The following is a 114826-nucleotide window of genomic DNA, read 5'->3' as shown; positions in this document are numbered from 1 at the left end:
TTGGGTTTTTTTTTGTTGAGGAAGATTATCCCTTAGCTAACATCTGCTGCCAATTCTCTTTTTGCTGAGGAAGACTGGCCCTGAACTAACATCTGTGCCCATCTTCCTCTACTTTATATGTGGGATGCTTACCACAGCATGGCTTGCCAAGTGGTGCCATGTCCGCACCCAGGATCTGGGCCGGCCAACCCCAGGCCACCAAAGCGGAACATGTGCAATTAACCGCTGTGCCACCAGGCCAGCCCCTGCTAAGTGTTTTTTTTTTTTTTTTTTAAAGATTTTATTTTTTTCCTCTTTCTCTCCAAAGCCCCCTGGTACATAGTTGTATATTCTTCGTTGTGGGTCCTTCTAGTTGTGGCATGTGGGACGCTGCCTCAGCGTGGTTTGATGAGCAGTACCATGTCCGCGCCCAGGATTCGAACCAACGAAACACTGGGCCACCTGCAGCGGAGCGCGCGAACTTAACCACTCGGCCACGGGGCCAGCCCCCCCTGCTAAGTGTTTTTAATGGACAACATATCATGCTCAACGGAAGTCTTAATTTCTTCTTTCTAAAAACTGTTGTTTCTTCCCTATCTCAACTAATGAACAGTCTCCCAGGCATCCATGGTTATAATTTTTTTCTTAATCTTGATTCCTTCATGTCTGCAACTGACCTTCACACAACAAAGTGTATAATCTTAATTAGTTCTCCCCCTTCACTGTCTTTTGCATTCCTATTACTTAACAAACATAGAAAGATAGATGATAAATATGTAAGATAAATAACTAGATAAAAAACATAGAGAGATAGGTAACATAATATATTACATGGACAGACAGATAGACAATAGGTAGCATAGATAGATAACAGATTAGATATATAAACAATATGATTGATAGGTAGGTAGATAGATAGATAGACAGAAAGATAATCACTTATTATTAGTTATGAGCCAGCTATTCTTCTAAGAACTTTACAAATAGGAACTCATTCAACCTGGCCCTTGTTAGACACAAGCATCTCGTTATCTTGCCCTCTTTTAGACTCTGCTCACCTTTTACCTGGATCTCTCTACTGCCCAGCTGTGCTGGTTGCCTGCTCGCTTCTACACTCTCCTCAATCAGGGACCACGTGATGAAAATACGAACCTTTGTGTAGTTCTTCATAGTTTACAAAGTACTTTCACAAGGATCATCTTGTCTAACACTCACACACAAAAAAACTATGTGCGTGGTGTTATTTATACTCCCATTTTATAAATAAGTAAAGTGGGACTCAAAGTATTTATATGATTTGTTCAAGACCAACAGCTGACTTCTTAGACTTATCCTGTGCAGCTTTATCTTCCTAAAGAACACTTAGAACCTCGTCTTAACAAAACAAAACTACTAATGTCTTCTAATCACCTACAGAATGATGCAACCTACCTTTCCAGTTTTAGCATGTCTGTACCCTATTTTGCAATTACTCACTATTCTCAGAATGTACCAGTGCTTTCCCGATTCTGCTTCTGTTCACTCTGTTCCCACCACCTGCAATGCCCTTCTTCCCATCACCGTCCAACAAAGCTGTATGCATCACTCAAGGCCCTGCTCAGATGGCCTTATCTCCATGAAGCCCTTTCCCTATCAGCTATGACAGGCAGAATTAACACACGCTTTCTCTCTTTCACTACATCATTTAGAACATGGTGAATCAGAGCATCGCTTCTGGAGTCCAAGTGCCTGGGTTCCAGGGCTGGCTGTGTCATTTACTACCTATGGGCCTTGGGCTCCAGTTCCTTTCAGTAAAATGGGAATAATAATACCTAGCTTATTGGATTATGAGGATATGCCAAGCATAGTACCAGACATAGGTATACAAACAGGGACCAAATTGATGGGGTTTCTGCAGCTGTGAAGCTTCATTTCAGTGAGAGAAATAAACAATAAATAAATAAAAATAAATGTTGATATATAATGTCTTAGCTGGTCACTTATTTCAAGGCCCTCAGAGGTGAACAATGAGCAGGGGCTGGTCGGTTCAACGCGCTGGAGGAAGAGAGGCCTAGGTGGAGCAAACAGCATTTCCAAAGGACTAGAAGAATAAAAGAAGGTGAAATGTTTGCAGAATTGGCATGCCCTGTAGCAGAAGCACAGTGAGCAAAGGGGAGAAGAAAATAAGATGAAATTGGAGAAATCAGGCTTATAAACCATGATAAAAAAGATTGTATTGTATTTGAGTTATAATGGGAAGAAGTGAAACATTTTAAGTGGACAAAAAACATGGTCCAGTCATTGTTTTTAAAAGAATGCTCTGGGGGAAAAAAAGGAAAGGAAGGAAGGAAGGAAAAAGAATGCTTTGGCTGATGTTTGCAGAAATGAAGTAGTAATCATTCAGACTTCAGCACAGGGTCAGGTAAGCACTTACTGGCCGATTATATCTTCCAAAGGCACCAGCACCAATATATCCCATCCCACATGCTCTTCTTACAATGTGAAGATACTAATCCTTTTCCTTTAAATTGAGGTGAGCCTATGACGACAGCAGTAGTGATACTATGTGACTTCCTAAGCTAAGTCATAAAAGGCCATACAGCTTTGTCATTAGAACTCAGCCATCATGCTGTGAGGAAGCCAAGCAACTACATGGAAGAGCTACATGAAGGTGTTCTAGCCACTGCCCAGCGGAGGTACCAGGTAAGAGTCAGAATAAATCTCTAGACACATGAGTAAATGAGCGAGCCTTCAGATGATTCTAGCCTTCAGCCTTGAGACACTCCAACTGATACAGAGTAGAGCAGAGAGAACCTGTCCTTACCTAACTCTGCCAAAATGCAGATTTATAAGCAAATTAAATGTTGTTGTTGTTTTAAGTCACTGGGTTTTGGAGTCATTGGTTGCATAGCATTGGATAAATGGAGCAGTAAGTGTTAGTATTAATATCATGTCTGCTAATTGCCTATCCAATAGCCTCTCTCCCTTTCCTTCTTAAAAGCGGAACCCCAATTGTCTTTGGAGCAGCAAAATAACCAGTTATAAAAACTTATTTCCCTAGACACCTTGCAGCTAGGGGTTGACATATGATTCATTTTTGGCTAATAAAATGGAAGTGGACATTTACTATTAGAGCTTCCAGGAAAGCAATTGTAGTCCTAACAAAAAGGGACAGACTCGGTCAGTAGGTATCTTATCCGCCTTTCCCATCTTATTGCCCGGAACTCGAATACAATATCTGGAGCCATCTTGCAACAATGAAAAAAAAGGTCCAGCTTCATGGGTGTGCAACCCATGTAGTCACACAGGGCCCCATGCTGTGATTTAATGCTCCGCCATCGCCATCTTGAAATTCTTAAGGTTTGAACAAGGGGCCCCCAGTGTCATTTTGCACCAGGCCCAACAAATTACATAACCATTCACTAAGAAGAGCTGGAAGTTAGAATGAGCCAGTGTCCTTGAAGACTTACTGAAAGAGAAGCTGCAACGGCCCCAGATTACTGCCCTTGTTGCTTCCTGCTATGTGAAAAATAACCCCTTTTCTTGTTTAAGTCAATGCAGCAGAACTCAATGTTGATGACACCCTTTCTTTAGCACTCACTCCTGCTTTCTTAGAATAGACATAACTGCATATTGACATTTCCCTGGTTAGAATGCAGTAATCTACATAAGAGCTAAGACATTTCTCACTGATCTGTGTGTTTTCCCTGGACTCCAGAACCTAGCTCACATTCTGAGTCTATTAAGTCCAAGCACCATGTTAAAGACAGGACTCTGCCTCGGACACATAAAGAGATCACTCGACACAATTCATTAATTAAAACGATAGAGCTAACACAGCCTTTAGGAAGATTGGATGAAGGAAGTGAGTCAATAAATGTTTGATAAATGTAACTGTTGAACGATTGATTGCTCACTGTCCCCTCAGGTTTGCCATCAGCCCAAGAGTGGCACCTTGATATATGGTTTTGTCCAACAGTTTTATTATGTCTCTCCATAGCTTGATTAGGAAACCAGATGTACCCATGCTTATTCTTTTTCCACATTTAGGAACAGTATTTGCACTTGCCTCATTAATTTTTTGTTTTCTTTTGAATTCATAATTTTAAAAAAACAACTAGAACTATGGAGACAGTAAAAGGATCAGTGATTACCAGAGGCTAGAGGGTAAGGAAGGATGGATGGGCAGAGCACAGAGGATTTTCAGAGCAGTGAAACTATGCTATGTGATACTATAATGATAGATGCATGTCATTATACACTTGTCAAAACCCATAGAATGTAAAACACCAAGAGTGAACCCTAATGTAAATCATGGACTTTGAGTGATAATGATGTGTCACTGTAGGTTCATTGATTGTCCCAAATGTACCACTCTGGTGGGAGATGTTGATAGTAGGGGAGGCTATGTCTATGTGGGGGCAAGAGGCATATAGGAAATCTCTGTACTTTCCACTCAATTTTGCTATGAACCTAAAACTTCTCTAAAAACTAAAGTCTATTAATAAAACAACAAATATTAAAAAAAATTATTAAAAGATATTTTCTGTAATCATAATATATCACCTTTAAATATATCTTACAAATATATTTCTCTCCCTTTGGGGGTTCTCTTGCTAGATTTGACTCTTGTGTTCTTTTATTTCTTGAGTATGAACAGATAACATATTATTTGGCAGTGAGTTAATCAAGAGGGTTTAATTGCTTGGCCTTTGAAGTCAGACAACCTGGCCATATGAGTTTGGGTCTGTGTGACACCTCTGAATCCTCATTTGAAAACTGGAATAATAACAATCCCTGTGTTATAGGGCCATTTTGAGGAGGAATAAATGAGATTTAAGGCATCTTGTACATATCATGTACTGAATAAACATTAGTACGGTGGACTGTTATTGATTCTGGCTAGTCAAAATCCATTCCCTCTAAGTTTGGTAACCATATCCCTATTTCCCTCCAGGGCAATACCTCTGCCACTCTCAGACTGTGTGGTTTTGTTGGCTCTGGCCTCACTCCAATTCCAGGTGGTACACTGGACACAGGCCTCAGTCAATCAACTCATCACACTCCCCAGGTCCCATTAATTCATTTAGGGATGGGTAAGTACATTCAACCCAGGCCAAGGATGCAGCAAGACTTTTGCTGAGACTTCCAGGACAAAGGCAGACACTCTTTTCTGGTGGCCTTAAGGCTGAGAAAACATAAGGTCTGGAACTGCTGTAGCCGTTTTTACCATCACAAGAAGAGAGAATGTCTAAGAATGGTGCCAGAAAGAAGAGCAGAGATCCTGGGAGAGAGAAACAGGCCCTGACGGCGTCACAAGCCCCTGACGGGATCAAAGTATGACTCTCAGTTACATGATCAAATAATCTCCCCTTTTTACTTCAGCCAATGTGGTTTCTTCTGTCCAAAGCAAGATAAGAGTTCTAACTGACTCAGCTATTATTATTGATGAAAATTTTATTGAAAAGATAATATACATCAAGATTGAAAAACATAATTGAGATATAATAGTTTAATTACTCACAATTATGCCAAGTTGACACAACTTTTGCAGTTTGCATATTACCTTAGAAAAATAGGAATAGAAGAGTGCTTCCTCAAACTGATAAGAGGCATATATGAAAATCCTATAGCTAGTGTCATATTAATGATGAAAGACTGAACACATCCCTCCTAAAATGGAGAACAAGGCAAGGATGTCCACTTCCACTATTTCTATTCAACATCTACTGGAGGTTCTACCACTATAATAAAGCGAGAGAAAGAAAGAAAAGCAAGCAAATGGGAAAGGAAGACACAAATCTCTGTTTATTAAAAAATGACATGATCATCTATGTAAAAATCCTAAAGAATCTGCAAATAAGCTACTAGAACTAAAACTGAGTTTAGAAAGATGGCAAAGTTCAAAGTCTATATACAAAAATCAATTGTATTTCTATATACTAGCAATGAACAATCAGAAATTGAAATTAAAATTTACCATTTACAATAGCATCAAAAATATGAAATACTTAAATATAAACTTGACAAAAGACATTTATAACTCATACACTAAAAACTACAAACATTGCTGAGAAAAATTAAAGAAGATCTAAATAAATGGAGAGATATACCATGTTCATAGAAGACTCACTATAGTTAAGATGTCAATTCTCTCCAAAACGATCTATAGATTCAAGGTGTCCTAGTCAAAGTCTTAGCAGGCTACTTTGCAGAAGCAGCAAGCTGATTTTAAAATTTATAGAAAAATGCAAAAGATCCAGAATAGCCAAAACAACTTAAGGAAAAAAGAACAAAGTCAAGGATATCTTGAGCCTTTAAAAGTATTTTTTTAGAAAGTCATTTCTAGGAGTATAATTTCTGGATAAAAGGCTAGAAACATCTTTAAGAAAAAAACCAATCCTTTGGGGCCGGCCCCGTGGTGCAGCGGTTAAGTTCACACATTCCGCTTCTTGGCAGCCTGGGGTTCGCTGGTTCGGGTCCCGGGTGTGGACGTGGCACTGCTTGGCAAAAGCCATGCTGTGGTAGGCAACCCACATATAAAGTAGAAGAAGATGAGCACAGATGTTAGCTCAGGGCCAGGCTTCCTCAGAAAAAAGAGGATTGGCAGTAGTTATCTCGGGGCTAATCTTCCTCAAAAAAAAATAAAACAATCCTATTCAGGTAAATTCTACAGCTCAAAACCATTTTAGATTTGAAATATTATAAAAGTAAATTAAGAGTTGTCATGAGCTTGAGAAATGCCTGAGTGACTCCATCCTTCAGACACCAGGTGAGAATGAAATGGGATGGGGTGAGGGTGTGGCATGGGATTACCTGCTAGTGAAGTATGTGATGAATAGAAAGAAAAAATCTTAATTTACTAAATAAATTAATATAGTGGTAAATTTAGTAATAAATAAAAAGAAAAAATATCCTATTATATGGAAGATATTTTATAAATATCTATAATAGAGATATTTATATAGAGATATTTATATAGAATTATAATAGAGCAAAGAGTAATAACATCCACTTTTAGAAGCCCCAGAAAATGCACTGAACTGAGAATCTGCTAACCTAAAACTTTTAGTACTGGGTCTGTCACTAACCAGCCTTTGGGCAGGTAACTTTGCCTCTCTAGGTCTTAGCCTTGACACTTTGAAAAGGAGATTATCGAAGGAAGTAATTTCTAAGGGCCCCTTCCAGATCAACACTAAAAATTCTATTAGGCCTTCCTGTGTGGTTTTTTTCAAGTGTTAATACATTTTCAGATAATTTCTATTGTTTTTTCTCTATAGAATGCAACTCCTCACAATTTACATATCTTCATTAGAGAACATTACTAAGGAATTGCTGTGGTTGCGTTCAAGGAATCAAGGGCTATAAAATGGTTTTCTCTTTCACCATCCAGGACCAGTAAAGAAGGCATTTATCATGTCTCTACCACTGATTATGGATATTTCTAATTTTTCTTCTTTCTGCAGTCCTCCAAAATGTAGTCTTTGACACACTGCATGCATGAAATCCCACCGTTATTTCTTTCTTCTGATTTCCAGAGCAAGCTAGAGTACTGGAGGATACATAAGTAAACTAAAAAAGGTCCAGCATTCTAAATGGAAATAACTAGTTCAAGGTCACCAAGTGACCTTTCTCTAGCTACATCTGAAAACCCCCTCCAATATTTTTGTAAGTCTGATTACTGACTTACTGGAAGAGCTATTGTGCTTATAAGGATCTTAGTCTAAAAAGAGCCTTGTTTAGGCTCTCTTTTTAGGGCATAAAGCCAGAATTCAAAAAGATAAGCAATATGAATGAAATCTTGCAGTCTTCAAAAGTACTTTGTCTTTTAGCTATGATAGAATGAGGTACTCCTACCTCATTCTGCCCCCGGCAGGTCCCAGACGGCAGATCTTCCCCATATAGGGCTCCACTATCACACAGAGTTTAAGAGATATCAAATCTCTCCTCTGAAGATCATACTCCAGGGTTCATGACCTTTGAAATTTTCTTTCCTCTTCTGTTCACTTTATTCCAGAACATACCATTGGTCCAAAAGACCTACTAATCTTTACTAGTGTGTGAGAGGCCATTCTGAGATACAAGCTTCATATAGTTAAAGAAAATTCCAGGTGTTATCTCATGTTATGCAATTACCTTAGCACAGGTTTAAAGAATTACACTTAAACCTTGGGACCATCTAGACCATAGCTCTAGCCAGAATTTAAGCTCCCTCTTTCCAACCCTTCATACATAAAGACACAGGCTTTGACCCAAGTCTGTTTCCTTCAGTTTTAAGCAGAAGTTGTACCACTAATGACCACCCGAACGGCCAACTTGGCTTATGTCTCCTAAATGTCACCCTTTGGAAACCTTGACCAGTTTGTCCTAATCCCCTTTTAGCCGAGCCTCCGCATCAATACACAACTCTGTTATTCTGTGTGTGCTGTTCTTATCTGTTCTTTTTATAGTTTTCTCCATCCTTGATCTTTCCTAAGTCTATTAACTTACATTGTATTTTCTTAAGTTTCCCTCTGAACCGTTAAACTTTGTATTTCACAGACTTTTTAACTCAAGCCCCAATCTTAAACTACAGACTGTAAAATCCTTTGCTCTTGGAAAGATGTGTGAATTTTGTCAACTTCAAATGGTCCACTCTGAATCTTTCACTATGCGGTGCTGAAACTGGAAATAAATAAGTAAATAAATACATTATTTCTATCCAAATTCTCAATCATATTTGCTGCTTCCTGTTGAAATTTCCCAAATTCAGACATTTTTGAAACAGTGCAAAATAAATCTCATCTTTCCTTCATTGTCACCATAATCAAGTAGTGTCTAGTCTATCGCACTTTGGGGTGGTTAGGCAGCACAAACAAAGATCTTTAGCTTACAGTCTGTTTTAGATGGCAGTGATGAGGAGAAATGTGTAAAATGACAATCTGTAGAGAAATGCGTAAAGTGAAAAGGATATCGAGAGTGAATTTTTTTAAAAAGCTAAAATCATTAATACTGTTGTGTTGATCTAATAAGCTCTCTATGAAAAGGAATGTTTTATATATTTGAGGTGTTGAGGCGGAGTCTGCATTGATTACTGTACACTAAATTTTCAAAGTTAATTCTGGCAGTGTTTTAGTGTATTTGAAATTGATAAAAATTCTTTCATTAAAGCATAATGCAAGCTGACAACTGTGAGCACTACCTCACACTTAAGTAAAAACAAAGTCAGCTCTGCCTGGCTGGAGTAATACTTTGATTTGACACTTTCAAATACTTGGGCTTAAAATGAACTAGTGTGCTGGCCAACAAAAAGCAAAATGGCATGGAAAGTGGTGGGGAGATGAAATTGGGTAAGAGCAAGACATATTCAGGTCAGCTGTTTTTATTTTATAGTCTATACTATAAAAGCAACAAACTGTAAAACTATACTAAACCGTTTACCACTGAATTCTACATGATTCTACAAGTGTCATAATTTACCCTTTCCTCAAGAAAAACATGTCAGTTCTATATTTCACCTGAAGAACCTACAATGCCAATGTAACAGTAATCTATTTAGTGGATGTAATACATTTCACTATCCAGATTTCCATCATCTTCTTAATATAATACTGATTTTGCTGCAATTATCTTAAAGTCTACACTTGATGTCTCCATTTTCTCAAATTGGGTTTGCTTCCTTTGGTAGGTGTGAGCTAGCTGGGGAGAGGCTTTACATTTCTCTAATCATCTCTCTCTCTCTCTCCACTTCTGCTTCCTTTGCTTTTTTGATCTATGCCATGCATTTCACATTCTGCACTTGGCATTCCCTTTTCCACAACCCACCATCCTCCTGTGGAAGGCATTTCCCCAATTATTTTGCTCCCATAAGAACCTCTGACTAGGGGCCAGCACAGTGGTATAGCGCTTAAGTGTGCACGTTCTGCTTTGGTGGCCCAGGGTTCGCGGGTTCGGATCCCAGGTGTGGACATGGCACTGTGTGGCAAGCCCTGCTGTGGTAGGCGTCCCATATAGAAAGTAGAGAAAGATGGGCATGGATGTTAGCTCAGGGTCAGTCTTCTTCAGAAAAAAAGAGGAGGATTGGCAGCAGTTAGCTCAGGGCTAATCTTCCTCAAAAAGAAAAAAAGAAGAGACATACCAAGAATTTTCAAATTAGATATATTCTGATTTTGAAAGAGGGAAAAAAGTGGGTTCTAAGCTGCAGACTTGAGCTCTTGCAAGATTTCAGAACAGATTATCAAAAAACTTGTCAGCACTTAGAGATGGAAGAAATGAGAACTTTGAGCTAGTTTAGGTATGCCAAGGACAGGAATGCAAACTCCTTGTTTTCTTTTATGATACTGGGATAGGCTATAGAAGTTGCAACTAATGACTTCAGCAAAGCATTTGACAAACTAGTGACATTCTTATGAACAAGAATTTTTTAAAATTTGTTCTATTAGGTCAATTCGGAGTTAGCTGACTCATTTTTCTCAGATATGATTAATAGAGTGAGGCCTCTGGGGCTTTTTTGGTGATTTGCATTCATTCAACGAATGTTTATTGAACGTTTTACCATGTGCCAGGAACTGCTGTAGGTAGTGGGGATCCAACAATGAATAAATCAAAGCCTTTGATCTCAAGGGACTTAGTCAAGGGAGATAGATAATAGACATGCAAACAAATATGAGTTACATCAGGTAAGGGAGAAAGAAGAAAAATCAGCATATATCTAATTTGAAAATTCTTGATATGTCTCTTATTTAAATATTTACTCAAAGATTATTGACAGTGCACCCCAAATGTATAAATGACTCAAATCAGAGACATTAATCCCCTCAAAGTTACCATTCTTTCTTGTTTAAGGTTGCTTAAGCAGATTAAAGGGAAAAATAGAGTAACTGGCGGGGGGCGGGGGGGGTGCGGGGGGGGGGGGGCGGTGTGTGTCTTTTAAAGGCTGGTCTGAGAGGCTGATAGGATCTGATGATAACAGAAGAGACCTGAAGGCAATGATGGAATGGACTGTGTAATTATCCAGGCAAGAATATTCCAGGTAGCAGGACAGCAAGCCTGTGGGCCCTGAGATGGAAGCATGCTTGGCCAAGAGCATGACAGGGAGAATAAAGGTCTCCCAAAGATGTCCATGTCCTATTTCCCAGAACCTATGAATTTTCTTTATTACATGGCCAAGGAACTTTGCAGACAGAATTAAAGTTTCAGCCCTTAAGATAAAGACATAATACTGGATTATCCAGGTGGGTCCCCTCTAATCACACAAATCCTTAAAGGCGAGAATTTTCTCTGGCTGCATCAAGAGAGATTCGGCAGAAGAGGGAAGCAGAGAGATGCTAGTGTGAGAAGAATACTTCAGACACTTGCTGGCTCTGAGATGTAGGGTCTCCAAGGCAAGGACCTGAGAAAGGCTTCTGGGATCTAAGGGCAGGCCATAGCCAACAGTCAACCAGGAAACAGGGACCTCAATCCTACAAACATAAGGCACAGGATTCTGCAAACCACCAGAGAAAACAGCTGAGCCAACCCAGCTTCTGACCTACAGAACTGCAAGATAATAAATTTGTATTGTTTTAAGCTGCCAAATGTATAGCAATTTGTGGTCCTTTTTTATGGCAGCAATAGAAAACTAATACAAATCATGACACCAGATTGAAATGATGAGGTGAGTGTAATAGGAGATGAAACAAGAGAGGTAGGGAGGATGGACTGGAGGAAGAAGGTAAATGAGAGGGCAACTCCTGTGGGGCCTTGTAGACCATTATAAGGCCTTTGTCTTTTACTGTGGGTGAAATGAGGGGCCAATAGGATTTAGGGGCAGGCATAACATAATCAGACTTACATTATAAAAGGACCACTCTGAACTACCTGTATAGAATCCACTTAGACAGATGTTGCAAATAGCTCACACAACAACGTAAACTAGAGAAATCACAAGGGAGATAAGAAGGTCAGATCCTGGATACATTAGATTGAACCATATAAAATTGCAATTTAAGTGGGTCAAAAAGAGTCAAAAATCAAAGGCTGAATCAAGAGGATTTGCTTATAGATGGTCTATGGTGTATTGGGGAGAGAGGAATCATTGCTGACTCCAGTATCATTGGCCTGAGCCAAGGGTCGAATAGTTGTACTGGGATAACAAATGATGCAGGAGGAGCAAGTTTAGCAGGGTCAAAGGACAGGAGCAAACAAGGGTTCACCTTGGGACACATTATATATGAAACGCCTATCAGACATCCAAGTGCAGATGCTCATTAAGCTGTTAAATACACAAGTCTGGAGTTCAGAGGATTGTCTGGAGCTGGAACTATAAATTAGGGAGTCCTCAATGGTGTTCAAAGCCATGAGATGATGAGTTCAAACACCGAGGAAATGAGTGTAAAGAGGGAAGAGTGGTGCCTCCTGGATTGCCCCTTTTGAAAGTCTCTCCTAGATTGTATTTTTGATTTGTAAACACAAATATATGAAAAATACCACAAACCAAAATATCTCTTAAATATTTAGTTATGTATTTAATGAATTACCTGCCTTAAAAATAACAAAACTGAATAAAATCCATACTATCAGAGAAAATCCAAAATAAAGAGCCATCCCTTAATTTTGTCTTCCAAATTAAACACAGACCCTATAGTTGAAAAAGCCCAGTGAAAGCTGCATAAGCTACACTCATACCAAAAGACTAGTGAATTATATTCCTCCAACAGCTATTGCTGTGAGACATTTTAACGTCCTAGAATGGTGCACATTTTTATATAACATTTATGCTGATCATCTGGTCAGGAGTATTGTTCTTTTATTTCTTTTGGTGCCTCAACACTATGAAAATTCAGCATTTACATGTCTGCAATTAAAAATAAAAGCAAAACAAAACAGAAAATTACCAACCCGACAACTTTGTTCTGTTCTCTGTTTCCTTCCACATACACTGCACTCATTGTGTTTCAGTTGTTGCTAATGATATGTCATAGCTAGTTTATTACTCTCACCAACTTTTGAAAAAAAAATGTATTTGTGAGCACTTTAGGCTAGTATAAACACACACACACACGATCTGTCATAAATCTTTCTCTCTGTGTCATAAATCTCTCCCTCTCTCTTTCTCACTCCCTGTCCAGAAGAGAAATAAACCATATATATACATAAAACACTTTTTATACCACGAAAAGAGTAAAAGAGTTGTTGAAATCTTCCTGCAACATAGAGAAAAACCTGAGCTGCTGCAATCACCTCTCTAAAGCACTTTTATAGGCACAATTACAAAATACTTTTGCCAACCACATCACAAACAATTATTAATGTATTAACTTTAGTTCCACGTTTGGAGCTTCTCCTGGGCTGGGTGTGGGGTGGGAATGTGCACTTTATGGTAACATCTCATTGGACCATCTGCTGACAAAGCAGATTTTAAAGCTTATCCATAATCATCCTAATTAGGCCATCAAATGTCAAGACTTGCTGTGTGAATTTGATAATTCTAGCCATCTCTGTGGTGCAACTGACATTGTCCACATCAAAAGAGTGACCGCCTTGGAAGCAATTTTCTTATGCTTATGGCCTCTCCCCTGCCACCGGCCTATATTGAATAAGTAGTAAGGAAGGTTTGCAACACTACCCTCACAAGTCTGGAAGCTCAATCACATCCAAACCTTTTTATAGACTTACAATACTGTTGCCTTTATACCTTTTTGTGGCTCTTAATTGATAATACAACCTGTAATATGTAAAGTAGACTGTGCACATATCTCTGTCTTCTACTAGATTGTTAGCAATTTATTTGTTCATCTTTGGTCCTCTCTAAGGGACACACTGTCCCTCGTACTCTAGCACAAATATTTGACATGATTACGCAAAGGCGGCCCCTGAAAACCAACATTCAATCCATCCCTCACCCATCCCGCAACCATACAACTGACTGAAAAGAGCAAAGAAAAGTAAAAACAAGGGGACAGCATGCTGCATGTTGTTCACTAAGGGATTTATTTATTTATTTATTTATTTGCAGGGGAAGATTTGCCCAAAGCTAACATCTGTTGCCAATCTTCCTCCTTTTTTATCCCCCTGCCAAGCCCCAGTACATAGCTGTGTATAGTTGTAAGTTCTTCTGATTTTCTATGTGAGCTGCCGCCGCAGCATGGCTACTAACAGACGAATGGTGTGGTTCCACACTTGGGAACCAAACCCAGGCTGCCAAAGCAGAGCAGGCCAAAATTAACCGCTAGGCCATCAGGGCTGGCTCAAGGGATTTAGATTTGTAAACCTATTGATTACCGTGTATTTGAGAAAATACTATTGGATGAAGGTTGTTGTGATGGTTAATTTTATGTGTCAACTTGGCTAGGCCGTGGTGCCCAGCTGTGTGGCCAAACACCAGATGTTGCTGTGACGCACATCCTGTAGATGTGATTAATATGTATAATCAGTGCACTTTAAGTAATGAGAGTACCCTCACTAATATGGATGAGCCTCCATCAGATGAAGGCCTTAATAGCAAAAACTGAGGTTTCCCACAGTAGAATGAATACCACCTCCTCAAGACTGTAACAGAACAAGACTGCAACTTCAACTCTCGCCTGAATTTCCAGCCCGCCCTAGAGATTTCGGACATGCCAGCTCCCACAATTGGATGAGCCACTTCCTTAAAATAAATCTTTCTCTCCATAGACGCATCCTATTGGTTCTGTTTCTCTGTGGAACCCTGACTAACAGTTGTATTTCAAAGCAGCTCCTTCCTTATAATATTCCTGAAACTTTTGCTAATTGAATATACCTATACTCTTAATTTTGTTACACGAAATAGGGGTAGGAGTTTGTATCCTGCTTACTAATAGAAGTCAGTTTCTCTGCCGGTATGGAGAAAAGAATATTGTCAAAGAAACTCGACAACAATGGCACCTGTCCTGCCAAGCAGGGCAATTTAATACCAAGGGTTTCCAATATGAAGCTTTACTTGAGCCCGGAGTGGGCAGCTCACCTAAGGATTACAGCCTACACATTTTCCTAACATACTTCACACAAACTAACAAGTCCCAACCAATTACCCCAAAGAATCTGAGAAGCTAGATAAAAAAATTTCCTTTTGAAAAAGATGGAGCATGTTTGGGGCAAGGAGGAGGGTTTTACCAGCTAATGCAACTCAAAATAGGAGGTTGGTGTGTCCAGTTTCCATTGCCTCATTCATCAAGAGAGTTTGTGTTGTGACTTTGGGAAGTCAGTTTTACTGCATGATGTAATGGAGAAAATAATGAAGATTATAAATTTTCTTTATGCCCATGTTTTTTTAACGACTGCTCGTTTATGGATATTTAAGAAGTTGAAGCAAAGAAACTATATTTAGTTTATTTTAATTTGGCCAAATGGTTAAGTCCTGGAAAATTTTGAAGAAATATACTGAAGTGTTTTTAGAATTAAAAAGTCTTAAATAAAATAAAATAATAAAATAAAAATAAAAAGTCTTAGATCCCACTTGCTAGACCTCCCATGGGCCCTAAAGGCTGCACACTTTTCCCTGATGTTACATAACAGAACTCTGTACATCCACCATAAAAGTGATGGCTTTGTATTCAGATTCAAACTTGACATGTGGGCTGAGAAGATGGTACCTGAGACATTCCGTTTTCAATGCTGAACTTCCCTAAGCTTAAAGGAATAACAGATTTTAAAGAGTTACACAGTTATTTAGTGCAAAATAAGTCCCGCTTTTGAAAGCTATTCACAGATTTTGGTGATTGCCTGTGAGTCGTGTTCTCTGTGATTTCTGGATACAAGCACAAGATGTGTGTGATTATAAAGCCCCTGCCCGGTTAAGGTGACTCATTTTCAAAAGAAACCACTGTGCTAAAAGCAAACGACACCTATTAACACACAATCTTAGTGAACATTCAGAGTTCACTGTGAAAAGAAATCAGCTGTGAAAGGAAAAATACATATTAATGTGTAATTGTCTCTATCAACTCTGCTTCACTCTTCCAGCCTCCTAAAGAAGAGGGTCCTACCTTGCTAAACCAGTTCTTGTGGGCTTTTGTGATTCTGACTCAGGAGGAAAGAGAGCTGGGGGAAAAATTGGAAACACACAGCCAGGGCTGGAGAAGACTAGGGCAAGTTTTAAAATGATAGAGGCACACAAGCAGCTATCTTGTGTGAGAACAGTGGATGAGAAAGAAAAGAGAAGTGCTTAAGATATGTTGTTATTTATCTGCTTCACAGGGTTCAGGCTATGAGAATTTTTTAAAGTTATTTTGAAATTAGGTTTCAGGTACATGCCTGTGTGTGTTCAATACAGTACTACTTTAAGACTGGACCACGTGGATCACAGATTCATAAACATTACACAAAATACCAATCTTGAGCTATAGAAGTTTCTGAACACAATTCGAGTAACATTTGTGGCTACATAGCTATCTTACGAAATTGCAGAGATAAAAACCTTCACCAGTAAAACAACCTCAATCAGATTGTTGAGTTTAGAATGAAAACATCCTCACATCTCCTAGAACAGTCCAGGGTATGAATATCCATATCCTCTTTAAATTGACCAGTACATAACCCTAGATAGAAGAGTGGAATTTTTTTTACAAATAAAGTTTATTGTACTGGTTTTGGGATTGCATACTAATTACTGCTAAAAAAAATGATCCTTTTGAATTGCTAATAGGCTATAATCACTAACATCAGTAATAAAAATTCAAAATATTCATAAAACTGGGCTGAAAACCTGCACCCAGGCCTAGTGGGCCGTGAGGAATCTGGTCAATCTGTAACTTCTGGAACTTGAACAATCAGTTCTTGAGTAATTTACAACGTGTTTTAGTCAGAAAGAACGAAAACTCTCTCTTCTAATAATTTTTAAAAAGTAGAAATATCTTGCATTTTTCTGGCCTGTTTGATGTATTAAACTGCTTTCACAAAACTAATACCATGGTACCAATGCAACACAAAAGGCTGGAAAAGATGTTGCTCCTTTCCTTCAGAAAGTTAATGCACCTTTTCCACATTGGTATTTGCTCAAAGATTAAGCTTTGCATCTTCACTAGAAGCGTCTCCGAAATAGAAAGCCCGGACTCGCAAGGTTTCATTCATTCGGCCAACATCCCTGGAGCCGCCCCTTTGTGCAAGCCACTGTGCTCAGGGCCAGGCTGGGACACCTCGGTCAACAGGAGGCAATCCCCGCTCTGAGGGAGCCACCGGCCCCGCCAGGGAAGGGACCAAGGAGGAGTTCAAAACAACCTAAAATTTAACAGGGCGGCTGCACAGTTGACGCGGCTGCAGTTACTACAGCAAGAAGGACGTGGATCAGTCCATACACGCCAAGTCTCCCTTCCGTCCGGTCCGTGTCGCCCCGAAGCCCCGGGTCTAGAGAACCAGAGCTCCACACAGCTGGGTCTAGAACTCGCCCTCCGGGCCCGAGGGTGTCACGGAACAGAGCAGCCGGGAGAGATCAGAAGGAAAAGCAGAGGCCCAGGCAGCCGAGGGGACGCGGCCAGCGCGACCCCCGAATGCGCCGCAGCAGCTGGAGCGCGCACCAGGAGTCAGCTCAGCCCTCCGCGCGGGTCTTTCCGGGGGAGGGCGGCCCTCGGCGCCGCGGGCGTCACTGTCGGACTAGGGGGTCTGCGCCCGGCGCGGCGCGGGTCTCGGGGGCGGGCTCTCGGCGAAGCCCCGCCCACGGCTCCTCCCCCCAGGCGCGCGAGCCGGTCCCGCGCGGCGCCAACCCTTTCCCGGGTCATCGCCCCTCCCCTCTTCCGGGCCGCGAGCCCCCCGCGCGCCGCCTCAAGGCCGCCTTCGCTCGCGCGCGCGCCCGCCCGCCCGCCCGCCCTCTCAGCGCGCGCTCAGCCGTCCGACGACGCGGGAGCCGCACGCGCCGGACGAGACTCGCCGCGCTCCCTGCTGCCCAGTGCCGGCCCGCTGAGGCGGCGCCCTCGGTTCCCGCCTCGGAGACGGTCGGGGCCGCCCGATCTGCAGCCCCCGAGCGGCGGCGGCGGCTGTGGTGAGGAGAGCGGGCGGGGGTAGGCGGACATGGCGGGGCTGAGGGCAGCGGCGGGAGGGGGTTCGGCGGCCCTGCGGCCACGTCGAGGGCTCGCGGGCGGGCGGCGCGCGGGGCCCGGGGAGCAGTGCGGATCGAGCCGGCTGCCTGGGCTCCGGCTCGGCGCGCAGGGAGGCAGGGGGTCGGGGGCGGCCGGCGAGGGCTGCCGCGGGACCCCCGGCGGGAGCGGGACGGAGCGCCGCCGCCTCGAGGCTCCTGCCACGTTTCCGCGGCGCGTTACCTTCAGTCCCGGGGTGGGCGCCGGCCCGGCGGCGGCCGAGCGGTTTGTGGAGCCGGGAGCGGCTCGCTGCCCGAGGGGAGCCCGCAGCCTCGAACCCGGGCCCCCGGCGCCTGCGCGGGGGCGGCGGCCGCGGGGCGGCCGGGAAGGCGCCCCCAGCGCGGCGGCGGGGAGGAGGGGCTGGGCTCGGCCCTCCCCTGCCGCGGGGAAGCCCGCGGTTGCCGAAGTTGGACGCGCTTCCAGGCGGTTCCTTCCAGAGGGGGGAGATGTTTGGTGCCCATCGAGCGCCCTCCGAACCCCAGCGGGAGTGCTTAGCAGCGGGTTTGGTGGCTTCAGAAGTCCGGCTCCCGGGGCGCCCCGGTAGCGCCCCCTCCCACCGCCTCGTCCCGCTTTGTCCCGCCGCCGGGATCCCCGCGCCCTCAACCTTGGGACCGTCCAGCAGGAGAAATACTTGTTTCTAGAAACGATCGCGATCAGTTTTTCGTGACAAGGCAGGGAAAAGTACAAAGTGAGCAACTCCTGGAAGGCAGGGCTTGGTTCTCTGGGTTTATGCCCGCCGCCGCCGGGAGCGGAGGAGCCCGTGGAACAAAGTAGAACTTAAGGAGCTGCCGCCGCGGTGACGACGTCCCACGATGACGTCACCGTGCGATGTTTAAAATGGGAGCTTTTCGCTCCAAGCGTGGGTGGAGGGATCGCGGCCACTCACTCTAGGCGCCGAAGGTCCTAGTGGCCCTGCTTGTTTCTGTTTCTCCCTTCCTGACTTTAGAGCTCTCCCTCTTCCACCTTTTGGTACTCCTAGAATACTGACTGGTGGGGGCGGGTTCGTTTTTCAGCTATTCAGGCGTCATTCCTGCATACAAACAAACGAAAAGTAATTGCGTATGACTCATCTGTGTTACAACCAAAAGCAACCACTAAGTGGTTCTTTCCTTCCTTTCTTCCTTTTGTTTTTTGATAAGAAACAGAGGGGGGAAAAAGGCAAACCAAACCCAAAACTCAGATCTGTAGATCCTAGTTGGCAAATTTAATGAATGAGAATGATCTAGTTAAGGATTCAGGACGTTTCTTTAGTGTGGTTCCTTCTTTTCTTTGGTGGGGTGGAGGTTGATGTAGTTTCATCAGCAACTTTCATCCCAAACCATATATTAAATTGCAGTGGGTTTTATTTTGCGTCATAACTTAGAACGTAGTGGAATATGAATGTAGCTTCATAAAGTGGAAAGGACTCACGGTTTTTCAGGAGGAAGCTGCAGAGCGGTTGTGGAGATCTGGGGCTGCCCAGTCCGTGGTGCCTGGGAGCTGGCTGTAGAAGGTGGATTTGGCATTCTAGGGTTCCAGGATGAAGCTTTGGGTGTCTTCCCATCCAGGCTCAGGGTAGCTGTGGCTGCCAGCACACCTCTCAGATAACCAAGTGGAATTTGTTTCACAGTGAGATGCCTTGTTTGAATTTGCACCGGGAGTAAAAGAATCGTATTATGAAGAGAGACTTTCAGAGCAGGTTTGAGGAAAGAAAAATGAAGTTAACCAAATCAGCTTTATTTTTTGAATGTGTGAGAAAACAAACTATCAGATAGGTTAGTCCATTTTTATACTGAACATAGCAGAGGCTGTGTGTCTTTAATTGGCTCCAAAAAAGGTGATGTTGCTTAGTAAATGCAGCATGTGAATAACTCCAAGTTACTTACAGCAGCCAAGTGAATGAGCTCATCCAGTAAAGACGGAATATACATTGAAACAATCCCAGGACAAGATTTTGCCTTTATGGATTAATCAATGATAAATGAGATCTGCCATTTAAAAAGAGTTCTTCTTGAGGCAATTCCAGAATGCAGCTAAATCTCTGATTATTTCTTTTAGTTTGATTTTCTGTGGATGACCCTGAATTTCCACTCTTTTAAATATTGTTTGATAGAGCCACTGTTTTTTGCCATATCTTTTAGGTAAATGTATCTCTGTTCCTGAAAGAATGCTTACAGACACTTAATGCTGTATTTTTTCTTCATGTATAGCAGCTTTGTTAAAATATAATTCACATACTCTGCAATTCACACATTTAAAATGTACAGTTCACTGGTTTAAGTGTATTCATAGAGTTGTATAACCATCACCATAGTCAATTTGGGGATGTTTTCATCACACAAAAAGGAAACCCTATACTCATTGACATCACTCCTCCTTTCTCCCCGTTCCTCCTAGACCACTAATCTACTTTTTGTCTATATAGATTTGCCTCTTTGGACGTGTCATATAAATGGAATCATACGGTATTTGGTCTTTTGTGACTAATTCTTTTCCCTGGCATAATATATTGAAGGGTCACCCATGTTGTAGTGTTTATCAATACTTCATTCCTTTTTGTTGCTGAATAATATTCCACTACACGTACAAGTTTCCCCTGCTATCCAAAAGTAGTGTTCTTGTGAAACCTTTTGGAAGCCAAAATGGCATAAAGTGAAAAAGCAATTACCATTAATTTATGTGGGAATAATTTTCGAGCATCTCAGACCTAAAAATAACCTACCAAATCATACCAAATAACACATAAAATCTAAGAGAGCACTAACATAGTAAAAGGAGGAATTATATGATAAATACACAGCCTTCATAAAGTAGAAATAATGTAAGTACATTGGAGGGCTGAGGGGGGTGGTGGTGGTGTGTTAGGCTGAGTCATTTGGTTGTGGTGGTGGGAAGTAGAGGAGATGGGTGTAGGAGAGAGAAAAAGAGGGTTGTGTATTAACCTCTCTTGGTCAACTGAATCTATCAGGGCAGGCAGGCCACTAACATCTACCACCTTCTGTGTCTGCCTGTCTCGATGTCAAAGGTTGAGAAGGTCGAAGTTTGTTGTTTGCTGTGGCTGATGTGAAAGGCTTGAAATACGACTGTGTGCATGACCGCTTAGCCTCTGTAGTGACTTGCAGTAAAACAAACGCTGAACACCATTTTTGGTTTTTGCCTTTTTTTCCTAAAAGTGAAAATACACCTTAGATTTCTTTTGGTTAGCAAAGCCAGGTACTATTTTAGGTTTTCTGTAAAAGTGAAGTGGCATAAAGCCAACCTTCGGATAGTGGGGGAAACCTGTATATTACTACACTTTATGGTCCACTCATCAGTTGATAGATGTTTGGGTTCTTTCCAGTTTGGGGCTATTATGAATAATGCTGCTATGGCCCTTTGTGTACAAGTGTTTGTGTGGACATATATTTTCATTCTCTCGGGTAAATAGGAGTAGAAATGCTGGGTCGTATGATAACTATGTCTCACTTTTTTAGGAACTGCCAAACTATTTTCTATAATGGCTCTACAATACTGGGTTTTAAGGTGGACTTTTTATGTTTTAAAGTTCAAATTATTTTACAGAATTTTAAACTTAAATTATTGTAGTTAAATATTGACACATTTAGTAAAACCTTTATACTAGTGTCATTGTAGTGCTTCTCTTTGAGTAATATCTCTAATTTTATTTTAGCCAGCAGCAACAATTTGGTGTGCTCTCTTGACTGAACTTCTTCACAAAGCTGAGTGTTAAGATTCCTAAATGTACTTTATAATAAGGTCTTTATGGCATAAATTAATGCTTGTTTGTTCCCTACTCCAGATATGAGCCAGTGAAACACAAGATAAAATTGGAAGGAGGAAGGAGAACTCTAAAGGAGAGATGTTTTGCAGAGCTTTATTGTCCAGTTTTTATATTTTGTTTTTTTTGAGAAAGACTCTCTTGTTTTTGCAGGGAACGATGAAGAACGAAATTGCTGCTGTTGTCTTCTTTTTCACAAGGCTAGTTCGAAAACATGATAAGTTGAAAAAAGAGGCAGTTGAGAGGTTTGCTGAGAAATTGACTCTAATACTTCAAGAAAAATACAAAAATCACTGGTATCCAGAAAAGCCATCAAAAGGACAGGCCTACAGGTAAAGGATTAGATTGGACAGCTGGAGTGGACTAAGTGAAAAGGCTGGTCAACTCCTGAAATGAGTGCAAGGCCAGAGGACTGAAGTGTGCCCAGTCCCTGCCTATCACCGTTTATCTGCACAATACAGAACTCTCTGGAGTGTCCCAGTATTTTTTCCTTAGTCACTTTAGACTACAAGTATTTGTTGTTGGAGTCCCACTGTGTGGACTTGGGAGGCCAATACTGCAGGCTTCTAGGAGTTAGTTGTCTTGTAATGATAGTTTGGCTTCTGACTTGAGTGCATTTCTCCATGTATCACAGGTACTTGGGGGTTTTCACAATTCTTGAGGACCTCTAAAACTATTGCCCGTTAAGTGGGCATGGTAGGAGTTGACTAAAATGAGTCTCCTTGTATCTAAAAGTAAATTACATGTTACATATTTTTTGAAAAAATAAAAGTTTTATAGCAAACAGGAACTAAGATTATTAGACACCCAGTATGTTCTTGACACAGGAATAATTTCATTTGTACTGTGTATAATTCTTTATGGTAAAAGCCAGTATAATTATTCTATCAGTGAAGATAAGTTACCTGTGATCCACAATTGGTAAATATTAGCTCTGGAATTTGAAGTCAGGTCTAACTGACCTTAAATTCTTAGGGGCTTTCTGTATACCACAGTGCAACAACTGCCTTGGCTCTGAGAGGGAAAGTAATTCTCCGTTGCAGCTGTTTTCTGCACTCTGGTTTATAAGTTACATTTACAGCTTAAAGAAGAACAGGCTCCTGTAGAACATGTCCTGGCATGCTCGCTCCCTAGTATTTATATGACCACTTGGGATCCTGGGTTGAGAATGTTCTGCTAAACTCATCTGTCAAACCCTGCCCATTTGTGGATTTAGCCACAAAAAATAAAAGTGGAATAGTTGTGGCTATCAGACTACAGAAATTCTTTTATTTATGCATATTGCTGCCCGCAATGTGTCCTCCACAAAACAGCACTTATGTACTTTGATGTAAAAGGACTTCCTTTCCGGCACTGAGCTCTGGCAAGGGCAAGACTATTCAAGGAGTCTACAAGGGAGGTGAAAATATGATTTGTTTATTTCTCATTTGCTAAAAGCCAGGTGAGCATGTGTGGGTATTAAAAAGAAAAGAATCAAAGTTATTGATGTATTTTCTCCTTCATTTTTATCCAAAGAGGTTCCCTAGTTAATTGGAAAATGTGGTGAATTAAAGTAGAAATGTAGATGTTCTGTACAAAGCGGACTCAAGTTACTATTTTTTATCTTCTTACTTGACTTTTTAAATTTTTTCTTGTATGTCTTCATTTCTGATGGAGTGAACAGCTTTTGTGAGTTAGCGCTCTTGAGGCCTTTTACACTGATGTAATTGACATTGGACAAAGGCTTTTGGAAGTGCCAAGCTACTGTACTATTACTGAAAAAGGAGACACTGTCAAGTAAATACTTAAAGGTCAGACAGTGTACAATTTCATTTCCATTAATTCTAAAAACTTGAGGAACAAAAGTTAGCCAAACAGGATTAAATTGGCATGTGATCAGAAGTATCATTATTGAGTCATTTTGAAGCTGTCTTTGAAGTAGAAAACTATTAGACTTAATGGTGGGTTGTTACTATTGTAAAAATGAAGAGAATATAGGATTAATCAGAGTTAGTAGAATATTAATTCCAAAGGTTAGGTTGGAAGTGTTCTTTTTCTTCTGAAGTGTTTATAAATTAAAATTATTTCTCTGCAGTATATACAAATAAGATGCCTATGGAGGGCAATTTGGCACTATTATGGGAATCTGTAAAAATATTCATACTTTGAATAGTAAGTCTTCTAAAAATCTATTCTAGAAACATAATCAAATACAGACAAATATGTATGCATATGGATGTTTCTTACACTGTATAATTGTAAAACATTGGAAAGAACCAAATTGTCAACATTAAGTAAATGATAGATTATTTTTATGCAACTCTTAAAATGTTGTTTTTGAAGGGTTGTTAATGGATAAGTAGTCACAATATGTAGAGTGAAAAAGCGGCATAAAAATACACAAATTTTGTTGAATCAGTCTCTATTTAAGCATCTGTATCTACATATACATTTTTTAAGCTTAGAGCCTATATCCCACTCATTGTAGATAATCAAAACATACATGTAAGATCTATCTCCTTACCCTTAACTGCTTTTGATCCTGGGGCACGTGGGACTTTTCAGTCAACCTACACAACATTAGAATCTGTAATACAGGACTTTTTTTTTTTTATTTTGAGGAAGGTTAGCCCTGAGCTAACTGCTGCCAATCCTCCTCTTTTTTCTGAGGAATCCTGGCCCTGAGCTAACATCCATGCCCATGTTCCTCTGCTTATAAGTGGGACGCCTACCAGAGTATGGCGTGCCAAGCGGTGCCATGTCCACACCAGGGATCCGAAGCAGTGAACCCCGGGCCGCCGAAGTGGAAGGTACGCAGTTAACCACTGCGCCACTGGGCCGGCCCCTAGGACTGTCTTATTGAAAGGAACAAACAGCATCTTACATGCTATAAAATAACTTTTTCACTCTGAATTTGCTGAATTGTTAATGATGATGTTAAGATAGGTACAGACAGAATCGGGTATTGTTTAATAAAATGTACTTTGGGGGCCGGCCCTGTGGTGTAGCCGTTAAGTTAGTGCGCTCCACTTTGGAGGCCTGGAGTTGCCGGTTGGCATCCCGGGCATGGACCTATGCAATGCTTAGCAAGCCATGCTGTGGCAGGTGTCCCACATATAAAATAGAGGAAGGTAGGTGGGGACGTTAGCTCAGGGCTAATCTGCCTCAAAAAAATAAATGAAATTTGGAGTCTGGTCTGGATTTGAACCCTGGATTTACCACTTTCTAGCTCTATGATGTTGGGCAAGTTACTCAGATTTTCTCTGCCTCCTTTCTTTCTTAAAGTGGGGAAAGTAGTATTTAACTTACAAGATAATTGTGAAAATTAAAAGAGTTAATACATGCAAAGCATTTCGGTAACTGTCCGTTGCAGAGTAAAAATTGAAAAAGAGTTATTTAAAAACATGTATTAGGTGTCACCTAAATAGAACTTTTTCCCCTGTTTTGAATGAAAATTGAAATCAACTAATAAAATAATTTAAGTTTAAAAAACTTTAACACATTATTCTATTGATGTCATTGTATTTAATGGTATAATTACTATTTGTCAGTTAACTTGTATTTTCCATACTTCAGAGCTTTGGCTCTAAGGAAGAAGTGAAATGACTTAATTTAAATTCATCCAATAAATAAGCACTAGGACTGGTACTCAAACCTGAGTTCTCTTGATTGATTTCTTAGTTGTAGGCGGTAAATTCTTTAATTGTAGCTACCATTTCTCTGAGTGAGCAGAATGCTTATTTTAACGTGTATTTTTATATTCATACTAGGAGACATTTTTGAGCATTCTGTTACATAGATGTCTTTCTTAGGTTAAAAAAATGGAGGAGAGGATCTATTGGTTCACAGATTGTTTTCACTTATTTTCATAACTATTTAAAAAGAAAACCATTGGGTAACAGAAGTTGAATAAGGTAGTAACACTTCTGGATTATATTTTAATCTTAAGTATGTGATATGAATGGTTTTATGACCTTGACTAATTTCTGTATTTATAGAACAATTATAAGTAAGGCAAAAGACACCCTGCTTAAGGTTTATTTTATTATCTGGGATGTATAAGAAAGGTAATGACAGATCAAAACTTGTCACAAGAATTTTCTAGTATTATTTGAAACTTTAGTTGAGGCCTTTTGTTAGTTGAAGATTTTATCATATAGGAACTTGGCCTATTAGAACTTTTACCTTCAGAGCCTTTAGTAATTTCACGCAACTTTCATACTCCTTGCTCGTTTTATGTACATGTGAGGGTGAGTAGTTTCTGGGTAAAATGAGGTAGAGGCAGTTCTCATGATTTCCTTCTGCTCACACAGATGCCCTCGTCTTTCCACCAGACTGAGTAGTCTTGTTGATGCTGCCTCTTTGCCTTTAGTTTACATTAATTATCATTTCTTATCTATTTAGGATACATTTATTATCTGTTCAGGATAGATGTGCTTCTGGGTTCTCGGCCAGGTTATTTTTTTAATTAACATTGGCAAATACATGTAATGAAGTTTTTGACTGAGTCAATTAAAACTATTAACATTACTCCACTTTGTTATAGATGCATTCGTGTTAATAAATTTCAAAGAGTCGATCCTGATGTCCTGAAGGCTTGTGAGAACAGCTGCATCTTGTACAGCGACCTGGGCTTGCCAAAGGAGCTCACTCTGTGGGTGGATCCGTGTGAGGTGTGCTGTCGGTGAGTTCTTGAGTTTAGCGGCTGAACTGATTACCATGCTGGAACTGATCTTAGGAGATTCTCTCAGGTACTTCCTGCCTGTGTATCCTTATGGCCAGGAGCTGGTTGACTTTCTCAGATGTGAATTTTGTAAAATGCTCTTCTGGAGGTGATAGTGAAGGACTAGTTACATTCCTCTTTTCCTTCTAAAGAAACTCAAAAACTGATTGGGCAGGGTTTTTCCAGAGTTTTGCCAAGAAGTTTATTGTAGACCAAGAAGTAGAGTGTAGACGCATAGATTCCTGTAGGTCAATTATTGTCTTCTTTCATTGGCGGTGCACTTGTCATTCCCCTCTGCAAATGAGGAAATAAACTAATCCCAAACAATTCTGGATAATAACTTTTGTTTGGTTTCTATTGCTGTTTGTTTCTGCTCTTGCCTCCATCCCCCTTTTTGGTTTTTAAGAGACTGAGTGATATTTTCATGGTTTTGTTTTCATAGTGGAAATTATTTCTCGTCTCCTAATGAGCAGCTTTGTAAAAAGCGAGGGTTGCATATGGTGCCCATTGAACTCCATTCATTCTGAAAAACATTCATTGTGGACCAGGCCTCTTAGGTGTGAGGTTTTAAAAAATGAAAGCAACATTCTGCTTTTGGATAGTTCAAAGTGTAATAAGGGAGAAGAAGGAATAAGCAGATTACAACAGAGTGTGATTTGTGCTATAATAGAACTATGTACAAAATGCAGTGGCTGGTGGCACAAAGGAGAGAGTTACTGCCTCTGCCAGGAGTCAGGAAAGACTTACTAGGTGATACTTGAGCTGATGGGGAAGGATGAGTTGCACTTAACTAGACGACAAGGCGGGAAGGACATCTTCAGGCAGGAGGAACAGGATGAACAGATGCATGAAACCCCTTGTGGGTGATTTCCTACAGCTCTTCCTTTAAGATCTTTCTGTGTGGTATTGAGGTACAATTCCCCTGTTGACTGTAGCATGAGTGCTTTTTGATGCAACCCTAGTACGTCCAAAGGTGGTCATAGCCTTTGACCTGATCTCCAACAATGAAAATGGAGGTGAAGACATGTCATGCCCAAAATACGTTGTTATTCACCCACTGAATTTTTCTGGACCACCCTGGAGCTGCTTGGTATAAGCTGTTGGTGTAAGCTTATTGCTTTGGGAAACCGGGTGTAGGCAGTAGATTCTCCAACACTTCTTTCTCAGTTAGAAAAAGGAAGAGCAAGACATCCAGATTTTGATCAAAGAAGGTCAAACACTTTTAGATTCTGAGACTAACTGAGGACTCACCTTAGGCCGGGGTTAGACTTTGTAGATGTCAGCCAGTGAACCCCTGCAGAAGACCTCAGCATGCAAGAAATAGCTGTCACAAAGTTACCATATTGAATTGCTTATTTTTTATTAGGCCTATACTTAGATCTTATTTAACACACAGTTCTTGAAGTTGTGTAGTTTTTCTACCCATAAAAAATTCTAAGCAGCAGTTGAAAGGGAGTTGTTCATAATAGTCGTGATGCTACCAAAAAAAATATCATATAGCCTGACATAAAGGCAGGAGCAAAAAAGGGTTGGCACAAATGTATTATCACACAGTCAAATAATGAATATTCAATACAGTGATCTTAAATCATTAGGAAAAAATTTCTATGTCCAAGGATGTTTAAGAAGTCAGGTAATTGTATAAACATTTTGGACATATTTATTTGAAATGCTTAAACTAAATCTCGGCACCTGAAAATAAAGCATTAGTTATGTGGACATTCTACTTAAGTGGATGCTGCATTACTTGATAATGCCAGATAATGAAAAATTATTGTGCTTTTACCTTGTTAATATAAGAAAATGTTTGCATTCAGTAGCCTTCTAATTGTTTTATATATGATTAAAATTTTGGCAAAATTTGGCTTTGATGTGATATTTTTTCACAGCTAATAGAAATCTTCAGAATGTGGGGTGTTCATTCAGTGATAACCCCACAAAGAAAGACATGTTAAGCAATCGAATGAAGGTGATTGCTGTAAGTTAATATAGGAGATTGAGATACTGATTAGTACTTTTGGACCAAAACTGGAAAGATAAATATTCTGAAAATTAAAACAAAGCTGATCTAGTAGTTACATAATTGAATAAATGAGTCATTAAAAATAATAACTCATTGGTATACTAGAGACTAAGGTTATGGAAAAAAAACTGAAATGCACTCAAAGAACATTCTTCATAGTCTGAGTTATTTCATCAGAATAAAATATTGGAAGGATGCAGAATGTTATATAGTTAGAAAGGTTATCTCTTAGTGAAATATTTAAGAGGATACAGAACAGATAACAGATCTTTCCTATAAGGAAAAAGCCTGAGAAAGCTGGCAGCGCTTTATTTTCTACTCAACATATTCAACACCTTTTTTTTCTTCTTGTAATTTCTATCTATAATTCTTTTCCTGATTAAAGAGTAGATGTAAATACTATTGATTTGTTTTGAATTAACTAAATTGGCCTTAACGTTTTAGCTGTGTGTCATTGAAAATATGGAAAGTTTAAAAGTTGACCATTACTAATTCTGAGGAATTAATTACATTCTGATGTTACAGTAATAGAGTAAACAATTTCACTTATCATGAACAGAACCCTCATATCAAAATACTACAAAGGGAATGATGTTGAACTTTCGTGTCAAAGAAAGATATCTGAGTTAATAAAGCTGATCCTTCAATCATTAGATGTCTGCCCTTGATTAGGTTTCTGTTTCTACAAAGGCAGGGATTTTTCTCAAATTTCCTGCCTTTCTGTTTTGCTTGGCTTTTGACTCCAAGAATGGGCAAAACTGAAGGGAGGCCTAAGCCCATTATTAATATTGTTTGCATTAACATATGAGTTAACCTTTGTTTGTATCAAAATTGTTGAGTCTTTAAACCCTGGAGAGGACAGAGGGGTAAATTTCCATTGCTAAAACCCTATGCAAAGTAAACTTTAAATTATAGTACGTAAATTCTGTGCTGTGAGGAACTCACCCAACTGTTCAGACATCTTATACTAAGAAGAATCACCGGGTAAATTTCCATTGCTAAAACCCTATGCAAAGTAAACTTTAAATTATAGTACGTAAATTCTGTGCTGTGAGGAACTCACCCAACTGTTCAGACATCTTATACTAAGAAGAATCACCGGCTGAAGACCAACCAGTATCCAGCTGGCTCCATCTTCCCCACCCAGCAGATGGAAAACCGAGGCCTGAAGAAATTAAGTGACTGGCCCCTGGTCAGAGCTAGTGACGAGTGGTCTTTCTGCCATCAGGTAGCAACTCCTTTTATGAGTAAACTGAAAAAGAATAGGAAAGGGAGTTAGGCACTGTATTTAGGTAGCATTTATGGCCCCATTCAGCCTATGAGAATGGAAGACAGCACAGCTATATAAAGAAATTGAGCTCATCTGTGAGACTACTTGATCTCCATATAAACTGTCAAAGGCTTTATTGCATTTAGGCCTTTTACTTTATTGTAGATATCTTCCTGATTCAGAAGTAATCTGAGACAAGTTATCTTGAAATGAAGTTAACTGACATCATTGTCATTATAGTTAACCCTACTTTTCTATTGAAGTTGTTTTTATGTTTTTTAAGCTTAAAATCTTTGTCTTTCTAACTTTAATTACATGTTGTGTAAGAACTGCTTAACGACTCATTTCCTTTGTCCTAACGCTTACTAGAAATTGTTTCATAGTGTTGTATGTTGTGCAATCTATTTAAGTAGATTTGTGGGTTTCTCCTTTTCATTAAGCTATTTTCCCTCATTGCAAAATTTATTTGCCTTTTTTGTAGTAACCAACAGCCAAAGTTACATATTCTGACACTTAGTTCTTGGCTGTAAAAATGTCTTGAAAGGATAAAAAGGCTTGTTCATTTTGCTTTTTTAAAGAAATTAACATGAGAGGTGATCAGTTATCCTAGGAATCTCTGTGAGGTAAGCAGTATAATTCAAGCAAATCCTTATTTTCCTCAACAGTAGTTTTTTTTTCTTTAACTTCAACAGTTGCCTCAATTCTCCTTTTTGTCAGGGTAGTTATAGGAAACACAGCCCCCTTTTAAATTTAATCGTGGTAAAAGTAAATCTCATAGGAAAGATCTAGTTGATTTGTGACTTGAATACCAGAATCTGTATTACAAGGTTCAGTTAAAAATACCTTAGAAAATTTTACTGCATGGCCAGTTTCATTGGTACATAAAAAAATGTAATTAAAGCAGTGAATTTCTCTTTGATGTTTTAAACAACTATTTTTGTTAGGAGGCAGTAGAAAAGAAAATTGAGAAAAAGAATAGGGTCAGTTTTATTTGTACTTAAGTAGACCAGAAGTAGAAAACTGTGGCCTGCCTGTTAGCATGGAGCTGGCTTAGAATACTGTATATGTAGGGTCAAGTTCTGGGAGAGTTCCTTCTTTGTCTTGGCCTGATGGCATGTCTAGACCTGTTTAATTGTTTTTATGGACATTTTTTGTTTGTTGATGTGACTTCAGAGTTTCTAAGTTTTTGTTCTTGTTTTTTTAGGTATGGAGAGAAAAACAATGCATTCATTGTTGCCAGCTTTGAAAATGAGGATGAGAACAAGGATGAGATCTCTAAGAAGGTTACCAGAGCCCTTGATAAGGTTACCTCTGATTATCATTCAGGATCCTCCTCTTCAGATGAAGAAACAAGTAAGGAAGTAGAAGTGAAACCCAGCTCAGTGACTGCAACCCCAAGCCCCGTTTACCAGGTAACTGTGAAATAGCTCTGTATTGAAGGTCACGAGCAGCATTGCCCGGTCATTCCAGGTAGTCCTGCTCACATTGCCCGAGGTTTCTGATTTGAGATTCTGGATCACAGTTCTTGCCTTTCACTAACAGGAAGCTGCTCCTCTCAGATGGAAATACGCACCCTGAGTCACTTTATCAAGATCTGCTTTACTACTTAATAAGTAGGGTAAACATAATTTCAAAAAGTGTGGCAAAGAATAGAAAAAAAATTATGGTAATAAAACTTACCTGATGTTTTAAAAATTCTTGTTGTATTCAAAAATAGCCACTCATTTTTTTGTAGTCTTTAACACTTGCAATTCGTACCTTTCAGTTTAACTGTCTTGTTCTTCTCCCTTTCCATAATTAAAGGGAAAGCTCACTAAATTCTATTTCAGTTAATTTTTTATTCAAGCCAAAACAATATCTCCTTTGCTTTCATAGTTGAAGAGTCATATTGGTACCATGCATGCACTTACAGATTCATTCACATATTTATTTATATTCCACATACCAAAGAACACTTAATATACTATATATATATATATTTTAAAGTTAAAAATTTTAAAGAAATCTTTTAGAGTTGAGCCTTATTCTGCATATGTACTTTTTCTTAATTTGAGTATATTTAAAAATATACCTGTTTTTATTAATTTGGCCTTAATTAGACATAACAAAAGATACTAGATTTATGGTAGGGTTGGATTTTGACTAAAATGAGAATTTAGATCTTAATGAGTAAGAAATCAGAGTTTTGAGTATGAGAAACTAAACCTTTAAGTTCAGCATATATTTATATAATGAACATCCTTTCACTATAACCTAATTTTTCATTTCTCATTTTTTTTTTTTTAGTTTTTGAGTTATCCTTCCTAGGCTTGGGAGGAAGTCTACCATATTTTTAGGGATATATGTATATGTGCATTATTATAAGATAACATATACACTTGGTTTAAAAAACAACTTCAAACAGTGTAAAAGAGTATAAAGTGTCAAGCCTTCCCTTTCCCCCAACTGCCAGTCCTGTGTCCTTCCATGGAAGTTTTCATTACAAGTTATTTTTGTGTTCTTCCCGAGAGATTCCCTGTATAGGTAAGTAAACATAATATTTGTGTTTCAGGGATCATTTTTAAGATCTTTGCCATAAATATTTTGGGCATTTTTTCCTCTGCATGATGTATTATATTACTGCAAATTCCTGTTGTTAAATTGCCTGGAATTTATTCAGATGTGACAATTTTATTTCAGAATTGTATTTGTTGTTACTCAACAAAGCAAGACTATAAGTCCCCAAATGAACTGAATGCTGCTGATTTTTTACAATTAAATTGACCTTTAATTTTTAGTTTTTCTTTTTAAATTAAATTGTATTTATTTTCTCCCATGTTGAAAGACTGTTAGGATAAAATTATAACAGAAAGGCATGGACATTGAAGTGTCTTTTATGTGCTTTTTAAATAAAACATTTTTCCTTGACATTATATTCACTAACAAAACATTTCATGACAGAGAAGCATGGCCATTACAAGCCATTCTGCAGAAAGCTGGTGCAGGTGGCCCACTTGAATCTTTTCTTCCGATTCACTTTTTCATTTGAACCTGGCATTGCCAACAGCTTTAATAAAGGGATTATCTAAGTAAGGACAAAAAATTCCTAGTTTAGGGTCTTTGTTCTCTGAGAGGTCTGAGTGTTTTCTGTAAATGTACACCCAGAGATAACTCTCCACTAATTAAGAAGAGAAGATTATGTCGTTTCTTCCCAAATTGACCTATAGTTTCAATTCAATATCAATCACAATTCCAAAAGCCTTTTTCTAAAAGTTGATTCTAAAAGTTTAAAAAAGGAGAATCAAGTTGGAGGCTTCATACTAATATAAAGCCATTATGTTGTATCAAGACAATGTGGTAACGGTTTAAACATACACAAATATATTAATGGAATGGAAAACTGTCTACAAATAGACCTGCACACATAACAGTCTTTTTTTTTTTTTTAATAGAAGTGCCAAAGCAACTCACTAGGGAAAGTCTTCAAGAACTGGTGCTGAAACAATTAGATAATCTATATAGAAAAAAGAAAAGAACCTAACTGCTACCTGGCACCACACACAAAAAATTAATTTGGGATGGGTCCTGCTGCCAGCTCTGCCTGACGCCCTCACATGGATCCCAAGGAAAGTCAGGTCCAAAAGGAATAAGACCACAGGAGGCCCAGAGAGAAGGAAGAGGGTTTCAGGTTTTGGCTTCAGTCCTTTTCCCAGTTGGCACCTGGGTACATGGGAAAGAGTGTGGGGTTTGAAGTTGAACAGACTCAAGATTGGACACTTTTGTAAGAAAACGTAAATATCTTTATTTTCAGGGATAGGCAAAGATTTTTTCCAAGGACCAAAAAAAAAACTTTGATAAATTTGACTTCATCAAAACCGAAAATCTTTTCTCATCAAAAGAAACCATTAAGAAAATGAATGGGCAAAGCATAGATTGGGGCAAAACATTCTGAATACATATATCTATCAAAGAATTTGTTTCCAGAATATACTTTCAAAATCTCTCCTATAAATAATAATAAAGGACAAATGACCCAGTTAAAAATAATGGGCAAAAGGGACCAGCCCGGTGGCATAGTGGTTAAGTTCGTGTACTCCTTCAGCAGCCCAGAGTTCACAGGTTCAGATCCTGGGTGCTGGCCTACGCATTGCTTATCAAGCCGTGCTGTGGCAGGCATCCCACATATAAAATAGAAAAAGGTGGGCACAAATGTTAGCTCAGGGCCAATCTTCCTCAGCAAAAAGAGGAGGATTGGTAGTTAATGCTAGCTCAGGGCTAACCTTCCTCAAAAAAAATAATGGGCAAAAGATGTAAATACACACTGTACAAAAGAAGTTGTATAAATGGCCAGTAAGCACATGAAAAAAGGTGTTCTACCTCATTTGTTATCAGGGAAGTGCAAATTAAAACCACAATGAAACACTGCTTCTTCCAGAATGGCTAAAATTAAAAAGTCTGAGAACACTAAATGTTGGATGTGAAGCAGCTGGATTCATAAACAGTGGGTGGGAGTGTAAAAGGGTACACAACTACTTTGGAAAACTATTTGGCACTTAGAAAGTTAAATATGCATCTATTCTGTTACTCAATGGTTCCACTCCTAAGTATTTAACAAGAGAAAACAAATATCTACAAAGCCTTGTATTAGAATGTTTATAGCAGCTTTTTTCATGATAGTTAAAAAAAAAAAACTGAAAACAACCCAGATGTCCATTAACCAGTGAATGGGGGTGGGGATTATGTACTCATACAGTAGAATAATAGTCAGCAATAAAAACAGAACTAATGATAGACACAATATGGAGGGACCTCAGAAACATTTGATTGAGTAAAAGAATTTTGCCAGGCACGAAAGAATACATGCTGGATGATTCTATTTATATGAAGTTCACAAACAAAACTGTCTGGTGGTAGAAATCAGAAGAATGGTTGCTGGGGGGTGTGAGAATTAACTGGAAAAGGATAATGTAAGCTCCAGAATTTTGTCTGTTTTCTGGACAATTTTAAAAGCATATCATTGTGCACCTCAATGTAGAAAGAAATGAAAACTTTATGCCATTTTGCTGCTCATTTGTAGTATAGGTTGATTATTTGAACTCTAAATTTTTCCTTATTTTCCCCTTATTGTAGATAATCAAGAATTAACCATGCTGAGGTCATTCACTGCAGCATTGTTTTGTTTTGTTTGTCATGCGCTGTTTTCTAATAGTAAAAGACTGAAAGCAGTCCAAATGTCTCGCCAGTACGACACCAGTTAATTGAGTTATGGCATAGTTATTGCATTACTGTCTAGCTGTAAAATAACAAAAAAGTTCTTTATGTATTGATATGAATGTCTCTGAAATGTATTTATTAAGTGCAAAAATACAGGGGCCAGCCCGGTGGCATAGTGGTTAAGTTTGCACGCACCACTTTGGTGGCCCGGGGTTCGTGGGTTTGGATCCTGGGTGCTGTGGTGACTACACACCACTTGGTAAGCCATGCTGTGGCAGCATCCCACATACAAAATGTGGGAAGATTGGCACAGATGTTAGCTCAAAAAGCACTATACAAAATTGTACGTGAGTGTTTTTTTAGGTACATATATAGATGTACACATAAGTATGTGCATAGAATATCTCTAAAGGTATACACAAAAAAATGATTAGTGTCATTTGCTTCTGAGAAGGTAATTGAGTTGGTGGTAATCAAAGAAAGAAGAGGGATTTCTCACTGTATACAGTTTTGTACCTTTTGAATTTACTATCATATGAATGTAATGCTAGACAGAATGTAAATTTTAAAATACCTGTACTAAGAAGAGCAGATCAGAAATCAGAGAATTCTGAAACTCATAGTCACAGGGTATGGCATTCTGAATAGAGAGGTCCAAAACTGCTGAGAATATTTTGGATAATGGAAATTTGATGTCCCGCTTGACTAATTGGGCGGTCTAAGACTGTTGTTCCAGAACACTCCACCGGCTCTGTGGGAATCACCTGCAGAATGTGGTCAACATACCTTGAACTCTATTCCTAAGGTTTTGTTACTGTTCAGTAGACCAAGGCTGGGGCATGAACATTTTGTTTAAGAGCTTCTTAGGTGACTCCTTATTTAATCAGACAGCTGTGGAAACCACTGGTCTAAAACATGTGTCCTTATAAGCTTCCATTCATTCTATGTTTTGATCTTTTCTGGTTGAAATAACCAGAAAATTCTGCTCGTTTTCGAGTGCTCTGGTTAAGTTTATTCATTTTCATTCATTCAGAAAACACGGACTGATCACCTGTTAGATGTATTTAGACTTGAGCATAGGAATGTCCCTTTAGAACTGCTCTTAGGGTTTTGGGTGAGTGGTTTTGTTTTTATTCAGTGAGGAATCTGGAAGGTCACCTAGTTTTTACATAACAAGTGACTAATTTTTCCTTTTGAATTAATTTACTATTTTCTCTTCCATGCAGATTTCAGAACTGATATTCCCGCCTCTTCCGATGTGGCATCCTTTGCCCAGAAAAAAACCAGGAATGTACCGAGGGAATGGCCATCAGAGTCACTACCCTCCTCCTGTTCCATTTGGTTATCCAAATCAGGGAAGGAAGAATAAACCGTATCGCCCAATTCCAGTAACATGGGTGCCTCCTCCTGGAATGCATTGTGACCGGAATCACTGGATTAATCCTCACATGTTAGCACCTCACTAGCTGCTTTTGATTCTATTGGTGTCATGTTGAGAGAAGGTAGACTAAGCCTGACTGCATATTAAAAGTTACAAGTTCATACTCATTGTAGTAAAGTTAGATGGGGCAAACCATCAAACTTATTTTTATAGAGAAGTTATTGAGAATAATGTTTCTTAAAAAAATATATATGCACTTTAGATATATTGATATAGTTTGAGAAACTTTATTAAAGTTAGTCAAGTGCCTGAGTTTTTAATACTGGACTTGAGTATTTATATATTGTGCATCAACTCTGTTGGATACAAGAACACTGTAGGAGTGGACGATCTGTTCTAGCACCTTTAAGCATTTACTTTATGGAGAGTATGTAAGTTATTTATACACATGGAAATCTATTTTATGTCATTGTTGTTTAGAAGAATTGCGTGAAATCATGTAGTTGCAAATAAAAAGTAGTTTGAGGCATGACAATGTGTGCTTCTGTTCTCTGCATAAAAAAGAAGGGAGAAAGAGCAAAGGTATCTCACGTCAATGTGAAATACTTAGCAAAGAAGAAAACAATGTAAGAATTTAAATTTTTCTGTTAAAAAATCAACTTTTTATTAACTATGCTTTCCCCAATGGCTAAGTACCAAAATATGCGTATAAAAAGTCTAAAATTTATTAGTAGTACCTAATTGGAAATATAAATATAATAAAACATCTTTCAACCATCAAAGTCACTATACATAGGATTTTCTTAACTAAGAATCTGGCCTGTACTAATTTTGATATGACGTCTGACTTATATGCCTAATGCTATTGCATAAAGCAGAAATGTTCTTATAGCCGCTCTAATGTCTTGCCTTGTGCTGTTTTTCAGCACGTCTTTCCTAAAGGTGTAAAATAAATCCAAATAGTACAGTACTTCAGATTCTTCAGAAGTCCTTCGTATTTATACCACTGTAGCGCTGTCAGTCTTGTAAGCGTACTTCAACTACAAAAAGAGAAAAAGAGATGTAAGAATTTGGATTGTTTTCAAAGTAAATTTTTTAAAAAGTAAGATCAGTACTTCTCATCACCCACATCTTTAGTTTTCTAGTCTTAAATTATTTGGCTTATCAGAAAAATCACAATTTGCTAATAAATTATTGGATGGCCTTGGCTATCCTAAATAATCCTGCTGTCGTTTTTTCTGATAAATTCTACTGAAGTGTAGAATACCAGAAAAGTGTACATTCATAAGGATACATAGCTCAAAGGTTTGAAAGTATGTGCAATTTAAAGTATTTGCAACCTCAACATAAAACTTATTTCTAAACTAGACAGTTTCCTAATTTTAATGTTACCGTATTCTTTGATAAGCCATATACAACTTTTAGCATATTTCTAAAGCATAATACCTACTTTTCCTGGAATATATAGTGAGTGCCTATTCAAACTTGAGCATATTTTCCTAGGGGTAACTGGCATCACAAGGGAGATTACTTTTATTTATTTAAGTTTGAACATTTTTTTAGCTGTTACCCTCATGGGTCCTAGAGAGTTTTGTGTGATAATGGCAGATTTGTGGGCAATTGTAAAGGTGGCAGGTTTCAAGGATTTGTATCATGAAGTTAGCAGATAGCATTTGTTCTATTAATCTGCTCATGTTGTAGTTATAAGCTTGCTGGGAAAATCAGAAGCATGAGAGCCACACTGTCAAGAAGGGAAGTGTTTTTGGCGCAGACCTAGTAACCAGACCTTTCTTTCCACATTAGATTACTATAAAATCTCCTAAATCTCTTATTCATTAGTGCTGACAACTAAATGGCAGAGTGCCTTGGAGAAGACGCTAATTTTGAAGTTGACTGCATATTTGATGTACTACCTGTAGAAGATTTTGCCCTTTATTGACTGTCCACCCCCCAACCTTGTTCCAAAATTTATTTAAAGCAAAAGAAAGCTCTTGTCAAAATAGCTTTTCCAATCCATTCCTAATAAAATAAAACCATCTATCTCTCAGCAGCTGGTCTTAAATTCAGTCTGGTAAGCATAGGGTAGAAGAGTTAGTCAAACTTTTTTAATGGTAATTAGGACTCTAGAAGTTGTAACATCTCTAAGTCTGTCTCCCTTAGATGACTCCAGGCCTGCTCTAATGAAGACGAACGTAGCCGTGTAATTTCAGCTTGAAAGCCTTATCAGTCTCTTCCTAGCAGGTGTGGTTTGAGACCGAATGATGATAATTTGTCTTAATTCTCCATTTTATTTTATATTTGTAGGCATAACTGCAAAGCTCTAAATTTAGAGGTTAAACTTGGACATGGAACTTTTTTTAAAAAAGAATTATTTTGGTAAGTTCTATTACATCAATAGTAAAGTGCTTATTTCTGTTTTTTTATTGTAATATTTATCTCAGAGTATTTAACTTCAGCAAACTTCTATGATTTCAAGCTAAGATAATAAAACATTTATGTTGACTTCTACTTGTCTATCACTGTTAAAGTGATTTCTTATTTGATGATTGGGAAGAGGAAAAAAAGTCTACAAACACTATCATGTGCACTGAGCTTGCCAGGGTAGCCATTCTGTCCATTTTACAGATAATAGTTAACAAGTTTTTTAAATTTTTGTTACTATGTGCCAACAACTTTAATCCTCATAATAACCCCCTGCAGTAGGTACTGTTGTTATCCCAGTTTAGACAAGGACTCTCAGAGAAGTTAACAGTGTTCAACATTCTAGAAACCCTGACTTAAAACCAAGCTGGGCTTTGTAAAGCTCATGCTCCATGTGTGTTGGTTCAGTTCATTACCTATAAAATCTACCAAATCTTGAAACTTGGGAGAAGATTCAGTATCAAGCCCAGATTTGAACAAAAGGAACAGATGCAAAGATTAGATTAAGTTAAGAAGAATACAAGACGTTAAAGTATCTATTGACTAACAACTAATAAAGCCTTGACAGTTCTTTTTTACAAACTATTCAGATCTTTCTGAAAAGGGGCTGGCTAATAACTAGATAGCCATTTGCTTGAACTGTAAGTCAAATTGCAATAGAAAATACAGCCCCGTCAACTGAGGATTGAGATGACAAGGCAAACTGTACCAATGATAGGTCAAGGGGAGAGAGCATACAGAAAATTAGTGGTATAAGTAAAGTCCAAGTTTATCACAGCCTTTAACTTTTTTTTTCTTAGTCACCAAATATTTGGTCATTTAACATGGCATACATTGTTTTTATCTATTGTCTGGAGTTTGTATTCCAGTTGGGAGGCAGTAATGCTCAGGGTCTAAGGGAAACACGATAGTATCCCTGCATTACAGATGGTGCTTTATGGCATCAGCTCATCCTGAGAAGTTGTCACACACACACTAGTTATAGAGAAGGCTCATGCAATTCCCATTTTAAATGTGCACACTTGATTCACTGCAGAACGCATCCCCTGCCTCCCAATTGAATAGCATTAGGTACCATCCAGGTTCCTTTGTTCTTTCACATATAATATAAAGGATAACATAAGGAACAGAATAGAAACACATCTAACCTTATGAAAAGCAAATTCACCCTTAGGACTTGTAGCAGATACACCACTGCAATTAGGGTGGTTTGATGTTTATTTCTTAAAACACATGATCAGCACAAATAAAAGTATTGAATGTTATTGTTTGTACCCTCAAAAAAGGAATAGCTTGCTACAGAAATGACTTCCATAAGTTAACAATTGTGGGAGCCTTGCCTAAATTTTATATGACTTGAAAATACCAAGTACTATGATATAGACATCCATAGCTTGGCTTAAAAACAGTACCATTTTTAAAATATATTTTAGTATGTATAATATATATATATATTAAATCTATAGGGAATATAGGTGGTAAGCATTTCTATCCAGGCTAGAGGTTTAATGGATAACTTCTGTACACAGATTTTAGTGTCATAACTGATAAATGTATGAACTTCACTTGTAATTAAAGCCGATTTATTTTGGCAATCATAAGGTTTAAAATGCCCAGTGTTGGTGAGTGTGTGTGGAAGCAGTCACTCTTCATACAGTGTTAGTACAGGTTTAAAGGAGTATAGCCTTTTTGAAAGGCAATTAAAAATGTAAATATGCATATCCTTTGATCAAGCAACTGTACTTCTAGAAATTTATCTACATAAATAAAAGGACCATTATTTATGTAAAATGATCATTGCAAAATTCTTGTGAATGGCAAAAATAACAAAAACCCAAGTAGCCACCAATAGATAAACAGTTAAAATTTGAACATCTATTCAAGAAAATACTGTGGAAAATACCATGTAGCCACACACAAAAAAGTACATCAATTTGTAAGTATGACATGGAATAAAATGTTGCAAGTTGGGGAAATATTGCAAGTGCAGAAAGAAAAATGTTGTATTTAGGATGGTGCCAATATTGTGTGGAAAAATAAATACCAAACTGTTAACAGTAGTTAGTGTTCTCGGAGGCAGGGGAAGTGGTGCAGATACAGAGAAATTTATTTTTCTAAATTGTACGTTTCAGTCTTCAGATTTTTATACTGAGCGTTATTACTTTGTAACTGGATGGGTAAAAAGACAAACTTTTCTAGAAGCACTTAATTTAGGACAAGTTCAGTAGATTTATTTTTATCAAATACAGATACTATACATCACTGATAACCAAATTGCATGTATGTTTTGTGGGCAATCTGTTACATTTCTAAATTAAATGATTGCAATGTGGTTACAGAATTTTTTTGGTGATCATATGGTGCTAGAAGGAAATACTCCAAAATAATAAATGCTCGTAATACAGTGGTAGTATTACATACTTTTTCTCCAGTGTTCCCAGTTATATAAAATAGAATGTTAACTTCATGAGAAAAATTTAAAATAGTATTTTGTGGGAGAGAAATCCCTATTATTAAGAAAGTATTAAATACCTGGAAATATTCAAGTTTAACAACAGAAAGAAATGAGTCATGTAAAGGATAAAAATTTATAAAAATTTGCCGAAAGACACAAAGAACTGAGTAGAAGAAAATACCGTATTTCTAAATTGACTCAGTATTATAAACACTTCAGATTAATATTAAAGTCAATATAAATCATAATTAAAATCCCAGTGAAATTTTAATAGAACTTGAAAACCTGATTTTAAGTTTACATGGAAGAATAATTTTCAGTAACCAAGAATTTTTTTAAAAGAACTATGGACGGGGATGTTCTTCCTTTTACGTGATTTATCAGTATGTACTCTAAAGTATAATATATGAGTGAACTAATACACCAATGAAACAATTACAAGTGCAGAACCAGAAACGTTATTATATACAGACATTTAATGTACAGTGAATGTCGTTTTTCAAATTGAAAATAATTCGCTAATAAGGAATTAATAGTGAACTATTTGCCTATGCATTTTTTAAAAGTTTAATTCCTAATTAAACCATAAAAAATTCCGGATAGATTAAAGATAAAATGTAAATTATGAAAATATACAGTACTGAGTGGATAAAAGCGAAAGAGGCAATTAGAAACTTTAGCTTAGGAAAATTTTCCCCACGATGACAGAAAGATTGGCAGTTTGAAATGGAAAAAAAGTTTGAACTGTATATCAAAAGGCATCAAGTTAAACTCCAAGGAGGGAGAAAATTTCCACAAAATGTTTAAAGGAAAATGAATATTCTCAACATACAAAAAGCTTCTACGTATAACTAAATTATTTAGCAGAGCCAAATAAACATAAAGAAATACAAATGGCTAAAAACAAATTAAAAGATTTGCTAATGGCATGCTAATGATAAGGGAAATATATAAATTAAAACGATGAAATACCGTTTTTCACCTAACAAATTGACAGACATTGAAAAGATTGTGGCTTGCATTCTTTGTTAGAAGGCAATTTGACAATGTCAAAAAACTTTTTAGTGTGTATTCTCTTACCTAGCAACTCAAATTCTGTATATCTATATATATCTAGGAGATATGTATGTAGAAGATAACTTTATTATAAAAATACTTTTGCAGATCCATAAAAACTAATGTACAGTTGGTGCATTATTTGCCATAATAAAAGATTATAATTCATTCATACTATGTAAGAGCATGAGGCCAATAAAAGCATGATCTGTGTCTCCTGACGTGGAAAGATGCCCACCATATCGTGGGGGGTGAAGATGGGTGCAAAAAGTGAGGACAATAATACAACTTAATAGGTTTATCATAGAATGAAGTAGATGATTCATGAAAAACACTCTAGTACCTGGCAAATATCAAATGCTCACTAAATTTTATGTTTACGTAAGGTGTGTGAAGGGTGAAAATAGGAACAAAAAATGAGAATAAGAGAACCTACCCAGATTTATCACAGGATAATGTTAACCATTATAGTTCATATATATGCGTACATGTATAAAGCATTTTATTTAGCAAAATGGAATTCCATTTGACAGGTACTAGAAGTTCTTTTCTTTCGATGATAAACTTGTGTGTGTTTTGTTTATCCTCACCTTACAAATGAGGAAGCTGATTCTCAGAGTCTTCCCATAAGTCGCCCCAGGTGACCTAAAACTTCAAACCCAGGCAGTGTGACTCCAAGACACAAGATTTTAGGGGCTAGATAGAGGGTTGGAAAGATAGACTAAACTGTTAATAATAGTGTGTGAGTAGTATCTTTTGTCAGTTAGAAAGCAATTGAATAGGTATTTTGGTACAATTTTCTTGGCTTAGACTGGATTTCAGTGAAAAGGAATAAATCACCTTGCAAAAATTACTGGCCACAAGAGGGCATCAGATACTCTTTTTCCAGCTTGCAAGCTAAAGGTTGTATTTGCAAATACTCATCTCCCTTCTCCATGAAAAGCGTTAGTGGTTATAGTTTAAACCGCTGCTTCTTCTGTGGAGCTACATGTAGAAACTGCCATTGGGGATGGGGAATGTTAATTACACATGCCATAGTGGTTAGATACAACAAAATGGTTCCTTATTAGAATTATTTTTCTGTTAATAAAAGTAATATCCATTTAGGAGAAAAAATACCTAAAAGCATAGAGAGAGAAGATTAAAATCACCTGTAATCCCTCCAGCAGAGATAACCATTGTTAATATTTTAGTGGATGGACAATATTTAAAAGAGGGAGCTTTTACTTTACTCCTATACTGTTGTGTTATGATATGAAATATATTCACTTTATAGTCATACAATTGGAAAACAAACATTTTCTTATGTCATTGATTTGTGTTCTAAAACAAACTTTTTAATAGTTTCATGGTATTCATATGTATGTGCCTTAATTGAATTAACCGATCTTTATCATTAGATATTAAGCTACAGATCTCTTTTGGAAATGTCTTTTAAATCGTGTATCTAAATATATACCACCTTTGTTGGGGTCGGGGGATGAGAGTATTCCTTTCAAGTCCAGAAACGGACAAGTTGATCTTGTAACAGAACTGCCAACTTTTTGAATTCGCACATGGGAAGTATATATATAGACAGTAAACTTTTTAGAATTAAATTAATAGGTAAAGCTGTAAAACTCAACAGAAAAACAGCCAGTGTCGTTGACTATTTGTTTTACTAAATGGAAAAAACATTGTTTTTGCATCTTATAGATAGATATCCATCAAACATTTCTAAAGAAGTGAAATAAAATTTACGTAAAATAAAATGAAAATGTATTTAAAATTTTTGAACTTTGTGTACAGTGGCTGGAACATGAAAAATGTAAAATTCACTTTTGTCATCTGAGTTATTGCTAAGTGAAATCTGACAATTTCATGTTTCCTAATGTTGGCCCGTGATAAGAGGCCATATTTAAAACCTGATGTTGATAGCTAACACGATCCTTTGGTGAATAACTTTGAAAATACCATTTGTGATGCTTGATACTGTGAAATCTGGAAAGAAATACACAAAAGTTAAAGGATCTGACGTAGGGCTTTGGCATGCAGGGTACAGTAAAATCCCTCTTCCCTGAACAATTAGGAGTGCCAATCAAAAGTTTAAGCAAGAAACCATTAAAAATAATAGATCCTTTAAACATTTTAAATGTTTAACATATCAGTATACTTGTCACCAAATTCTTGGTGTAGAGTTAAGAATTTTTCTTAAAATATAGGTCTATTGCTAGAAGTTACCTGTTTCTTTTCTCCATAAGCTACATGCATTATATATCAATCGTAATTTAAATTATGTAATTGTGAGATAACAAGCATACACAGGCTTAGGACCAAAGTGGACTCTTGTCAACCATACACCTGCCAGGCCACCATGGGCATCGGGAGAGTGCAGCTGTGGATGTTAAGCGTGCCCTGGGCATCGGAGACCACATTTAGGAGACGAAGAGAGGGCACTGGTCTGGCCAGAGTCGTCCCTCCTTTCACTGGCCTCCCTGGCTGGTGTCGCTGGGAGGGGAGAGAGAGGGGAGGGAACCACACACTGACTCTTCCCTTCTTTCCTTTTGTCTACGTAGTTCTCTCAGGGCTGGGACTGCCAGGGACACAATGTTCCTAGAAAATACTAGAGTGGGAATCAGACGACCTGGATTTTGTTCCTAAGTATGTGGCCGTTAAATCAAAATCTTTCTGGATCTTGATTTTTTCCTAAAATGATATTGAACTAGATAACATAGCCTGTACATATTTTGTGGGGTTTTTTTGTTTCGTTTTTACAAAATTTGAACTGCTACATAAATTTTCTTCACTTAACTATATCACAAATCTTTTGCCTATAGTATCACAAAAAGTTCAAACCTACATAAACATGTTCATAAAGCCCTGTTGGCTGCTATATAGTGCATCTGTAGCTTGTCCTAGGCATAGCAGATAGCATCTTTTAGTTGGCAGGGCAGAGAGTACATTTCCTTCCATGTAATTATTTAATTTTACTTTGTGTTCTGTTTGTATAAATATATAAAATGTCCCCTCCTTGTCAGTAGGTCAAAAGACTGGTGGAGGCTGAATGTTGGAGGACTGTGGTTTGCCAACAGGTTGCAAGTCACAGTCATTAGTATCTTCTCTATCAGTCTCCTCTCAGAACTGCAAGGTCATTTTACTGTTCCCCAGAAGTGTTCTCACTGTTGACAGTTCTGGGACTACGTGAGAGGAAAAACGTCCTACTTAGCAACATTAAAAGAGCCCAGCGCCAGCAGCCAACATTCAACTTGGAATAGTGTGTGACAGCTGTCCTAACATGTGACCTAGACACATCTTTGCAAGTGAGAGATAACTCATTTTCTTCATTAGATTGTGCTGATTCCATAAAACTGCTCTGGGCAAAAACTCCAGAAACTTGAAGAAACCAAAATAAATTAAGACAAAACACACTGATGGGGATACATGTGGCAATGCCCTGATATGAACATAGGCCAGAGCTGCTGCAATTATCACCAACAAAGAGGACTGAGAATCTGTGTGTGTTGTGCATTTAGATGGAAAGATGCTCCGCCTTTGAGAAGTCCAACATCTGCTTAGGGAGAGGAGACAAACATGTGAAGACAGGTGACCCTCAACTTCCCCTAAGGGTACAATTTCAAGGAGGGAGAAGTCAGGCTGAACCAGGATGGTTTCAGAAGGATTGGGATTACAGGGTCAGAGAAAAGATCATAAACAGTCAAAGAAAAAGCATAACCTGGCAAAAAACAGTTGCATTTCATATCACAAAGGGCTAATTTTATCAATACTTAAAAGCTCCTCCAAATTAGAATGGTATTAACAAAGGGAAAATGGGCAAAGCATATGAACACAGTTCTCAAAAAAAAAATGGCTTTTAAACATAGGCAAAGATGCTCAATTGAACAAATAGAATTTTAAACCATGAGATAATTTTCTCAGAGATCGGGAAAGATCAAAAAGTTGGATCCAAGTATTGGTGGGATTTGGGGGGGAAATAAGCACTCTCATCCACTGCAAGCAGAAGCTGCTACACCTTCTTAAGAAGGGATTTTAATAATAGCTTTAAAAATATCCTTTACTCAGCACCTCTCCTACCTTCAAGAGATAGACACATTTATGCAAAATGATGTATAGACAAACTGCTTGTAATTTTACTCATATCAAAAAGATGAGGTCAAGTTAAATGGCCATCAGTTGGAAACTGGTTAAATAAATTAGTGTATCCCTTTCATATAATAATATACAGTTTTGAAAACAAGGTTGTTTTAGATAGGTAGACCGATACATAGATGATAGATACAGAATGATCTGAGAGGATTTGTTTAATTTTTTTAAAAAGTGTGCATAAAACTTTTTTTTGGAAAATCATACATGTATATGCAAGTGTAAGTAAGCATAGAGTAAGTATGGTAGTGGAGGGCCAGTTGTGAAAGTGTAAAGCCAGGCTAGAGTTTGAACTTTAAGTTAGAGGTTGTCCAGGAAAACTCTTGAGCAAGAGAGTGGACGTAAATGTTTTAAGAAAATTAATCTGGAAGTGGGAGTTTTAATGAACTCTTGTCTAGAACATAGGTAATTGTAGAGAAACGGCCATCTATTTGCTTCCGTAATCAGGTAGATTCTTATTTCCTTCTGAAGTGGTCTGTCACCTCTTCATGTCATCCTGAGGTTAGATGCTTCCAAGACCTCTATAAGCAGCAGTAAATGAATGGGAAAGATGGTTTCTTTTTATAAAAGCAACAGAAATGAGACAAATCATAAATTCATACAAACATGCTTTTATTGAGCACTTTTAGCTACAGTACCAGACCCTAAATGGGGCTACGCATAACGCATTCATGGTCCAAAGCTCATCTGTGCACTCAGGACCATTAGGGGTTCCTTTTCTGTGTGCTTAACCTCTTCTCTCTCCCATTCTTCACCCAAAATTTCCTAAATGTCACCTCTTCCCTTAGTCCCCTTACCTCCTAGCTACCCATCTCCAACCCTCCCAAGATGTGACCTCACCTCTACTTCATGGAGAAAAGTGAGATCAGCTAATTACATCCCATCTGTACAGCCACAAACTTATTAAATCTGCTCCCAGCCTCAACACTTTCCCACCTCAATCTCTGGAGAAAATGTTCTCCTTGCCCTCAAGTTTATCCCATCACATTCCTTTCTGGCTCCTTCCTCTTTCCAGGCCCCTTCTGCACAGCCTACATTTATTATTCTCAAGTCTCTCCCATCCTCACAAGCTAAACTTTGCCCGACTGTAGTAACTGTGTTCTCTGGCTTTCTCCTTCCTTCATGGCCAAGAACATTGAAAGGAGAGTCTATTATGGTTTTCACATTGGGTCTTACAAATCAGACGTCTCAGCAGCCAGTGGGATCTAGTGGAGGCCGGAGGTGGAGAGACAACGGAGAGACAAGCAATAACCATTTCATCTTTTATATTATTTGGACTCTGTATAAGACTGTCTGAGCCAGTTGCTGTTTTAAATGCTAACTGTATTTCTACTTCCTTAGACCTCATTCATGCTTCAAACACTGAACTAAGGGTTGGCCCCGCCATTCCACCAGCACTGGTCTGTCATCGTGAATGACTTCATTCCCAAAAGTGTTTTCTTTTTTGGTCTTTTGTGCCCCAGGGCGCTGACTCGGGTCCTTTTCTCATTCTACACACTTCCTAAGTGATCTCACCCTCTTTTGTACAATTAACCTACATATGCCTTTGGCTTAAAAAGACCAGAAGTTCACTTTTTGCCCTTACCAGGTTCCTCAAATTGTTGTCTAGAAATCACTGCATCCTCAAAAAGTAGCTTGTGAAATGATCTGAGGTGTAAGAAACAACTCAACAGTGGTTTCACTTAAATCCCACAACTTAGCGTCCTAACAACCCATCGTTGTAATATCTGTGCTGTGAAGTTCTTCAAAAGATTGGGGAAAAAACCTCTAGGAATGCAGTATTACTTATGACAGAATATTGGAAATAATCTCTAGGTCCAAAACTAAGAAAATAATGAATCGTGGAACATCAACTTAATGAAACCATGTAACTATTAAAATGGATATATATAAATACTTCTAACAACAGGTAAGATGTGTACCTTGATACAATATCAAGTAGGAAAAAATAACGTATATACGTAAATATACTAGAAGAGAAATAGAACAGAAAGGTTTTGGTAGCAGTGTCATTTGGGTGAAATATTTTTAAATTCACTTATTGTTACAATGCTGTCTTAACAAGGAAACAGTTTTTTTCAAAATATTCCACCATCAAGTCAGATGAAAATCAAATTTGGATTATGCAATGAGTTAAACACATTCTGGCTTGTAGAGACGGAAATTTCTTCACTGTTTCCCATTACTGGTAAGTTATTTCTATATAACTCATGGAACGATCCCACACATTACCGTGGTACTGGTGGTGCATGTCCTAGACTTTTGGGGATAATCTAAACATAATGGAAATTTAATTATATGTAACTGTATTGGTACTGCTTTTGATTGAACCGTGACAGAGGTGAGTACAGCCATTTCCTTTCTTCATTCATACATATCACCAAGACTCTACTTCCAGACTTCTCTATAAACCCCAAAGGTAGGGTAACTAGATCTTATTGGCTAATCTGAGACACTTGAAAGCTAAAGGTTTATTGCTGTTCGTAATTACAGTAAGATAGCAGGCATAAGAAAGCTCTGTCTTGGGAAAACTGCATATAGTTACCTTACCTATATTAATAAGAGATGAGCTAAGTATCACTATTAGAATACAGTAACGATGATGATGGCAAGATGCTTACTTACAGAGCACTGACCAGGTGCCAACCTAACTGCTTGACATGTATTAATTTATCAATCCCAGAACAGTTCTGTGAGGTTCGTACTATTATCCCCATTTTATTGGCAAGAAAAAGGAGCATAGAGGTTGAGAGGTGTGTCTAAGTTCATCCAGATAGAACCCAGCAGACAATCTCCCAAACTCATTTCATGGTGTTACCCTGTCGGAAGTACTGATGAAGGGGTGACCCACACTACACTTATTGCACTTAATACCCAAATAGAATTTGCTCAATCAACGATTCCCAATGGGCATTTTTCTCCCCTCTCAAAGCAGCAGTGCCCTACACAATAAAAATCCAAATTTGAGAAATATAACTCTTCAGAATACTAGACAAGCCTTCCCAAGAGGTGCCCCAGCAGATGGAGTTGCTGGGAATACTCTCTCCACTGGCTGGCAGCCTTGGGCCCCCACAAGATCAACCATTTATATAAACGTATTTTCTCCCCTTCATTTTCCTACTTCCTATTTAAGTGAGGTGCCCAGAGTTTAGTGACTTGTCTTTATCTACATCACTTCCTTAATAATCTTGAACATTCACATGCTGCTGACCCCCAACCTCCCATCTCCAGTCCAGCCCCTCTCACACTCTAGACACACATATCCATCAACACCTCCATTTACATATCTAATCAACTTTCCAAACTCAACATGTTCAAAACGGAACTCCTTAGCTTAACTTCCAAGCATTCAAAGAATCAGGGCTCCAGCTCCACCTTTCTCTCTGCATTCTCTGCCATGATGATTTCATCTGTTCTTACCTTGAAAATCTGTCTCTGTGCTTATGATGGCACATTTTTGTCTCCAGCCCAGAGTTTTCTACTTAGGTCTGGGTTTGTGATCCACCTGCCTAATATCCTCTTGCCTAGATTCTAATAGAGACAGGACTCTATTTCCACTTTCAAGTTTGCTTCTCCATCTTTCCCAGCCCAACATCATAATTTTTCAGTTGCTCCAATCAAACACTTAATATCCCCTCACCCCCCATGACCAATCTATTCACTATTTACTTCTCAAGATAAATATTCAGGATAAACTCACAAACACACACAAAGTGCTTGTATATGTATGGAGCGTTTCTGGAAGGATAAATAAGAAACTGATCAGGGCTGGCCAGGTGGCGCAGCGGTTAAGTGCGCACGTTCCACTTTGGCAGCCCAAGGTTTGCCGGTTCGGATCCCGGGTGCGGACACGGCACCGCTTGGCAAGCCATGCAGTGGCAGGCATCCCACATATAGAATGCAGGAAGATGGGCACGGATGTTCGCTCAGGGCCAGTCTTCCTCAGCAAAAAGAGGAGGACTGGCAGCAGGTAGCTCAGGGCTAACATTCCTCAAAAAAAAAAAAAAAGAAAATGACCAAACGTCTCACTATTTACTCTTACACCTTATGAATTTTGTGCCCTGTATATTTAGATTACCTATTCAAAGACTAGCAAAATTTAAAAAAACAGTTATGCCTCTTGAAGAGAACTGGGGACAAACTGAGAAACATGCATGAGAGGGTGATTTACATTTCATTCTATGTCACATGCGTTATATCTGAAACATTAAAAAATTTCAGATCCATAAAAATTTAGGATTTAAAATACAGAACTACTTTTAAAACTCTGTGGAAAAATAGTTTCATCTTGTCCGCAAGATTCATAAGAAAATACAAATGCATAACCATTCCGTCAACTACTTTTTTCACTTGACAAGCAGATGTGAGGTTAACAGTGTGTTATGGTGACTCCGTATTTGACATAAAGATGGTACACTCCTGGGGAGGAGGGTGGGAAAGACTAGGAACTATGAAATAACGATGTTGGCACAGTTATTTAGATGCTCATATCTTTATTAAACCACTAAAAATTAAACTTTCTGGGCATCACGTGTTCCACATCAACTTTCACTATTAGTCTTTTTTCATAATTTCCGATCATCATTACTCTCATGGGTTGAATTCTGTGCCCCAAAATTGCTATGTCGCAGTCCTCATCCCCAGTACCTCAGAATGTGATGTTAGAGGGAAACAGGGTCCTTGAACACAGAGTTAGTTAAAATGAGATCATTAGGGTGGGCCCTAATCTGACTGGTGTCCTTATAAGAAAGGAAAATTAGCACACAGGGCCAGACACACAGAGGGAAGGTGATGTGAAGAGACGGAGAAGATGGTCATCCACAAACCAAGGAATAAGACCTGGAGCAGATCCTTCCCTCACAGCCCTCAGAAGGAACCCACCCACGGTGCCAACATCTCAATCTCAGACTTCCAGCCTCCAGAACTGAGAGACAGTAAATTCCTATTCCTTAAGCCGCCCAGTCTGCGGCACTTTGTGACGGCAGTGCTAGCAAACGAATACAACTGCACACACAATTAACTGTAAACGACTCATCATTTCAGACGACTAACCATTTAAAAAGATGAAAATAACTGACATAATACTGTTCCTTTTTTTCATTACAATCTTCTAAGAAATGTTTTAGTTATCTAAGTCAGTCTCCCTAAACTCTGATACCAAGAAATATTATTAGCATACCAACATTAGGCAACGATATTTAAGCATGTAAGTTTTTTGGCCTCACTAAAGGTGTACTCAAATACTTCTGCAAGTTTGTGAAGCCCAAGAAAAAATATTGTACCATTAGTGACTTAGCATGGAAACCAGTCATCTGCAAGGGGTTTCCTAAACAATTCAGAGGTCCCCACCATTGGTTGATCATTGAAATAACCTGGGAGAGAAGACAGTCACTGACTTCACCCCCACCTGCTCAGTTAGCATCTCTGAGCAGGGTTTTAGAAACTTATTCTACAAGTCTTCTCCACTTCTCCAGGTTTTTATAATAATTAGGTTTGCTTTGTGGTGGCTCCTACTGAGTCAGGTCTCCTCATTCTGTATTTGTGCAAGGTAACTTTTTAAGCCATGTGCAGACTTTGCCCTCACCACACACACGCACTCACCCTTTTTCTCTTGACACTGCCTTTTTGGAAAAGACCAGGCCAGTTGTCTTGCAGAACATCTGACACATACTTAACAAATGCATACTTGCCCTCAGTGCCCATGGTTTCTATTCTAAAAATTTGTTTAGCACTTACTCAGCAATATAAAAGTCAGAGTTAGGCACTGAGGCTAAGGGTGAATAAGCCAGCTTCAAACTTGTAATGGGGGCATACTAAGCATGTTAAATAGAATGGAAAGGTTTGGGGCCATAAAAGACCTGTACAGGCAATGTTGAGGGCCCAGACACACCTTCACTTTAGCTTGTGAATAAAAGGCAGGGGTGTGAATCACGAAAAATGACTCGAGGGAGACAGCGTTTGAGGTTACAACTGGCAGTGCAAATATGCACTGGGCAGGTAAACAAGGAGGGGCTCTCTGCCTGAGGAAACTGCATGTTTACAAAGCATGAAGCCACGGCCCCTGCTATCGCATAAAGGCGCACCTGGAGGTGTGGCGAAAGTAAACCCTAGAGAAATGGAATGGACTGTGAGAGTCCTTTTACAGGTTAAGATCATCTGGTTTTTAATAAGATCATATTTACATTTTAAGACAACCAATCCCCTAGAACTGGGGACAGTGACTTAGGAAAAGACAAGTCAAGATGACCACAGCTTCCAGCATTTCCTTGGGGACTAATATCAGGCTTTACCTCGGTGATTTCCCGTATCTTCTCCCACCTCCCTCATTCTCCATTAGAGTTAGAATTTTCACAGCTCAGCAGTGAAACGAGAAGCAAACTGACCATGGACCGAGCCCTTGGTTAACTAGACAGAAATGGATTTCTTGGTCCTTCATTAACTCCAGAAATTCTTCTTTTTCTGCAGTTACCTTATGACTTTTTTTTTCTACAGTTATCAAATTTTAAAAAATCAGTTAAGTGACAACCAATCATATTTGATTTATACTTTAGAAATATAGGCAAGAAAAACTGAGTTCCTAGGACTGGCATCCTGATCTTTGCCCTGTTGCCTTTTTCGCATTTAGAAATTACATTTGATTATGCCTTAGACTTAAAACGAGACCATTTTATTTAATAACCAGTTCTTTTCAATTTATCTCAATTTCATCGGTGTTCATCATCATTTGGTATTTAATTAACCAGAAATATGATCTAGCCTTTAAAACTGCAAGATTAAAATATGGTCTAAATTAAAGGCATTAGATTATACTCAGCAGTTTCATTCAGCATATTTTATTGTAATCTAGATTCTTTGAAAATCCATGTATCACTCTCAGCATCCCAGCTTCCAGGGAGAAATGCAAGGAATTTTCATTATTATATCAATTGTTTCTTTAAAACCTTCAGCATCCCCTGTGATGTAGGCATTTTCATCCCCATTTTAAGCACGAGGACACTAAAGCTAAGGAAAGCATCTAGTAATAAGTGGTATTCAAATATGTCTGACTCCAAGGCCTATGCTCTTCTCCTTTTAACCCCTGAGTAGGAAATTTCACATAAGTATAAACGAATGATTGTCAACTGGCGGCGATTTTGCTCCCCACCCCAATGTTTGGAGACATTTTGGGTTGTCATATCTGGGGGAGGGAGGGAGAGTGCTACTGGCATCTAGTCAGTCGAGGCCAGGGAAGCTACTAAACATCTATAATGCACAGAACAGTCCCCCACAACAAAGGATTCGTAGCCCAAAAGTGCCAAGGTTGAGAAATTATAGTATAAACAAATATTCCTCAAAATGTCTACTTACAGAAGCATTATTACCCCATCCTGTTTTTATCTGAAATCAGTTTACAGTCGATGAAAACAGCTTTAAACCATAACTAGATGTGTATGTATTTAATACATATACACAGGCACATTTTTTTTTTTAAGGTATGCTTTTTGGTGAGGAAGATTGGCCCTGAGCAACATCTGTTGCCAATCTTGCTGTTTTTACTTTTTTTCTCCTCAAAGCCCCAGTAGTACATAATTGCATATCCCAGTTGTAAGTCATTCTAGTTCTATGTGGGATGCCACCACAGCATGGCTTAATGAGCAGTGCTAGGTCCATGCCCAGGATCCAAACTGGTGAACCCCAGGCTGCACAAGCAGAACGCATGAACTTAACAGCGTGGCCACAGCGCTGGCCCCCACATGCACATTTTTAATGCATCTGAAAAACTCTTTGAGTTTATACTGTAAATTGTGAAATGATCAGAGAACTTTGAGGGTTTCAACCTCAAATACTATATTATGTTATATACTATCTGCCACATAAATACACAGGAGTGGGGAACATATATATGTAAGATGTTTGGCATATTTTCATTGGTGTGTGATTGATCTTTATTCTGTTTAACAAAGGATGAAAAAGAGGGGTAAAGGAAACCCTGACTCCGGAAAGGAGGGAGGAACAGCATACTGAAGCCTTATAAAGTAGACATTTTTTTAAAGGCACAATGAAGCCACACCACGAGGCAGGAAACTGCTTTCTTGATTTTATTTTAAAAGTACACAAGGTCACAAAACTAGAGCAAGTTTTTGTTTTTTTAAACAAATTTTGTTCTTACAAACTTCAAAATCTGCACCATTGGATACCTAAGCAGAAACTTCAAATACAAAATCATTTTTGAAACTGACACTATCAGTTCTCTACTTGTATATGTGAGGTGTCAAAATATTTTTTCTCAGTAGTACAAGTGTATTTATCACAAAAATTCACAGTTAGGGACGAGAATAAGTGAATCAATGAATTGTGGTTCTCTTAACACTTGTGTCATTAAATAAGTTAGCAGAAAACAGAGCGAGCTTCCTGGATCGGAGCCTTTAGTCATCACGACCAAAACCAAACCCAGCTGATATTCACGACACTCCTAACTTACAAAATGGAGTATTTTATAAAACTTTACTTTAATTAATAGTAAGAGGCCAGATGAGGCAAATTATTTGCTGGTGTTACCATCCATAAGATAAACTGAACCACAATTCATAAATTTATTTATTATTCTTCCCTGCTTCTGTAACATTTATGAGTAAAATTTGTGCTCAGTTATGAACCATTTTAGTGTCAAAATAGGCAAACAAGTAAAAAATCCAACTGCAGAACATGTTGCCTTTATTGCAAGAAGATCCAAAGGCATCTGAAATATGAAAACTTGCCCAGAACATTTATACTACTAAACACAGGAATATTATAAAGATATATGTACATATATATAATATATAATGTCACAAGCCACTAAAAAGTTAAAATTGTGCCAACATTTTCTACAAACTACTCCTTACATGACACATCAAAGCATTAACCACATAAAATACGGACTTTTTCTGTTCACACTGGAGTAAGGCATCTGAAAAGCTCTAAACACTGTGGAGATGAACAGAGATTAGAAAAAAATTTTACACATTCACATAATTTCAAATTCACATGCTGCACACACATGAAAAGACAGAGAACAGTTATTTCAAGAAGCCATATATTACAGAATTTGATGTCCAACTTCATGCAATGAGTTATCTTTATATTTAATCAAAATGTTTACTGCCCCTTCACTTGCTCTGAATTTCCAGAACTCAATCTTAAAAAATTATCTTTGTAATAAAAATCAGATATTTCTTCATATCCATAATCTAATTGTGTCTCTTGAATTAACCTCCCCCTAAGACACACTCAGGCTTTGTTTCCATTGTACCAACTCCACAGCAGATAGCCCAAATGTAAAGGAAGTTGTTTGCCTGGAATAACTGGTCAGTATAATCAATAAGAGATTGGTTTTTCTGGCCTTCTAACAGGGGAATATTAGTGAGATTGCTAATAAGAAAAAGAACACCTGTAAACTACATATTCAAAGCACAGAACTACATCCTCTACAAGTATCATTTCTTTTCAAGTTATTCTGAGTAACTCATAACTCAAAAAGATGGTGTCAAGTCTCGCAGGTGTAAAGTGGAATCAAATGGTTTTGCTTCGAGGATGCAGCGCCATCCTTGACTGATGTTGTCTGGCTTGCTAAGGGAAATGCCTGAATAACAATTTTTTGTTGAATAGCTTCATCATTACCAATAGCAATTCTGGTACAAATATTTGATCTCTGGCTCAATTGAAACTATGAGTGAGGATTACTGGACAAGTATCAGCCCTGTGTGACCTTTGGTTTAACTGAAGTTTACAGTGGAGTAGCTAGAGACAGAGGCCTAAAACTGAATTCTGTCCTCTCACCTCAGTCACGTCCCACAGGTCTCTGCAGGTCACACAACTGAGTTTTTGCAAACGCATATCTCAGGCTGTGGTTGGTACTGACCTGAACTCAAAGCGCTTCTGGAAGAGACTCTGATTCACTTCCAGCCAAACCTAGACTCGAAAGTCTTACATATGCCCACCTTTGACAGTAATTTCTACTTAGATTGACTGCATCATTATATGAAAATCGGGAAGAGGGAAGACCAAAAATTTTTTATTATTACAGTTTGTGATCTGTTATTTATTCTTATTATAATATCTTATAAATGTCACTCATATAAAACAGGCCAGACATCTGGCATTCAAAGATTGCTACTGTTATAAAGTCAGAGTGTTGGGGATGTTGAAATTTTACAAACTTTATGGATAACACAATCAGTTAAGTTGCACCCAAAAAGAACAAAGAGGAGGCAAGACTGAAAGCGTGAGGATAGAAAGGAGTCACAGTGATGCGTTTTTAGGAACAGTACCTTCACCTCTAAGCACCTTTCAGGTGATAGCTAGCTCATAGGCACCAGAAATTCATAATAAAATACCCAAAAGGCACAGATGAAAATGTTAACACCAGTATAAAAGCAATATTACATAAGGTTAAAACTTAAAAATGCTTCCAAATATGTAAAACTATACACTAACTCTTTACACAGACATTCAGCTTAAATTTACCATTAAAAGTGTACACAATACTCTGCCTAGTCATAAATTCATGCCAACATTACTTTATAATGTAGCATTTACCACCACAGCACCCGAAGAGATCAACAGAAACCAACTCCCTACTAAAATCTAGGGAAAAGGTTTTAGAGCTACTGAAATATTTATTGCAGACCTTATTTACTATAAAGAAACTGTTGGCTCATTCTACTATATCCACACTCCCTCACAGTCTTAAGGGAAATACAATAAATTCACTTTCTTCTACTAAAACAGTATGTAATACATTTGGCAGTTAGGAGTATTGCTTGAACTCCGGTTTGCTTTCATTTCTTTCTTTCTTAAGAATAAACCACTTTCACAAAACTAAGACTCAAACTTCTCAAAGCTCAACTTGATTTTCTGCAACTACACAAAGACATGTTGGCCATACAATAGCAAATGCACATCCTCCCAAGTCTGAAATACAGACGTGATGGAGGACACTTACTAGCTTAAAATGTATTTTATCATTCTGAGTCTATGAAGAAAACATCCTCCAGGAACCGCATTCAAGAGGGTAAATTCAGGAATTACGTTTCGAGAACATATAATATGTAACACTAATGCAAAAGAAAACCAAAACATTGAACCAGGAAAAAAAAAAAAAACATTTAAAACTTGGAACCAATAATTAGCGAATTTCAATCTGTAACTGTCAAACAATAAATGAGTTATAATTTTTTCTTATTAGAAAAATATCATCTAAGGTGGAGAGCCAGTATTTAGTTGGGAACTGTGAAATACTCCACACTTGACCAGGCTGGTCACGGTTCTGAAGACCACCGCAGGCCTCCAGGCAGCAGACCACTTATCCACAAAATCCACCCTCACGACTCACCACTAGTGTCATCACTGTGTGTAGCTGAGAGCAAATTTTCTAAATTTGATAGATGCTCCTTTATTTTAGCAAACAAAACAGCTGACTACGTCCCTGCTGCCTGGAGCAGTCTGTCAATTAAATACTTAAGAAATCATTTCACGGCCAAGGTTTATCAATGACTTGGAAGCAAAACTAGTAATTTCTAGAACACTGCAGCGTTTTCTACGTTATTCGAGATATTCTAAACACATTTAGAGTTTTCAAAGAAGCTACAAAAACAAGAACAAACAAAAACGTAGATAAGTATTTTTGCCATGAATGTTCCTTTACCAGTTTCGGGGGGACTACTGGGTCATAAATTAATTGAGAAAGGCATCCTAAAAATAACGGCAGAAATTATAAAGTACCACTTGCAGATGATTCAAGTATCAACTTGGTGCATGTGAGTTCACCAATCTCTTCGCCTATGATTTCATATTCAAAGTGCTACATCTTACTTCAGTATTGATATTTAGAAACCTATAAAATCAACCTCTTAAAGGAAATCTTTTTCAGGTGGTCGATTTCTCTTTAGTGACTTTAATGCCTTTACTGTTTCAATATAGCCAAACAAAACTTCGGAAGTATAGCTCTTACAGTCAACTTCTTTTTGATATATTATGAGGCTGGTAGCAAAATTTAGAACAGGATAGGTTTTCATATTTCAAGAGAAGAGAAGAAACGTGGAGAGCAGAGACGAAAGGCGCGGAGGTTCTATACTATAGACCCGTCCTTGCTCTGTGCCGGAATCATCACGGGCACCGCTCCCATCCTACTGAGATTAGGGGCAGCTACCTTAGCAGGCGGGAGAGTCGGACTCTGAGGAGCACGTTCAAAGTCTTCGCTTGGTACTTGGTTGTACTGAGCCTTGGAATACCCTTCCATGTTGGAAGGGGACATGGATCCCAGAGATGAGTGATTGCTGCCGATGTAGCTCCTGGCAGTGGACGTACGGCTCTTAGGAGGCGGCACATCTTCCCTAGAAAGCAAAGATCCCAACACAAGTTCAAAGAACAAGTTTCTAAAAACCTACAAGTATGTAAGCTGTGAATCACCAGTAGGGGTGAGGGAAGATCCTCTACGTAAGGATAAGGTATATAAAAGTGTGTGTTGCACAAAAAAAGCAAGCACAATAAAGTGCTATGTCATGAACCGTGCATGTGGCCCAAATGCATCACCTACACAGTGTATCTTCACACAGAATGAATGTGGTTTTCACAAAAATTTGTGATTCGATAATGTCTTACAATGAATAAACCTCAAATATCTTCATATTCTAGTATCAGTGATCAAGATAATCTAGTTATAGTCATGTAACACCTTATAGACGATAACGCGTTAACACCTACAGATATAGTTCTACCAAAAAAAAAGGAAGAAAGAAAAAGAAAAAAAGCCCTTTTTGTTATGAAAGTTAATTATCTATAAGACCTTAGCTGAAAACTTAGCAGATTTAAGTTTGCAAAAACTGGGAATTTAGCCATAAGAATTTTCACACCAAGCAGTGACAAAGAATATCTGAGTTACCTCTGGTATGTTTTAAAAATACAAGTGCCAGACCCCATCCGACACCTACCAAACGTCAATTTCCTCTGTGTTGTTTAAGTCATGTTGTTATGTTTACAAGCTCCATAATCCAATATGCGCTTCTAGTTAAGATCTACTGGCTTAGAATATTTGAAAAACGAAAATCACATTACCAATAGCTCTATAAACTACCTATGTCACTTGATACAAGCAGGTCTTTTTTTTTTTTCCTAAAACCTTAACATCTGCTCCATTTTTTGAAAATTGCATGCCTGCACTTTACTGGGAGAAGGCAGACAATCCTGAGATAAGCATTTTGCACTGGTTCTTAAAAGAGGGTCCCAAAGGGGTGGGGGGCCACAGAGCAAAATGGAGGTTGGTTGGATCTGCACAGTTGAAATTGAAAGTAAAAGTTTTCAAATGTGTTGAGGGGAAGAGCTATAGCTTTTATGCAGTCCTCACAGGGACAAATGCTTCAGATGATTAAGAGACTAATGCTTGAGAGGCGTAATAAATTTAGTATACATCAGTCAACTCTTGCGTCACTTACTTACCTGATATCATGATGAACTTCCTTTTCATATTTTTCTTCTCTGCGCTTTTTGAGACAGCAAAAGATGATAAAACCAATGACCAACAGAGCACACAAAGTTCCTATAATAGCCCCAGCAATTGTTCCAGCTCTATTTGAAGCTAGAATAAGATGTTAATAAGAAAATAATTAATAGTAAAAATAATTCTGTATTTAGTCATATTAAAGGTAAAGATACACACTGACAAGACTGATTTCATTGCATATATTAACTTTCAAAGAAAAATTAATTAGCTTTTTTTGGTCCGGGGGAAATCTACTACAAGAACTTTCTTCTGACCTTTGTGATCTATTTCAAGCATAAAAATGATAAAACCAGACTAAAAGATTTTAACATTCACAGCCATCTTGGTTGGCATGTAAGAATGTTCTACATGGCTTGTACTCATAACGGCTAAATAAGGTGCAAGAGTTGATTTGAGGGGCCGGCCTGGTGGCGCAGCAGTTAAGTTCAAACGCTCCGCTTCAGCAGCCCACGGTTCCCCGGTTTGGATTCCGGGTGCGGATCTATGTACCACCTGTCAAGCCATGCTGTGGCAGGCATCCTACATATAAAGTAGGGGAAGATGGGCACAGATGTTAGCTTAGGGCCAGTCTTCCTCAGCAAAAAGAAGAGGATTGGCAGTAGATGTTAGTTCAGGGCTAATCTTCCTCAAAAAAAACAAAAGAGTTGATTTGATAACTTTTCCCTTCTTAATGTTACTACAATAATGAAGAAGGTTTTATTAATAAAATGTAGTATTTTTTTTCCTTTCCATGACTTAGGAAAGCTAATAATCAAACCACAGGGTGCTCTGCTCAAAGTTAGCACCCCCTTTCCTCAATACCCTGTTGCTGCCTGAACCAAAGGAGGCCATATAAAAGCAACGAAAACGACATAATCACAACAGACAGAAAGAAGACACTTACGAGGGACGACATCCAGGGACAGCAGGCACTGATCAGAGCCCACTCTGTTTCTGACTGTACAGCTGTATGTCCCAGAATACTCAGTACTGGCATTTTTTACATTTATAACAGATGAAGTCATTTCTATGGGAAGAAAACGGAGGAAAAGAGCAAAGCTCATTTTTAAAGTATTGTTTTGCTGGCTTTTAGTAAAGGCAAATCCTACTAAGTTTGGCAATCCAGGTAAAAGCGAGACAGACTGAAGTTGGGTGCAGAACGAACTGCCGGTGAGACATATGCATGTCTCCAGAAGGCAAACAATTGTGCCTCCAGGTCATCTGTAGCAAGGCGAAAGTAATCATGAGGGCTTAGCCAGGCACAGTCTCAGCCGAAGCAGAGCCACATGGATCACAGAAAATACCCCATGCCACAAAGGCCCTTGGGTGCAGCAGGAGGATTTGTAAAACCTATTTCATCCCCGTAGATGGAAGAAGCATACAAAAGAAAGTCAGAGGGGATCATATAGTTTCGCCTCTTCATTTAAAAAAACAAAGAGAAGTGGAGAGAAATCCTACTTAAGACCAGGGTGGGGAGGGTAGAGCTTGGTAATCACTTTGACTAACGGGTCAATCATAACAAAAGGTGAGTGGTCAGATTTAACCAATTTGTAACTTCCTAGTTAGTGTCACACAAGAGTTTTTTTCCGTTTTACAGATACACCATGGGTAAAGCACCAAATCTTCAACATGAATCTCGGCAAAGCACTCAAGTTCCAGCTCTTTTTATAACTTAGCCACTACTAATTTATGATCGTGAACATTTTCCATCAGTATTATCATCAAGTAAAAAGTATATACCAAAGAAACCAATTATAAATGGTGAAATCATTATACAAATATCTCTTCATCTATACTACATGACACTAAGTTGTCATTATATAAAAGGCTGAATAATTCCCATGGAATCCCAATTGTTCTGTATAAAAAAGGGAAGGCATTTGGGAATTAATACATACACATACACAACACTACTAGATTTGAGTCCAAATCAAGGACACATGTTGCAAAGTGTATCATCAGCAGTACCTGCTAACCACGAGGTGGGCAGCTTCTGCGGGTCAGACATTTTTTGCCATTCATATTGCAATGGAAGCGAACCTTCTTTTGGTTCACATTTTAGTTTAAAGTCACTTCCAATTTCTTCTGATCCATCAATGTAACATCTTGTACCTGAAGGCTTAACTGAGAAAAGAAAATAAATTATAACTTTATACAAGAGGAAGGAATTTGTTTATGATGATTACTGAAACATAAGCATGTTGCAAACCACTGGCTCATCATCAGGTGGTCCTGGGTTCAGGGTCAACAAGACTGCAAGACTACAAAAGGTTGTCAACACCAGTTGACTCAGCTTTATCCAACACAAAACAGGCAAGAATAAGTTCAGGCAAGCAGCCATTCATAAGCAGGTCTGGCAGCATCTCAGGCGCAGCTCTGTGCCCCCGATTCCAAGAGGCATACCTGAAAAAAGGAAGGACGATGCAGGCTGGGCCACGTCAGACTCAAAGAAGCTTCTCTCCTTCCATTCCTTCCTATTTTTCTTCTCAGTGTTTGACATGAAGCCCTCTGGGAGTAAGTGCCATGTCACACCCCTCAGGGTGCTGTGACCCCACCAATCAGGGGTTTATAATAAATAATACTGACAGCCGGGACAATGTGCTTCCTGCAGCAGAGACCAATGAACATTCTGCATGTACAGTAACCCAAGACCATACAGGGCAGCATTATAAAAAGGTAAACCTGAGGTTATATTCTAGGTCTGTCTAGGAACCTGTTTAGAGCAGCTGCTACTCCCGTTATCTGCAACTCACCCCAAGATTGGATTAACACTGTGGCGTTTTATACTCTTCTGCTGAACTGCAGTGAGGCATAATATACACACAATAAAATTAATACATTTTAATCGTGTGGGTTGACCACTTTAACAAATGTCTATTTGCATATACCCAGCAAGCACCCCTCTAATCCTCTCCCAAGCAAGTTCCCTCATGGGGATGCAGTCATCTCATGCCACAACCTGGCCCCAGGCAGCCACTGATCAGATTTCTATTGCTACAGAATAGTCTGCTTCTTCTAGAGTCATACAAATCAATTAATATAGTATGTACTTTTTTGTCTTGCTTCTTTTATTCACTGTAAGGCTTTTCAGATCAGTCCATGTGATTGATCGGTAGTTCATTCTTTTTTATTGCTGGGTTGTATTCCATTGACTGACTGTAACATAAATTTGCTTATTCATTCATCTATTGATGAACACTATCTCCAGTTTTTGAGTTCCTGTTAAAGCCTAATTAGCTAAACTGGACAGAATAGGTGTGTAGTCGGTCACAACCAGATTAAGCAGTGAGGAAGGCTCTATGAGGAGCTGTGGAATGGCACTGGACAAGAGAGGAGGGATTTTGAAGGATTTTTTAAAAATTATTTTATTGAGGCCATATGGATTTATAATGTGTAATTCAGGTGTACATTATTATATATCAGTTTCTGCATAGACTGTATCATGCTCATCACCAAGTCTGGTTTTTATCCGTCACCAGACAAATGTGTCCCTTTCACCCTCCCCCACCCCCTTCCTCCCTGGTAACCACTAATCTGTTCTCCTCATCCATGTGTTTGATTATCTTCCACATATGAGTGAAATTATATTTTGTTTGTCTTTCTCTGTCTGGCTTATTTCACTTAACACAATACCCTCAAGCCCCATCCATGTCACAAATGGCACGATTTTGTCTTTTTTTATGGCTGACCAGTATTCCATTATATATGTATACCACATCATCTTTATCCATTCATCCACTGATGGGCACTTGGGTTGCTTCCTTGTCTTGGCTATTGTGAATAATGCGATGAAGATAGGGGTGCATAAATCTCTGAATCGTTGATTTCATGTTGAAGGATTCTGAGGAGAGTCTAAGAGAAACGGAGATCAGTCCTGAATTGGCTGCTGCTTCTGAGGTGGGATTAGGAGAAGCAGGGGTTAAACTGGAGACGTGGGCCGTTTAGCAGCCGAGTCTCCCCAGGAAAGGATAAGCAGTGCAGAGTTGGGGCAACACTGGGGAGACAGCAGTAGTCTCTAGTCACTGCTGCTCCAAGAGCTGGGGAGAAACGACGTTCACTCCAAACCCTGCAGCTGGCCTCATGGACATCTGTCCTCCCAGCCTGATAAACAGCAGGACTGCTTTTTCCTTTTTTAGTCTAAGCTGATCTTCATTCTTCCAGTCCTGGATGGGCTTTCATTATTTCACTACTATAAATAAATGTGAACGGGTTTTACAGTTTTGCGTTATTAACAACTCTGCTTGAACACATGTAAATACTCGTATATGTTTTTCTTTTTTCTTGGTAATTGCTGGGTCACATACGGTAAGGGTACATTTACCTCAACAAGAAACTGTCACACTGTTTTCCAAAGTTGGCCAACAGGATCTGTGATGTCCAGGAGGCCATCTTTAACTAAGGTTGTCAATTATCATATCACACTTCTTCACATATTTCTTGATAATACTTAAATTTGATTGTATATCTCCCCTTCATCTGTTACTACTTGTACTTTTTAATAAGAACCACAGACGCATTAAAGCGCATTATTGATTTTCCTAAGTGAACCTGTTTCTTTTTCAGATTGATTAATTGCCCTGGAGACTACACCAATTGGACTTTTAAATCAGTTTTGCAAATTATTTCATCCTGTGAGTCTTTAACAAAATGAGCCTGTTCTTCATTTCTTCAAACAACCAATAAGTCCTTTATTAAACAAATCAGCAGTGAGATATTAAAGCAATGATTTGTACATCAAACATCTATTAGTAACACAGTATTCTAATGTTCATCTTTTCTACTGAAAATGTCCCTTTACCATATTGCAAACGTATCTAATAATGGGCAGTTACTTAAGTGACTGTTCAGAAAATTCAGGGCCCCACTGAGTTTGAGATCTCAACATACTCCATCCATCCACAATTGAACAAGATTTTACCAACACTGGTTTCCGAATGTCACTTTGGAGAGGCCTTCCACTGGGAGAAGAAAAAGCGTATTTTACATGCCAACCCCCAACCATTATACCACTAAAAGATTAACTCTTAATCCATGGCACTCTTGCTGGATCAAAAGAAAGATAAACCACAAAGGGAACACAGATAGCCTTGTCCTCTAATGTTTCTTTGGTCTGGGCTTCAGGATACTTGGCCACTGTCCTCAGAACATTTGCCTCCATGATTATTAACAAGTCAATACTCCTTCCTAGATAAGGTACATGACCATCAACTTGTACTTGGCCAACGTCTCAACATTTAGTAAGACTGTGCTCCACACATGTATTGCACCATAATCCCTCCATGCTAGTGGCCTGCCTCAGTCTACAGGAAACACACTCTAAATCCGTATTTGTGACAGGATATACTTTTATCATCATGTCATCCATCAAGGAAGGCTATTTCTGCTTGGTTCAAAATACCCCAAGTCTAGGCAAAATCCATCCATGAATGCTAAAAATCAATGGGGAAAAGTTCGAGGAGAAATGAGATATTTGCAAAGTCTCAAAAGTGGCTCCCCCAAGATATTTTTTAATTACAGAAAGAAAAATTATAATTTTATAGGGGACAAACCCATCAAATAAACCAAATGATCATGATTCACAATGAGACATGACATCACTGGCACAATTGGAGGAAACTAAGAAGATGTAAATGCAATCACAGCACAAAAAGGACATTAGTGGAAAACCGACATTCAAAATAGGTCTATAGTTTAATTAATAGTATTGTCCCAACATTAATTTCTCGCTTTTGATAAGTGTACTACATTTTTGTAAAATGTTAATATTATTAGAAATTAGATGATGGATATACTCTCAGGAACTCTAGTAGTTTTGCAACTTTTCTATAAAACTAGATTTCAAAATAAAAAGTGGGGGGGGGGGGAAGCCCTGCCCTGTACCAATGACTTGCAAATCCCTCAGGCCCCTTAGGGCCAGTGTTGACTGAGCCACCACACATACTGTTGCCACCAAGTTCTGGCGGTATGGGCACGTTGTGAGTGCATCACATCGTCCAGGAAACCATTAATTGTGCTTGCACAACTCTTCAAGACCACCCAGTCTGTTTATACCAAAAGGTTTCAACAGTAGGCCCTTTCGGAGTTCTGGAGGAAGGCGCTGGTGATAGGTGGCCCATATTAACCCTCTATTAATTCCCTTTGTTATCATCATCTGCTTTCAGCTTCTTCATTGAGCTGCATCCATACGCACTTTGGGCGTATCTGAAGGAGCAGGGCAGACTCTGGCAATAGGGCAAGCTAAGTCAACCCTCACACACAGGCACCTAAGAGTCATCCCAGTTCATGTCCACACAGCACGCGGGGCTCAAGTGAACTCTCATTACTCTGTGAACACCATGGTGGCATCTCCTCCAGATTTCCCACTAACAAATCAAGGTATTAGGGATAGCAGAGCCTCCAAGAGTAAAGCAAGGGAGAGCTCCATTGGACCACCACTCAGTGCCCCTAGAGGGCAGGTCATTGTATCTTTCCTTCTGATTATCTAAGCAGAATTTTCAGCTAAAGCTAACAGATAAGTTTCCATCCAACTGTCACTTTCAAGAGAAAATTCTAGTGCTTTCTCCCAGGAGCGGGCCATGACTCATCTGAAAACATGGAAAAGAAAACTACAAGAAATTCTCCCCTGGCTTTGAGAAAGCCTCGTCAGACTAGAGTATTAGTCATCCCCGCTGCCCTTCAGCAATCACTTCCCCTTTCTCCTCCTGCTCCCTCTTTGCCCCTTGCTCCCTCCCTGGTTTGAATTCACAGCTTCCTTGGCCATGGTGATCCCCCGAAGAGCTAACAAAAGGAGCTACTGTTCAATGCTTCTCACTTCGCCATCCTGAGGAATTAGAAGTTGAGGTTGTGAGGTTTAACATCAAAGGAACATTCCTCCTGCCTAGCAATCAAGGCTGCTGTCACCAGAGTGCTTAGCCACATTATGTGCCAACACTATTGTCCAACCTGGATTCCTTCAGGGACATGTGCTGCCTTGTGCTGTAATGATCCCTTCAGTCGGGACCTGCAAATTCAATCCAGAATCTGTTCCAAGGGGATTACTCACTCTCACACACACACATACAAACTGTGCTTGTCCATGCCTCTTTCAGGAATACACACCAAGTGCATTCTTCCCGGTGTACCTGCCCCCATCAGGGATTTCACAACAAATAATTCCGATAACCAGGTATAGTCTGGTTGGTACATCATGAACCAGTTTAAATTCCATATATATCTTAATTCAATGCTTTCTGTAAAGCAGAGTTAAAAGAAGATACAGAGTCAGTTATAATCCCAGGTACGCCTGAGTCTGGGATAGGAGTTTAGACAAGTTATTAAACTTTGCCTTTCACATTTATAAAAAAGAAAGGTAACTCCATGCTTACTGAATGTAGACACAGAAAGCTAGAATTCCCAACATGACCGTATTCCTTTTCCTGGTTCCTTGCTCAGGTTCACTTGCGTTCATACCACTGGAAACATTTAGAACTAGTGCCATTAAGAATGGACTGGCTTTTACCAGGACTCTCCCGTGTGCCCACTCAACAATGATGCCAATGCAAGACTGCCTTACCAACCAAGACAACCCCTGAAGTTGCCATTGGGGTGCACAAAAATCCACATTCTTGTTCCTAGTCTATACTTACTCTGCTATTTTTTAGAAAAGAGTGATGTTCAAAATGAGTCTGGAAACCAATGTACTTAATTACTTCCCCATTCTCCCCTTCTAAAACGAAAGGAATGAGGTAGAAGTTGACGTGGGGGAGATCTGCCTTCATTAGTTACTTCCAGGGGTACGCTAGGCAATTCTAGCAATCTGCATTTCCTACACAAAGTGGGCCCCCAGGCATCCCCCAAAACAGGCGAGTCACAAACCAGGGCAATTTCTTATCACAGAAGAGAGCCAGACAGTTATGTTTTTCTACATGGTAGCCATTGTACTTTTGTGTAAAGTCTACCACAATAAGATTTAAAAGTATATTTACGAACAATGACCTTTCAGAGTTTCTCAATCTGAAGCGGTTAAGAGTGCTTGCGTGCGACCACAGAATCTAGAGGATAATGAACTTTGAGGTCTTACAAAGCTTACAAAGCACTTTACACTTATCTGCTTCTTAACTACCATACAGAGAGCAAGATGACACCCCAGTGACCATCTGTCTAATCCTCTCACTTTAAGGATGAAAAACAGTGAAGCTCAGGGAGGTTAAATGATTACCTGACATTTAATGGCCTTATCCCAATTCAATATTCCTTCTACCATATTCCATCTTCTCTGCTCTAAATATTCCAATTGTTCATCATAGAAATCTCATTTATTCTTTGAGTAAGGAAGTTTGAAAAAGCTTAAAGCGCCCACAACAAACAGTTTTGAAGTGAATGAGATCAGACAGAGATTTAACAATAATTAAATCTTTTTACGTTTCAAAAAGGTAGGCTGAGGCCCAGGAAGTGAAGGGGTTCTATTTAATTCTCAGGGCAAATGTGAGGACAACGCAAAAAACCTCGATCTAACTCCTGACTTAGGGTTCTTGTCCCACACCACAAAACTCCTTTTATCTTCAAACTCTTTTATGAATTTCACAAAGCAGCTGGTCACTTATTTTTTCTATCTAAAAAAGTGTGCCAACTTTGTTATTTGAGGATGTTAGAATTACTTCAGATGTTTAAAATTATTACTCTACACACAAAGCTCCATCTCATAAATGCTGTGCTGTAGTACTGTGCATGATCACCCCGCTAATAAGTGACATTAGTACAAATAACTTACCAAGAACCGTCAGCTGGATCTTCTTGTTTGCAACACCAGGAGCTTTTTTCACTTTGCACTGATACGTGCCAATATCTGACAACTGTAAATTCGTGACATTTATTGATGCATCACCAGCTTTGAGATCACTACTTGTAAAATGTACTCGTCCTTTCAGATCCTGATAGTAGTCATCATAAATTTTGTCTCCAGAATATAAAATAATCTAAAAGAAAATCAAAATAAGACAGGGAAAAAACAGACAAACAAGCAAACCCTCGGTCTCATTCGAGGAGCTGTGGATATACCATGGTCATGTGGGATCCAAAAAGAGAGTAAGAACACAGTATTACAAGGAAACCTACCATTATTCAAATCACAGATTAAGAAACTGGAAAGAGATCAACATGGTCCTCAAGTATGGTCACACACTCCCATTTTAAACAGAGAAGCCAAGCCCCAACGTGATACAGTAACATAGCCCTATATGAGAGAGTGCGTTAGTGAGGCTGGACAAGAACACAAACTTGTGAATTCCTATACACTCTTTCTCAGCTGCCCCAGAGCTACAGTATGCCAATCGAAGGTACAAAATCAGTTTACGCATTTGTACATACCACCACCATTCCCCCAAAAAGTCTTAAAATAATTTACCTGTGGAATCTGACGAAAAAGACCTTTTGACTTAGTACTAACTTGGAGGCACTTGAGTTCTAAACTCTAACACAGTCATGTGTCCATCAGCAACGGAGACAAGTTCTGAGGAACGCGACATTGGCAATTCCATTGTGCAAACATCATAGAGTGTAGTGGCACAAACCTAGATGGTACAGTCACTGCACACCTAGGCTATGTGGCACTAATCTTATGGGACCATGAGAGGGGGTGGCCTTAGTCATTCAAGACTTGGGTAAGCACCTTAGTCATTTCCTTCACAAACACATCAAGGGAAAACTGCCTGGATTTACCAAAAATAGTAATTACCTAACTGCACTGATTCAGCCATTAACCCCTTCTTTTATATGGACCATAAGTAAAAATAAAATTTCTCTTCCAAATATATATATTACCACATTCCTCTAAATATCTGGCCTTGTTTCTCTCTCCCTAGTCTAACATAATTCATTAATATCGATTTTTTTTAACTAAATGTGTCAGACAAAGCCAATATGCAACATTCTAAATTAAGTGAAATAAACTGGCACCACTAAAATGCAAAGTGTGAGACATGTATTTGGAGATGTGACTACTGGGCAAGTGTCCTCCTTTGTGCGTCTCTTGGCTTTCTAGTTTTCTACATTAGGCTCTCATTACTTTGTAATTAGAAAAAATTCTATAACAATATTTTGATAATTTTTTAAAATTTAAGATTAAACGTTTTATAAACTGCTTTTTTGCTATAAAGACTTTGTTTAGCTTTTTAAGAAAATCATTGTACAAGATATTTAACTTGAAGAAATAGGAAAAATAGACTAACAATATGTACCTGGTTACACTAGGTCACACTTGATGATCCTTATACTGGAAACAGAATCTTTGAGTAAAACTTAAAAATTCAATTGTATCTAACTTTTCACAAAGCCTAGCTTACTCGCCGTCCCCTAACGCATTATGCATGTTCCTGCCATGCTCTCGTGCCTGCTCCACATAGCCCTCCACTACTCCCTGTTTCAAATATACTGCCAAATCTGGATTTTCTGAACGTCCACAAGTTCTTCTTCCTCCTTGCGGCCTTCTCTAGGAAGTTTAGTGACCCTTTCTTCCTCTGAAATCTTAGGTCACTTTATGATCCATTTCACTCCATTACATATGTGTCCTCACTTTCCACCAGGGCAACTGCCTTTCCTCACCCAGACCACAGGCTGGAGAAGCCTGGGGCTTCCTTCACAGCTCCCCGTGCTCCCCCACCAATGTGATCAGCACAGTGATGGACACCTAAGACAAGTCCAAGGACATCTGCTGAGTGAGCAGGTACTTATCTAACTTACCACTTGATCCACCTTCTGATTATCAGGTGGTGACAGTAGCCACTCGATGTCCAGCGGTCCCTGGTCATCCGGACTAAGGGTAAACTTGCAGGGCAAATAGGCAGTTTCTCCTTTGGCCTTTTCAATCATCTGGTCAGGAGTAGTAATACTCAAACTTCTGGTGAAATCTGGAGAAAGAAACATGTACGTGGACTAAGCATCTGCTATTAGGCTGGCAGCATGCTCAGCACAGCGCCATTCAGAGAAGGCGCACAGGATGCGGTGGAAACACGATGTGATTTGGGACCAGGGTCATGGAGCTCAAACTCAACGGTGTCTGGTTTTTAGCTTGTGCCTCTGTATAACTGGAATAACAGCATTAGTATCTATCTTATTCAATACATTCCTTCAAGAGCCCTGTGAACCTCCCAACATTTTATGAAATAGAAATTTCTATTAGCAGAGGGTGTTTTATATCGAAGCAGATGTTTAGAACTGAACTTAGCCAGAGTCTCTGAAAGGTCAGTTGTGTCATACATAAGGCTGTATTAATTCACGTCTGCCATGGTGCCACAAACACACTGGGAATTCTTTGTTGCTAGGGCACGTGCTGATGAATTTTGACACATTTCCTGCCAAAACTTCAATTCTAACTTTTTATTAAATTTGATTCCAGAACTTTCATTGAATGCTTAAAAATATTTCTAAGCTAAGAGAGTAGACCCCAAGAGTTCTCACCACAAGGAAAAAAAATTTTTTTTGGCGTGTCCATATGAGATAATGGATGCTAACTAACTTACTGTGGTGATTATTTCAAAATATACGTAAGTCAAATCATTACACTGTACACAAACTTACACAGTGCTGTCAATTATATCACAGTAAAACTGGGAAAAAGGAGAAGAAATTGTTTAAAAAAATATTTCAAAGTAATAAATTTTGATGACAATTCAAAAAGAGAGATTTACATACTTTTAAATTTACCAAATAGTTGACCTCAATATTATCTTTAAGACATTTCTTACTGTTCATTCATCCTTCTGAAAAATAATCAGTCATATTTACTATATTATTTTTTAAAAGGCATCTTAAAATTCCACAACTTATTCTGAAATTCATATCCAAAAAACTTCCATTTATATTACACTTAAAGAGAGAATTAATGCAGAACGGCAATACTTGAAAAGTACGTAAAAGCCAAAATAAGATGTCCTGAGCCACAAGCAAACAAAATTCCATCAGAGACTCTTCTGAGTTTGTTAACAAGAGGCTTAAACCCACTACAACTTTATAAGAACTGAAAAAAGTTTCCTCTTTGCTCCTAAAGGTTTACACAAAGCCATTAATATGTTAATAATATATTTTATATATTCTATATAATATATAAATTTTATTATATGTGTACATATTATATAAACATAATATGTTTCAATATGCATAAAAGGTGGAAATAAGCTATGAGCAAAACGGCATGATTTCTTGATCTATATAAAAAGAAAATATATCACAATCAATTCATATCTTGTTTTTTTTAAAAAAGCAATTTTGTTCTTATCAATTCACACATAAAATAGGTCTGTTCACTACTTATGTCTTATAATAAGATCAAAGCTTGAAGAAGCCAACAGCTTGATATAAAATGTAAATTTACTCTGTAAATCAACTATCACACAAAACAATTTTTTTTTACTATTTACGCTGTAAAAGTTTGCACAGCATTAGTCTGCCACATCTATGTTTTCCTCATGATAACTCAATATTTTCTTAGGTATAAATTCAAACATCTGACGTACGCAGAACCGAAGTTTCAAATAAACAGCAAATTTCAGCAGCTCTACCATTTGGACCTCTACCTCACCCAACGCTGACTTTCAGGGCTGGAGGATGAGCGGGCAGAGGCTCTGGGCACTTAGATTATGGAACATGGGGCTTGCTCCTCTCCCTTTGCCTCCCCCTACTCCCACCATAAAACCAAACACATTAGAGCAAAATTAAGAGTAAGAAAATCCAAGCCCTAATTCTCCATAATGACTACTTTGATGTTTTTCAAATAATAAATTCCAAAAGAACAAAACGAAGAATGAAATTATTAGCCATCCCATGATTCTTTCCAATAACCCTAAAAGCAGTTTAATACACATGGACTATTAGTTGTAATACAATGTTAATAAAGCTGAAGCCAAGAGACCAAGAATGAAACAAAAGCCAGTTTACATTCAAGACCACTGATATTCAGGCACCATCCTGCGTTTGTATCACATTTAAGTGCACTTCTCAAACAGCAGATTAAAGCTGGACACAGAAGCTGCACTGCCTCCCTCAAATCTGAGGCTGGCCCTGCTTGTTATTAGCAACAGAATGCAGCATGAGTGCTGCTGTGCGAGTTCCCAGGTTAGGTCTCAAGGGGCCTTGCTGCTTCCTCTCTCAACCTCTCCGACCCGATACCTGCCACCTGCCACCATGTGAACAAACCACGTAAGAGAGAACTGAGGTGTCTGACCCACAGCTGCCAACTGCCCAACACACAGCCACCCAAGAACACCCGCCCCAGCCCAGCCAGAGGTCTGCAGCCCCACGTGTGAGCCCAGAACTCCCCACCTCAGCCTAGCCCAAAGTGGCCACCCACAGGAGCAAGAACTAATACATGATTTTCATTTTAACACCTCTAAAGTGTGGTGTGGTTTGTTACACAACAAAGATTGATGATCCACCATCCAAAACCACTGATTCAGCCCAAATGGACTACTTAAAACCCCCCCAAAGTCCACACCACTCCAATCTCTATTTCATGTTCACACTTCTATTTAAAATTATATTTGACATTTATGTGTATAATCTCAAGTGCTTCTCCTGAATTAATAGTCAACCTTCCAAATAAATACTTTCTATCATTTCTAATACCCTCAATCCCATTCCTACCTCATTCCCTAACGCATTCTTCTACCTCTCCTGCCTACAAGGACTTTGCTCTCTGCCTTCCACGAATGCTCACAGGACTTCTCTTTCTGCGATCCACATCAGCTTTCGGCACTTCACAAACACTAGCGTGGGTGTTTTCTCCCTCTTAAACTTTACTGTGAAGTTACTCAGGCACGCTCCACAGTTCTGTCATGTCTTCTCAGTGCTGATGAACTTGTCTTCCCCACTCCTTCATAGTTTCAAATGAATTTTTAAAATGCATGTCCCAACTTACCAATAAATTGTCAGCTCCACTGGGGTTGGGAGAAACTGTGAGTCCCTCTATCTCCTGTTGTGGCTGCTTGCACGTTACTAGAAAAGAACTGGTGACTGGATTCTAAGTTTGATCAATTTTAGAAATGTTGAAAACGAGCATTCAGCTGCCAGAAGTTGTTCCTGAAATGTACAGATCGCCTTTCTACAGCTACCACAGTTGGTTGCCTGCATTTATTTTGTCCACGCATTAATATTTTATGCATGAAGTAAGATAAGAAAAATCCAAGTACGCTCCAGAATGAAAATTTCACTTCAAAATGAATCAAGACATAGCCCAAAAATATGGAGGCAAGAACATATAAGTGAGAATGGACATTTGCTTCAAATAGAATTAATTCACACTTTCAGTATTTATACTACACAGTCATTAGAATAAAATGCAACTTAGTCTTCATGACAGTATCCTTCATTCTTTCTTGTTTGATACATAAAGATTAATTTTCTCTAAGAGTACCTTAGAAAATAGTTAAATGAGTATAAAATCTAGAAAGATATTTATCAAACTGTTAGCAGTTATTTTTAAGAACTGATATGTTTAACAGGGTGATTGCCCATTTCTGCTTTATATTGAGACGTTCTTAACGTGTATACTAAAGAAATCTTAGACTTTTAAATGGCTTTCCCTATTTCTCTTTCAAAAAACGTTTAAAACATTCAACTGCTCTTCATCGTTTGGCACTAGAAATGAATCTAGATCATATAAAACAGTTATTGGTTCCCTAGCAACACTGAAGGGGCCTCTTGGCACAGAGGCATAGTTTTTCAAGTGCTGATGTGAGGAACAGTCACAAATTGCAGAAGACAAAAGGCAGACACTTGGTCTCATGCAGTGTCTCCGGATTCTTTCCTACTACTGCCCAGTTCTGCTCATGTGGCAAATCGAGTGACAGTTTAACTTGCAAACTACTTGAAGGTTCAAACATGGTCTCAAAACTAAATCAGATAACAAATCTTACAATTTTATTCAAACTTATATCCAGAGTGTGATGGAATAGGTAGCACATTATCAACCACAAGTATTTGAATCTCATCCCATTTTAGCAGTGACAAAAATAACACCTCTCAGTTTAATGCTTGCTTTTTTTAATCTCCAAATTCCAAATCACTTGGATCTTTATGGAGCTTCTCTTCTGCCCAGTCTGACTTCTGTCTGGGCATCAAAATGACATGAGTTCAGCAGAACATTTGGTAGCCCTTGATGCTGTCCTCTCCTGCTGGGGCCTCAGGTCTGTTTCTACCCTAAGAACGGAGCAGAACTGGACACGATGGAAGCGGCTGTTCCACTAGGAGGAAGGCAATGTTCGGAACTGATGACCTGCCCTGACTTTTTTTTTTTTTTTTCAAGTTTAAGCTACATATTAACCTGGATAGTCTGCAGCTATCCTTTTTTTCCTTCTGGCAATCCTGAAGTCATAGAAAGTTGGAAAGTGCTCATAAAACTTTATGGTGGGTTAAAAAAAAGAAGTAAACATGCGAGAATTTTTAATAGTGTTTTGATGGAGGAAAGCCTTAGAGAAAAACAGAGAAGAAACACAACAGCTATGAAGGGAAAGACAAATTTAACTACACTGAAAATTTTAGGTTAGAGAGTCACTAGCTGGCATTCAACAAACACTCCCTGAATGAAGGACGGTATTCTGCTGTTCTATCACTGGGCAAACCAAACAAAAGGAACGGTTGGAAACATGTTTTCCACAGATTCACCTATACCAGCAAGACAGCAAATGTGAAATCTGAGCAGGGATGGCATAAGCACAGGGATGCTAAAGATCATGTCTGAGCGCAGAATTCAAGCAGTGACGGGAGAGGTCTTTTCATCTGGGTGCAGAGAGAGGAGCTGTGAATTATGAGACAGGTAATTACATCAACTGTCTAGAGACCTAAGCAATTAGCAAAGAGCTTTAATACAACAGAATAAAAGAGCAGTCAAGAACTCTGGGTGCCTAGACGTAAGCAGGTCACAATTCTAGGATACGTTGAGGGAAGAGCCGGCAAAGCAAAGCTCACAGGCACAAACACAGACCTTCGCACAAGAGAACGGAACCAGAAAAGGCCAAGCTGGGCACAAGTGCTGACGGCTGATGATGGCACATGTGGAGAGGGTCTGAGCACAACCTACTGTCCACACGACAGCGGGCCTGTGAAACAGAAACGTGCAACCACAACAGCCGACTTGCGAAATTTAAGTATGCAAACCCACTTTTAGGAATTGAGGCTGAACTCACGAGAGCCACTATGTGCAAGAATATTATTCACTGAAGCACTTCGCGATAGGAAAACATCTGAGAACAACCTAAATGCTTTAATAACAGGCAGGAAAACGAGGGGCCGCAATCCAAGCTCATCAACCTGAGACAAAGAGCTGGGACAAACACAAGAGGCCAGACCCAGTCCCTCCAGCAAAGACCTTACTAAAGTACGGCTCTGCGGGGGTAAAATCGACTTCCACTCCCATTAGTAGATGTTTGACTGACTACTGTCACCTCCAGGTTTAATTCCATTTACCTGGCAGCAAAGATAATCATCTAATCATACCAGATCTTTCAAAAAGACCATGACTTTAAATATATATGTTTAATAAGAAATATACAAATATAATATAATACTACTTTTCTTTGGACTATGCTACAGAGTGAATTGTCCCCCAAAAAAACGCATGTTGAAGCCCTAACCCCGCCTCCCCAATCCCACGTGACTGTACTGGAGACAGGGCCTTCAGGGGGTGATTATCGTTAAATGAGGCCATAAAGGTGGAGCCTTAATCTGCTAGAACTGATGTTTCTTATTATATCTGTAATATTATGATTTATAGTAAGAAATATATATTTGGTCTTAATCCCAGTTCCTGGCACAGAGCTACTAAGAGTGATAAAGCTGTCTTTTGTTATGTTAATGAGGTAACTTTTGGGAACCCCCCTAGGTAACCTAAGGATGGGCTGGTTGCCAGGGGAAACCAACCTTGTGAGTAGAGGATGGGAATTTTCGGTACCATCCCACCTCCCAACTCTGGGAGGGGAGAGGGGCTGGAGTTTGGGCTCCAATGAGCTCACTTAAGATGGCCTCAGTCACCAACAGCCAGTGATTTAATCCATCGTGCCTTTGTAACGAAGCCTCCATAAAAAACCCAAAAGGACAGTGTTCAGAGAGCTTCTGGGTTGGAAAACATGTAGAGATGTGGGGAAACTGGCACACTTGGCAAAAGCATGGAAGCACATCTCTTCCATCTGGCTGTTGAAGTTACATCTTTTTTATAATAAACTGGTGATCTAGTAAGCAAAATTTTTCTCTGAGTTCTGTGAGCCACTCTAGCAAATTAACCGAACCCAAGGAGGGGATTGTGGGAACCTTAGATCTGAAGCTGATAGGTCAGAAACACGGGCGACAACCTGGACTTGCAATCGGCAACTGAAGTGTGTTTGTAGGGGGCAGTGTTGTGGGACCGAGCTCCCTCTTAACCTGTGGGATCTGATGCTATCTCCAGGTAGACAGTGTCAGAATCACGTTGAATTGGAGGACACCCATCTGGGGTGGGACCATTGCTTGGTGGTGTGGGAAAAAATAAAACATCAAAAATGGTGTCAGATTTGGAATATCCCAACCAAACCCAACCATTTTTATCTACACCCAGGCCACTATTCTCTCTCACAGCCTGCTAACCGGCTTGCCTGCATCATGCACTCTTCCTCATTCTAACCCATCTCCATACTTCACTCAGAGTGTTCTCCATACAGTTGTTTTTTAAATGATGTCACTGCCACGTTTGAAAACCTCTGGTGGCTCCACATGGACTCAAACACCTCAATTCTACAAGGTCCTTTGATCAGGCACTTCCCTACCTCTAGTTTCTTAGCACTCTCCATTCCCACTGTAAGCTTCAGCCAGTTCTTCATCCTCTCTTCCCACTGAGCCCCTGCATGTATGATACTGCCTCCCTGCTCCATGCCACCTCTTAAGATAACTCCGACTACTTTGGTCTCGGTTCAGGCACTTCTTCCAGAAAGCTTTCTCTGTGCCCAAATATGGATTGAATCAGAAGCCCTCTGTGTGCTCCCAGCGCAGCTGATAAGGCCTCCATCAGAAGCACTTATCCTGCTCTCCTGAAGCTGCTGCTTTACTGCGCGTCCTTCCTACTCTGCACCCCCAGGGGATATTTCACATTTGATTCTGAAGCCAAAGACCATGCTTCTGGATGGTCATTGGTCTCCTTCAGCATAGCAAAATTTCAAGTACTCAGCAGGGGGAAAAAACTCACAGGCACAAGTGCCAGAGATGATAGTCCATTTCAAAATACTGGAGAAAAATTAACAAGTTGTATTGTGGCTAAAAGTAGGTGAAATACGTTAAGACCTTTCTCTATTAAAAGAGGAAACTGTAACAGCAAAAGTGTTGTAGTCTGTGGCCAATCATAGAAGGAAATCTAAGAAATTCAAGGAAGCACTAAGGGGAAAAGGATGAGTAAGCCCCTGTTTGTGGCACATGCTTTCCCTTGCTGAAATGTCCGCTTTCCCCCTTGCTCCACCTTCTCCCACAGAGAGTACCTCCAGCCATTTATCCAGCACCTCTGACCTCATCTCCTCTCTGAAGTTTTTCCTGTTCCCCACAGGCAGTCTTAATTGCTTCCTCCTCTATATTACACAATGTGTTCCTCTATTGTAGGTAATTGTTTACACGTCCCTACCCTGAAGCACTTACTTTCACTCACATTAACAGGGTCTCAGGGCTTCATCCCCGGAGGGTATATCCCAAGCCTATCTAATAAACTGCAAGTGGAGGGCTGGACTCAGAGCAGAGGGAAGGTGAAGGAACCATTCCAAAGAAGGTTGGTGATGGGAGACAAGACAGACAGACCTTGTGGGGAGGCCATAGAAAGACCATGTATGTATTCAGGGAAGCAAAGAAATGGAAGCAGAGGAATGGAACAATAAAGCCGAGACAGGAGCTCAAGCTCAGAGGGAGCTGAACAAGCCTGGTCATGTGCTGAGAGGAGCAAAGATTGATGCTTATTACTTTAATATCCATACTATAGGGCCAGCCCCAATGGCACAGTGGTTAAGTGTGGTGCGCTCCGCTTCGGTGGCCTGGGTTTGGTTCCCGGCACCAGACCTACATCACTCACCTATCAGTGGCCATGCTGTGGTGGCAGCTCACATACAAAAAGAGGAAAACTGGGGCTAGCCAGATGGCACAGCGGTTAAGTTCGCATGTTTTGCTTCAGTGGCCCGGGGTTCACTGGTTCAGATCCTGGGTGCAGACGTGGCACCGCTTGTTAAGTCATGCTGTGGCAGGCATCCCACATATAAAGTAGAAGAAAATGGGCATGGACGTTAGCCCAGGGCCAGTCTTCCTCAGCAAAAAGAGGAGAATTGGCAGCAGATGTTAGCTCAGGGCTAATCTTCCTCAAAAGAAAGAAGGAAAGAAAGAAAGAACAAAAAGAGGAAAATTGGCAGTGAATGTTAGCTCAGGGCAAATCTTCCTCCACCAAAAAAAAAAAGACAATACTACAAAAAATGCCAGCAAATCTGGTAAGAAATTAACATATATGCAATTTTATATATAGTTATGTTAACGTGAGAAATATGACATTAAGAAAAACTCTTATTTGTGAATATCCTAAAATCACAACTACGAATGAAGAATCTTTCAACTATCTCTAGAACAACACGAAGCAAAAAGAGAAAAATACTACACAGTGATGTGTGGTCTCTCAAAATACCTGGAGTCATTTCAAAGATAGTAACAACAACAATAACCAAAAAACTAGAAATAAAAATAAGAAGAATCTCAATTTACATTCCCAAAGTCTTGCCTATTTCTTTGGTTTCTTGGAAAGGGTTGTGATGACCTTAATGTCAACTGTTCTACAGAATTTCTCTGATACAGACTTTTTTGAGAAATGTCAAAGAATGTCCTAAGGGTTACTATTTCAAACAGAAAGGACACATTCAATCATATTGCTGCTGAGTTCAGATCATGGAATTCAGGAACCTTATGTAAAAAAAAAAAAAAATAGTCAAAAATGAGTCACTGGGGCCAGCCTGGTGGCCCAGCAGTTAAGTGCGCAGGTTCCACTTTGGCGGCCCAGGGTTCACCAGTTCAGATCCCAGGTGTGGACATGGCACCGCTCAGCAAGCCATGCTGTGGTAGGCATCCCACATATAAAGTAGAGGAAGATGGGCGTGGATGTTAGCTCAGGGCCAGTCTTCCTCAGAGAAAAGAGGAGGATTGGCAGCAGTTAGCTCAGGGCCAATCTTCCTCAAAAAAAAAAAAAAGAAAAAAGAGTCACCATAGCAATGTTAAGAAATAAACCAGACAAATCACAAAGTGGTATGTTTACAGGACGATCAGGACAAGCACAATTTTGTTGTGTGTTTGCTAACAAATACTACAGATGTCTTGGTGAGCAAGCAAGTCACCGGGCTATTCCAAACCCCGTGCAAAAATGCGCCCACCATGCTATTACAACATTTCCTTGACCCTAACTCCAACCTATGCTAACTTTCCTCACCAGGAAGGTGCTTAGGGATTAGCAATATTTAAAAGTCACCTAAACAGTGTTTCCAGAAAGGAAAAAGAAAAACATTTCAAATATGTGAATACTAGTTAACTACTCCAACCAGGCCTTTAAATATTGCTGGGGGAGAGAAGAAAACACTCACAGGAAGGCAGAAATTGTACTCTTTGCTGTCCCGGAGTTTTAGTTGTTTAACTCCCACGTGTGCTACTCAGTACAGTATGTTAAGACCTACTTAGAGCTAAGAAAGTAATCCTTACAGTCAGATAAATTACCAACGATGAGAAGTGACAAAGTATACTTATTTGTTTTTCTCTGTGTTTTTCTTGTATAAATTCCCAGCTCCCCACCTCCAATGAGAAATCAAAAAGCAGGCGCCCAGGAAATAAACTGAGATGGAAATGGGGAAATCATCATCTTAACAATGATAGCACATTTTATACATGTTAACTCTCAATCCTCAGAACTCTGAGGGAGGCGGTTCTATTAGGCCCACTTTACAGTGAAGAATCAGACACCGAGAGGGATCTAAGCCACTAAGGCAGCAAGCTGCACATCCAGGCAGCCCAGCTCCCAGCCACGCTCGTCCTGTGGGCAGAAGTCCAGTGGTAAACACCCCTGGACATAGAGATTTTGCTTTAAAAATCACTATAAAATACAGTGAGTACTTTACCAGACCCCAATCCAAACAGCGTGGTGGAGGAGAGTTGGGAATTGACACTGTTTCTCTCCCATACTCATTTTCTAAGGAGACGGCATTTTAGGGAGCACGTGATTCAAGAGTTCGGGTGAACCTTTTTGCTTAACAGGGAAATAAATATCAGACTAGGAATCTGTTGTCAAGTCTGTCACAAAAAAAGCTCTATCATTTTGGACACGCTGCCTCTCTAGGGCTCAAACAAATTAAAGACGTCGAACTTAACCGTCTATTCAGATCTAATATGTCCTAATTCTAGACCATCATTCAATCAAGCATCAAGAGGCCTCCCCTGACACCCATCGCCCCTCTCCCCCTGCAACTCAAAAGGCAGTCGCAGTGGTTCTCGGAGTCCCCCTCACAAGGGCAGACATTTCTGAAACATCAGCCTCCTGGATTATGGAAGTTCTGCCCACTAACAGCATGGGCTCTAAAGTCAGATCTGGGTTCAAATTCACACTGAGCTTACTAAATGCTTGGCCTGGCTGCAGGCAAGTTGCGAGCCTTTTTAAGTCCTATTGTTTTCTTCTTTAAAGTGGGCATTAAAGTACTAATGCCTACTTCCTCATAGGGATTAAATAAAATAACGCTCGTAAAGCTCTGAACAGTTCCAGCACAACCTGGTATCATTCTTTCAATAAACAGTAGCTAGTCTGACAATTCAGTCATTTTATAAGCCTGTCACTCCCACCAGGATATAAATTCCTGTAGTGTGGGGAAAGTATCTTTTAATCTTTTATCCCTAACACTTTAGCAGTGCCTTCCATGTTGGAAGAACTCAAAATTTGATATGTAAATAAATGATACTGAAATCTATCTACCAGGTTTGGCAAGCAGAATATCACTGGTGACCTAGGCCAAATCGGATTTAGTGAAGTCTCTGGGGAGATGCATACATCTAACTACAGACGCTGAGATCATGTGAGCAGAGACAGAAGTGACCACTATTTTGAGGAACCTGGTTCTCAGGGGTAGGAGAAAAAGAGTAGAGTGTGATGTGTGGTAAGGAAAGGTTGTTTGGAAATGAGGAACGTAGAGTATGTTTATACATCAAAAAGAAGGAGCAAATAGAATGGGAGAGGTTAAAAATACATACAGCAGAACACTCAGAGACTGAAGGATCAAGTCCTGAGAAAAGAACGATGCCTAGAAAACGGGGATAAGGCACTTTTAAATAGGCATGGAGGGAAGGACAGAAGAGGACCGCTATAATTAGGGATAAGTTCATACACGGGGGTACAAGAAATGAAGGAAATTTGTACCTGAGTGCCTCATTTCCTCTGTGACAAAGGAGGAACACAGCACCGACTTAGAATAAAAGAGGCAGACAATGTGTGGGGAGAGGGGTTTTGGAGACTGGTTCACGTCTGAAATGCCCGTGAAGAGAACGGGGAAAGAAGTGAAGGACTCCAGAATGGAACCGACTGAAACCAGCTGAGAGGTGACGAAGCTAGGCAACGATATACTGAGGTTTATCCTATCATTTTTTCTAGTTTTACATATATTTGAAATTTTCCATAATTAAAATGTTTAAAAAAAAGAGAGAACCACAATGATGCGGCACTACAAACCCACCAGGACAGCTGAAACGAAACAATGAGGATGTGGCGCAACTGGAACTTTCATACTCTATCGGTGGGGGTGTCAACTGGTACAACTAACTTCGGAAAACTGTTTGGCAGTATCAACGAAGCTAAAAATAAGCAGGAGCTACGTGCACCAGAAATTCCACTCATAGGTAGAGAAATGTACACACGTGCACTAAAACGTGTATGAGAATGTCATAGCAGCAGCTTCCACAATAGTGAAAACTGGAGGAAAAAAGGTAAATCAACAGCAGAATGGGCAAACCAGTTGTGGTACAGTCACATGACAGCATAGCATATAGCAATGAAAACGAATAATCTCCAGCTACACAACCTGAATAATCTTACGAACATGGTAATAAGTGAAAGTTAGAAAAAAACATACACTGTGCAATCACATTTATATAAAGTGTTAACACTAATGTATATTGTTAGAAATCAGAAGAGAATGAAGAAAGTTACTGGAGGGGCCACAGGCGGACTTCTGAGATGCAGGTTACATTCTATTTCTTGATCTGGGTGATAATTACATAGATGTGTCCCTTCTGTGATAATGTTCTGAACTGTCCTCTTATAAATAATGCTCTAAACTGTGCTTTTCTATGTATGAATGCCATACTTCAAATAAAAGGTTTATTTAAAAAGAATAGAAGGAGTTAGAGACAGAAAAGTTATTTTTATTTTGTCTTTGTTAAAAATATAATGTTCTGATACTTTATAAATATACTTTAAAAAAAGTCTAGCCAAATTGGACAATAAACAGTCTCCCCAGTGCACCCAGCTGTGCATTCCCACTTTCTCTCCATCTGTGCACCATAGTCCATGAGCAGGAGCAAAGAAATCAGCCTGCAGGAGTGACCCATATCAGGGAGGAAAGGTGGGGTCTGACCCTGCGACTCAGGAATATCGAAGAAATTCTGGTTTTAAAGTAACCAGAAGACCAGAGTGGGGTGGACAGGGGTAAAGCCTGGAGATCTCAATGATAGCAAGGAGGTACGATGGAAGTTCGAGAAAGCTGGGAGACAGTGACAACAGAGCTCAAGATTTCAGAGCTGAAGAACTAAGTATAAGAAGAGGGTTGCCGAAGTGAAATGGATAGAAAATCACTGTATTTAAGAAGTCAAGGAACTGTGGTGTAGGGATGTTATAAAAAGTGAACCATGAAATGTAAATACTAAAACGCCAAGGTAATGGTATATGGGGGTTGGAGAGGAGGGGATGGGAGGACGAGACGGGGCATTTCCTGGTCAACGTGGAGAAGCAACCAGAAGTTTGGTAAAAGCAGAGGGCAGAAGTTTCAAGGCCTGAAGGGCTGGCACACAGGTAGAGAGGAAATGGTCTGGAGAAGCCAATGAGGCCCCAAGAGAATAATCAGAAAACCGTGAATTTGTACATCACACAGCATATCTACTCTGACCCCCACCCTGCTCTGCTGGGTGCTCTGCTTGGTAACCCAGCTGAGGGAATAAGTGCCTCACTCCCTCCTCCCAGATGAAGCTCGAGGAAAGTACTGGCACGGTAACTTCCTCATTCATACTCCCGAAGCACCTAATAAAACACCTTGCCCATATGTACACATGGTATTATTTATTTACACCCTGACTTCTTCCACAGGGATTGAGGATCCGCCTAAGAAATATTTAAAATATAATTTATAAATCGGGAACAGAGAAAATGTAAATTATAATGGAAAGCCAGACAGGGGGAGTTAAGAATGTCAACATGCAGATTTTCTACAAGTATTTCTTGAATCAGAACTGTGATCCACCCCCCCCCCCCCCCCCCACGTACGCAGACACACTCATCTCAGGGAAGCATTCACATTTCAATTCCAATCGAAATTAAGTCTTAGCCTTTTTCAATGTACGTAGAATATTGCCTTCCCCATGTTCTCTCTAATACACAGATGCTAATTTCAGAATTCTCTGGCAAAACAAATGTAAATGGGGTATTTTGCATTATGGGTAAAGCAGATCTGTTGCCATGGTGAATATTTTCATCACCTTCACAGAATACTATGTATCATTCCATTTTAAGAAATCTGCCTGTGCCCCTTGCTCATAAAAACCTCAGGCTCTCTTCCTTTAATTAACATAAAACAGGGAAAGAGACTGAGTGCTTGGCAAAAAAAAAAACACCAAAGAACAAAAAACTCAGGTGAAGTGTCTTATAAAGATGAGAGCATAGAAAGTAAGAAAGCAAAGAAATACACATAACAGCAAAATGAGTAAATAATTTCTTTATGGAAAATCCTAAAATTAATATAGGAAGCGTTAATTACAATACGAAAATCATTCCTGTTGTAAGCATGTCTAACGTGATTGTCTTCGCATAAATTCCTTTGTAATATCCCAAAGTGAACTCAAATTTCCCTAGCAACCATCACTAGGGGCCATTCTTTCCTTATTTGCCATCTCTCCAGAAACACATTTATTTCCCCCATAGGCAAGTTAAAAATATTATTTTGGTGCATATATTTGTTTTTTCTGCCTTATATCTAAAATGGAAATGCACATAACTATCAAATAAGGACAGCTGATATAATTTTGTGTGTGTGTAACAAATGCTCTGATGATTACAAGAAACTAAATAAGAAACAAGAGACTTTATTTAGCTTGTTGCCAACAAGAATGCTATGTGACACAAATAATTATTTTAGAGGTAAAATCTCAAGAGAGCAACTCCAAAGGCATGTTCCATTTGACAAAGCTGTTTTGATGGCGCACCACACCCATGCTATTTTAGTTAGTAGGATGTTCTGAAACTAGATATGGTAGGTGACTGGAAAAAAAGCTCCAAGTACTGACCCGTGCTGACCAATAGGGTAGCTGCTAGCCATATATGGCTACGGAGCACTTGAAATGTGGCTAGTGCAAACTGTGATGTGCTATAGGTCAAATGCTGACTAGATTTTGAAGACTTAGTATGAAAAAAAATTTAAATCTCACTAATGTCCAATTTAACCACATATGGAATATTTTGTATATATTGGGTTAAGCAAAATATATTCAAATTCATTTCACCTTTTTGTTTTTACTTTTAAATGTGGCTACCAGAAAATTATAAATTACACATGTGGTTTGCATCATATTTCTATAGGACAGCACTGTATGGACCAATGCCACAATATATCAGACTTGGGCCTTGGCTTTACAACTTGATTCCTATAAATAAAAATATAATGTGTACTTCCTACCCCAAAGTTGTCAGGAGAGTAGATTCAAATGACCTGTGTGTGAAATTGTCTTAAAAAATAAAGTACCATCACTTTTCTGGCCCAGATTCACCAGTTCATTCTAAAAGTATCAGATTTCACATTGCACAACCAAGTAGGTTAAAAAGGCTTCTCAGTTCTTACTATAGAACTACCAGGGCCACAGAGCGCTCAAAAGTCTTTGTCTAGCCCATTACAGAACCCCAGGGGAATCTTCCGGTACTCAAAAGTTCAAAGCACTCTTCACTGGAGAATCTGAGAGAGACGGAAGAAGGTCAGCTAGAGTCCCTCTAAGGATCCAACAAAGATGTGGCCCAACACATCTGGTTCACTGTATCCGCAGTTCCTTGAGATTCCTTGAGAGCATTTTACCTGTGCAGCCAAACCATCCTTCCTTTGCAGAAACCTGTAAACTCACACAGAATACACGCCTACACTAGGGAAAAAGTAACCGTGATTAGTTATGTCGTTTCTTCTTGAAAGCTAAACACATCTGTATTTCTTGGAAGTAAATGAAATCAAAGTCATTCTCATTCCAACTGGTAAAATATCTCCGAAAGAAAGAAAGTGATTTAATAGTTTCTAAAGAAATCTGCATTATCTCAGAATATACAAACCTTGGTTAATTTGACTGTTAATCCTTTTTCTCACCAACTGTCAAAGGACAAACTGAAGCACCCCACTGATCTCACACCTACCCTAAAAACAGACTGTCATCATCTCCCTCCCTTACCCTACCTCCCCTTTGTCTACAGAGCAGGCATTGTCATTTCTTCTAAGAGCATCCAGCCAATTAAAACAAATTGCAAATACTGCTGAGTCAAGTTATGGCCTTTAAGGCTTGAACTCTAATTGGCTAACTCTTTATTAGAAACCACAATGGGTGAGTCAATGAGATGAAGCAAGAAAGGCTACAGAAAAGACTAGTGGGAAAGCACAAAAGAGACAAAATGTCTAAGTCACCATCTTGCCACTGAATGCAGAAACATTTTGAGCTTCCTTCCCTTCTTCTTTTATGTGGAGATAGTAACAGATTCAACAAAGTGAACAACTTACAAAGAAAAAAATACCAATAATAGAGCCCCAAGAGATCACTCTACCAGCACTCCACCAGCTTGCTGAACAGATCACTCCACCATGCCAAGGTGCTGCCATCCCCCTCACCCTCCACCATTTGTAATTTCAGCCCCACGGAAGAAATCAAGTGGAAAATAAGGAACCAGAGCTAGAAAGGTTACTGCTCTTCACTTCTACTTAGTGCTATCCTCTTAATAGAAACCAATCTAATTCCAACACCAATCTAACAATTACTCTAGAATATTAGATTTCTTAAAAAACACAAGATAGATGAAAGACAGTAAGATAAGGCCTTAACCTCATTTCAATTAGACCATTTTTAATTATTTTTTGGGTTACGTTAATAATTATTGTAAAGTTCATATCCATTGCTTGCTGGCCACCAAACGAACCAAATAAAAAGCCACCAGTCTCAATTCCTGCCTTTATTTAATTATACCTGATAATGATTTGTGTATGATAGAGGAAAGGTGGAAAAGAGGCTGCAAACAGGAGATTAAAATGAGATTGGAGTGGAAATATAAATTGACTCCACTCCTGAACATATGGCAAAACTGAGCTGTGCCGCATACCAAGCTCAGGCCTGCTCGCCTCTTCCACGAGGTATCTATTTTTGATCTGCAAATGCTCTTTCCCCTCTAGGTCTAGACAAACATGAATTCCTGTCTAGCACACCCTTCCCTATTACTCAATTAACATGCACTGTGCCATACACTGGGAATGAAATGAAAAATAAACAGACAATCCCTGACCTCATGAAAAGTACGGTCTGGTGAGGGAAAACAATTACAATAAAGGCACACTTGGTAAGTGTCAGAACATGCTCCAGGAGTGGGATGTGCCGGGAGCACAGGGGAAAGCTCACTTAATCAGATGCCAAGTATGAAGCTATTTCAACCATCTTAAGAGTTGCTGGTATAACCTGGACTATGAGTAGTGGCTGGAGGGATTCAAGCGACTAAGAAACTGACTAGATGTAAGCAGGTGAGAGAATAGGAAGTGTCAAGTAAGATACCCAGATTTCTGCACTGGCATTTTGGTGGCTGAAAATGCCATTTAACATGAGAGGGAATAGTGGTATGTAGACAGGTTCAATTGGAGGCGCCTGTGGGAAGTCTAAGCAGAGATGTTAAGTGGGTGGTTTGAAATTATGGGCAAAGCTTGGGAGACAGAGAGACTAGAAATAGACTAGAGGTTGTAAGGACATAAATGGTTAACTGAAGCCATAAACTGAGGAATCTCAACATTTATGTACAAGGAAGAAACTGGGCCCATAACAGAAAATGAGGAAAAGCTTCTAGGTCTGGGTGGCTGGAAGGTAAGGGAGTCCTCACCTGCTGGCTTCTACCTTCTCCCCTGGCTCTGCTACTGTCCCCTAGAGTTAAGGCCCTATGGGCAACTCTTCACTGTCAAACCAACTGCAAGTGCCAAGTACATTTCTCATTCTCCACTTACCTGATGCCCACTCCTCAATCTATTAAAATCTAGCTTTACTCTCACCATACAGAAACTGTCCTTCCTGTGGAACAGATAATGTCCTGAACGTTCTCAATAATCTCCTAATGGTGAGACTCACTGGCCTCACCTCTGGGACCCCCTGTCCTCTAGGTCTCCTGCATTCCCTATCACTCCCTACCGCTCACCTTCTGTCTACTATTAGATGCTGACGGTCCCCCGTGTCACATTTCACCTTCTCTTCTAGTCCTACCTGCTTTTCCTGGTTAACCTTACACGGATGCCACCTTTCAGCAGTGGTTCTCAATTCTGCACCACCCATCCTCGCCTCTCTCCTGAGAGCAGTCCTTTATTTAAATCCTCCTACTGGCTATTTTTCACCTCCATTCCCCTCAGACACCTCAAATACAACCTGTCCAAACTTAAGCTCATTGTCGCCCTCTCTAAAACTTGCTCCTCTTTTCTTTATCCCTGTAGATTAGTGACATAACCATTCACTCAAGCCAGAAATCTTATTGCTTCTCTCCAACTTCTTCTTGCCATTCATTCAACTAACCAGATGTCAGATTCCACTGCAGCTCCCTCAAAGCAACTTTCCAGATCAAAGAGGAAGCCCAACACCACTCTGCTGTGTTTCAGCAGGGACTGCTTATGTCCAGGTCACCCCAGGTGGATTCCTGCCTTGGATCTATCTGTTCTCCCCGCCTGCAGAACTGCTGCAGAGCTCTGCGTCATTCTAGAGAATAATCTCAGCGCATATGCTCACTTCTTCCAGGCCTTGGCATGCTTCTCAGCGCCACTGCAGGGGGCGGGATAATTCGACAGACGTCTATCATCGCTCGTCTCCTACTACGCTCTTGGCATAGCCTTCAGATCTTCACCCACCCAAAGGGTGGTCAGCAGTGACATCATGGGAAATTTGTTAAAATGCAAAATCTCAGGCTTCACCTCACACTTTCTCATAAGAATGACTCCGGCACACATCAAAAGTTTGAGAAGTGCTGATTAAATGCTTTATATGCACTGAATTTCTCAACTCCCAAGCCACATCACACCCTTTCAGATCTCCAGGTCTTTGCAAAAGCTGTACCATCTGCTGGGAATGTCCTATCAAACCTTCTGCACCTTGCAAAGTCCTATAGTACTGTACGGGCACCTAGCACAGGCATAGTCCATAGTAGGCCATAAATATCTGAATGACTAGATCATTTAATCAATTAATTCAAGGATGAGCTCAGCTCGGGGCTTGCAGAATCTGAGGTACTAAAGTGCATTCAGGTGGAAGGTGAACGTTAGGCAGCTGGAAATATTGGCCCAGAATTCAAAGGAGAGGTGGGCTGAGCTGGCAATATTTTTAAGTCACTAGCAACTACTTGGACATTACAGAAATGGATAAATGAAGTCACCCAGGTTTAAGATGGAGTCTGAGAAGAGGACTATGAGCCAAATCACTGGGAAGCCTGACACTTAAAGGAGCTATTGTAGAAGACAGTGAAGAGCAGGTTAATAGGGTGGGAAAGAGCCAAAATAGTTGTCAAGTTGCTCCAAGTGGGGCTGGCCCGTGGTGTAGCCGTTAAGTTCGGCACGTTTCACTTTCACAGCCCAGGCTCTTGGGCTTCCCCACTTGTCAGCCACACTGTGGCCGCAACCCATGTACACAGTAGAGGAAGATTGGCACATAATGTTAGTTCAGGACTAATCTTCCTCAGCAAAAAAATTGAGCTCCAAAAAGATAAATGGATTTGCCATATGGTTATTGTTACCTTTGTCAACAGAAGCAGGGGAGTGGAACAGAACAGTGACATCAGATATAAAGCGGAAGCTTAACTTCTCTAGACTAACAACTGAATGAGACAAAGCTAATGGAATGATCCCTGCAAGGGACATCTTTATTGGACGAGAAGGGAAAGACAGATGCAACTGATAAAAGTTGTATCATATAAACAGGCCTAGTGGTAAAGAAGTTGAAAACTTTCAGCTACACAACATTTACTAACACTTGCTATCTACCCGGTGCCACAAGCTAACACTGGGACTAGAACAATGAACAATGCAGGTAATGCCCCTGCCCTCTGACCTGGTGCAATGAGATAAACTAAGTAATTGACGGACACCACTAAACACATAGGGTAGGGAGTCAATGGAGGGTGGCATGCCTTGGAACAGAAGCAAGCTTTGCTCTGATGGTTGGTATAATGGCAGGACTGTACATAGTAAGAGAGAGGTATATCGAGTGGATAAAGTTCACATCAAATAATCTTCATTTTTTTTATGTAAAGGAAAAGACTCCAAGAAAGCAAAATGATAAACATTTCACTTTGTTCCTCAACAACTCCAAGACACTAGGATCCCCATTCTTAACACATAAAACACCTGATGCACACTGAGAAGACAGGTCTGCTGCCATCAAACGGCTAACAAGAGGCCAGGAGACCAGAATCACTGGCCAGCACTTTTTTAGTTCTGCTCATGTTGACAGCGTGAAAAACAGCAGCATCACAAACTCTGACAAGATCCCCAGGTGATGCTGATGCTTCTGGTCCATGGGCCACATTAGTTTACAACACCAGACAATGCCCTGGATCCTCGCATTCTCACAGTAGTGCCTGAAAGTATTCGACTAAGATCAAGACATGAAAGGGCTAATAATAAAAGCCTTCAGTACTTGGCATACAGTCAAACCAAGAGCAGGTTCTTTATAAATGACAGATAACTAGTGATAGAAATTTGGGATGTGATTAGAGGTAATCAGAGGAAAGTGGCTGCGGTAAGAGGTAGAATAGTACAGTGGTAAGACCAAGGATGAAGGAGCAAATCGGTGACCTCGGAAAGTTATAGTACCACTCTGTGCCTCAGTTTCCCCACTTGTACAACAGGCTTATCATAACACACACCCTCTAGGGTTGCTGGGTAAATTGAGTCAGTACACACAAAGCACGCAGAGCAGTGTCTGGCATTTAATAACCACTCAAGCAAGGCTTTAATTTTACTACTATTCCTACTGCTCTACTACTCCTCCCACTACTACTCGGAGTAGCATGACTTGTTACGTTGGCAAGAAAAACGCATCAAAAGGAGTTCCCCCAGCAACCCAGAGTATACCACAGAACTCTTTATAACACATATGGACAGATGGAGAAAGATCTACCACTGACAGCACTGCAATTTTTAATACGTAAGCCTCCGCCCCGTTTTGCGAATTGAGTTACCACTCAAGTTCACAGCAATGAGTTTCGAAAATGGCAACAAGTATCTAAAAAAATACTCCAAGCCATACATCAGTTACATAGTTTTTGAGTTGTGTCCTAAACTGGAATATTGGAATTACAAATAGTTTTCTTGCTTACCCGGCCAGGAGACAACTGTTCTTTAATGAGATGCTCACTGTAACCTAGTGTACACTTTATGAACAGAATGACTCTAGATGTATCAAAATATTCTTGATTGAGATGGTGCCTACCAAAGTGAGGCATCCAAAAAAAGTGAAATCCAGACAATTATCCAGATATCCCCAGAAAAAAAATTCCTCTACATAGTTTATGTTCTTCCACTTTTCTGCTTCAGATGTAAGCTAAAACATCTTTTTCCACAGACAACAGAAATAATGCCTTCTCAACTTCAACTTCAGTTTAGTCCTTGACAAAACAAACGTGGGAACCTGTCACGTAAACTGGTTACCAACCCTTCATCTTTTCCAGAAGCTCTACTTGGGAAATTTCAGCCAAATCTAAATGATATGTATCAAAAAGGTGGAGACAGTGCTATAGACTGAGATCGAAATTAGACTTGTTAATAGAATGTTGATCCCATGAGTAATGCTCACAGCTGTGGCATCCAACAATGGAGTTAACATTTCCACAGGAAGCAGAGAGCCATCCCAACAGAAAGGACCACCCGATCCTGCTTTGGAGCACTTAAAAAAAAATTATCCTTCCGGAGGCTACAAGAAGTGTGCCTCCTAGGGTCCCACCTATGGACTTTTTTTTTCTTAATGAATCATATGGTTCCAAAATGCGACAAGTGCTTACTCTGACCAACAAGATCAGCTGGTTGAAACACTGACATGAAAACACATCAGTTTTGCTAAGTGTCAAACGATTACGCCTTCTAATGGTCCACGCATTTTTCAAATGCCTTTTTTTTGCTCCCGAGAAAGGCGCAGTCGAAAAATGTACTCGGCAATTCCTTTAGGAATTACCCTGTACAAGTCAGCCTGTCTTATCTTCAAAATGAACCAACTCATTATAAACTCAAAACCGAGATTACTAATTACTCCTTTGCACTTTGCTCCGGGACTGCGGAAATCAATATCGCATTTTTGCAGGAACCTACTTTGGATTTTCCACGGTCTGCTCGATCGAGTTACCATCCAGTTAACAGCTCGTGCCTGGGCTCGCCTCCCCTACCCGATCAAGCTTGGACGATCCGAGGCACCGAAAACCTCAGTGTCCATTTAATCATGGCGTTTGTAATTCAGCCTCCCCGCCTGGACTGCTCGACACCTGAAAACTTGCCCGCCCAAGGCTTTTGAAATCGGGTAACCCTGCACAGACTCGACACCGCGGCGAACAAGGGAAAGGGCAAGGCAAATAAAGCAGAGCCCGCACGCGCGGCAAAGAATAGCCTGGGAGGGACGCCAGGCGCACCGGGCACGCCGCGCCCACCCACCCGCGCCCCGGGAGCGCCTCCACCAAAGCCCGCAGCCCGGGGCTCGCTCGCCCGCCCGCTCCGTCGACGCCCCCCGGACATCCCACGCCCCCGCAGGGGTCCCCTCGGAGGCGCTCCACCTTCCCGCCTGGCGCGCTCCGCCGGGCAAAACCAGCCGGGCGCAATCCCTGCCGCACCGCCACCCCCGCCGCAGCGCCCCCAAGGCGCGCCCGCCCCCTCCCCCACGCTCATTGTTCCCGGGTGGCCGCGGGCTGCCAGCGCCCCAGGGCTCCGCCCGCAATGGGGACCCTAGGGACCGCAATGCCTCCCACTCACCCGCGACTCCGCACAGGAGCACGAAGCGCAGCAGAAGCGCCATGGTGGCGGCCCGGCCGTGGGCGGCGATGGCAGGTAGGCGGCTCTCACCCGCGGTCTCAGTCACTCTCGGGCTCGCGCGCTCCCGACTGGCTGGCGGCGGCGGCACCTCGGCACCCGCGTCCACCCCGCCCTCGCTCGGCAGGTGAAACACGTCACTTCCGGCAGTGGTAGCCCCCGCCGCGCGCGCCGCTCCGCCAGGCGCGTGGGGTTGCCGTGGCAACCGAGCGCAGAGCGCCCGCTGCTCCCCGGCGGGTTCTGAGCAGGGAACTCCCGGCCGCAGCGCTCGGCTTGGGGGCCGTCGGCAGCAGCTCGCGCAAAGCGTGACCCGGGCTCCTCGCCTCCGTGTCTTTAGGCAAATCCACGTTTGTGCGCGGGCCACCCCTCTCCCCAGACTGAAACTGAACTGCAGTCGCGCCTGCCTGCCCCGGACCCTGGAGAGCGCTCATGCAGAGCGCCCGCCTGCACTCACCCCACCTTCGTCTCGAGGTACAGCGGGGTGCAGGCCCCCAGCCACGCGTCCCACCCCTGGCGATTTGCTGCTGCAGGGGCGGTGTCTCCCACCTAAGGCTCTGGAGGAAGGCAACCGGGCAGCCTCCAGGATTGGCTCCCATCTCATTGAGTCGGATGGCCTCATGTAGAAGGCTTGAGAAGGCTTTTCCCCATCTCCAGTAATGACTGAAACCCTAAAGTGCAGCTACGGATTTGGGAAATACCCGGATTGGGTTTTCCCCCCTTGTATTTAAGGTTATTCTAGCCGTGAAATTGATCAATAAGACCAGCGAGCTTGAAAAGTGGGGCTAGGTAGGGTTGGTTAAAGGCCTGGGGGGAGGAGCTTAGGGGGCGGAGCATTAGGGATCTTGAATCGCCCGGTCAACTCTGCAGAGTCGCTTCTGCCTCCTGGGGCCCTCCATACTTGCTCTTGTGTGATTTTGCTGCTTGTTCTCCGTTGTTCTTTCTAGATAACGTTTATTTATAACTGCTGAGAGACGGGTGTTCCCGACACTTCCGTGTCAGAGTGAATTAAAAGAGAGCGGTGTACAAGAGCGACAAATGTTGGAGAGGTTGTGGAGAAAAAGGAACCCTCATACACTGTTGGTGGGAATGCAAACTGGTACAGCCACTATGGAAAACAGTATGGAGATTTCTCAAAAAGTTAAAAATTGAAATACCCTATGACCCAGCCATCCCATTACTAGGTATCTATCCTAAGAACCTGAAATCAGAAATCCCAAGAGTCCCTTGCACCCCTATGTTCATCGCAGCATTATTTACAATAGCCAAGACGTGGAACCAACCTACATGCCCAGAAACTGATGACTGGATAAAGAAGATGTGGTATATATACACAATGGAATACTACTCAGCCATAAAAAAAGACAAAATTGGCCCATTCACAGCAACGTGGATGGACCTCGAGAGTATCATGTTAAGCGAAATAAGCCAGTCAGAGAAAGATGAACTCTATATGACTCCACTCATAGGTGGAAGTTAGTATATTGACAAGGAGATCTGATCTGTGGTTACCAGGGAAAAGGGGGGGTGGGGGGAGGGCACAAAGGGGGAAGTGGTGTACCCACAACATGACTAACAAAAATGTACAACTGAAATCTCACAAGGTTGTAATCTATCATAACATTAATAAAAAAAAATAAAAAAAAATAGAGCTAAAAAAAAAAGAGAGAGAGCGGTGTAGCGCAGTGGGTAAGCTCTCCGGCTCCGGGATGGGGCAGGAACTGGGCAAGTAGCTTAGAAACAGCACCTACTTCAGGGGTAGGTATGAAAATTAAATGAGATAATGCACAAAAAAGTGCTTGGCACCGTGCCTGGCACAAAGTAAGTGCTCAGTGAGGTGAAAGCTAACAAAAAATAATATTGGAAAATTATTATTATTTCTTAAGCCAGCAAAGAGAAAGTAAATCAGTTGTCAGGATGACTAAAATTGCGCGCCCGCGGTTTAGCCTTGTGGTTTACAGCCCTGGCTGCATAGTAGAATGATCTGGAGAACTTTTACACAATACCGACACCTGAGCCCCGACTCCGGCGATCCTGATGTAACTTGCCTCCCGTGGAGTCCTGGCTGATCTAAAGAGAATCCCGAGTAACCGCTGGGGCTTCCTATTAGTTAAGGAAACAGGAATCCTACTGGATGGAATTGAAGATATAAAATATTTGGAACTTAAATTTTTACTCATCACATTGTACTGTATGACATTAGAAAAGATTAAGCCCTGAAGTTGTTCATATCGATTTCAGACTGTTTTAAGAGAATGTTTCTAGTATTAATCAGTTCAAAGAAGCATTTGTTAGAAAGTTGCTACCCTGTCTCCTCCAGTAGACACGAAAATCACCCTTCTGGAGTCATCTCAGCCACTTCTTAGAGGAAATCTTAAGATGAAAAGGATTTTCATCTCAATCCTCTTTTTTGTTTTTTACAATCCTTACCTTTTGCCTCTGTCTGTGGTAGGCATTTTCATAGCTATCAATCACTTCTTTTACTTGGAATATTTCTGGAAAGCCAAAAAGGCACATTATTCATGTCTTTCTTGGAAGCACAGCCCATAGTCGGTTCTCTGGTATTTGTTGAATTGAATATACTCAATTGATGTATTAATTAATATATTGACTGTATTAATAAAAAATATTTAAATATCCATGCAGTAACTCACAAATCATTACATCTTAATATATCTTTTTAGAATGTACTTTTAAAAATGTAAATTTTACAGAATTAATGTTATATACTTTTTTAGATTACTGAACACAATTTTTTCCAAATGTATTATCACTGAGATTAAGTAACTTTGAAAGGATCAGTCTATCTTATTTAGGGAACTATTGCTCTTTAAAAATTTATATTAAAAGGGCTGGCCCAGTGGTGTAGTGGTTAAGTTCCTTTGCTCTGCTTTGGTAACCCAGGGTTCAGATGTTCGGATCCCAGGCACGGACCTGTGCACCGCGTGTCAAGCCATGCTGTGGCAGGTGTCCCACATTTAAAGTAGAGGAAGATGAGCACAGATGTTAGCCCAGGGCCAGTCTTCCTCAGCAGAAAGAGGAGGATTGGCCACAGATGTTAGCTCAGGGCTGATCTTCTCAAAAAAAAAATTATATTAAAGATGAGAAAAAAGGGAAAAAAGTTACATGAAGTCATCTTTAGACTTTTCTTTGTGACTACATTATTTCATATAAGCAATAGCTAAAATTACACAGTTACCTGAAACTTCTTAATGACACCTTAAAAAGCCTTTGTGGCTATTATCAGCTTGGAAATTATGTCGCCGGGAAGCTATCCTGAGATGATCTCATTAATTCTGGAACGTACAAATTATTGATTGTTTGGTGTCCTCAAACCTAGCTAATAAGTAGTGCATAGCCATTAAATGAATTGCCCTGTCTTCATAAATCACCAAGCCCTCCCCGTTGTATAGCCTCTAAACCAGCAGAAAGGTGGTTCCTGGTCCATAGAGAAGGTGGTAATTATAGACACATAAATAACTCTGTGGTTAACATAGCATCTGTCCTTACAAAGATTTCTTGGCGGTAATGGGTTTGTCAGCCCACCTACAGATTGTTAAAATTCTGTGACCACGTTCAGAGATTGACTTATACTTAAGAAGTAAAGGATTTTCACCTCTTTCCAGCCTAGAATATGAAGGCATGTGAAGCAAGAAACTTTCTTTCATATACAACACTGCTGATTTTTATATTTTCTGGAAAATGATTATGCTGTTCTTTTTATTGTTTTTGCTGAGGAAGATTTACCTTGATCTAACATCCGTGCCAATCTTCCTCTAATTTTTAGTATGTGGGCCACCAGCACAGCGTGGCCGCTAACGGAGTGGTATAGGTTGGCGCCCAGAAACAAGGCCCAGGCCACTGAAGTAGAGCGCCCAAACTTAACCACTAGACCACCAGGGCTCGCCCTGTTAATGCTCTTCTTAATAAGAAATGAAGCTTCCTCATAAGTGTGTTCTGCTTAGCTTACCCAAATGTTGATTCTATGGTTTAATACCATCCAAATCAACTATTTACTGCTAAGCAAATGAATTATAAATACATGCATTTTAAGGTTTATGACATCTATATAATATTTACGTCAACCCTTAGCCAGTGACCCAGAATTTTTTGTAAGATTCCTAATAATGCAGATTACAAAATGAGTCCACAAAAGTGCTAAGTTTATGCAGACCAAAACTGAGGATTTTATTGATGGCCTTTTTAAGTGTTCTCATCCAAGAATAATGTGTTTTGTCCAATTGCTTTCTTCTCATTGTTTTGGTCTCTGTCACTCCATACTAGTTGCTTTCCTTCAATTTCCACTGATTCATGGTTTTCTGCTCAAAAGTTAAAGGAGGGCAGAAAAAAAGAAGCATATTGAAAGTTTTTGGCTTGTAGGTGATACTTTTCTATGGGGTCAATTTGAGGAGACACCCAGGAAAATTACTTTTACGGGGCCAGCCCTGTGGCGCAGCAAAGTTCACGCATTCTGCTTTTCCGCTGCCCAGGGTTCGCCGGTTCGGATCCCGGGTGCAGACATGGCACCGTCAAGCCATGCCATGGTAGGCGTCCCACATATAAAGTGGAGGAAGGCGGGCATGGATGTTAGCTCAGGGCCAGGCTTCCTCAGCAAAAAAAGGAGGACTGGCAGTAGTTAGCTCAGGGCTAAGCGTCCTCAAAAAAAAAAAAAATACTTTTAGAAAAGACCACTAATATCCAGCCTCAGCTTTCTGAAAGGATGGCTGGAAGAGTACTGGGGACATCAACTTCAGTATATAAGTCCCTGTATAGACAATACAGTCTCCCCACTGTAACCCTGCTTGATATCCTCTGTCCAAATGCCTTCTTTTTATGCACCAAGTCTTACACCGGCTCACCAAAGGGGTAAAGGTGGGATCTCAGTGTTTAACTTCTTTTTAAACTCACTTTGAACCAATTCCCGTTTTAGCCCCACCTTCATCCTACTCTTAAATGTGCCTGAAGCCACCAAATCCTCTTTGAAAGTTCACTTTGACCACTGCTGGCTTAGAAGTCAATTTTCTTGAGCGCGGAAAACTTTGACCCCTCTGCTTTCCAGTTTCCAAAGATTTGGTATTGTTATCTTCTGTCCTGTTGTCATTTTTCTTGTACCTGGAGGCCTTTTAAAAAAGATCCAATCAAGTCTGAAGAGAATTAACATCTTTACTCTTCTCATGAATAATACAAGGGTCTTAGACTGATTTAACTCCTATCAAATCCCCCTCCTAATTTACATTGTAATCCAGTGTTTTTGTTCTGTCCCCCTTACAAATTATACATTGTCATTTAATTATATACCCAGTGTTTAAATAGATTTGTCTACATATCTTTGTTCACTCTTTCTTCTTGCATCTCACACCACTTCTAGGGTAATTTTCCTTCTTCCAGAAGTATGTCCTTTTTCAAATTCCTTTACTGAGTATCTCTTTAAGGTAAACTTGGTTTCTGTTTGTCTTAAAATATCTATCTTTAGTTTGCCCTCATTCTTAAAAGCTCCAGTTTTGGGTATGTAATTTGGAGCTTACTGGTCTTTTCTGTCAATGCTTTCAAATACTATTCCACTATATTCTGGCTATCTTTGCCATTCTATTGGAATCAATCTAATAGTCCTTGTCATTAATCTGGCTGTTCTTAAGATCTTCTCTTTGATTTGTTGTTCCATTTCCTTTCAATGTGTCTAGTTTGGGATTTCTTTTTATTTATCCAGCCATGGATTTCCTGAACCTGCGAGAATTCCTGTCATCCCTCAATTCTGGAAAAATCTCAATATTTAAATTCTTGTCGAATATTGGTTTTCCCACATTCTATTGTCGTCCTCTGAGACATCAATTACATGTATGTTACACTTTCTCATTCTATCCTTCACATCTTGTTCTCTTATATTTTTCATCTATTTGATATTCCAAGCTAAATTCCTGGGAATTTTTCAGTTTCATCAGCCAGTTAACAGCTTTGCTCTTCAGTTGTGTTGAATCTACTATTCAGTTCTTCGAATGAGTTTTAATTTATTTATATTTTTCATTTATAGATATTTAATCTTTTTTCATATCTGTTTGGTTTCTTATTCCCTACTTATACTTCCAAATTTCTCGTTTATTTCTTTAAACATATTAGACACACTTACTATATCTTATGTGTGGAGTAATTATGTGATATGAAATTTTTGCATGTCATTGTTTTTTGTTGTGTGTGCAGATTCTTGCTTATGTTAGGCTTCTTTTTTCATGTTTTATGGTTATTTTTTCTTGTAAGCTCATGTTTGCAGAACTTTATCTGTATGAATTATTTGAGGTTTTTAAGTACTATCCTTGGAAGAGGGTTTGTATTAGCTTCTGCTGGGATCCTAGGGCACTGCCGATCCAGGAAAACTTCTAATAATTTTTGGCATTAAGTTTCTCAGGGAACACAGTTAATGCAAATTTGGATCAGAAAGCAGCATGAAGGCGGGCTTGTACTTATAAATTCTCAGATGAGGTTCATCACTCTCATCTCTTCAATAGCCCTTTTAAATAAAGTAATACCCATGTGCTCTGTAGATTAGCTGCCTGGAGAAATCAAAGCACATCTTCCTCTGTCGATAACCCTCCAGGATTTTCACTTCGTTTGCTCCATTCAGTTTGCTGAATCACTTGAAAAACATTATGTTTAGTTGCTTATGTGAGATTCTCTAGTGTCTGGGTAGAATAAATAGGTCCTCGTCAAGGATTTTCTCAGCAAGTTTTCCCCAAAATATCGAAGTTAGGGATTTCCAGGGCCACATTCTGACTTTCAGGGGCCCTAGGTATTTTGCTTTTGTGGACCCCTCCCACCATAAAAAATATTTAAAATGGTCTTTTACGACTGTGTTCGTATAGAGACAAATTTAAGCCAGGCTGGATCATATCGTTACTTCTTCTGATTTTAAAAGAAATGAAAACATTTTCACAGCCTCTGGATAAGTTGGCTCTGGGCATTGCTTGTCTCTCCCTCTCTCTCTCCACCCCTAATATAAGCTCTTCTGCTGATACCAATAACATTAAAGATTTCCTTTGAAAGGGAAGGAAGGCGGTGAACTTACAAATTTCCCTCTCATCTCTGTCTCTATTTCACCTCTTTTGCCCAAACTCCCTGTCCTTATGGTGTCTTCACCTCCAGTCTCCTTTCTCTACTTTTCTTCTTAGGCCAAAACAATCCACAAAGTATTTTTTTGCCCTGTGCTAAAGATAAGAAAGAGATATTTACCTAGGAATAGAAGTCTGTTGATTGTTTTATTTAAGCTCTTCCTTCATCTCCACCATTCTGTAGTTTGGATTTGGGCTTTGAGGTATTTTTGTTTGCTTGTTTGGGTGAAAAAACATCAGACTAGGAGAATAAACCAGGAGCTTATTTCCTCTTCCTGGGATTGTACACTAACTTTGGTGGTGACTTATGGAACGAAAATTAAACTCTGAACTCTATCATGTCCTCGGGAAGAAAGAATTGCAGTGGCTGGTGTTTGTGACGTACACCTGGGGCAGTTTGAGAATGGATGGCTTAATGTTTGCACAGTGCTCTGGGCATTTTAGATCAAAGATACTGTGCTTACCCAGCATTAAACACATTTAATTTATAACCACATTATAAATTTAAATATTATAGAAGTGGATGGAGCCTCATATACTTTGTATCTTGCTGGTTTCTTTTTGGCTGGAGACAGCTTTCTGTCTGATAGGTAATAACAATGCTTTACATTTATAGGCCTTATAATATCTTTCATCCAAGGAGTTCAAAGAACTCGGCAATTATGACTCATTGTTCCTTAAAATATCTCTACAAAACTCAACATGACACACACTGAGGTAAACTATAGGCAAAGAAACTAGAGTTATGGAGGCATTAACGTGTTAACAAGGCATTTCAGGCCTCAGAGATGGAATTCAGATTAAGTCTCCCTTTCTTTGATTAGATGTTAACCAATAGCCTACATTCCTTCCCCATAAAGGCAAGCTCTCCCAGGGCTTCAGTTGTGTTTATGATAAAGATAATACTTCTTGACTATGAAGAGTTAAGCTCTCACCTACTTCTCGAAGCTCATCTCATATTCCCTGTCCCCTCTGTAGCTAAGCCACTTGCAGATGCTGTTCCCTCTGCCTAGAATACGTGGCCTTCTCAGGTGCATATCTCTTCGTTATCCTTCCCATTTCAGGTCAAGTGTCCCCTCCTAAGAGAATCCCTGATTAAGTCAAATTCCAGCATTATAGTTTCTCAAAGACACTTCTCTTTCAGAGCACTCGTCACAGTTGCATTTTTATACTTGAGTGTGTTAGTTGTTTGATTACCTGTCCCACTCACCCAAATGTAGGCTCCATGAGGGCAAGAAGCATGTCTGTTTTTCTTTACTGATGTAGCCCCAGCATCTAGTTTAGTGCTTAGTGCTAAATATGGATGCAAAATATATTTGCTGACTGAATTAATTTAGATTTTATGAAAAATGTTCTTTCAGAATTTGAAGCCAAATCCTGAAACTTCAGCTTGGAATTATAATCAGGAAGAAGATGGTTGGCATTCTAAATTATTATTCTAACATATTTGAACAGGAAAATATGTAGAATACCTTAACAACTTCATTCAAACTGCAACTGTTAAAATTCTAGTAAAATGACAAGAGACAAATTAGGAAAATAGTGAAAGGAGGAGAGCTCAGAAAAACTGTGATTAAGGGGAGCTGCCACAATTTAATTCAAAATTTATCTCTGGTCTTCAGAAATCTGAGATTAGACAGGAAAGCCAGTGGATTATTTCTGTAGCAGGAGTCCCCATTTGAACCCAAGAAGTGGACTTCTCTGTGTATTTCCCTTTGGCTCTTTGGCTTCCAGTCATCTTCACATGTTAATTTGAGCGGTCAGGAGGGGCTCACTGTAGATTTTTCTAGGGCACCTGAAGAAGACTGAGAGAATACTGGATGCATTTGAGCTGTGTATTCCCTGGCCTTTTGAGGGCTCACATCTGAGACTTCTGGACAGTTGCTGCCAGCAAAAGCGTTAGATATTCTGACCCGTTGCTTAAATGTGACATAGAGTGGGCAAGAATCTTCTTCTGAAGTCAGGTTTTTTGATTTAGCAGAAAGAGCAATCTAAGTGTGCATGCGTGTGTGTGTGTGTGTGTGTGTGTGTGTGTGTATAGTGGTGTTTCTTTTTGTTTTAAACAGGGCTGTCATGATCCTACCTGTGTTTTGGAAAGGAAACTCTAGAGGCAGTACAAAGGATCGATGTAAAGAGAGTAGGAAGGAGATCATTGAAGAAATTGTCATAGTTACAGTAAAAGCTGGTGGGGTCTGAACTTAACTTGGGGCAGTGAGAGGGGTTTGGGAGAAATTTCAGAGAAAGAACTAGCAGGACTTGAGGCCAGTTGGATTTGGGCAGTGGGAACAGGAAACAATCAAAGCCATCTCAGGTTCCTAGGTTTGGGCAATCAGTTCAAAAGGGTGCTATTAACTAAACAGGGACTAGAGGACAAGCAGGTTTAGTGGAGTATAAATGTCAGGTTTTTGGTGCCTGGGGATATCCAAGTGGAGACGCCAGAAAGAGAGACGACCTGGCTGGAGATGCAGATTTTGGAACCTAGATTACACTCCTTTGAGGAATTAGTTTGTTTTTTGTATTGGTTGTAAATCTCATAGCAGCCATGCTGCTAATGTGGTTAATTTCCCAAGGAAGCCCACTAACTCGTTTAGTCTAGCGTTCCTGATACAGTGTAATGAAATGTCATTCACAAGAGTTTCCGTGGGAACTTGCATTCACAGGGCCAACTCAGCACTCCAGTAAAGCAACTTCTCTTACGCAGATGCAGAATGGAGAGCTGACACTTCTTTGCCAAACCTTATTCTCTTCCAGGAACAATGGAGCATAGAATGGTAAAGGGCAAGTTGCATATATTATGATGTGGGACTAGTGTTGTTTGCAATTTTAGGGAGAAGGGACTACATTTGCATTTAAAGAAATGAGAGGGAGAATTGGCAGATCTTTCAGAAAAGGATAAGTGATCTATTATAGATCAATGCTGGTGCGAATGTGGTCGAAAGTGGGAGTGAAGGACTCTGTTTAGAGTTGAAAGAGTGAGTAGCAAGAATGGTGACTCAGAACAAAAGAAAGCCCTGGACCACAGATCCCAGGCACCTTTGGCGACCTTATTAATGAGTTTGGGGCGATATGAGCTGCAATATTGTGATTTATAATAAATATATAAATTTGGTTATTCAGATGACTAAAATATATTTCTCCTATATATTTGGTCTTCATCCTCAGTTCCTGGCTCACTGCTCCCAAAACCCTTGGAGTTTCCTGAGTGATAAGAGCAATGGAAACATCTTTTGCTGTAATGTTTGGTCTCTTGTTCCCACTTCCTGAAAACATTTCAGAGCCATAAATGTGAAATAGGTGTCTTGTTATTCATAACAAGCTCCTTTCCACTACACGGGTTTTATGTCAATGAGATGACTTGGAAATCCCTTAAACATGGGGACTGGTTGCCAGGGGAACCAACCATAAATAGAGGGGTGGGACTAAAACCTCCAGGGGGAGGTTGAATCGATCACCAATGACCAGTGATGTAGTCAATCATGCCTATGTAATGAAGCCTTTATACAAATCCCAAAGGGTAGGGTTTGAAGAGCTTCCACGTTGGTAAACCAGAACTCTTCCATGTCCCACTGTGCTGGGCCACAAACTCCACAAGAACAGAAGCTCCCTTTGTTTGGGACCTTGCCTTATGTATCTCTTCATCTGGCTGTTGATTCATATCCTTTAATATCCTTTGTAGTAAACCCATAATCTAGTGAGTAAATGGGTTTCCTGAGTTCTGTGAACTGCTCTAGCAAATTAATCAAACCCAAGGAGGGGATTGTGAAAACCTCTTATTTATAGCCAGTCAGTCAGAAGCACAGGTAACAACCTGAACTTGTGATTGGTGTCTGAAGTCCACTCTAGCAAATTAAAGGAACCCAAGGAGGGGGGTCATTGGAACCTCCAGTCTATAGCCGGTTGGTCAGATAACCTGGGCTTCCCACTGGCCTCTTAAGTAGGGGTGGGGGAGGGGAGGTGTCTTGTAGGACTGAACCCTCAACCTGTGGATTCTGATGTGACCCTGTGGTAGATATTCTCAGAATTGAGTTAAATTTTAGGACACCCAGCTGGTGTCAGAGAATTTCTTGGTGGTATGGGGACTCCCCCGTAACACACACATTGGAACTTGGGAGCAGAACCTTTATCTTCCATGCATTCTGCTAATCAGTAGCGAAGAAGAGAAGGAAGGTGAAGTGTAGGGGGGTGCCCAGGGGCAGTGGGAGTGGGCAGAGAAAGGCTATTCTTTGGACCACCAGGTGACAACTTGGCTAGGGCAGCCATTCAGAGGTATATTGGATATTTCTAATTTCCGATTGCTGGTAGCAAGAACATATTATCCCAATTCACAACTCAAGCTCTAAAGGACTAGAAAATGTGTAAATTGCTGACAAAGGAGGAACTCCACTATTGTGTAGATGGGTGTGTTGTCACGGTGATCTTACCTGTCCCTCTTTTTATAGGTTTAAAAGTCAGTTAAGTATTTCTGATTTAAAAGCACTGGAAAGATTTAAGAAGTCTCCTTTATCATTAAAAAGTGTTCTTGTCACCGCTGAGCATTATGATTTTACTTCTATGTAAGCCTTATTGCGTATAAAAATAAACTTCAGATTTGGCAGAGACGCTGGGTGGGGATGGCAGATGACCCTTTGTAGAAACAAGAAAACTGAGGAAAGAATGTTTAAACATATTTAATATATATTTATTCAAAAAGTGTTTAGGTAGCTCCAATTTATAGCATTTTAGTTTTTGTGCTATTCCAATAGAGATCAAGTACACTCCAGCTTGACACAGTAGAAATACATTCAGTGCATATGTTGGACCCTGTTAACATGGCAGGAACTATCCAGACTGAGCCCTGTAGATGTGTTCTTTATTCCAATATTATACGTCTCCCACTTGTTTGATAAGGGAAGAAATAGACTTCTGGTGAATAGTCTCAGCATATCCTGTATGGCTCTCAACAATGGCAGTTGGCTTCCTGACTTTCTTTTTGTGTAGATGCTCTTTCATGCACTAAAATTGCTTAATGGACAGGAGAAGAATCAAATGGACAAACACTGGCAACTCAAATAGAAACTCAGATGACAACTCAAAGTGGATAATTAGATTTGGTCTGCAGAATCGCAAAAAGCCATCTGCCAAAAGACATGCTACAGATTCCAGGGGCCGACTTTGGAGAACATTACTAAGGCTCCAGTTAACCTCTTAAGAAGAATGAGAGCCAAGTAAAGGCAGAAAGAAAGACGAGTCTCACTTCAAATCAAAGAACAAATAAACCAAGTAGGTTGTAATCTTCAACAGAATGAGGAAATAAACATTTAGCCTCCTGACATCCTAGGTCAGCTCCTTTTTCATTCCTTTTATTTTTCCCCTCGGGGCCCAAAGGGCTGCTGAGAATTTTTAAGCAGTGATGCTGGGCATAGAGACCTAAAATATTAGGAAGAGTAAGATATTTTCTCCATAAGCTACCTCTAGTGTGGTATGGAGAGTAGTGAGGTTGAATACAAAGTAGGGCCTGTGTCACCATTACAGGAGGTATCAGTGAGACACAGGTAGGTTTCCAATGATAGGTTTTCTATATTCAAATGGATATAGAACTGGGCCCATTTAGCAGGCAGTCTGATTTTCTTATTGCTTGGTTAGAATATAGATGACCTGAGTCATAGCCAGAACGGATTGTCTCTACGGAAACCACTGGGGTAATGGTTTGACTGGGCTGACTCTGAGATACAGATTTGACTGCAGGTTTCTATTCAGAGGGCGATCTCAGTAAGCACAAGTAGTGAAATGGGGAAGTGAGACAACCACAGAAGAAAGTCAATAGAAGGCGTGTTGATGAGCAGACTGACTGTGGATAATGAGTCAATCCCAATGGGAGATCCCAGAAGATTATGTAGAGTAAGTCTTGGAGTTGTCCCATCTGAGGGGTGAGGAGCTTGGGTGTTTATTCACCAAGTCCCATCTGTCAATGGCTAAAGGCTGCTCCTGGGGACATTAACTCCCCAGCATTCCCCATCTGTCCTTTAGGGGTCTAGCACCTCCTGCAGTTGGAGAAAGGCCTCTAGCAGGCAGGCAGGCAGTGGTTCTCACCCATAGGAAGTATGGGAACAGTAAATGCTGAGTGAATACAGGTCAGGCACCTACAGCATCTGCTACATGGTTCCTAAGGGTTTTGTGGTGGTTATCAATCACTTGGAGAATTTGATTCAAGTTATGAACCCTCGCTAGAAAAAATAATAAATGCATATATGCATGTGATTTTGCATTCAATGTATGGGGATTTAAAAGTTCACCTGAAGTATCGAAGAGTCTCTGTCCTTAGGAATTTTTGTTGATCTATAGGAAATTTTTACATTGTCTCAGCTTCCTGTAAGGTGAATACAGGGTGATTGGGTTCAGCTAGGGAATTATCAATCTTGGACAGCCTTGTGGAAGAAAGCATTCTGAGACATGAATGATAGACTCCATAGTTTTATTGAAACACCATGTTCTTGATGGAGGAATGGATGGCATTATTAGCAGCACTCAGAGATATGAAGGAGGGAGGGAGACCCAGGTGTTTTGGGAGCAGGTATAACTAAGACATCATTGTAAGTGTTATACTGGAGAGATACCTAGAGACGAAGAATAGTATTGCTGTAGACTGAATGTTTGTGTTCCCCCAAAATTCATCTGTTGAAACCCTAACCCCCAATGTGATGGCATTAGGAGGTGGGGCATTGGGAGGTGATTAGGTCACAGGAGTTGAGCCCTCATGAATGGGATTAGTGCCTCTATGAAGGGAACCACAGAGAGCTCTTTAGCCTCTTGCACCATGTGAAGATGCAGTGAGAAGGCCATCTATGAACTACGAAGCTAACCCTCCCCAGACAGCTGAATCTGCTGGTGCTTCATCTTGGACTCCCCAAACTCCAGAACTGTGAGAAATAAAGGTCTGTTGATGAAGCCACCCAGTCTACTTTATTTTTGTTGTAGCAGCCCAAACAGACTGACATGAGTCTCTTCCCAATTTGGGTGAATTGTGACCCTTGATTTGATTCTGGTAAGATCATCTAAAATTTCTATAGGAACAGCATAGTAATCTGTCTTATTTTACATTTTGTTTGTTTATTGAATGGGTAAGGTAATTATATGGCTTTAACTTCAGTAGCTATAAAAGGATATAAAAATAAAATATTTTTCCTTAGGCCCTGTCAGTCATCTAGAATTACTCCAGAAGCAGTAATTGTTAGCTTCTGGCACAGTAGTATGGATGGCTATGGGAGGGACATTCCTAGTACCTAGGAAAATGAACTATTATTGAAACAGTATCCACAATTGCTATGATGTCATCATTACCTTGGAACAAAGGCAACATCATCAAACCAGTAAATACAGTCCCCCATGCCTGCTCCAGGTTATGAAGGAGGCTTTTGGGTTTACTGGTAAGATTTCTGGCATGGCACAGACTTTGCGTATTGTGACGTGCAAACTTTCTCTCATTGTGGCAGGTCAGGAATCGCTGGATATCTCTTGTGGGTGGGTTATGTCTTGAAGAATGCCTGGTGACCCACTGGTGGAGAAGTGGCATGAAGTTCCTGGGTTATCATACACCCTGGAAGACTCAACAGGCAACAGTCTGGTTCACTGTCAAGATGGAGCCTTTCTCTTAAATGGGAGCTGGTCAGTGTAGATACTGTAAAACAACTCTTAAAGATGTAAGAATTCTGTGTTTTTGTTTTCCAAGGGGACCTGCTGATCCAAAGGAGAGTAAGTGGTGGCAACATGTTTGACCTACATGGTTCTCATGTGATGCCTGAGTACCTGGGGATGAGTGTTGGGGAACAGGAACTGTGGCTTATGGGCCAGAAGCTCCAATTTTCGGGTGCCAGGAATATAGGTGTTCCAGAAAATTAAGCTGGAAATTACCGGAATCATTCCTATTTCTTAAGTAATTTGAATAAATAAATTATGGCCAAAAAAAGGAGGAGCAATTGTCCATGATTCAGGTTCTTGATCATCTGCCCGTGCTTGTGGTTTCAGTAGTATGCTGTTTTAGCCACAGACTGACTTCCACTAAGTCATATCGCCAAGTCTCTAAGGCCAACCTGATGGCCAAGGAGTTTTGGCCTTTGGTTCTGAAAGAGTGTGTGTGTGTGTGTGTGTGTTTAACAAGTCTGATAGTTCTGCTTGGCCTGAGTCATTTAGGGAGAAATGCACCCACAGGAATGAAAAGACAGATTATGACCTGTGTTAGTTCAGGTCCTTCGAGAAGCCAATGACAAGATGGGATCAGAAATGCAAGAAATTTCTTGGGGAAAATGCCTCTGAGGGAAAATGGAGACAGAGGGAACAGAGGCGGCTGAGAGAACCTCAGACCACAATACATTTCTGACCCCTGTGAAGGAGATGGAAGGAAGAGAGGTGGGTAGGAAGAGTCCTAGACTGCAGTGCAGTTCTAAAAGTTTCGGCAAGCCAATGGGGAGTCCTCAAGGCAACGTCCCCAGGTGAGGAGTGAGCCCACCTTGGTTTTGCTCCCGTACTTGGTCATTGGCTGGGAGCAGCTCTTGAGCAGCATCACTTTGGTACCCACACTGTGGTGGATTCAGAGCACAGTACCTGGGGTCATCCCCCAGGACCCATGTAGACAGGACTGTTTTTACAATTTTGAAGACATCTGCAATAGATTTGTGTTAGAGTTTGGAGTATTTCAGGATGGGAGTGGAGGGGAGGTGACATTTCAGTGAATAACAACAGCCCCCAAACCAACACTTATATATGCACCAAGCATTTGCTAAGCACTGCACATGTGTTTATCATGCAGGGCTTACAGTAGCACTGTGAAGTGAGGTCTTAGGACTCTTTTAGTTGGAAATGACAGAACTAAAATTAACTTGAGTGAAAAAATTAATTTATAGAATTTATCTTCTCATGTAACCAGGATGTCTCAGAGCTGGGATTAGAGGGAGGTGAGGGAGGAAGGTCATGCAAGTACAGAGTAAGATAGAATATTTTGTTATAAAAACTGACGTTTTTTTCATCATGGGTTTTTTTATATTAATGTTGAGTTTTAAAAGTATTATTTAAAATACTATTTTCTTGATTACTGAGCTTTTTTTACATACTTTTAAATTCTTCTCCCAAGATGAGTGCCTCACTTGCCTTGCCCTAATCCCAAGTCTGCTTCAGGTGTGGCTGAATCCAGAGGTTCACATGATCATGTCAGAACTTGAGTAGCCCATTTGGCTCTGCTTTTTCTCAGTTTGGCTTTATTTTAGGAAGGCGCTTTCTACATGGGGCTTTCTATTTGTATCACTCACAACTTCAGAGACCTTCTCTCTGTTACACACTCTTGGATCTTTGAAAGGACTCTGCTTGAATCAATCTGAAACCTAGGGCCTCCTGGAAGAATTTTGAAATATAGGGTACACTTTAATCCAGGAAGACATTGAAGTTCTGGATTAATTCTTATTGCCTTCTTCTTTTAAAAAACTCAATTTAAAAAAACTCAATCTTTTTTAAAAACCATATTTATAATTAAAAAAATCCTTATTGGAAGGCAAAAACAGTTTTAACTTAGTTCTCTTATGACCAGGTGAGAAAACCAAAATCTCTCTCATTGAGGCAGTTTTTAGTTTGTTTTTGTGAGGAAGATTTGCTCTGAGCTAACATCTGCGCCAATCTTCCTCTATTTCATATGTGGCATGCCACCACAGCATGGCTTGATGAGCAGCATGTAGGTCCGTGCTCGGGATCCAAACCTGCAAACACCAGGCTGCTGAAGCAGAGCACGTGAACATAACCACTATGCCACCAGGCGGGCCCCATAAATTTTAAAATACTCTTTTTTTCCCATAAATATGTGATCAGTACTATTATAGACATTAGGAATAAATTAGAGAACAAGACAGACAAATTTTCTGTGCTCCTGGAGTAGATTACCAGTCCTTGATTTAGTAGAGAATGAAATTCATTTTCAATCTAGGGACTATGTATATATAGGCTAGAAAAGATCTTTGCTATTTTTAGTAAATTTTATTGAAATATGATATACCTATGGAAAAATGCACAGATCATGTGGGTGCTGGATGAATTTTCACTGAGTGAACACTCCTGGGTAATTACATAAAACATAAGGAAAATGACTGATAAGCTGGACAGCATAAATAATTTAAAACATCTGAGTGTCAAAGAAAGTCAGACAAAATTACAGGGGAAAATCACAACTGGGAAAATGTTTGCAAATATATGACAAGGATAATTATCTTAATAGTTATTTTATCAAAGGTAAGAAAATCATTGAGAAATTTGAATAGCTCAATTAAAAAATGGGTAGAGTACACAACAGTCAATTAAATTTATGAAGAAAACATCTTCTCTAGTAATTAAAGAAATTGGCAATACTGGCAAACCTATAAGGCCCTATGACGGAAGGAACAGGCTGCTGTGTGCATTTCTGGTGAGTGTGTGAATGGTGTGACTGTGGGGTGGGAGGTGGGGGTGGTGGCTGTCTGCATTTGCAGTAGGTGTCGTGAGCCTGCAACATGTGTAGACACTTTTACCCAAAAATTCTAGTTCTAGAAGTGTGCTTGAAGTAAGTAATAGTAAAACAGAAGAAACAACTTAAAATGTCTAAGAACAGGAGTTTGGTTAGAGGATAGCCATATGGTATGATTTTCTCCAGCCATTAAAACAAACACAGAAGAATATTGAATAATGTCAAGAAAACTTACAATGTGGCAAATGAAGACATCAAACTATAAAGCTGAATGTATGCTAAGAACCCCATTTTTAAATTAAATGATACACATACCTCTGTGCCGAAAAAATACTGGTAGATCTTACATCAAAATGTGAACAGGTTTATATCTGGGTGAAGGAATATGGGTGATTTTTATTTTTCTCTTTGTGCTTTTCTATAGTTTTCTGTAGGTAGTATTAATTTTGTAATCAGAAAAAATAAACGTTATAGGTAATAAAAAGAATTTTAATGTTTTCTATAGTGTGATTGCATAAAGTCCATATCCTAAGCAGTGAGAATTTCCTTTTTACATGTGCTAGCTCCACATAAATAAAAACACTGACATTAAACACTGACTTATCTTCTCTGTCTAAAAGTGTTAAGAAATTTTATACTCATCTTTAAAGATGTGCACATTATGTTTGCCTCTCTATGGTAAAATCTAGAATCTTGACAAGCATTCAATGTACAACACTGGAATTAATCGAGAATAATCACTAATAAACTACCGAGGTAATACTCTTGACAAGCAACAGAGATGCATATTCTCCTGGAACACCAGGTAGATAAAACGTATTAAATTACTAGTGTATCAAATTGCTGTGATAATATCTCAACACTATTTGAAGACTTCTGCTGACTTCCCAGTACATAAATATTAGGCTTTTATTGACTTGCCTAATGAGATTATCTGCCAAATTTGTCATAGGGATAACATGAATATTTTCTGTCTCTTCTTTTGCAGATGTTGCCACGTCCTTCTTGCACTGGTCGAGTAGTAGACCTTTGAGCAGATTACTATGCCTTTTGTATACTAGGAGAGCCTGGCCGTTGCCCAGGAGAGAGGTAAAAAGAGGCAGTTAGTTTAAAGCCAGCTTCTGAGCTGAGAGGTTGAGGGAAAACATTTATATCAGGAGCCCAGGGGGCTTCTGGGAAGGGAGACAGAAATACTTCAATCCTTGCTTCCCAAGTTTTCTACCTGAGGTTAAGGTTTCAGGTGGATTCATAGATTTGGACTAGGGTGTCCTAATCAAGGCCCAAGTGCAAGTAATGTAACAGGGCCCCTGAAATAAGATGTGAGAACAAGAAGCTGGCTCTGACCCTAAATCAAAAGGGGAAGTAGGGCCTTTGAGCAGTTGGCCCTGTAGTCTGTTCTGAACCAGTCCTCAAGGGGCCCTCTGCTCCTTGAGTTGCTGTTATTGTGAATGGAAGAGCCAGCCCCTTCGAAATCTCACTTGGGATTCTGGCCTCTGAGGGAACGCCTGCCCTTGAGGACCTATTGCGAACTTTAAAGGGCTCTGTGCCAGCAACTCTAGTGGTAGGAACCTCAACTCGGGTGTTCTTGACGGCGACTCTGAAGATGGGAGCAATACTTACTTCCTCACAGTATTTCTGCTCCTCAAGCTGGGCAAGAGGGAGGACTGTTCTGGGCCCCACACTGTAGAGGGCCACACATATCACAGAAACATCCACAAAATAAATATATTAAAGAACACATGGATACCTGCTGTGGACCGAATGTTTGTGTCCCTCCCAAATTCCTATGTTGCAGCCCTAACCCCCAGTGTGATGGTATTGGGAGGGGAGGCCCTTGGTCGGGTAATTAGGGTTAGATTAGGTCTTGAAAGTGGGACTCTCATGATGGAATTAATGTCCTTATACATTACACAGGCTCTCTCTCCTTCCCTCGCTCTGTCTCTCTCTCTTTGTCTCTGCATGCATGCACAAAGGAAGGCATTGCGCGGATATAACACGGAAGAATCCGTCACCAAGAACCTGACCATTCTAGAACCCTGATCTCGGGTCGCCAGCCTCTAGAACTGTGAGAAATGTTTCTTGTTGAAGCCCCCCAGTTTATGGTATTCTGTGATAGCAGCCTGACTGCCTGAGACAGCACCTTTATCGTTATGATGCACACACTGGCACAGAGTGACCTGTGACCCCAGATGCTCACTCCCGTGGCTCACATTCAGGCCCCAGGGAAGTGCTTCTCCACATCTCCTGCCTCATTTCATTGAAACTAAAGACCACCTATGACCAAATGTGAAGGTTTGGGGCCATGCTGCTGCCAATGTCAGAAAATCACATTGCCTTACAGCGTGTGGAGGATTTGCAGGGCAGGAGTGCCTAGGTAAGAGGAGGGACAGGTTGGCAAAGCCCTTCCCTAAGAGAGCGTGAATGCAGCAGATCCTTGCTTAATGGAAGGGTCACTCTCCAGTTAGCAGGGAGCTTCCATTTTCTTGCATCTCTTCGTGTTCCAAATTGTGAGCTCCTCTGAAGGTGCTCAGGAATAACATGGTTTTAGAACAGTGGCAAACGAGGTTGAACAATCCATCACTCTTAAATGTGCATATATATGTGTCTGAACATACTGAAGTGGGATGATTTTTTATGTTGACAACTAGATGGACAGTGAATTCTAGAATTATGCTTAATTTGAAAAAGTAATGCAATGTAATTGTTTTAAAAAAATTTTTAAAAAATTAAACTTTAAAAATAATTTTGATTTAAAATTTGTGATTCTTTTCTGGTTTGTATTTTGCCTTTAATTTCAATAAATCTTTGACTATTTTAAAAGAAAAATAACATTTTTTGAAAAACAGAAATTTTTATTGATTTTTACCTTTATTTTAATTTCCATATTTTGATAAAAATATTCATCCAATTTTCTATACCTTGTACACTTTTGCCATAAAGTTTTGTACACTTTGAATGTAATTACGTTTTTTGAATTCTTGAGATCCTTGTTGTTAATTGATCATAAATTATGAGATTATTTTGCTTATAACAACAAAATACGTGGTTTTACTGCAGTAAGGATGAGAAAAATTGAAAGAGATAAAAAAACATAAATTAAATGTTTCTGCTTTATTAGTGATTCAAACATCAAGCAGAGTCTCAAGAGTACCCAGTTATTTCTCTTTTCTTTTCCTCTAGCTTCTTGGATGCATAGAAAAAAAAATAAAGGCTAATGATGAAATTATCTATAATTTCAAACAACCTCAGTTTTGCCTCATTAACCAGAGGTTTCATATCAAATTAATTTTAATAATTTGATTTACCAAAATTATTCTGTCAAATTCTCCACCTTGTTTATTTACATTCCTCTTTCCAAAATGAAAATCATGGCAAAGCCTAGAAAGGAAGCTTAGTGTCAAAAATCCAGAAAACACCTGTAGGATGCGTATGTGATGTGTAAGCAACAGGAAGCGGGTTCTGCTGTATGTAGGTCATCTTTTTGGTCTACTGTTTTTCTTGGCAGTCTTGGAACCCAGCATAATCTGCAGCTACATAAATCTGTCGACAACATTCCTGGTGGGGATGTAACGTGTAAGGGTTTTATAGAAAATATGCAAGGTATATTCAGAGCTTCATAAATATCAAGATAGCAACTGGGTAGCTAACTTATGTTGATCTATTCTTATGTGTCAGCACTAGTAAGAGTTTTATTTACATTATCTCATTTAATTCTCACTATAGAAGGTACTGTTATTAACTCCATTTTACAGAAAACAAAAGCCAAAGAGGTTAAGTAATTGCACAGATCCCACAGCTAGTAAATGGTCGAAGTGAGTTACAAACCCAAACAAACTTATTCCCAAACTTTTACTTTTGAGGAT

The 114826-nt window shown here is 39.8% G+C and overlaps 2 protein-coding genes across 3 annotated transcripts; one reads left to right on the top strand and one right to left on the bottom strand.

Annotated features, from left to right (window-relative positions):
* Positions 1-17727: 17727 nt before the first annotated feature.
* Positions 17728-36863, top strand: BTG3 (BTG anti-proliferation factor 3). The gene is made up of 5 exons (XM_046648159.1): positions 17728-17911; positions 21916-22094; positions 26288-26425; positions 30962-31169; positions 36177-36863. The coding sequence occupies exons 2-5, from the start codon at positions 21922-21924 to the stop codon at positions 36414-36416; spliced, it is 759 nt and encodes a 252-aa protein (XP_046504115.1). The 5' UTR covers positions 17728-17911; positions 21916-21921; the 3' UTR covers positions 36417-36863.
* On the bottom strand, positions 36768-93533 carry CXADR (CXADR Ig-like cell adhesion molecule). 2 transcript variants are annotated; one of them, XM_046648157.1, is made up of 8 exons: positions 93354-93533; positions 70618-70784; positions 68651-68855; positions 61870-62025; positions 60806-60928; positions 59859-59997; positions 58573-58756; positions 36768-37371 (listed from the first exon to the last, which is right to left on the bottom strand). In XM_046648157.1, the coding sequence occupies exons 1-8, from the start codon at positions 93394-93396 to the stop codon at positions 37330-37332; spliced, it is 1059 nt and encodes a 352-aa protein (XP_046504113.1). In that variant the 5' UTR covers positions 93397-93533; the 3' UTR covers positions 36768-37329. The 2 variants fall into 2 exon arrangements, with proteins under 2 accessions (XP_046504113.1, XP_046504114.1); XM_046648158.1 differs by lacking the exon at positions 36768-37371 and having other exon boundaries at positions 54467-58756; positions 93354-93474.
* Positions 93534-114826: the final 21293 nt, after the last annotated feature.

The sequence above is a fragment of the Equus quagga genome, chromosome 21, assembly GCF_021613505.1.
Source record: "Equus quagga isolate Etosha38 chromosome 21, UCLA_HA_Equagga_1.0, whole genome shotgun sequence".
In the NCBI taxonomy this organism is placed as follows: Eukaryota; Metazoa; Chordata; class Mammalia; order Perissodactyla; family Equidae; genus Equus; species Equus quagga.
Note: the sequence above shows the minus strand (reverse complement) of the source record. Positions and strands in the feature narration are given on the sequence as shown.

Excerpts from the sequence above, each read along its gene's own strand:
- BTG3 (XM_046648159.1), top strand. The coding sequence starts at position 21,922 with ATGAAGAACGAAATTGCTGCTGTTGTCTTCTTTTTCACAAGGCTAGTT. Across the intron at positions 22,095-26,287 it reads TCAAAAGGACAGGCCTACAG|ATGCATTCGTGTTAATAAAT; the intron begins GTAAAGGATTAG and ends ACTTTGTTATAG. Across the intron at positions 26,426-30,961 it reads CCGTGTGAGGTGTGCTGTCG|GTATGGAGAGAAAAACAATG; the intron begins GTGAGTTCTTGA and ends TTGTTTTTTTAG.
- CXADR (XM_046648158.1), bottom strand. The coding sequence starts at position 93,396 with ATGGCGCTTCTGCTGCGCTTCGTGCTCCTGTGCGGAGTCGCGG. Across the intron at positions 70,785-93,353 it reads GCTCCTGTGCGGAGTCGCGG|ATTTCACCAGAAGTTTGAGT; the intron begins GTGAGTGGGAGG and ends TTCTTTCTCCAG. Across the intron at positions 62,026-68,650 it reads GATCCAGCTGACGGTTCTTG|TTAAGCCTTCAGGTACAAGA; the intron begins GTAAGTTATTTG and ends TTCTTTTCTCAG.